Source organism: Coenobita brevimanus, chromosome 96 (assembly GCF_032717465.1).
Source record: "Coenobita brevimanus isolate Jiangsu-jjx chromosome 96, ASM3271746v2, whole genome shotgun sequence".
NCBI classification, from domain to species: Eukaryota; Metazoa; Arthropoda; class Malacostraca; order Decapoda; family Coenobitidae; genus Coenobita; species Coenobita brevimanus.
This window is the reverse complement of record NC_137049.1, coordinates 29,631,132-29,775,310: the sequence shown is the minus strand read 5'-3', so window position 1 is coordinate 29,775,310 and position 144,179 is coordinate 29,631,132.

The window sequence follows — 144,179 nt, the reverse complement described above, 5'->3', positions numbered from 1 at the left end:
CTCCTCCAGCATCTTCCACTTCTTTATATCCCCTTCCTTCACACTCCGTTATGTCCGTTCACCACCGGTCTCCTTCCCTTCCTTCAGTTCTCCTTCCCTTCCTTTAACTCTCCTCCCCTTCCTTCAGTGCTCCTTCATCCCTTCCTTCAGTTCTCCTTCTCTCCCTCCCACCATCTCCCTCCCTCCCAGCTGGCTCTCGGGGTAAGGCAATCAATTGGAATTTCAATATCGAGGTCTGTGTGTCCGTCCGTCTGTGTGTGTGTGTGTGTGTGTGTGTGTGTGTGTGTGTGTGTGTGTGTGTGTGTGTGTGTGTGTGTGTGTGTGTGTGTGTGTGTGTGTGTGTGTGTGTGTGTGTGTGTGTGTGTGTGTGTCCTCCTCCTGCTCCTCCTCCATCTGTTGCTTACTTTCCTTTCCTCCATTCTTTCCTCCCTCTCTGCCTCCTCCTCCTCCTGCTCACTGGTCCCCCCTTCTTCCTTTTCTCCTCCTTATCCCCTCCTCCCCTTGACATATATATTGCAGTGTGTCATTCTGTATAAGTTGCCCAGTATCCGTCAACCACCATGGCCGTGTTGGTGCATAACAGACCCGGTGACATACAGCAATTCGTCATTTTGCGTGTATATTTGTTATCCCCCGTGGCCGTGTAGCTTAAACACACCGTCACATTCACTGCAGCAGGTCAGGGTGAGAGGCTCCAGAAAGTAACCGTGATAATACTGACGGCCTTATGTTTCAGAAATGGAGTACTATGCTTCGAGACACGACTACAATACAGACGCACTTAACTGACTCGGTGGTATATTGCGGTATGTCATTCCAAATACATAACGACACAATCAGTTCCCGAGGGCCAACAGTAGGGAACAGCGCCATACACCTTAACATATTACCACCTGCCCACTCATTCCCACCGTCCACGCCGGTATGATCAACGACGTATGACCACATGTACAATCTCTCTCTCTCTCTCTCTCTCTCTCTCTCTCTCTCTCTCGCTATTATATATACCGGTATAATATAAATACTACACACACACACACACACACAATATATATATATATATATATATATATATATATATATATATATATATATATATATATATATATCAAAATCAAGCTGTGTATGTGTGTGTGTGTGTCTGTGACACACGAGAGCAGTAATATATATCGACCTAAATCTTTTTGCATTAGGTCGGGCTAAGTCCAGGGATTGTGAACAAAATACATCCTAAAAAATTTTGGCGATCGCGCGCGACGCGACAATGCGAAATTGTTGAAAACCGCAAAACAAGAAAATATGTATTACTTTTCCGACTTTTAGGTTTGAACTGGTTATTGTGGGTTCAATAATGGTACAGAAACATAGATAATGATATCTGCAAACTTTCTGAAATTGAGAGTCAATTAGTTCTTCCCGCACATTTTTGCAGGCAAGCACGTGTGTGTGTGTGTGTGTGTGTGTGTGTGTGTGTGTGTACATACTGTATATCTGTCTATCTATATCTATCTATCTATCTATCTATATCTGTCTATCTATCTATCTATCTATCTATATGAGTTAATTTATTCATATTACACAAAGATCTCAGTAACAAGTAAGGCTATGCTAGCAGTAACGTGGACATAACATAATACACACACACACACACACACACACACACACACACTTATTTTTCTTCCTATCTATCTATCTATCCATCGATTACGAAAAAAATATGACTGTGGCGTATGATATTGGTGGTGAACATAATAGCACCAGCCCCCCCTGCCCCCCAGTGCTCGGTGACAGGGTAATGTGTGACTTCCGGCATATGGCAGTGTGAGGCTGTGTCCACCTGGCTCTCACCCCATCCCCTCTCCCCCTGTCACCCCTCACACTCCCCTCCTATCCTGAGCTTTTTTCCACACCCATCTATCTCTAGGTCAAACCTCCCTCATTCTCCTTCAGTCCCTCACCCACTACACTTTTATCCTTATCATCCACTTCCCCTCTTTCACTGTCCTCTCATTCCCACTGTCACATCCTCCTACCCCTCTACATTCACACACTCTCGCTCCTTCTGTCACTCCTCTGTCATACTGTATCACCTCCTCTGCCATACCCCTTCACCCCTTCTGTCACACACCACACCGCCTCTATCGCATCCACACTCTCTCTGTCACCCCGTCACTCCCTTCTGTCACACCCGACACCCTCTCTGCCACTGCTATGACCCGCTCTGTCAATACCCTTCACCCCCTCTGTCACACCCCCTCATCCCCACTGTCACACCCTGTCACCCTCCTCTGCCACTCCGTCACCCTCTTGTCACACCCCTCTACCTTTCATTCACATCATCGCTTAATACATCAATCTCACCCCCTCCCTCCCTCCTTCCACCTCTCTCTCTCTCTCTCTCTCATTCCCCTACTCCCCACAACGCCACCCCTCGTTCACTCCCACTTACCCTTTGCCACACAACCCCTCTCATCACATCACCCTCACACCCATTCCGGCCACCGCACTGTATTTCACACCTCTCTCACTCATTCACTCATCCCCTCTGCCACATACGCGCTCACCCTAGCTCACACACACCCTCACCACAACTCACACACACCCTCACCCTATCTCACACTCACCCTCACCCTTACACATCCTCACCCAGCCTCACATATCTTCATCCTGCCTCACAAACACACCCTCACCCTTTCTCACATACCCTCATCGTATCTCACGTATCGTCACCCTGCCTCTCATACACCCTCATTCTAGGTCACACACCCTACTCACAGCTTACTCTCCATCACGTACTCACCCAAGTCCCATATACTCTTTCAAACACCTTCACTCCTAACTCAAACTCCCTCACTCTCACTCCCCTAACAACCTCAGTTTTATCTGCATTCACACTCTTCTGCACACACACACACACACACACACACACACACACACACACACACACAGTCACTTCATCTCACTGACTTCTCTCACCCTCACCCCTAATTCACACACTGTCCCTCGCCTCACCCTCGCATCTCTCCCCTCTCCCCTCACCCTCACACGGCCGACTTTCCCCTTACTCTTCAACTCCCTCACCCTTGCCCCTTCCTTCTCTCACTCCTTAATTTCCCTCACCATTTCTCTCATCCTCACCACTAATTCACACACTGTCACTCCCACCTTACTCGCATTTCTCTCCCACTACTTCCCCTCACCCAAACACCTCTAACACCCTCCTTACCCTTTCACTCTCTCACCCTCACCCTTTCCTCATTCTCCATCATCCTTACACACTTCATTCCCCCCCTTATCCATAACTGCCTCACCTCTCCTTTCCTCCCTTCACCTTATCCTCAGATTTTTTTTCCCCTCCATCCTTACTCCTTCAGTCTACCCCCTCTCCCAGTTTCCATACCCCTCCCGTCAATCCCATATCCTTCACTGCTCATTTACCCTTCATCTCTCTCTCTTTCTCTCCCTCTCTCTGGTTTTGTGGGAAGAGAGCAGAGACTGGAGAGAAGGGCCAGTGGGGGGAAGGGAGGAAAGCAGATACGAGTATAGTACGTATATGGTATAGTTTAAATGTATTTTTTAATAAGGTGTCTGCCTTGTGTTTATGGCACCTAATATCCACAGTGAACTCTGTATGTCCTCGTGTGTGTGTGTGTGTGTGTGTGTGTGTGTGTGTGTGTGTGTGTGTGTGTGTGTGTGTGTGTGTGTGTGTGTGTGTGTGTGTGTGTGTGTTTCACACTGCTAAATCTAATACAGAACAAGTTCTGGTGTTTAGTCGGTATATTCATGTGGTGGTGCAGGTTCCCTCAGTGTTTTGATGATTCGAGGAAACCAGCAGTGATGCATGTTAGTACTTCTATTAACTTCTTGTAATCGACTCATATTTACATCTACATAATTTTTAAGTTTTTCCAGGACCTTGCGGGTCGCTTGCCTTCATCGAGTGCTAATGAGTTTGATTTGCAGTCGGGAGTGTTACTCCTCAGTCCTCTCCGTGAATGAATAACTCTGATGGGTGACAAATCTCAGTGTTTTGTTCGTAAACTTTTGTAGTTTTAGCATTCGTGTCTTGGAGGTCATGTGTGTTGGGACGAAAAAGTAATACAGAATACGCAGTACCATCGTTGTTAATAGACAATTCTAGTGTCTCCCGGATATGCTAGAAACTTGTGAGCGTGGTCAGCTCCATTTTTCCCTGTGATTTTCTGTTGTTCATGCGTTTCAGCAATTTTGCCTCAGAAAGTCAGTGTGTTGCCCAGGATTCTGCAATTTTTCTAGAGTGGTATTAGGTTTCCTCGTTCTGAATGCCACAGGGTTAGACTCTTACTAGTGCTGTAATCATAAATTTATCTACGTCTCTATCACTCTAACTCCCTGTACTCTCTCATCACTTCCCTCACCCCTAATGTCAAACTCCCCTCGCCCCTCCCCTCACCACCTTCCTTTCTGCCCTTCCTACCCCAACGATTCTGACCACCGCACACCACTTCACCTCCCATATACCATTTCACGCCTCCTCTCCCCTCACTTCTTTTATTGCTCATTACTCTCTCTCTTTCTCTCTCTCTCTCTCTCTCTCTCTCTCTCTCTCTCTCACACACACACACACACACACACACACACACACAACCAAGAGTTAACAGTATCTCTTTCCTTACATCCCACCCACCATCCTCCCATCCCACTCCCCTCATCCCTGTTCACCAGCTCTATCCTCTCATTCACTGTCTTTTTCTCGCCGCCTTCCCCACACTCCTTACAAACTACTCACTCCTTCTTTGCCTCCTCACATCCCTAAAAGCACCAGACTTCCCTCAACCTTTGCCTCACTTTTCGCACCCCACAAACACTCCCCTCCCCTCACCCTACAAACTACACCTCCTCTCACCCTTCCCCTCACCCTACATACCAGCCACTTTCCCTCATCCTTCTCATCACACTACAAACCATCCATCTCCTCTCACCCTTCCCCTCACACTACAAACCACACACCTCCTCTCACCCTTTCCCTCACCCTACAAACTACCCATTGTCCCTCACCCTTCTCCTCACCCTACGAACCATCCACTCTCCCTCACCCTTCCTCTCACCCTACAAACCATCCACCCTCCCTAATCACTCACACACGTCAGGCCACCCACACCCTTACACCCTTCCCCTCAATCTTACAACCCATTCGGCCGGTACCACTTTCCCCTCAACCCCCTTCCCTCCCCTTACCTTACTCCCTCCCCCCTCACATGTGGCCCCAGCTGGCTCCGTCACCCTTCATCTCCCCTCACCCACCACTGCCCTCCCTCACCACATTACTGCATATCCCCCCTCTCTCCCCTTATCTTCTAACCCTTTCCTTTTCACTTCCATTCCTTAAATTTACCCCCCCCCCTTTCTTTCCTTCCCTACCTTCTCGCCTTCCCTTCCCTTTCCCTCACCTTCCTTCTACTTAACTGCTTTTTTTTTTTCTTTTCATCACTTTTCCATTTCCCTTCTTTTCTCCCTTTGCCCGCACGCGGGCAAGCACACACACACACACACACACACACACACACACACATATATATATATATGCACACAGTTATTCTGACACCCACACACAGAGACAAGAATAACACACATTGGGGAAATTCTGAGTAGTGGGTACACATACACACACACACACACACACACACACACAAAGCTATATTCTGAGTAGCACCCTTTAATATAGAGCTGAACATACATCGACCTCCTGACAATATTAAAGGTGTGTGTGTGTGTGTGTGTGTGTGTGTGTGTGTGTGTGTGTGTGTGTGTGTGTGTGTGTGTGTGTGTGTGTGTGTGTGTGTGTGTGTGTGTGTGTGTGTGTGTGTGTGTGTGTGTGTGTGTGTGTGAACGTATATACATCGAGAGAGAAAGAGAGAGAGAGAGAGAAACTATGGTACAGCTATGCAGACAAAGATTACACAGCCCTTATAATCCCTCCGAGGTGACGAGGCCTTCACGCTAACAGAGAGGCTCACTGAATCGCAGTAGTATTAGAAATGGATGAAATAACACAAGGCTCCCTCCTCCACCGTGCAGAGCCTCCTTCAATATACCTTATACGAAAAGTGAGATGTATATTGCAGGACTGAAAGGAGCCTCTGTAGGAATGACAGAAAGTGGAAGTATTAATGAAATGGCTCAACACAGTCCTTAGATTTGGTGGTATTCTTAATGGTCTTTCTATGTACTGTGTATGTATAATGGTCTTAAGTATTTTTATTTACACACATTTTTTCTCCTAATGATCAGTCCATACACTGATCACTTCCTTCGCAATGATTTATGAGGGGTGCCCTGCCTCAAACTACTTATTCTACGACATGGGAAATATAGAAGACCCGGCAGAACAGAGCGTCGGCAAGTTTTTATTTTATTGAAAAAGGGTAGAATACGACCATCACGCAACCTACGCAATATGTATTCGTACGTGCACATACACACATATCCACATACACACACTTTAATACATAAATGGGAAACACATAGGTTATGTATGTTAAACGTGTGATTACTTATTAAAATAGGAATCAACACCATGATTTTCCGATATATTTTCGCTTCATAAAACTAAATAAAACTACCACAGACCAGTGAGATGATATTATCACTCCCTGTTGTGGCTGCATTACGCCAACCACTTCCAATTGTCGATTCAGACTATTTCTAAAGGTGTCGACTGTCTGCTCATTTACTACATATTCTGATACTTATTCCATGCACTTGCTATATGAAAGGTGTAAAAAATTACTGGCTGCTTCAAGATTAGCTCTTCTGCCCTATAATTTCATACCATTACCAGGTATCGAGCTCTCTGAAATAAGTGTAAATAATTAGCTTACTTCTAAACTGCAGAACTTCTCGTGAATTTGAAGCACTCTATGAGCCGACCCCTAAGTCAACTCGTACGTGTAATTCCTACGTTTCTCATGGTATGGTTTGCTTCACAGAGACGGAATTAAAGGAAATGGTGGGTGGGAGAGCGGGACAGCTAAGAGGCTGAATTCCTTATTTTCTCTAACGCTTCGGGCTGCACAGAACCCATCTTCAGAGACAACAGTGTAGCCCAAAACGTTTGAGAAAATTAAGCATTCAAGCTCTACCCTGTCTCACTCTCACCCAACATTTCTGCTTGCCGCAATGGATCATCTACAGACGGGACTGAATTGGCTGGTCTATGCAACACTACCTCCAGTTTTTATCTTTATATCCCTAACTTGATAAGGAGCACAGAACTACGACCCAAACTCCAGAGGTGGTCTCACGATGCTCTTGTACTGGGAGATTAATATATTTTAGCTTCTACGAACAGTACCTTTAAACTGCATAGAATGCACTGATAGTTTTATTCGCTACAGCTGTAATATGGTTTGCAGACTTACAGTTGACCTGAGATCAACCCTTGCACTTTAGAGACATACATCTTGTTTTTTGACCCGGACTGTAAGACATGCTACAAGTATTTCAACTTTTTCAGAAGCATAATCTGTGGCACTTGGTCGAAAGCTATTTGGAAATACAAAAAGATAATGTCTAGTGACTTAGCAGGCTACGGTCATTAATACTAAACAGGACATTATTAATGTCTAGAAGGTTGTTATGCACGATTTGTTACACTGAAAGCGACACCGACTGCCTCAGATTACGACTTTATTCTACGCATTTGACTATGGTGTCTCTGAGTGTTGTTTTACGATCTATCCCGTTATGAAATTTAAAATGGCTGATGTAAAAAACCTGTGCTGATTTCTACAGCCTATCTTGCAGACAACAGCAGTGATAGTTACCGGTATAACTCTTTCACCTTAACCTGATCCAGATACTCGTCATTTTGCAGCTTATTTCACGGAGTTCAGTAACAGAAATACTACGGCTCTGTATCACTTTAATAGCACTTCATGACTTATATTCTAGTGTTTATCAGTTACAACTCAGCGCAGAACATGAAGGGATGTCAATGCTATGCCACGTCAAACTGAATAGAGTACAATCTCCAGGATTATGGCATTTCTCACTATTGCAGGGATTTGCTAAATGTTAGTGCATGAGAAACGGCTGCTATTGAGAGAGAGAGAGAGAGAGAGAGAGAGAGAAAGCATGACAGCAGGGAAGACACAGACAGGACAACAAACAGATAGGGAGCTCGGAGACAAGACAGAAGGGAGGAAATAGAGTGAAAGCAAAAGAGGCAACAAGTAATAGTGGGATTTAAACAGAGAAAGGGAAAGCCAGAAAGACAGCATGCACAGGAGGGACTAAAACCAACAGAGGCATCCAGACAAGAAGACTAAAGATGACAGGATGAAGGTAAGATATAAGAAACACCAAATACAAACAGACAGAGACAAGCCATAAGACACAGACATAGAGACAAGCCATAAGACAGACAGACAGACAAAGAGACATACGAAAAGAGAGGCAAAAACAATACACACAGTGACAAAAATAACATACATACATATATAAATACACAATCACATATACACACACACACATACTGATACACTGCAAACAATGACAAACAAATACAGACAAGGAAGCAGGCACACAGAGCCCCCCCACACACACACACACAGAAAAGGTCGGTCATTCAAGCCACAGAAAAGGAGTGACACAGAAAGAGATATATATTAAAAAAGAAAAAGAAAGATAAAGAAAAATTTGCTATTGACAGAAGCCTACATGTTTTCTGCTTCGGGTACAAAAATATCAGGGAGAAAAAAAATGACTGCCGTAGACGTGAATTGGAAAGAGAGAGAGAGAGAGAGAGAGAGAGAGAGAGATGTGTGTGTGTGTGTGTGTGTGTGTGTGTGTGTGTGTGTGTGTGTGTGTGTGTGTGTGTGTGTGTGTGTGTGTGTGTGTGTGTGTGTGTGTGTGTGTGTGTGTGTGTGTGCGTGCGCGCGCGGGGAGGCGTGTGAGGGAGGGGGTGAGAAAGTTGCGTGTAATTACCGGTCGCTGGTGGTAGTCATGAATACTAACACACTCACGGCTGCTTGCGTGCGTGTGAGTGTGTGTGTGTGTGTGTGTGTGTAAGAGAGAGAGAGAGAGAGAGAGAGAGAGAGAGAGAGAGAGAGAGAGAATATGCTTGTTTGTACACGCATTAAAATGCTTGCCTTTTGTTGTACGTGCATCTTTTGTGTTTATGCGTTGGTGTTTTTATGTATGTTTTTATGGCTGAATGTAGGAACGTGTATTCAAATATGCGTCTCTTTGTGTGCATTTATGTGCATGTTGATATATGCCCACGTGGGTAACTGCACATGTGTGTCTGTCACAATCATTTCTCTCTCTCTCTCTCTCTCTCTCTCTCTCTCTCTCTCTCTCTCTCTCTCACTGTGTGTGTGTGTGTGTGTGTGTGTGTGTGTGTGTGTGTCTATGAATTTTCCAAGTTTGCTTTGCATAAAAGGCACAGAAAATAATTATGAACACTGTGATGCAATGCATGAAAATGGAATTCATGAAAACTAATAACAATAATAATGTCTGATTATGAATAACATGAAAATACGCTGAATAATGAATGACACGGAAAGGATTACGCGATGCAACATATTTTAAATGGAGTGACAGAGTGAGTGGGGAAATGAGGGAAGGGGAGAGAAAATGAGATAGTTCCGAGAAAGGAGAAAGAAAAGGATATCTGAAAAAGAAAAAAAGGCAATAATGGCAGATACATATACTGATAAACAGACAGACAGACAGACAAGTATAAACACAAAGACCAACAGAATGATGGATGGGTAGATATTTACAGACAGATATGGAAGGCAAGTAGGAAGGTAGGGAGAGAAAGACAAACAGACACAGACAGACTGATAGATAGGCCGACAGACAATTTGACAAGATATAAAAAGATAGCCCTGTATTTATCATTTTTAAATATATGTACCAGCTGCGAGCATAAACATTGATTCACTTCACTACGATCAGTAACCAAACACCTAACAATGACTTCCGAAATCCCGTGCTGCAGTCTTCGGAATCCAAGAGGCCTTTCAAATATTGTGTAAAAGTTTCAGTGTCATTCGAGTATAAACTGGAACGATACTATTACCCTGATCTGTACGAGTACTTATCTATAAATCTAAATATATATGGGAAACAGAGAATTGGGTATTGAGGTATGCTATGCAGAGAAACAGAATATACAGTATATCTCCCGAGTTACAGTGAATATGATGGGTGATTTGACTGTACCTTGTTAAAATTAATACGTGTCCTCTAATTATAACAAGGTAATTTCGGTGATCTAAGGGTCCAGTCAATTAAGTTAGGATCATTTTATCAACTGCACGAGGGTCATTAAGGCATATAACCTCTGTGGACTTAGAGATCTGAGAAGGTGAGGTTCTACGACTTCCACTTTCCTTCCTGATTCTACGGGAAATGATAATAGACGTAAGCTGAAAGGATGTTAGGTCTGTGTTAGCCACTAAAAAAGACAGAAATCTTATCTGCTCTTCTTCATTTGGGTTACCTACATACGATTTCACGTAGCTCAGGAGTGGTCTTTTGATTCTGTAGATTACACACACACACACACACACACACACACACACACACACACACACACACACACACACACACACACACCGCTAACCCTCAGACAAGTATAAACATTTACCTACCTTCTGAAGTTGATATTCTACTTAATTAAAAGTGGCCTTCCTCGTCAACAGGTCAACTTATTTTTTCAACAGAAGGAGGTGCATAAGTATACACTATATACGTATAAAGTGTAGTAAGTGTGGCTTGATAGTGACGGACCATGAATTTGTAGAGAAAAGGAAGCTGAGTGTATGAAATCTCACAAAATCCTGAATTAACTATCGGGTAAATAAAATCGTCAGCTCCACAGAATACCAGAGCTGTTTCGATAGAGAGGGGGTCCACGGTGACAGTAACTCTTAGGGTCCTATGACTCACTCTTGGCTGAATACAAATGTTTGGCGTCTGGGTAGCAGTTTTGGACAGAGGGGCGAAAATGCAGTGATAATTGTGGGCAAAAGTTTGAAAACACGAGAGATGGAAATGGAAGACTACCGATACACCTAATGGAGAAGTAACGGACAGAAGGATAGAATGTCCCGAAAAACTGACGCTTGAAAAACTGATGACTGAAAAAGACAAGAGCAGTGTGATGGCGAACACGACTGAGTCTGTGTGTGCAGAAACGGAGAAAAATGTAACCAAAAATACATCACCAAAATGTAACCAAAAACACATCAACACTGAAATGATGGTGGATGTAATAAAGTGCGATGTACTACATGGAGGAGCATCAGGGTTCTAATGTGAGGCTTCGCTACTTGCTAAGAGAGATGGGCACCTCGTTTCCGAGAATTCTTAGTGAGTGACTGACGGACAGCCTGGATTTTCAAGAGTCTCCCGCATGTAACAAAATGATTGATTAAAATGGTTACGGCCACACCGAACACAACGAGCGGGGAAGGATGAGGCGACATGATAAAACTCACTAAATTCTATGTGAGTGCCCACACTACATGAGCAGGAAGGTTTGTCGCCCCGCTCACCCTCCAAGCTCGTCACTATGCGATGCAGCATGTTCCAAAATGTCGCGCACTGCCTAGCGACATCCCCAGCCATGTCTGCACCGATGAATAGCTTCTAACTATCTGTCACCCAAGAGGTTGCCACTTTCTATTTGGACAGGCATCGCGTTGACGCTCACCTCGCCGCTTATCACTCGACGCTACCTTCCCGCTCGTCCCGTTCGGCGTGACCGTACCCTGAGTGTTTATTAGATAAAGGCAGCAAGTATATAATGTTCTGGAAGGAGTGCAATGGAATATTGATCGAAACTTGCCGGAAACTCAGTGAAGATGGAACTGTGGAGTGGAAAAGGACTGTCGCAATACCTTCATGGAAAAGTAAAGGTTAGCGAATTAAGAGCAAATACAATAATGGAATGAGTGTGCTGGGTGTCGTGGGAAAGACATATACATGAATTAATAGTGGCCAGCCATAGTAGGAGATACATCAGTGTGCCTAGTGAAAGAAGTAATGGGTGTTTCCTCATCGATGAGGGATATTTGGATTAAATACCCACACTAACGCAGAGGAGAAAGCACTTGAGGAGAAGTGAGGTTTTGTGGAACTGCAGAACCTGAAGATATATAAGACAATGTGAACGGGGAGAAATGATGGAAAAGGAATTGTGCCTGTATGGTGTGGAAAGAAAATTGCGTAATGTTGCTTGTTTGTGTGTGTGTGTGTGTGTGTGTGTGTGTGTGTGTGTGTGTGTGTGTGTGTGTGTGCTTTGTTTTGTTTTACTTTGTACTTTATGGTAACAATATATGTATAATGGTGTACTAGGGATTGAGCAAGTGGTTCAGCATTAATACTGGAATGAAATATAACTATTATATCCACAATATTGTTCAGCAGGAGCATGCATGCACGCACACAATCTCACGTGTGTGTGTGTGTGTGTGTGTGTGTGTGTGTGTGTGTGTGTGTGTGTGTGTGTGTGTGTGTGTGTGTGTGTGTGTGTGTGTGAGTGAGAGAGAGAGAGAGAGAGTCGGCAACGCGATAGCTTCTCGCTCCCTCTGGGAAGGCGCACAGAAAGAGATAAATAGAGGGAGTGAAAGACAGACAAAGGGACAAAGGCTGGGAGAGAGAGAGAGAGAGAGAAAGGGGGGGGAGGGATCTCTTCAACACTCCCCAATATCATAAATTCAAATATACCCAATCTTATTCCACATCTACCATAACCCCTCTTAAATCTACCATAACCCCTCATATCTACCATAACCCCTCTTATAACTACCATAACTCCCCATATCTACCATAACCCCTCTTATTTCTACCATACCCCCTCATATCTACCATAACTCCTCTTATATCTACCATAACCCCTCTTATATCTACCATAACCCCTCTTCTATCTACCATAACCCCCTTGATATCTACCATAACCCATCACATCTACCAAAACCCCTCTTAAATCTACCACAACCCCTCTTAAATCTATCATAACCTCTTTCATAACTATCACCCCTCTCATATGTACCAAAACTCGTCTTATATCTACTACAACCCTAGTATATCTACCAAAAGCACTCATATTTACAACACCCCACTTATATCTACCATACCCACTCTTATCCCTAACATCATTTACCTACACCAGACTTAATTTTTTATTTTTATCAACACTGGACCCAGATTACACAGTCCGTTCCCAAGGCCCTGTATCCTACTCCACAACACCGTCGCATGTCACCACTTGGCCATTCATACCCACCGTCTATACTTAATACAAGCTCGTGCTGTCCCATTCAGGACTGGAAAAATGTTATTATTATTTATTTATTTAATTATTATTATTATTATTATTATGATGATGATGATGATGATGATGATGATGATGATTTTTTTTAGTACATGCTCGTGGGTCTTAAGTATAGTCTGCTTTATAGGTCCTTTAGCGAAATATAGACCAAAAACTGTTTCCTGAACCAGCCTGGGATAGATCTTACGTTCTTTCGGACAACCATGCACCACGCTACCACTTGACCACCACCTTATAACTCTCAACCTAACACTCAAGCCATCACCCGTCCCAACTGTTCCTTGACCCGACGTCCACCTTAAGTTTAAACGGTCGTTTGTATTTACCCACCATAGAGCTAACCACTTCAGCCCGAGAACGTTCTTTTTAGAGCCGGGAGCATCTCTAGGGGCGGATCTCTTTCTCTGTGTGTCGCTAATGATTAAAATATTCGGACGCAAGGTGTTTCACTCCTGCAGACTTTAGCGAAGTTTGTTAATCCACACCACACCACACCCACATATATATACCACCCTCTCACACAACACAACATATACCACCATCTCACACCACACCCACATATACACCACCCTCTCACACCACACCACACAATATGTACCACCATCTCACACAACACCACATCCACATACTGTACATACCACCCTCTCTCACCACACAGCATATACCACCATCTCACACCACACCATAAAAAATCCTCCCCCCACACCACACCTCACCACACCACATCAAGGGCATGAACTCTGACCCTGAAATCCTCGCATCTAGTACTTTTATATCTGTTAGTTCCCTCTTGTTACCACCACGATACCATTCCCCTTATAAACAGTCACTCGTATTCAAGATACTTATTGACGCAAAGTCCAAACCTTCACTTCGGATAATTATCTAAGCATCGTCTGTAGGCAAGAGAACACAGATCATCAGGTTGAAAGGGTTACACAGAAACTAGATTCAATGGGGATAGGATGTGGTTAGGAGGGGTTCGGGATGGGGGTTGCAAGATCGTCCTGCCATACTGAACTGGCTGAGGAATGGCCAAACCCCTACAACTACGGGTTTCCCTTATACTGAAAAGAATTGTTTAGTGGCATTAAGAACAGAATACATACAGAGGTCATAGTATTGAAAAAGGTAACTGATATATTTTTTTAACCTAATCACTAAAGGAGCCGTCCCTCAACGTATACATAATCGCCTTTAAACGACAAGAAAAAAGTAAACACAAATATACTAAGACGAGTAATGGAGACTGTTTCTAAACCCTTCAATACAAGAACTCTCCCTTGAGCCTTGAAAAATCGTCTGGTGGTAGAAAAAATAAAGTAAAATATAAAAAAAGACGTGGTATTAAAGGGGTTTATGGAATTTCCTCTAGTATCTTCAATATTAAAAATCTCCCCAACTTAATGATTCGTCTTGGAGTACGGAGATGAAATTTAAAAAAAAAAATCTCTTGGCAATGGAGGGCAAGAGGATGTGGTGGTGGTGGTGGTGGTGGTGAGAAGAGGAGGGGATGAAATCGTGGAAATGGAATCATATTATGCAAAGTGGAAGTAAAAAATTGATAAGATGGACTGTGTGTGTGTGCGTGTGCTAGAGAGAGAGAGAGAGAGAGAGAGAGAGAGAGAGAGAGAGAGAGAGAGAGAGAGGATGTTGTTAGTCTATTTCTTTAACCCCTTTACTATGATGACTTACTCATTTACCTTATTCTTGTTACTTCCAAACGATCTCCAATAAACTAGGAAGTAACTCTTGTATTAAAGGTGTCAGCAAAGGCTGTGTCTAACCGCTCCGACTTGAGAAGTGACTGAAAGAGGCTATGTTCGGATTATAACTAGATCATGTCACACAATTTGATCGCAGATTGAAACGACCTTTGAGAAGACTTGCTTTAGGCTAGATGGAGACTGAAACAGGCTAGGTTTGGCTTAAAAAGAGCTCAAAGTAATGCTAGAAGGCTTGGTGTGCGATTGAGTCATATTAGAATGATTTGGCATGATATTGAAGAGTTCCGTATGAGATGGAATGGATTCAGTGTGGCGAGGGAATGTCTGACGCGACTAGAAAAAAATACAAAGGGCTTGCTCAGGCTTGACAAGGTAAAGTGGGAAGAAACCAACAGACCGAGGTTAACCTATCCATAACTAGAGGTCTCTTTTTTCATCTTCATAAAATTGTGGTGCTAAAACTAATAAAAAACACCATACAGTCACATGTCCTGGTCTTGAATAGATAAAGTGAGTGATGAGCTGAAGAAGAGGCATGATACTGATGGAATGAGTAATGAAGGACAAAAAACAGTGACTACCAAATACCTTTTTTTCTATGACGACATGGTATCCGTGGAAGGTGGTGGTCTAGTGGAGAGAAGAGTGGCGTACTGACTCATGGACGCGTGTTCAAAGCTCACCTGCCGAAGAAAAGGATTGGAAGATGTCAGTTCAATTTCCCAAAGAGTTTTCAGTGCTCTTTCAAAATCTCCACCATTAAGCCACAAACAGTACTACCCAATTACATAGCGAGGCATCACAAGCTTGTTAGAGTATCCAGTAGACAGCTGTTGTCAGTGGGAAGATTGTGGCATCAGCTTCGTCCGTCTTATCTTACTGTAGGTTAGATTTTCATCCTTGTGCAGCTTATTTCCCGTACAGTCGCTCATTAAACAGAATAAGACAATAACAATACTACGGTTTTATCCTTACCACGGCACTTCCTTGTGACTAATATCAAATTCTAGCGTTAATATCTCCCTACAGCTCAGGAATCACGATGGAGAATTAGACATTTAAGGCCAAGTAAAAGTGGACAGAGTATACCAGAGTGTGTGGAGCCACCTGGTACATGAATTGAGTACTGATACCTGGAAACACAGAACAAAAGTACATACATACATACGCAATTACGTACCCCAAATGTCAAATGCGTCTCTATTGATTATTACGTAAGGCCCACTAGAACAATACTGGTTCATTTCCCGCCATTATACAACAATAATATTTAGGTTACCAATTAATCTGGACAATAGCCACAGTACTGACACATGTTGCAATACAACAATCATTCTGATGCCGAATCCGGTATGCATCGTTATAGCTGTTAGTACTCGATATAAAAAAAATAAATACGTACTGTGTGCATTTGTAATTATTATTTTTTTTTTTTTAGCACTCCAAATACCTGAACATTTGCACGTCAGGCTGTTAGCTCTTGAAGCCTTTACTGCGCTTGATTTAAAATTTCGTCTCCTTATATCACCTTACTTGACACTAGGAAACAGGGACGTCTTCTTACTCTCTCTCTCTCTTTCTGGCAGCCAGCTATTTCTATCTCTCTATTTAACCACGCACAAAGCCACATGGTGATTGTGAGGAAAAACACCTTCTGTCCCACTCCGATGCAATGAAGTATCAGAAAACACACACACACACACACACACAAAATGTGTGTATAATATATATATATATATATATATATATATATGAAGAAACAAAACCGACACATGAAAAATACGGATTGAAATTAATTTGATATGAAAAGGCGGAGCCAGTGACTACGAATGATTTCTAACCCAACCGAAAATAAATAACTTTGCACCAGACCCAAAACACAACATTCCATTCAGTAGCGTCGGTCTTAAAATGTCTCGGTATATTAAAATAAAAAGGTCGAAAAAAAAAATATAGTTGATACGTGAAGAACTTGACCGAAACTTTCTTGGGAAATATTCAGACCAAAACTGCCTTAGTATGTGAAGACTCAGACCAAAACTGCCTTAGTGTGTGAAGAATCAGACCAAAACTGCCTTAGTGTGTGAAGAATCAGACCAAAACTGCCTTAGTATGTGAAGACTCAGACCAAAACTGCCTTAGTATGTGAAGACTCAGACCAAAACTGCCTTAGTATGTGAAGAATCAGACCAAAACTGCCTTAGTGTGTGAAGAATCAGACCAAAACTGCCTAGTATGTGAAGATTCAGACCAAAACTGCCTTAGTGTGTGAAGAATCAGACCAAAATTGCATAGTATGTGAAGATTCAGACCAAAACTGCCTTAGTGTGGGAAGAATCAGACCAGAACTGCCTTAGTGTGGGAAGAATCAGACCAGAACTGCCTTAGTGTGGGAAGAATCAGACCAAAACTGCCTAGTATGTGAAGATTCAGACCAAAACTGCCTTAGTGTGGGAAGAATCAGACCACAAGTGACTCGGTTAACCCAATCAACCTGACGATGTATTTTTATCCAGCTTAGGGTTGACCATTCGAACTCTCTCTCTCTCTCTCTCTGAATAACACTACTTCCTCACTGATAAATATATACGCTAAAGAATAAAATCATCCGGTGACAAGGAAAAGCTAAAATAAGGATTGATCACAGTAGAGAAGTTGATGAAGAGACACATGCCGAAATATCACTGGTTTTATGCTTACAGAGAGAGAGAGAGAGAGAGAGAGAGAGAGAGAGACCAAAATTTATCTTGTTCTAATCAGCAACGATCTCCAAACACACTTGGTAAACAAAAAAGAAATGAAATTGACACAATAAAGAAATGAATCAAACTCTGTAAATGAAAAGCCGAACCAAAAATTTACTTTGTTCTAATAAGCAACCAAGTCCAACAGACACAGGACAGTAATGAAGAGAGCATCAGTAAGTGAAGAGAGGATCAGTAAGTGAAGAGAGGATCAGTAAGTGAAGAGAGGATCAGTAAGTGAAGAGAGGATCAGTAAGTGAAGACAGGGTCAGAAAATGAAGAAAGGATCAGTACGTGAAGAGATGATTAGTAAATGAAGAGAGGATCAGTAAATGGAGAGAGGATCAGTAAATGACGAGAGGATCAATAAGTGAAGGAAGGATCAGTAAACGAAGAGAGGGGCCCGAAATTGACCAATCCAGCTCAAACAGACTTAGCTCATGAAGAAACGAACCCAAACGGCCCGGGTACGTTGCAGGGATGACCAAACTTCACCTCAAAAGCCACACGAGGTTCACGGCGACAATATAGGAAGCTCACAACACAAAATTGGCTTTATTTTCCGCCATAAAATTAGAGATATTGAAGACACTCTGGTTTCCTTGACTCAATCCCGTTTGAGGAAAATTATCTTGGGTTACCCTGAATAAAATACTAGAGCTGTCCCAACGGTAGGAGGGTTGTATCAACACCCTCGGGATCCCTTACCTCTCTCTCAGCTGAATAAAACCGTCTGGGGTCAGCTGAGAGAGAGAGAGAGAGAGAGAGAGAGAGAGAGAGAGAGAGAGAGAGAGAGAGAGAGAGATTAAGTTCATCAATGTATACTCGACCCCAACCAACATACTGACAAACACAGAAATTAAATAATCAGTCAAATTCAGAATGTCTCTATCGGTACAAAAACATCATGTGTGTGAGCGGTAGTAATTCAGTTTTCAGAGTCCCTCGATACATAGGCATTTTCACGTATGGGTAATGAGATATAAAATTTTGGTCACCCTTGGAATGTACAGAAGCTGAGATGGACATTAATATAACCCGCCTCAGCTTTTTCTTTCATTCTTCTTCCTCTACTTCTTCTTCTCCTCCTCCTCCTCCTTCTTCTTTTTCTTCTCTTCTTCCTCCTCCTTTTACTTTCTTCTTCTTTTCCTTCTTCTTCTTCACCCACCTCTTATTCTTTTTCTCCTTTTCTCTTTCCGAAATTGCAGCCGAGCAAGATCATCCGTTCAGCCGTAAGTGGGAACCAAACCCCGGACCCACCACACTACGAGCTGCGAGGGGAGGGGGAGGGGGAAAGAGGAGGAGAGAAGAGAGGGGAGGCGGAGGGGAGGGAGATCGGGAAGGAGGGGTGTGTGGATTCGGGGGGTGAGGATAGAGAGGGTAAAGGGATAGGAGCTGAGGGTGGAGAGAGGTGAGGGTGTGACGGGATGGGAGGGGGTAAAGGGGTAGGGGGTTGAGGGGGGTACTATCCAATTACACATCAGGACCCCGGGTGCTTAACTTCACTCGCCGCAGGGGTGGGGCTGTGGTGCCTCCCTGGTGACTGTGTGTGTGTGTGTGTGTGTGTGTGTGTGTGTGTGTGTGTGTGTGTGTGTGTGTGTGTGTGTGTGTGTGTGTGTGTGTGTGTGTGTGTGTGTGTGAGAGAGAGAGAGAGAGAGAGAGAGAGAGAGAGAGAGAGAGAGAGAGAGACGGGGGGGGGAGAAGAATATGAATGATGGAGTGGGGATGGAGTAATGAGTAAAGAGAAAGAGTTGGGGAGAGAATGAAGTGGCAGGAAGTGGGAGAAAGAAAAGAGAATGGGGATGGAGGGAAGGGAGTGGGGAGACAAAGTGACAGACAAGGAAATGGAGGGAAGGGGACAGAGACGAAGGAGTTGAGGGGGTGGAGATGAAAGGAAAGGAGAATTTATAAAATGAAGAGAGAGAGAGAGAGAGAGAGAGAGAGAGAGAGAGAGAGAGAGACAGACAGACAGACAGACAGACAGACAGAACAAAGGGAGCAAGAGGGGAGAGAGAAGGAAAGGACCGAGGGGTGGGAGATGGGAGGGTAATGGAAAGGGAAAGGAGGGGGAGTGGATAGGAAAAGGGGATAGGGGAACTGGAAAGTGTGCAGGAGAAGAAATAAATGGTATGGGTAGAGTGTGGAGGAAAGAAAGGGAGGGTATGGGCTGGGGGAGGAGGGGCATTAAGGAAAGGAAAGCAAGGAGAGAGAATGATCTGGCGAGGAGGTGAGTGGCGAGGGAGGATGAAAACATATGAAAAATAGCTTGCCAGTCTGTATATACGAATATATAATCCCAGCTATGACGTAAGGAAACTGACAAAATCAATGGATAACAAACTAATCAGTATTCAAAGAGCAATGGAAAGGTCAATGCTGGGAATATCTCTGGAAGGCAGGATGAGACTAACTTGGGCCAGAAAGCAAACTAAAGTCAAAGACATTACAGAAGTTAAAAAAGAACAGAAATGGAGGTGGGCAGCTCATGTACTCGTAGCAAAAATATATCTGATAAACGATGGAGCAAGGGGCTGACTGTCTGGACTTCAGAGATTGCAAGGATAGCAGAAAAAGGCTAAACAGGGGGTGAAGAGAGGAAATGGACAAGTTGGCTGGCAAAACATGGCAGAGACTGGCTCAGTCAAGGAATTCGCGGAGAAGGCTGGGGGAGGTTTTTGTTCAGCATTGAACTTGCAATGGCTGATGATTATATATCAGATAGGTATACGTGAGGCTACAGTGATTTTTTTTTTTTTTTTGGCCTATCTGATGGAGCCAGGATTCCGTGGGTTTGAATGATGAGTGAATGGAAGTGTGGCCCATCGAACTGGGCTAACTTAGGCTGTCTGGACGTTGCTACTCCTTACCCTGCCCTAGGGTGGGAAAGAAGGTCGGATGATGATGATGATGAACACACACACACACACACACACACACACATATATATATATATATATATATATATATATATATATATATATATATATATATATATATATATATCGGGTTTTAATTCCTGTTCAGGGCAAAAAAAAAAAAACTTTATATGTACTCAAATGTAATGTGTTTCTCCAACATTTACAAAGGCGCTTGTACTGGATGGGAACGAATAAAACTGCCATGTCACTTTCGTGGGGCCACGAAAAATGTATATGACACTGAAATATGTGTCATCATATGGGTTCGGACTTTAAAATATCCTCCCATAATGGATTTACCTGGGTCTTCATAGAATCTGGGTGGCTTAGCTTTTATCACGTTATGGTGTAGTGACACGGTGCCTGGCTCCTGTCTAGGAGGCTCGGGTTCGATTCCTCGGTAGAGCGTGTGTGTGTGTGTGTGTGTGTGTGTGTGTGTGTGTAAAACACATCGTCAGACTGAAGAGATTGGTGGAGTGTTTTAATCTGCCCATTACCTGATGCGGTGTGAAGAAAAAAGTAATCGTACATGAGTTCCAAATACATTTTCGCCACCATACGTTGGTTCTACGCTGAACAAAAACGCCTAATGATTGTATGTAAGCCGGCTTACATACCCCTGGCATTGGAGGGAGCACTGGAATACACGTTCATGCCGTGTTCTGCGGGTACTGAAGGGCAACAGATTCATACGACCGAGGAATACTACTTATTGTCACTGGAGAAGTGCCCCGCCCTCACCCCATGCTTCACAGACGGGTATACAGTAGGTAAGGAAAAAGTGATGAGTGCATGTGGAAATTTGTAATGGAGTGGCTGTTTGTGTGATTGCGAGTTCGTATACGGTATATCATCTAGTGAACCTCGATCCGGAAAGCGTCTGGTGGCTTGTTGTCGATCCAACCTCAGCTCACCTAAACGTGAGCCCAGTAGATCTCAGAAAACCGGCCAATGCAACCAGCTGCTCCCAAAGGTCTTTGTTGGGGTTATGGTGAAGGACTGTCCGTGAGGTGCATGAGGTGAACAAGTGAACTGTGGTGTGCGGGGCTGTATTGCAGTGTAGGCACAGTGGAATGTTTGTGAATTAAATTATTTGTCGGTACTGACACAGAGAAGGGTGGTGTCCGCATCGTACTCTGGTTGGGCACACTCATGTCTCTCTGGGTAGGGTATTTTGAGAGGTTTATGTCTGGTGGTATTTCGTGAAGGATGCTGTTTGACTGGAGGTTTCGGGTATCTGTGGCGGATATGTGTCTAAATGCGTATCTGTGAATAGTAGTACTGGAGGAGGGGTATTCTGTGTAGTGCTGTGAGGCTGTTTTTTTGCGGTGATGAATGATGCAATATATGATTACACGAACTGGATGTAACTTATGCTAAAGTCTCTCATGACCAGATGGTCCTTTATTGGAAGTATTCTTGTTTCCTGATGCAAGTGATCTATATCTGTGGCCTTTATACGTCCCGATCATACTCTTCGGGCCTTGTTCTGCCTTATTTGAGCTTTTCCATGTTTGTGGTTGCTAAGATGGAGGTCTCACCTTGTCCTAGCGTGATTCACTGTCGATCTAGTGAACTGTTCACAGACTGTTTTTCGAGAGTCCTTCTACCGTCTGAAGGCGGTGCCTGCAAGTGTTTTCATGGCATTCATTTTAAGAGATCCCTTTGCATTGATACTGCGTGCATGCTGAAGAAAGGTAATGTGTGTATACAGAGTGACTACTAGATCTTGTGTATAAAGTGACTACTAGATCTCTCTCTCTCTCTCTCTCTCTCTCTCTCTCTCCCTCTTTTTTTTTTTTTTTTTTTTTTTTTTTTTTTTTTACTGAATAAAGAGGTAGACTTGAGAGTGTGTCTGAGATTCGTGTCTAGAGTAAAATAAGGTGGTAATTGATTTGGTTGGAGAAGCAGTCATTCCGTTTTGTCCATGGCGGTGTTCTAGTAAGTGTAAGTACTGTTGGTGCTGGCCGACTACTTACAGAGTACTGCGGGAGTTTGGTGACGCTGTTGCCTGGACGTCAACATAGAGCAATATTGTTACATAAAGGGGAGGGGGGGGGGAGGAGTAGGTCGTAGAGGAAACGGCTAAAAAATGCGAATGAAAGGGCTCAGCCTTGTAGGACACCGCTGGATAGTATTCAGAATCTGGAACACTGGTTTTGGTAGAGTACTTGGGTCTGCTGGCCTGAGAAGAAATTGGGCTGCCACTTTTTGTCGTTGTCCTCCAAGTTTAGAATTTTTCTTACCATGCTAAGTCTTGATGGTGTACTGCAAGTTTTAGTTATGTCCACTACTGGTGGTGTTGCTAATGCAGGGGGTTGCTTCTTGTGGGTAAGATATGAATATGGTCAACTTGAAGACGTGTGTGATACTTGAAAGCTGGGGTCGGAATCCATACTGGGGGTCACACTGAAGGATGTGGGGAGTGATGCTCTTAAGAACAATCTTTCCATTATCTTTTTATGGTGTAAAAAGTGGCGATATTGGTCTCTACAGTGAAGGGCTTTTGAGCGGTCCACCTGGCTCGAATAAACAGACGAAGAATGCTGTCTTCCAGATATGGGGGATTTCATTATTGAGTCCATGGAAAGATGAAATGCTCAGTAAGGGTCTTTATGGCTACGAGGCCGAGGTGCTGAGCGAAAGGATGGATGAATTAAATCAGAAGTACGTCATCACACTGAAGGTGGTCAGTGCTGCAAGACTTGTATGAGAAGAGTGGAGTATGAGAAGCATGCCATTTAGTACCATTCCAGGAAGTATGAGCACAATTACATACTCGGTGTGTGTGTGTGTGTGAGAGAGAGAGGGAGATTTCAGAAACTTTACATCTTATACACCACCCGAATAGTATGAGTAATTTCACATTCAGAAGAGGCGGGGAGGGGGGGGGGCGCTGACGGGAAGGCAAGGGTAGGAGGGACGTACAGACGGCAATAGTACTCCCCTCTAGTGACAGAATCCGGCAACATTCAGACCTTCATTCCCTGCTCGCTCCCTCTCTCCACTCGGTTCAACTTCGTCAGTGTGCACCTAGCTTCGGTGGTGGGAGGCTGTGTCGTTTCGCTCTCCCACGTTCACTGGCCACCCTCTTGACAACTTGCCGTAACCGCACGTCTTCACCGGCCTGGCGTGGAATTTTACGGTTTCCCTGGATGGCATACGCACCATGAGAGTTAAAAGAGTGGATGCTAAACGCTGGGAAAAACCGCTACTAGGAAAGTAAAAAGAAATTGAGAAAAGATTTGATATAGTGTGTGCAACTTGGGTCTGTCCTTTACTACCTACGTTCCTCCCTCGCTCACTCGCACTCTCAGCCCGTGTCGCCGCTTCCTCTCTTTAATTCCTCCTCCTCCTCTCTCTAATTCCCCCATTCCTCCTGTCAAGCCCCAAAGAAAGGCACAGGATCGGCCAAGGATAAGTTTTTCATTCGTTCTTCATCCCACGGAATAAATACGCAAGACACACCACATACGCAAGGATTGCAGAATTAGCCAAATTATTTTCTCAGCGGGATTTAAAGGTAAGAGTTATGAGATTTACTTTTTTTTCTTTCTCTACTGCTGTAATTGAATCAGACGGTCTCTTCGTTTGCGTGATTTTTTTAGAATTTGGCGGGACTGTGTGCTGAGTTTGAGAGTTGGTGACTTTGTCGGTCTGTGTTGCTGTTAGTGCAGTTTTTCTCTGTGTTTGTTACTTAGGCGTGTGGGTGTTACTTAGTTTTATGTTTGTATTAGTTGTGTGTCGATATGAATTTGGTGATTTTGTCGGTCTGTTGCTGGCATGACCTCTTTCAGGCTTGTGTGTTTGGTACCATGTTTAGTGTTTGTGTCAGATGGAGCTATGTGTATGATATTGTCGACTTGTTGGTATAAGTTTGTCTCATGGTTTTGCGTGTTTGTTAATTTGTGTTTGTGTTAGGTGGTGCTGAGGGTCGAGTTTGAAGCTGATTTTACGGGAGTGTGTTTTGCAAATCTCTCAGTGTTGTGTTATTGCCGGGTATGTCACTTAGGTTTGTGTTTGTGTTGGAAGTCTGGTGTTTATGTCAGTCTGTTATTGGTCTAAGTGTTGATTTTGCTTTTATGTGTTGACTCTGTGCTTGTCACTTAATTTTATAACAATGTGTAGAAACCTTAAAGACGGTGATACTGTGGGTTTGTATTGTAAATTCCTATCGTGGATTTTCTGTGTTTTGTGGTCGCTAGGCTCTGTTTAACATCATAATTTTCTTACTTTCGTGTTTATGCTGACTTTATAGTTTTGTTACTTTCTGCTGACGATGATTTCGTTACTAAGGTTTGGTTTCGGTTTTATTTTCGTTACTTAGCTGTGTTTATGCAAATTTTGGTTTCGACCCTTAGTTATGTGTCTGTGTTTTGTGTAAGTGTTAATTAGTTTTGTGCTGTGTTAGGCGGTGTTGTATGTCGAGTTGTGGGTTGATTTTTTTGGTCCGTGTTTTACTGTAACTTCTCTTTTGGTGTTTGTGTTTTTTAAGTTTGTGTTACTTAGCTCTGAGTTTGTGTTATGTGCTGGTGTGCTTATTGTGATTCTGATGGTGTTGGTGGCGTAAGTTTTCTCTCAGAGTTTTGTGTTTATGCCTCTTGGTGTTGTTTGTGTTGTTGTGTTTGGGGCTAAGGTTGGTGATTTTGTCAGTTTGTGTTGCTGGTGAAAGTTTCGGGTCTGTTAGCTCTGTTTGTAGTGTAGAAAGCTGACTTTATGTTGGTGTGGTGTTCTCTTTGGGTTTTGTGGTTCTGAGTGTGTATAATATAGTAAGAATGAAGATTCGGAGGAAGCTGATTCTGTTTTATATGAACTTCTTGGTTTTTATTTTTTTGCTTGTTTTGATTTCATATTTGTTTTGTTTGTGAGGTGTAGTGTGTAGTGTTTGTGTTGTTTCTTGGTTCTGTATGTTTGTATTACTTTGCTTTATCTTTGTGTTAAACGATCCGAGTATCAATTATTTGCGACTTTGTTGGCTAGTGTTGCTTGTGATTCTACTGATTTTGTGTTGATGTGTACAGAGTGGGAGGCTGGTGATTTTGCTTTCCATTTCTCTCTCTCTCTCTCTCTCTCTCTCTCTTCGTGTTAGTTGTTTGTATGCAAAGAATTCGTGGTTGGTGACTGTGTCGGCTTGTGTATTGGTTTATCCCATGGGTTTATGTTTGTGTTAGTTTTACTGTTTTGAGCCTGTGTGATTGATTTTGTTTATGAAGTTGGTGATTTTGTTGCTCTGTGTCGTTGGTATCTCACTCTCGCTCTCTGTTCTGTGTGTCTGTTTTAGTGTTTTATGCAAAGGTGGAGGTTAGTCTGTGTTGCGGCGTGTGTGTTGTTAGTCATGTGCAGTGCTGGAGATTTGTGAATTTGTGTTGTCCCTCTGTCTTGCGGTTTTGTATTATGTTTGTGTTTTGTTGGTGTGTGTACAGATAAAAGTTTGTTTTCCAGGTTTATCTTGCTGTTGTTAAATTGTTGGTTCTGTGTGCTTTTGGGTTATGTGATGCAGAAAGGGAGCATGGCAATGTAGAGTTGGGGGTTGGTGACCGTGCACTGTTTTTAAAGCCTCTTCCTCACAGCACTGTTTTAGTATTTGTTGGTATTGCGTATTCTCTGAGGTTACTGGTTTTCCATATTTAACTGAAGGCTGAGGATTTTCCTGTTGGTGTGAATTTCGCTTGGGTTTATATTTCTGGTTTAGTGGGGTTGAGCAATGTCGCCGGTATATTTCTGGTTTTGTGTTGTATCTGCTTACAGGGTGTGGGTTTGTTCCCCCCCCACCTCTCTCTCTCTCTCTCTCTAGCAAAGGAGAGTACTTGTCTGTCCATTGGCTTTAACTGTTTTCATCTTGCGGCTGATTCTGTACCGTATTGTTCGTGATGTCTGTGTTTGTGAATTTGTGTCAGTGTGCCTTGTTTTTCATGTGTCAGCTCGTGCTCTGTTTAAAGCTGAATATCTTTTACATTTACGTTTCTTGCGATTTTATGTAACGGTGCTCGTGTCTCTTTTTTTCTGTAATGTTAAGTGTTGAAGGTTATACTAATGTTGATATAACTGCTGCCTTGATTGCAGATGACGTGTGTGTGTGTGTGTGTGTGTGTGTGTGTGTGTGTGTGTGTGTGTGTGTGTGTGTGTGTGTGTGTATGTGTGTTTGTGTGTGTGTGTGTGTGTGTGTGTGTTGCTACTATGTGTGTGGTGTGTGCGCGTCAGTTGCTACGTTGTGTCTGTCCATCAGTCCGTGCGTTGGCGAATTGTGTGTATTCTCGGGTATGTCTCGTCTCAGTGCCGTGTGTGTGTGTGTGTGTGTGTGTGTGTGTGTGTGTGTGTGTGTGTGTGTGAGTTTTCTAATATGTCATGCGTTAAATGGTATTAATCCCTTCACTACAATGATGCAATGTATACAAATTTTACCTTTCTTATCTCCAGACGATTGTTTTCACTTCGATATCTCTAAATGGAGTGGGTAAGAGACGTCCTTCAATATCCCCTTCACTACCAGACGCATCCCGTAAACTAAAAATTTAGTCTCTGGATGGCAAAAATAAAATAAAAAATAAAAATAAATAAAAAATCCTCGCAGTGAACGGCTAATGAGAAGTTAATTGTTGTCTGTTCTTGTGTGTGTGTGTGTGTGTGGTTTGGTGTAAGTTATTTCTACTGCGCTCTCTCTCTCTCTCTCTCTCTCTCTCTCTCGTGTTTGCGTTGGTGTTTTGTTTATCGTGTGTTGGCTGTGTGGCGTGGAGAGCTGCTGATTGCCCGTTGTCTGAATTTTCTCGGCCTAACCCTCACCCTTGATTTTGTGTTGCGGTGTTTTGTGTCCGAGTTACGTGCTATTGTGGTTCGCTGTTTGTTGTTGTATTGTTCTTAGTCATCTTGTTAGACTGTTCATGTTTGAGGAGGCCCACAATCTACTTAATTCTGTCTTTATTTTATTTTTTTCGTCGTTCTAAAGGTGGCTTATTCCATCACCATCGTTACCATAATCCTATTCCTATTCCTTAGCTCTTCTGTACAGTTCTCTCTCTCTCTCTCTCTCTCTCTCTCTCTCTCTCTCTCTCTCTCTCTCCCTCTCTCTCTCTCTCTCTCAGGAAAGTATGACACCTTCAACTGAATAAAAGCGTCTGGGTAAAAAAGAAAAACAAAGCAGTACCTGGTATTAAAAGCCGAAGCGACCACGAAAGGATTAATGAAATACGGTATAAACACTCTCAGGCTTCGATACCCATCCTCAAGTAGGTAAAATCGACCCTTGTTAACCCCGGGAATGCCAGTCTGTGAGAAAGTTATGGAGCTATTTATTTCATCATCACTATCCTAACTTCATTCTCATATTTTCCAATAATTATAAATGTGCTTCGTAGGAATCAGTAACGAAGGAAAAATACTCAAACGAAACGTATATTAAAATGCACACAAACCAGAAATACATGTTATACCATTTAGTTACAGTGGCATGGATTTATACGAGTAGATCACACAAGGGTTATTCAGGCGGATGATCACAATGGGTTTCGGATCTGACGAGGAGTGGTTCTGTGTGTTAGACTTTTCACTGTCCCCTTTACTGTGCCTGGGACGGTAAATGCTAGTTTGTTATATAGTCTATATGGTAGAAAAGCACTTGACGAACGGCGGCACGGATTGTTTAGAGGGAGTGCAGATTATTGTTAACAGAGGGTTTAGAATCAATTTTGCCTTTACTACCCCTGGATGAACTCATGGATTAGGCTTATGGGTACAGAGAGATTTAGAAACACATACAGAATAAATGATACAAGCAGCTTTGATCGCTCCCATGCATCAGTTTGCTTTTGGTTTCGTATTGTTAGTGTTTCTGTACGGCAATTAAAAAAAATGTCTCTGATAACAAGCAAAGGGCATTATTTTAGATCGCAGAAATAACATCTAGCTTAAATGACTGTGTGCGCCATTATTATTATCAGCAACCATAAATCACATCCAGTCACTACCATCATCGTCACCATTATTTTTATTAAGCCAATTATTATAATCGCCAAGATAGTCATTAGCCGTCTTCACTGCCAACCCTACTTAGCGCCATCATCCATTTTTCAATCACCAGTTACCATTGTCATCATCGTATTCATTACCACCATCATGACAAAAGACAAAAAGAAAGTAAGATAAGGCAAGGGAAGAAAATCGATGCTGAAATAAGGAAATGGAAGAAAATGGCAAGACACATATCAGAAGCAGAAGGGTTAGAATTCTACTATGTGCGTTCCGGAAAATGAAATGGGGAAAAGAGAAACAAATACAAGGTGATACAACATGCAGGAAGAGAGGGAGGGGAGACGCGAGGGTGAAAGGAAAGTGAGAAAACAAGAGAAATCAGTTTTGGACACAGAAACCAACAGACAAATAAAACAATGGCGGGAATCAAGAAAGCAGCAAAAGACAGAACTTACGATACAGTACTGAAGTATGAGACAGGGAAAAGAAGAACAGGCAAAGAAAGCAATTACGGGACAAAGATGCCATGAAGAGGGACAAAGAAAAACGCAAGACAAAAACAAAAACAAACACAAAGAAAGAAATTACAAAAAAAAAAACATGAAATAGGACAAAGAAAGACACAAAGCAAAAACCGAAACACAAAGAAAGCAAATGCACACAAGAAAAAAACAAAAACAAAGCGAAAAGCACCCAGAAAACTGAGAGAGATACAGAAAGCGATAACATACAAAGCCCCAAAAGACTACCCGACATGTCAGAGAAAAAAATGTTGACAAAATATAAGCCAGCCCAAGGAAGCTGTGTCAAAGAGGGCAGAGAAAGGCAACAAAAATGCAAATAAACATCGAGAGAGAGAAAGAGAGAGAGAGAGAGAGAGAGAGAGAGAGAGAGAGAGAGAGAGAGAGAGTATACACCTTTGTAAATCTACGCGACTGAATACAGGCACGGGGTAATTTTTTTTTTTACATAAAATACCATAAAAAATAAACTGAAACTTCTCACAAGCTGTCCTTATAAAATTAAAAAAAGAAAATAGTAGCAATATTATACAAAACCAGAATATAAATAAAAATCAATTTCTTTTTGAGATGCCCAATCTTAGGATGGCCGGGGCAACTCAAGCATTCTATTCCAGGTAGCCTAACAGGAGACAATTTAATTCGAGAGAGAGAGAGAGAGAGAGAGAGAGAGAGAGAGAGAGAGAGAGAGGTTATGTATAAGATTACTTGTTTCTGGGTTGTATTCTTGTTCGATTACTATTCCTAAGCGACGTATTTTGCTTGTCACACCTTAATATTCTCGTGTTTGTTACTGATGCAAACTGTGTTTCTGTTTGAAAGATATAAAAAGTATCCAAGAGTTGATTTGTGCGCAGTATGCAAAACAAATCGCTTGGAAAGAAGTGATACGAAACCTCCCACGTCAACGGGTCTGTGTCACGGTACGCTTTACAACCAAACTACAAAGGCGACTTACACCTCCCGTCTGACATCTTGTTCATTATTTCATTCCCCCTACCTCTAAACGATTTTACTTTATGAGAGGCTAGGCAAATCGAACTAGGGGGACTATTTACACCGGGGATATTCCACTGATACGATCACAACTAAAAGACTCCCCTAGGATGAGTAATATCGTCTGAAGAGAGCAACAACAAACAGTTTACAATACATCAAGGGGTCTAGAAGTAAGCCCTAATGTAACTGATTCGGGTGATAAACGTTCCGGCGAGCGAACAAAACGAGCGAGGGAGAACATTATCTTCAGAATCTGTTAGGTCGTATGTGGACTCCTACGGCACGCACAGCACCGCAAATGTGTTATTTCGGAGACTTTTAAACCCACGGCGGATCTACGCACACCGCTGGAAAGCTTATGAAAAACTGATTAGAGTTACTTCTATGACCTCTGAAAAATCGCCGCCATTAGGCTGAGTAACCCAGAAAGCGCCAAACTGAGCACCAAAATTGCGATATTTCAGAAAGTGTTAAATACGCCCCATCCACAGAATTGTTCCGTGTGACAGACGGAATCAAACTCGCGGCCTTTAAGCCCTCGAGACTCAGAGAAATGAAGAGACAGGAGAGAGAGAGAGAGAGAGAGAGAGAGAGAGAGAGAGAGAGAGAGAGAAAGAGAGAGCAATGTAACAGAGACGTGAAACAAAGAGGCAGGTGAGAGGCAAAGGACAACAGAGGTAGAGCCAGCACAGCATATTCGATAGAGCTGATGCCCGGCCGTCCCCAGGGTCAGAGAAGAGCGACAGTGGGTAAAGGTAAAGGCGACGGTCCCACCATTTCGACATAAACCGGGACCAAGGTGAAGAGGCGTCTAGGCGAGGCTAAACCAGGTCAGAGCGTCGTTAAGTGTTTGTGTGGAAATCAGGAAGAGGTCAAAGGTGAAAAGATGTCTAGGTTAGGACAAAGTAGATCTCAGTATTTAAGCGCGTGTGTGTGAAAATACGGTAGGAATTAAAGGTAGAATGATGAACAGACTTGGCTGCCAGGTGGAAGAGTGGATCAGTGTAAAAATCGGGTAAGAATCCTCCTCCCAAAGGCTGAAAGCTGTTTTAAGCAAGACAGGATGTTGAAGGTATAATACGGAAACTAAGGAAGAAAACGGTTGAATAATATTAAATCACTCGAAGATGAGAGCCAAGGCAATGTTAAGCCATGATGAGACTGAAAAAATACTGAAGGTCAAAAGGATACTGAATGAAGAAAGCCCTGTTATAAAGCAGCTGGAAAATATAAAGCAGGCGGTGATAAGTCCCTGTTAAAAAATAAATAAATAAATAAATGAACCAGGCCACAATGAGGTTAAACGACGTAAATCAGACCCGAATATCGTAATGCGACAGGACCGCGCCAAAATGCAGTAAAAAAAAAAAAGTTATGAAATAATAAAGCCAAGACGCCAAATATAACTATGCATGACGGTAACCTATACTATGGCTGCATCGTAATAATGGTATCTAATTCTCTATCCAAAATAACCACCGCAAAGCCACCTCTTAATCCATTCATGTCATCGCTCACCTCCAATCTCTCTTGCCAATCCAAGCTTCATTCCCTCATGTACCCTTCAAACACTTTAAAACGGCTATAGAAAGACTTTTAACACAAGCCAGACTTCAAAATGTGATTAAATCTAGCCAGAACGGGAATCAGAAATAAATGCCTGTACAATGCCAAGGGTAGGCATGAATATACAAGTCTAATGTATGCCATGGACTGTATCTTCTTTACTTTTTGTAGGTTCAGGATGAGTATATTATTCCTCTTTCACGCAAAACTAACCAGAAGGAAGGTAAAAATCATGATCCGTGCCCTCCGAGATGACGAGATGAGAGTATGAGGTACAACTGGCTGGACAGTTTTTACCAAAGTTGATATACTTGGAGAGAGAGAGAGAGAGAGAGAGAGAGAGAGAGAGAGAGAGAGAGAGAGAGAGATTTACGCAAGAAATCCCTTGAATTAAATCGTCTGGCGGTAACAGGAAAATAATGGAAAATCCGACATACTGATGGGGGGATGAAGGGTGACAGCTTCTTTAGGCTGGATAAAACTGTCTAATAATCTGTCCATCACTTACCTAACGCGGCCCCTTTGAGATCGACCCAGTATAACATTTTCTATAGTTCTGTACCTACTCAGTAACGATCCCTCCTACCCAGACACATACATCGGTAACAGTTCCGGGGATAAATACTGATACACTTCACAGCGATAAAGAACCGTGCTAAAGAGGGACGCCTTCATGTGGTGGCATTGACAAACCCAGGCGGCTTAATTGCCTGGTTATGCATGCGTCCCTCAGCTGCTTCTCTATCCACCCAAAAGTGGAACGTGGATTGCAAGAGGAAGCCAACTTATATCGGCAGTCCACTAGGTTTATGTGTTTCAGATGAACCTGGGGCGACCATCATCACTGCAACAAGGGCGGAAAATAGACCAGACGGTGAACAATGACTTTTGAAACTCAGTGATGAGATATTCGAAGTCCAACAAACTTTTCGTAATATAGAGCAGGAGTTTCATAATTAAAAAAAACAAAAAAAAAGTCAAGCAATATTCTTGTCCTCGGCCGTACTTGTGACACGTGTTGGTGGTACGCTTTGAAGTTACCAGGGAAAAAAAAAAAAATCTCCCACTACGGTACATAAAACAGACTGCACAGACATAGCCACCTCGTCCCAAGTCTTTTTTTTTTTTTTTTTTTTCCGCGTATTTGTGTGTTGGGGATGGGAGTCATGTAATGTGGGGAAACAGACACGCTTCTCTTTTCAGCTCTCCTCTTTTCGTGTCCTGTTTTCTCGCTTTCTGTTTCATCGTTCTGTCTTCTTGTCTTCGGTGTTTCATCTGTTTTTACTTATTACCTCCGTCGAGGAGGTTATCTTTTACCCCGTGGTGGTTGGTTTGTCTGTCTGTCTGTCAGCAGGATTACTCAGTTACTAACGGATTTTGATGAAATTTTGTGGAAGGATGGGCCATAGGCCAAGGAAGAAATGATTAAATTTTGGGCCGCATCCAGATCCGGAGTATCCCGCACAAAATCTCCAAAATTTCTCAATGAATTTCAATTAAATGTTGTGGAAAGATGACCCATGGATAAAAAAAGAATTCGTTAAATTTGGGGGCGGATCCGGATCTTGATCCTATATCCACGGATCCGGATCCGGGATTACTCAGAAAGTTATGAACAAATTTTAATGAAATTTTGTGGAAATGTGGGCCATGGACCAATAAAAAATTATTTAAATCTGGGGGCAGATCCGGATCCTATATCCACGGATCCGGATCTGGATCCTTTTTAATGGCAATGGCACTGGCGAAGGTATGCGCTCTCCGAGCGCTTTCTAGTTACTGTATTTTCGCTCATCTTTCCTCATCTTATCAAGTTTGTCTGTCTGTCTCTCTCTCTCTCAATTTTCGCCTCTCCACCCCTGCTTTTTTTTTTTTTTTTTTTTTAGCTACCCCCAGCTCATGATTCTTTGGATATCTTCACTCGTTTCCTCTGTTCTCATCTCTTCCCTCTATTCCTCCACCTCTTATCTTTTCCTCGTCCAATCTTCTAATTTCTCATCCTTTCTTCATTCATCTCACTGTTCTTCCTCTTTCAATTTTTCCATCTATTCTCTTCTCCTCTCCCTCCACATCTCCCTTTCTTCTCTCCCTTATCTCTCTTATGTCTCCTCTCTTCCCATTCCCCCCTCCCCCTTCTTTTATTAACTCATTTCTCCTCCTCCTCCTCTCCCCTCCTCTTCCTCCTCCTCTCCCTTTCTTAATTCTGCTTTATCTCTCCTATTTTCTCCTTTCCAGTCTCTTCTTATTACCTCCTTCCTCCTCCTCCTCCTCATCCTCCTCATCATCATCATCATCATCACCATCATCACAGCCTCTCTCTTCTTTCTCTTATCTCTCTCTCCGCATTTTCAGCCTCTTTCTATTACCTCCTCCTCCTCCTCTCCCTTCCCTCTCATCTTCTCATTTTCAGACCTCTCCTTCTTACCTCCACCTCTTCCTTCTATCTCTCCTCTGCTCTCATTACCACTCTTCTCCTTATTATCTCCCCCTCCTCCTCTTCCTCTTCCTCTTCTTCCAGCGCCACAAACTACGGTACGAAGATAATTGGGTACGTCTATTATTACTGAGGCGATGTGACTCACTGTAACAACTGGCTGTTAAAGACGCTGCTGATTGGCCAATTATTGTTACCGGTATTATTACTATTATTATTATTACTATTATTATTATTATTATTATTATTACTACTACTACTACTACTAGAGGCTTCCCCAAGGGGGGAGAATCACACCAGCTGCAAGCCAATACATATCTAGCGCGGCTCGGAATATGACCTTGACCTTGACCTACTTTCACCAATATCGAACTCGTAGGAGATTTTCATCCCTACTACACACCCGTAAATTCTGTGATGGTAACTTTCTCGGTGGGGAAATTATCGTGCTAACAGACACACAGACCTTGACCTACTTTCACCAATTTCGAACTCGTATGAGATTTTCACCCCTACTACACACCTGTAAAATTTTGTGATGATATCTTGAACGGTTGCGAAGTTATCGTGATAACAAATACACAGACAGACAGACAAATTGAAAACAATACCAGCTTCGCTATCGCAGCTGGTACCATAATTAACAGTTGTAGTAGTAGTAGCAGTACTAGTAGTAGTACTAGTAGTAGTGGTAGTAGTTGTTGTTGTTGTAGTAGCTGAGATGGTGGTAGTTTATTATTATTATTATTATTACTATTTAATTTAGATCGCCATTCGGGGTGACGGTGCAGGTTCGAATCCACGAGAATAAATTTTCATCGATCAATAATGCCATCAGGGACGCACACCAGCCACCTGCCATCAACTACTTCCCTATCCACCAAGAGGAGGAAGGTGGACTGTAGAGGGAGGGCAATTTAAGCCGGCAGTCTACTGGGTTCACAGCTTACCATCAACTGAGGAAAATCGTCTCTCGGCGGTCAGAATCAAAAACTAAATTGAGACACTGTTTTGTAAAGGATTTCTTCATTCTGACCGAGGAGTTATATACAGGTATATATATATATATATATATATATATATATATATATATATATATATATATATATATATATATATATATATATAGGCTATTTTGTCTAATCTCCTGACGATTTTATTCGGCTTAGGGTAAATTTTTCGGAAAGGAAGGGTTTGATATGTCTCTCTCTCTCTCTCTCTCTCTCTCTCTCTCTCTCTCTCTCTCTCTCTCTCTCAAAGCGTCCGGCAATAAGTAGGAATAAATTAGAGAAAAAGACGTCACCGGAGTCAAATGGCACACTCTTCACTACGGCAGCCTACCCTCGGACCCTTACCCTCACACGAGCTAACATGGGACTGCGTGTCTTATTTTTTCTAATCATTATTCCCCCTCCTCACCTCATCCTTTAGTGGGAAAAGTAGTCGGGATGATGATGATGACGATGATGATGATGATGGCATTATTACTCACTATATATTTTAACATTTTTTTTTTCGTCGTTTCATTATGATTATCTCGATTTACAGCAAGCATACAGTAGGTAGGAAAAGGATCAGGATAATACTGTTGATTTTTAAAGGTTTATGATGAGTTAATAACAAAGACGATTTAGGAATGACTGCATGTGCTGGTGCATGATAAGACTGACAGTGTTACGTAAAAACAAAACTAGCTATACCGTACAGTAAAATAGTAAGAGATGGTATACGTGGCCCAATTAAATCACAATTAATCTGAAAGTAATTAGTTATTCAGCGGGGATTTACCAGTAAGTCTAACACAAAACAGTGGGAAAAGCACAAAATTTATCGAAAAATATTGGCACATCGCTGAACAGTAATTAGCGAAAGCCGAAAATGCGAAGAGAAAATTTTTCGAGGTAAACAATGAAACAAGGTAAAAATAATTCAATACAAAATGGTTAGAACGAAAACAATTGGAAGCAAAACGTTTTAACAAAATCGTTTACCGTACTCTACTTTTTGTATGAAAACATGAACTTTATGAAAAAACTATCTCGAAAAAAGTATCGTTATAACCCATTTCAACCTACTTAGTGACCTAAATCAGGGGCGATTTTTCTTTTCAGGAAGATACTGAAAAATCAGATGCCATATATATGGTAGGCCCTAACAGTGTAAAGCGGAAAGTAAGAGAGGAATGGAAATGATTGGTAGGTGTCACATACTGAAAGAAAAAATCTTCATGGATAATGGAACAAACGAAAGTGAAGCATGTAATAAATACAGAGGAGAATAATAAATGGATGTAGACAGATCTCGTCCTTCTTAGAACATGTAACAATCTGACAAGCAGGATATCTAAATGGCAGCCCAAAGACTAAGTGAAGGATAAAGACAGAAAACAAGATGGCAAGTCGAGATTCGTAGATTTCCACGGACTGGGTGGAACATATTGTACAAACAGCCAACAAGCCAAAATGGAAAAAGATGGAAAAGACTTTTGCCCTGTAGTTGACCGACTCAGGCTGACACTGATGATGATGATGATGGTGGTGGTGGTGGTGGTGATGATGATGAACTGAAAATCTTATCAAGTGTTAGCATTATATATATATATATATATATATATATATATATATAAAACAGTGGCCAAATATCGGAGTGCAAAATAAAAGCATCAGGAGTAGTAGATTTAAAAAAAATAAAATTTGAGGACATAAAAGTGAAAAATATTATGGAGATGCCCCTCGCATGAGAAAGTCGGTGTAGGTAGCTACGTTGCGTATACTTACTGTAGGTTAAACATAACAGAAAAATTAATACATTAAAAAAATACGAATACCGTATCCACAGTTAAAAATAATTGTATAAAAAACTTATTAACGCTTATCGGAAGTAAATAGAAATAAAGAAATTATTAAAGAAAATTCATGTTTGCGATGCATGAAGTACAAAATATGGCTAGTTCTAATTTTTGTAGACTGACAGGAACGGCACAATTTTTGAAGGAATCTAAGAAATATATACCGAGACTTAAAAAGTGGATAAATAAATTAGGTCAGAATATACTAGCAAGACAGTAACAAAGAGCGTAGAAAAATATCAAGAAAAATGTAAAATATATGTTCAAAAAACAGACAAATGCTGAAACAGGAAGCGTCAAATAAAAATAAATAAAAGTTTAACGAGCAAAGTGAGGATTAAAGAAAACATGCAGGTAAATATTAAAAACGTTATACCTGTCACCCCATATATAGGACAAATTAATGTTGAAAAAATGATTGCTATAAAACACTGAAAATGAAAGTAATTCCTTCATTTGAATAAAATACCGTAGACCAAAAATTCAACAAATTAACTACAGTCGCAAATTATAGAATTATAACTGTACGGAATAAGTGTGAAGAGAGAGAGAGAGAGAGAGAGAGAGAGAGAGAGAGAGAGAGAGAGAGAGAGAGAGAGAGTGAGTGAGAACGTACTAAATATGAAAGTGGGTTAAAAAGAAATTAATAAAATGGGCAAAAATGGAGGTAAAACATGAATGAAAAGACTGTGTGTGTGTGTGTGTGTGTGTGTGTGTGTGTGTGTGTGTAAGAGAGAGAGAGAGAGAGAGAGAGAGAGAGATAATGAGGTGGGAGTGATGAGAATACCTGTTGGGTGTATGAGTGAAGTGTGGTGTCATTCAGTGTGTGTGTGTGTGTGTGTGTGTGTTGTGTATGTGTGTGTGTGTGTGTGTGTGTGTGTGTGTGTGTGTGTGTGTGTGTGTGTGTGTGTGTGTGTGTGTGTGTGTGTGTGTGTGTGTGTGTGTGAGAGAGAGAGAGAGAGAGAGAGAGAGAGAGAGAGAGAGAGAGAGAGAGAGAGAGAACCCTCACGTACGCAACTCTTCCACATGTTGATGTTTGTATAAACACAACACGCACTACAGGCTACTTAACCACTCACCCACACCCACACAACCAACTCTCTCTCTCTCTCTCTCTCTCAATCCCCTCAAAAACCCTTCGTTCATTTATTACAACAATTTTTGCGTCAGTTCTTCTTTTCATCTTACCCTCACTTTCATAATTGGTCAACCCTCTCTCTCTCTCTCTCTCTCTCTCAATATTTCCTCTATTTCTGTTTTCCTTCCATGCTACCCTTTCACTCCTGTAGTCCGCCAACTTTCTCTCTCTCTCTCTCTCTCTCTCTCATATTTCAGTTTTTAAAAATGATCCAGCATGCAATATTACACTGACTCTCTCTCTCTCTCTCTCTCTCTCTCTCTCTCTCTCTCTCTCTCTCAAAAGAAAGTAATCGTCAACGGAAGCGAAAATTCCGAAGTTCAACTGACAGAGAGAGAGAGAGAGACCGGTATTATGATTATACTGAATGGTACGTAAAATTAGATATGAGAGGGAAACTGGTAAAATTCATCCCTGAAAGAGAGAGAGAGAGAGAGAGAGAGAGAAAGGGGGGATTTAAAGAGCGATATTTGTGTCTGTGTGTAAGACTTTATGATCAAACGCTTGTGTGTGTGTGTGTGTGTGTGTGTGTGTGTGTGTGTGTGTGTGTGTGTGTGTGTGTGTGTGTGTGTGTGTGTGTGAGAGAGAGAGAGAGAGAGAGAGAGAGAGAGAGAGAGAGAGAGAGAGAGAGAGAATGTTATAATTTTACAAAACCTTCGTGGAAACTGGGATGGAATGATGATAAAATGGTGGCAATGATTCTGTTGATGCAGATAACGATGTTGATGATGATTTTTGGTGTGATGATAATGATGATGTTTCTGCTCCTGCTGCTTATGATGATGATGATGATTTTGATGCTGTCAGTATGATAACGAGGACTGCGATTCTTGTATTTGTGATTCAATTATGATGATAATGTGTGCTATTTTTCAGGATGATTATTATTTTGATGCAGCTGACGATTGTGTGTGTGTGTGTGTGTGTGTGTGTGTGTGTGTGTGTGTGTGTTTTACTGCACCATGTATGCCTAAATATGGGGATGCTCAAATGCACTACAGCCACTCTATTCCACCTTCCTACTTAGCGTCTCTCTCGGTACTGAGCCCGCAGAGGTGATGTTCTTAGGTGTTGACTCTCCGGGACCCTCGTAAACATGCAGCTAGTCCTCTTATATACAGGGAGATCCATATATAACGCTCCTCTCCCACCCCGCCAGGCGCTATCTCGTGTTTTGCAGGGACGGAGCAGTGTGTTACCATTGTCTATACTGCGATAATTATTCATTGCTTCCACCTACTGCCACGTCGTGCGTCAATGGATTTAAGAGGTTCAATTCCTCTGGCGGATACAAGAATACAATAAATCATCGCCTTGACAGGAAAATAGGAGCAAATTTATGGTGTTCGTACTAATGGTTATTTACGAGTGCCTTTGAAGAGCTCGTACGACTCTTCCTTAGCGATTTATTCTGCCCACTGCATCTCGTATCCTCTTCTACAGTACGTTAAGGATGATAATTAGGTCGCAGTTAAAATGATATAAATAAAATACAGGGGAATATGAAGGTGTTATGTACAGAATACAAAAGAATACGAAAGTGTGAATGCAAAATAAATCGTTAAGTAAGGTGTGCAACGAAATCTAATCCACGTAAAATATAGTCCTATAATTATGGAGTGGCATATAGCAAAGTTCAGTGATCGTTTGTCTTTTGAAATATCATAGTGCGTCATTGGGAATAGAAAAGAATAATATGTATAAGAGATATCATAGCACTGAAAGGAATATGAGTGAATGTGTTACTTTGTGGTGGTCGTGCTAACACACTTCAGTATAGCGAGAGTTCAACTTGGTCGTACTAACACACTTCAGTATAGCGAGAGATCAGTGGTCGTACTAACACACTTCAGTATAGCGAGGGTTCAGTGGTCGTACTAACACACTTCAGTATAGAGAGGTTTCAGTAGTCGTACTAACGCACGTCAGTATAGCGAGGGTTCAGTGGTCGTACTAACACACTTCAGTACAGCGAGAGTTCAGTAGTCGTGCCAGTCCTAGTTTTTTTTTTTCTTTTTTTTTTTCTTTTTTAAAGGGGGATCTGGGAGGGCGAGGTAAGTGGGAGTCGAATCTTTGCTGGATAATACTTCACACCTTCACTTCCACCATGTGTTTTTATGTATTATTTACCGCATGAATTCTTATATCTTATTTATGTATTTTTATATATAATTTTACTACCACAATGAACTTTCATTTTACTTATACTGACCTTACCTGATCCAACTTGACCCAACCTGACCTAACCTAACCATGTATTATTACAGTTCATTCCTGCTACTGACAGGTGATAATATTCCACTACGATGAGACCCCCTGGCAGCAGATACAATTGCAGACTTTCTATAAACCCTTCGTTATGAAAAAGTCTTTCCTAAGTCGAATGAAATCGTCTAGTGGAAGCAAGAATATTATGAAGTGACATCCTAAAGGAAAAACAACCTAAAGATGTCTTCTCTATCATGATCAAAATCGTTTCATGGCAGAGAGAGAGAGAGAGAGAGAGAGAGAGAGAGAGAGAGAGAGAGGGGGGGGGATCATGGCAGGCAGTTACTTATTTTACCCTAAATTGGTATACTCATTATAGCGATTCATTAAGCCCTTCGTCCCAAAAACGCATTATCAATTTTGTCTGGCTGACGTTAGACGATTTCACTGACATTAGGAGAAAGACCAGGTAGCAAGGCGGTTAATGAGGCCTTTATCTTACATTTATGAAAGAAAAAATTCTACGCAAAAGAGAATAAAATCATCTGGAAAATGAGAGCAGTAGGAAAACTAAATACGCCGTTGTAATTAGGAGCTCAAATAAACGATAAACAGAACGCTAATACACAAGGCAATATTTATGAGGGCCATTATGATTACCATCGTCGCCAAAGGTAATTACGGTAATATGAATGCTAGTGAGTGTGGGAAGAGAATATCAAATCAGTACACACACAAGCATACGTACATCTATACATAATGCATACGTAAACACACACACACACACACACACAATCACCTGCTCGCCAATCCCAACACTTTTAGCGAACTGTTGAAATCGCATGAATTTTTTAACACAGGATTATCGGGTCTTCACGAGAGTCGAGCATTTGACAGCGTTCTCTCTGTCTCTCTCTCTGTCTCTCTCTCTCTCTCCAGTGACCTCCAGAAATTCCAGTAACGTCTTAGAGAGCATCAAGATGTCCAGCGATGGTCGGAGATGGAGAGAAAAGGCGAGATCTTGAGAGACAGATGGATCCTGCAGTTTAATGACGCGTTTTTCTTTTTAGTCAACCCGCCATCAGACGATTTTATTCAATCTGGGAAGACCTCCTGTGCTGAAGGGGGTTAATGAAGGCTAGATCCAACCTCTTCATTTCGAAAAGTCTGCCCTAAAAATAAAACCGTCTGACAAGGGCAAAAATAAAATGCAAAATATTTCGTTTTCAGGTGAATGGGCTGATTAAGATGGTCAGGAAAAGTGGAGGAAATGTTACGAGATGGGCGGAAAACAGAGAAGATGCAGAGAAATAGGACGATTTTTAGAGATGAATGAAGGACGGATTGGCGAAGAGGAAGATATACCAGAAAGAGATGGTGATGAGATGAGATGGAAAAGAGAGAGTAAGTTCAGAAACAGATGAGGGATGGATGGAGAAAGGGGAGAAGAGTCCTGAGATATGCATGAAAAAGAAAGATGGATGATGGCCATGAGATGAGATGGAAAAAGGAGAGAGTTTTAGAGACACGTGAGGGATGGATGGAGAAAGGAGAAAGAAGTGCTTTGAAATGAATGGAAAAGAAAGAAAGGATGGAAAAGAGGAAGGATTTTTCAGTGATGGGAAATGATACTGGTGGATAGAGAAATGGAAGTCAATGTTTGAAACTAAAGATAAGGAGAGGAAGCAAATGAAAAAACGGGAGGAAATACTCTGAGAATGGTGGAAGACGGGTGAGAATATTCAGTGACGTAAACATTAAGAGAGATGGATGAAGAAAGACACGGAAAAACTCAAATACGGATGAAACGCTTTGATATTTATGGAGGGGAAATACAAAAAAAGTGGAGAAAATGCTCAGAGGATGATGGAAGGGAGAATGGGATTTTCAGAGTGATAAGGAAATATTAATAGAGATGGGTGAAGAGAGAAAAAGAAATGTTCAGATACGGATGGAAAACACAGGAGATGGAGAGATATCAGGAAGGAATTGTTCAGAAAATTAATGATGGAGAGGAGAAGGATGGAAAAGGGGAGGAAACTTCCAGAGATAACTGAATGAAATACTGATAAGGATGGTTGAACTGAAGATAATGGTCAAAGGTGGATGAAAAGACAGATGATGGATGAAGATGATAATTTTCAAAGGTAATGAATGGAAAAAGGCTAAGGATTTGCATAGATGGATGACGGGGGACAAAGGGGAAGGGGAACAAAGGGGAGAAAATGTCAAGAAATGGATGGAAAGGAGGTGAGAATTTTTGGAGATGAACAAAAAAAAAAAAAAAATGTTGCCAGGTATGGACAGAGAAAGAGAAGTTTGATTAAATAGGAAAACAAAGAGACCATAGGTGTTGTTTTGGCCCCCAGCTCTTCTGGACACGAACTCAGTAAATTGCAGCGTATATTTCCCTACCCCAATAGTCAATCATCTTCCTTTCGGGGGTCAGGGAGGGAAATGAGGCGTCCAGTTACAGTTACATCGGTGTCACCACGTACAGTAAGGGTGTCTCTTCACAAAACCTCGTCGTCGATGAGAAGGGGCTAGCTACGTCAGAGGGCTTTTTCCGTTTTTTTTTTTTTTTTCGTGAGGCGCGAGGATGGGGCTGTGAATATTTAAGGGGTGAGGCGATTGGACGTGATTGGCAGGGGGGATTTTGAAGAAGGAGGACGAATATTTTAAGGGCGTGAGAGGAACCAAGTTTTACTTATTTTCCGCCCGAGTACTTTTAACTCTTTCACTAGGATAAAATATTTGTCGTATACTCTTGTAGATACCTGACAGATGCTAGAGGGGTGCGCCTTCTCGTGGTGGCACCAATATAGGCAGGTGGCTCCACTACCTGGTTATACAAACGTCCCTCAGTTCCCTACCCACGTATCCCTCAAAAGGAGGATGGTGGGCCCAGGATGGTAAGCTTCACAGTGGAGAAATGAAGCCCACTGAGGATTCCAATGACGTTCACTAAGGATTCCATGGTAACTGTTCTAATAATGCTCGTGTTAAGAATCCACATGTTCATTTACAGGGAAGAGATTGAGCTCATTAAGGAGTCCATGGTAACCGTTCTAATAACAATCAAGTTAATGGTTTATACGCTCACCAGTTTCACCGCCAAAGTTAACTGTGGAATTGGAGACAGCGGAGTAAATTTTCGTTGATTATCATGTAAGTATAAAAGCACCGACTCAGATTTTTTTTTTTTAATCATATTCTTCTCATCTCCAGATAATTTTGCCCATTATTGGAGAGACTTTTTGTACATAAGAAACTGGAAACAGCCATCATTAACATCTTCACAATTAGAGGTCCTTTTTTTGGTTGAATAAAATTATATGGTAAAATTAACTCTTAAAAAGTCATCGTAAGGAAGGGGTTAAAGGCAAGAGTTTATCCCCTTCAGTACGTGCACCTCGCTACCTCCAGACGATTTTATTTAACTTAGGAAAATTCTCTAACTGAAGGGGTTAATGAAAGGTTATATAGAAAAGCCTCAGGTTACAAACGTTAATGAGGTGAAGAAAATCGTCTGGGTATAGAAAGAAAAGATTTCAAAATACTTCCTCGTACTGAAAGGGTTAAAATTCATACACAAAAAAGGAAAATTTCGAGACTGCGCTGATAATTTCCATACGTCAAGGGATGGTTGTCAATGAGTGAGAGGGACAAATCAGACGTGTGTTTGGGTTTGGGGAGGGAGAAGAGAGAGAGGTGAGGGGAGACGTGACTTCAAAGGGTGACAGAGGGAGGGAATGAAAATAGGGGGATAAAGAGACACAATGAGGGTGATCAGAGGGCGCTAAAACCCTCAATTCTCACCTCCCCCTTCACCCTTATTTACCTCCCTCTTACACCCCCCTTCAAACCCTCAATTCTCCCTTCCCCACCTCACCCCATCCTTATTCCCCCTTCTAACCCTCAGTTCTCACCTCCCCTTATCCTTTTTTCACCCCTCTTCTCTTCCTTTCCCTTCATAACTCTCAATTCTCACCTTCCTCACCCTTAATCCCTCCCACTGATTTTTCTTCCATCACCCCTCCTCCTCCTTCAGTTCTCCTTCATCTTCTCCCCTTCCCCATTTTTCTTTGCACTTCCTCTCCTTGTTCATTTTCGGCTCCCCCTCCACTCGCACTCCCTCCCTCTCCTACTGTCCTGCTCCTCTTTTTCCTCCTCCTTCATTTACCCTTCCTCCTCTCCCTCCCTTTTTCTCTTCCTCTCCCCCTCTACGTGTTCACTTTTTACCTTCTCCCTCTCTTCTTCTTTCATTTCTACTTTCCCCCTCTCCCACTCACTTTTCATTTTCCCTTTCCCCCACTCCTCCGTTATTTCATCTCTCCCTTGTCCTTACCCTCCACTAATTTTCCCTTCCCTTTTCCTCTTCCTTCATTTCATTTCCTTCTTCCTCTTATAATCCGTCTTTCTTCTTCTCCCCTTTCATTCTTCCCTCCTTCTCCCTTTCCCCATATTCTTCTTCCATTTCTCTTCTCCCTTCCCTTCCTCTAACCTCATCATTCCCTTCCATTCCCTCTTCATCCGCTTATTCTCCTTCCCCCTTTCTTTTCTTTGTTATATCCTTATCTTCCTCTCACCAAACGCTCTGTTCCCAGTTCTCTCTCCTCTTGTGTCCACTTATTTTATTATTATTTTTCTCTTGCTCCCTTTCTGCTTTCACTGTCATCTCCACTGCCATTTTTTTACTCTCTTCTTTCACTCTTATGTCGTCTCATATTTTTCTTCGCTCTGTCACCCCACTCTCCTTTTTACACTGGCTTTCCTCATTCTTCTCTCGTCCCTCTGTTATCTCGTTTTTTTATTCCACTTTTTCACTTCTGCTTTCCATTCCTCTCCTATTTTCTCCTCTCCTCTCCTCTCTTTTCTCTTCTCTTCTCTTTGCCTTAGTTATCTCCTCGCCTCTCCTCTCCTTCTCTCTCCGCTCCACTCCCGTTTTTACCTTCTTTCTGCTGCTGTTATCCTCTTCAATCCTTGTTTATTATCAGGTGTTCGTAATTCCAACTTCTCTTCTTTTCTCTCCTCGCCACCTTCATCGCTCTCCTCTAATTTCCAGCATTCTCTCCTCTTACCGTATCTCAACTCTTTTCTCTCTTCTCTTTTGCCTCCTTTTTCTCCTTTTCTCTCCATTGTTACCTCTTTATTCCATCGGTTTTTCTCTCTTCTACACTCTCTCCTCTCCTCCCCTAGCCCATTTTCTTTTTTCTCCGGTTCATTCTTCATTTTCTCCACTCCTCTCTTCAACTGCGTCCTCTCCTCTTCTTTCCATCTCTCTTCCGTTCTGTTCTCCTTATTCTTTACCTCTGTCCTCTCATGACTTCTCTAATTTCCCTTTCTCTTCCTTTCTCCATTCGCTTCTCTCCTCTCCTCTCCTCTCTACTCCGTTCTCTTCCCTTTCCTCCTCGTCTTCCCCTCTTACTACCTAAACTAATCCCACTTCCCCTCCATCTTAGAAATAGGCGCGGACACATGACCGTATCCACAAGATGGTGCACATAAGTACGTACACACACACACACACATACACACAAAGGGCGTGCGGATGCATGTAGACTGACACAAAGACATGGTTATTCAACGTCCACATACATACGCAAAGGTAATCCTATTCTACCCACGTACGCACGCACTCACACACCCACGCGCACACCCACACACCCACGCGCACGCACGCACGCACACACACACACACACACACACACACACACGCTTACACACACACTGGTAACAACATTGGTTTCCAAGGGTCCACCATCGCTGTTTCCTGCCTACACACGCACACACAAAATGCACGCACATGCAGAGGCACACTCAGCTTGCACCGACACAAGCCATGTCGCACGGCGTTCACATGTATACATTAATACGCATACACAACACGTACACGGCGACACACAAACATAGTACTACACGCACACACACACACAGTTACAGAACAGACTCATGGCATACGACTACATATATACATACATACATCCTGATCTCACACACACACACACACACACACACACACACACACACACACACACACTCTCTCTCTCTCTCTTTCTCGGTCTCTACACTGATTCTCTCTCTCTCTCTCTCTCTCTCTCTCTCTCTCTCAGCCAGAAAATTCCCCTCCTCCTTGTTTGTGCCACCACTGACTTTCCTAGACCTATTTTCATGCTTTCCTTTCATCCTCACATTTTCTCCTTTCTTTTCTCATTTACTTTGCCACTTTTTTTTTGGCATTTTTTTCTTCCTTCTTGCTCATTTCCCTGTTTCTTTCCTTCGGTTCCTTCCTCCCGTTCTTCCTTCCTTCCTTCTATCTTTCTCTCCTATCCCTGGTTTCTCTCGATCAGTTCCTCATTCCCTTTTTCGTTCCTTCCCCTCTGCCTTCCTTTCCTATAACTTTTCCTCTGCCAGTGTTTCTTTCCTTCAGTTTATCATTCTCTCCATCATTCCTTCACTTCCTTCTTCCTTTCCTTATATCATTCCTCTCCTTACCCTCGTTTTTCTCCTTCATTTTTCCTGCACTTTCATTCCCCTCTCCTTCTCTCTTTCCTTCATTTCCCCCATATTCTCCTCCCCACTTCATCATTCCTTCCATCCTTCCTTCGTTTTCTTTTTCCTATCCTTCTATATTTCCTCCCATTTCCCCTGTTTCTCTCCTCCAGTTCATCCTTCATACCTTCCTTTCTTCCCTTTCCTCCTCTGTCCTTCCTCTCATTCTCCTTCCTTACCATCTCCGCCTTCCCTTCGTTCCCTCCTTCCTTTCCCCCTTTTCTCACTCTTTCCTCATTGCCTTTACTTCCATCAGTTTTACTTTCAAATTCCTGTCGTTTGTCCCCTCCCCCCTTCTCTCTCTCTCTCTCTCTCTCTCTCTCTCTCTCTCTCTCCTTCCCTCCCTCCCTTCCCACCACTCCTTTCCTCCATCCCTCATATCTCCCCCTGCCTCTAACATGATCCATCCATCATCCACTCCTTCTGCCCTTCCTTTCCTACACCTCTTCTCCTCACTCTTTCCATCCACCTTCCCGTCCCTCCACCACTCCCCCCAACTCTCCTTCCCTCCAACCCTTCTTCTTTTCATCAATCCTTCTGTCCATCACTTCCCTCCATCACCCCTTCCCGTCACCTCTCCTTACCCCTCCTTCCCTTCACCCCCACCTCTACATTTCTCCTCTCTCCTTCCCTCCAACCTTTTCCTACGCCATTTTTTTCCTTCCATTTCTTTCCCTCTCTCCCCTTCCCTCCATTTCTCCTTCTCTCCCCCTTCTCTCCTCCTTTTCTACCCTTGCTCGATCCATCACACACCTACTTCCTCGCCTCCCACGCACCCTTCAGCCTTGCTTCACGCTTCTTTGAGAGAGAGAGAGAGAGAGAGAGAGAGAGAGAGAGAGAGAGTTACCGGTACCCCTCCTCAGGTACAGTCGCAGTCAAAATTTCTTACACATGTCTGGGATTCCGAAATAATGGAGCGAGATTCCAACCCTTGCAACCCGTCCTCCTATACCTGGGCAGCTTAGTAAGATCTCGTTTGGGTCTGAGACAATGTTGCGATGGTGTTAATGTTTTGTAATGGTGTGTTTATTTTGTAGGAACGTACTCGCTTCCTCCTGACTGCGCCCACGTTGTTACTAATCTTGGGTCCACGTTGATCAAGAATTTTCATCTCTATTGCCTATCAGTTGGCTCTAATTAAAACTAACTTTTTTTTTAGTAACTTTCAATTTGATCTTCATTCTAATATGGCTCTATTATTGGAAGCAAAATAGTAAACAAGTCATCTTCTACACAACTAAAGCTCAATAAGGTTTGTAAATACGGCCACTGTATTGTAGGTAGGATGAGAGTGTAGTGGAAAGTCTGGGAGCGGGAGATTACGCCCAGCATTCCGGTATTGTCGTAGCCACGCCACCCTTTATGTATGGTCCTAGGGTGTACTTCCTGCCAAGCTTATTCAGTCGCGGGTTTCCCTAGGAGAGAAGGCATGGTACAACCGCCTCCACTTACGCGCAGGGGATGGTGTACTGTGGGTCTTATATGGCACCAGTATATTTAATTATGTCTCATGCCTACTGTGGTCTGACCACTACAATAAGGTCGTTACAACACATTAAACGTGAGACTTACACCAATATACCAGCATCACAAAACACCTCCAACATGCCATCCCATGTAGTGCTCTGAAGTGGAGGAGGTTGTACAAAGCCTTTTAGCATCTTCCATACCCTATGCATTATAACAAGTACCTGCAACAGTATCTTTCATCTCTTCCGAGGATTGTAGAGGCTTAGTGTGTTTTGCTTGTCACTGCTTCATGGTTACGGTTTTACCCTACACTGCCTGCCATCTTCCACCTGTTACCTGGCCATTGTTCCCTTCTTTCCCTTTTCCTTCAAAATTTCCTTCACACTGCCATTCCTTACACCCAGCTATCAGTTTCCCTCTACTCTCCTTCTAGTTTTCGTACTCGTCATCTCTTTTTTCTTATATGCACCTGACTCTGGATATATTTAAGGAAACCCGTTGCCGAGGTGCAGCAATCCACTCACGACACCAAGCAAGGACTGATCCGTTCCAACTCTCATTCGTCACACAACAAACGGCCATTAATATTCGCTCAAAGACGCTTGGGACATCACAGTCAGATATGCTGTTGGTAATTTTGGCGGTGATTTATGATGTGTCGGTGGGGCCATATAAAAGGGTAAGTTTCATAGTGATGCTCTACTGAAATCCATCAACAACATTCGTGATCCCCAGTCCATTCCTTTATCCAATCCACCACACCTTCTCTCTTTCTCTCTCTCTCTCTCCTGTCATTTACCCCATCCTCCGGTCACAGTGCCTGCGACCTTCCTAGCACCTACGACCCCCTACCCCACCTCCCGTCACTAAGCCTCCCTTTTCAACAATACCTACAACCCCTCCTCTCCCTACCACTAGCCCCTCTACCCTACCCCCTCCCCTACCACTTACCCCTCAACCCTTCCCCTCCTTCCTACTAACCCTCTACCCTCCCACAGTACCTACAACCTCCCCTTACCCCAACCACCTTCCTCAACCCTTCCCTCCTCCCCTATCACCAACCTCTCAACCCCTCTAATCTTCCCTGCCATTATCTCCTAAACTCCACCCCGTTCCCTGTCACTAACACCCTACCCTCAACAGGTCCTGCAACCCCTTCTCTTCCTTTCCCCATTCCCCTACCAGTAATCTCCCAACCCCTCTTTCATTCCCTAGCCTCCAGCTTCTCAACCCCTTTCCCTTTCCTCTACCTCTAGTCCCTTAACCTCTTCCCCATCCCCTACCAGTAACCACCTCCCCTTCCAGTACCTACAACCCTTCCAGTTCCAACACCTCACCCATCCCCCAACCCAGGGTAATGAGGTTAGCCACGCCACACAACACAAGTTACTTCCAGGCGTCTAACTTGAGAGAGAGAGAGAGAGAGAGAGAGAGAGAGAGAGAGAGAGAGAGAGAGAGAGAGGAGAACTGGAGGAAGAGGACAGGGTCAGTGGGATGAGAGGGAGAACGTGGAGAAAAACTGGAGAGGGAGGATGGGAGACTGCCAGCTGGGAAAGTGAAAGGGAGGGTGATAGAGAAGAATGGACGTGAAGAGGAAGGAAGAATGAATAAAAGAGGGAAAGGGTGGAAAGAGGAGGAATGGTAAGGAAAGAAACTGTGAAGAGGGAAGGAAGAATGGAGGGAAAGGAGAGGGATGAGGCAGAAAAGAGTGGGGGGAAGAGAATGCGAAGACGGATGTGGTGAGGGAGGGAGGGTGAGTGGGAGGGGTAAGAAAATGCAGAGAGGAGGAAGGGATAGGGGAAGATGGACTGGGAGGGAGAGAATGCTGAGAGGAGTGAGGGAGGGAGGGAGGAGGGGCAGATGAGAGGGAGGGAATGCGGGCAGACATTTCGGAGGGAAGAAGGAAGGGGAAAAAATGTGAGTGAGAGGGATAGGAGAATGCGAAAGGAGGAGTGAGGGAGAAAGGCAAGACGGATGAGTAGGATCTAGAGAATGCAGGAAGGAAGTCAGAAAGAGAGGAAGGATGAGTGGGAGGGAGAGAATGCTGGGGAGGAATGAGAGGGAGAAGTGCGTGAGAGGATTAAAGATACTGTGCACGGGACAGAAAGAATGTGTAAAAGTAAGAATGAATATAGTACTACGACCGTGATTTAGATACCGGTAGTGGCAGACACCCGAGCACCCTCATCCATTAATCTGTACCTTTTGGCCATTTATTCCTTTATTTTCTTCGCCCGTCTTGCCTGTCCTTCCTTCTACCCATCTACACGCCAACAGTAGAAAAAAAAAATAACGTGGGTGGTAAAACTGCATCTTCAAGAGCTGTGTAAGATTATCAAGCAGTTACCAAAATGTAATGAAAATAAGTGTCATGCTTTAAGAGTTAATGATACGAGAGGGAATGGTTCACATCTGTTAGTATGAGGATGCCACTTAAACTCAGAAAAAAAAAAAAAAAAAAAAAAAGTTTGGAAATAGCAGAAAAAAAAAACAAAAAAGTCGGTGGACAATCTCGCACTCCAGGGTATAATAAATTCCTTCGAGGGTAGGCTAAGATATACAGGTAACGGTGTATCTTTTCTAATTTCCATATATCTACCTCATCTACCAGCATCGCCTTAATGTGAATCGCATCTCCATATTTTAATCTATGCCTTTAGCGATCTACATACATCCCTCTCATCTAAGGTAATATAAACAGCATGGTTAATAAACTTGCCACAGCACTCTGTTAATGTCTAGGGTTCTACCAATTTACATACATCTGCTTCTCCCATCTTCAGTTGAATTCTTACGTTTATGCATCGGTGAATGGCACACTGTGTTAGATATGACAAATGTTGCATTCTCTTTGTACCTACATTGGCTAGTAATTCAAATCCCGCTTAGGTTAAATGTAGATTAGGCTAGGCTAGGAGAGTATAGGATAGACTATGCTTGGCTAAGTTAAGCTAGGCTAGGCACGGTCAAAGCAGGCCGGGCCAGGCCAGACTAGGCTAGGCCGGGCCAGGCCAGGCCGCGCTGGGCTGGGCTGGGCTGAGCTGGGTTGGTTGGGCTGGGCTGAGTTCGATTAGATTAGGTCAGATTAGGTTCGATTACACTAGACTAGGTTAGATTGGGTTGAGTTGGGCCGAGTTGAGTTGGGTTTGATTAGATTAGTTTAGTTTAAGTTCGACTACACTTCACTAGGCTAGGTAGGGTTGGGTTTGTTACCGTAGATTAGGTTAGATTAGACTGGTCAGGGTACACCTGGTTCGGTTGGGTAAATTTAAATTAGTCTGAACAAGGAACTTTTTAACTGAACCGCACCTGTGGTCCATCGCCGTGCATCATGTAAGTGCGTGGGGCGAGGGAGCGAGTGTGGTGGGCCCAGGTAACAAGCCCACCTAGATGCAGGCTGGAGGTCGCAATTAACTGGGAAATTACTGGTTGGGGGGTGGCGGGCAGGGTGGGGGAAGGGATACAGCGGGGAGGGGGAGGGGGATTGGACGCTGGGTACTCAAGCGGTTCATGCACCTACACGCACACAGGTTTAGCGCGGTGTGCATTTCTTTTTTGTACAAACATTTTAGAATGCGCACAGATGCAAACGCACAGATGCATACACTCCTTATCTGTTACACACACACACACACACACACACACACACACAACACTCTCTCTCTCTCTCTCTCTCTCTCTCTCTCTCTCTCAAACCAGTCTATCCCATCCATCCATGCTTTCCACATCCATCCTCAGAGCCCCCTGATCAGCTCTTGGCGGGATCAGCTGATAAATGTAAACAAACCAAGAACCTGGCGATTATCAGCTGATTCTGGGGTCAATACGTCAGTTAGCTACATATCAATTAACCATCCATGAACACCCTCCATAAAACCGGCCACCCGTGCTACCATAAACCTTACAGACCAGATAACCTAACAGCCCACCCACCCTACCACCTGCCACAAAGAACCAGACACCACCATCCGACCCTTTGCCACACTTCTTGCCAAACTAGCCTTCCCTACCATGCAGTACCAGACACTACCACACATATTGGACACTACCATCCATACCACACATCCTACAAGCCCAACCACCCTACCACTTACCACACAGAACCTGACATCACCATCCTACCTTTTGCCACAACTCTTGCCGTACCAATCTACCATATTACACAATACCAGACATTACTAGACCACTGTACCTATCAGCACCAGACAATACCACATTTCTTAACAACCCACCTACCCTACCACACTTACGTTATGACGATCACTCTACCACACAAGTATTTTACCACACTTCTTAACAGCCCACCATTCCTACCACACAGTCTACACGCTTCCACAAATATATGACACCATCGTTCTTCCACACATACTACCAGACCATCCAACCTACCTACCATTCGTTCTACCAGACCATCCAGCCTACCTACCATACGTTCTACCAGACCATCCAACCTACCATGCAGGATCAGACATTACCACCCTACCATTAGCCACACTTCTTGCCAGCCTACCAACCCTGCCACACACAACCAGACACTACCACACACACTGAGTAACACCATCCTACTGCACATCCGAACAGAACTTCTACACAGTACCAGACACCACAACAGTAGATAATTGCAGAAGACCACACACATTTGTTACCACACTTCTTACTAGCCTACCTACCCTACCTTACAAGATACCACTCACTACCATACCTGTTACCAGTTTACCGCAGCTCCACACATGCTACCACTCCTCCCACCCTACCACACAGTACCACACTCTTCCAAACAGTCAAATACCACAGCCTACCTACCAAGGAACAATAAGTAAGCCTGATACCGCAGATATGGACAGACAGGTTGATAGAGAGATAGAAACAGAGACAGAGACAGCCAGGTAGACAGAACGCCAGAGAACAAACAGATACATAAACAGACAGACACAGATATACAAAGACAAAAAGACTGACAGATACAGACAGACTGCGAGACAGACAGATTGACAAATACATATAGATAGATACACACACACACACACACACACACACACACACACACACACACACCATCTATCAAACACTGAACCGTACTCATAAACCAGGGTAACTCGAGTCAAAACAGGTAACAAAAGGTATGATTAAGATTACCTGGGGAAGCGTACAGGTATTCCAATTAGCGTATCCTTCATCTGCCCCACTATCATCACCTATCTACCTGTCTGTCTATCCATCTATCTATCTCTATCTACCCATCTATCTATATAGCTATCTACAGTATACATCTCTCTGTTTACCTATATATGCCCCTACCTGACTCTTATTTGTCTATTTATTTCTATCTCTGTCTTTCCATCTCTGTATCTAATGTTCACGTCTTTCTCTCTATAACTATGTCTATCTCTGTTTATCTGCCGTTCTATTAACCTGCCTATATCTATCTACCTATCAGAGTAAGCATCTATCTGCCGGCTATCAGGAGAGCGTTTATTTACATTTCGTTAAAAGAAATAACTGAGAGAATACAATAATACTAACCCTGAATAATACTGCCTAAATCTACTGTATATTAAGTGTTACCGGTGGATATTTTTGCACATAACTGGTGACAAGTAAGATGTCTGACACGTGAGAATGGTTGGAACTTTGTGAATAGACTGTCAGGCCTATCCCAGAATCAAATACACACACACACACACACACACACTACTACCATCCCCACCACTGCCACTAACATAGGCTATTCCACCGCAGCCACACTTTTGCCACAGCTACAACCACAATTTCAACCACCACTACCACCGTCGCCGCCCACGCATACCTGTCACCATTTCCCACCGCAGCTACAACCACCACTACCACTACTACCACCATTAGCACCACCACTACCACCACCGTTCTGGGAGGCAGGACAGAGCTGGACCCATTCTACAGCTTTGATCACATCCACCAGGGCAACTCTCTTTTCCTCTTCTCTTTTCGTACTGTTTCTGATTCTCAATTCTTGGTTCTCTCTCTCTCTCTCTCTCTCTCTCATCTCTTTAGCCATGCCATCATCCTCTCATCAATTTTTCTCCCTCGATTCTCTTCCTTGTCCTCTTTTGCCTCCGCTACTTCGTCTTTTTTCTCCACACTTTCTCTCTCTCTCTCTCTCTCTCTCTCTCTCTCTCTCTGCCTTTGAAGCGAGCAATATTAGATCATTTGTGTCTAATGGCTTCAATTTTCTCCTTTCGTCTGTTTACTAGTTCGCTCCTTTATATTCGCGCCAGGCTGTGTGTGAGATGGAGAGGGAGGGATAGGGAGAGGGAGGGGAGGGGGAAGGGGGGCATGTGAGTGGATGTGCGTGAGGAGTGAGTGGGTGGTTTTCGGCGTAAATGACTGCCTTTGTGTGTGTGTGTGTGTGTGTGTGTGTGTGTGTGTGTGTGTGTGTGTGTGTGTGTGTGTGTGTGTGTGTGTGTGTGTGTGTGTGTGTTGGGGTGAATGGGCGTGTGTGGGTTGTTGCTTTAGAATGTGTGTGAATGTATGTGTGAAGGGGGTACGTTTATGACGTGGTGAGAGAGAGAGAGAGAGAGAGAGAGAGAGAGAGTGTGTGTGTGTGTGTGTGTGTGTGTGTGTGTGTGTGTGTGTGTGTGTGTGTGTGTGTGTGTGTGTGTGTGTGTGTGTGTGTGTGTGTGGAGAGAAAATAAGTACACATGTTTGTGTATATTATTTAGAGAGAGAGAGAGAGAGAGAGAGAGAGAGAGAGAGAGAGAGAGAGAGAGAGAGAGAGCGAATAATTAAATGACAAGAGGAATTACTTAAGATTTTTTGGTAATGAAATAAAAGAGACTGGAAGAATGAGGAGAGTGAAAGAAAGAGTTAAGAAGATAAAGGGAGGATAAGAGAAGAGGGTGAGAAGGGTAAGAGGCGGTGTATGATGTTTGCTGAGAGAGAGAGAGAGAGAGAGAGAGAGAGAGTGAGAGAGAGAGAGAGAGAGAGAGAGATGGGAGGAATGAGGTGCCTAAAAAGGGCACAAAAAAGAAGAAAAGTAGAAAGGAATTGGGATAAAAAAGAAAGCGAATTTAGGTGAGAGAGAGAGAGAGAGAGAGAGAGAGAGAGAGAGAGAGAGAGAGAAGGGGGGGGAATGGGAGGAAATCAATTGGAAAATCAGAGGCAAAGAGGATTAATATAAATGAATCATACGAGAGAGAGAGAGAGAGAGAGAGAGAGAGAGGAACATTTTGAGGGAGGAAAGAAAAAAGAGAAAAGAAAGGAAACAGGAGTCTAAAAGAGAGAAAATTTTGAGAAAAGTAAAGGGGTAACAAAACAAGGGAGAAAGGGAGAGTGAAAAGGGAATATATTTTGAGATCTTAGTAGGGAGGGAGAGAATGGGCGAGGCAGAAAATGAGAAGGAAGGAGGAAGCAAAAGAAGGAAGGGCGGAAGGAGGAGAAGAAGGAACATTTTCTATGAAGCAAAGGGGTAGAGAAAGAAAGGGAGGTAATAAGGGGGAGCAAGAGAAGCATTTTGAGAGATGCAGGGAGAGAGGAGAGTGAAGGAGGGGAGGGAGGGAGTGAAGAGAGGGAGGGAGTGAAGAGAGGGATGGAGGGAAGGAGGGAGGGAGGTAAAGTGGTGTAGATGGTCCATTGAAGACTTGCCCCATCTTGGTCACAGCTGGTTTATGGAGGAAGAGGAGGGAGTACGGGGGGTAGGGAGGAGAAGGGAGTAAGTGAGGAAGCAGGAAGAAGGGAGGACAGGGTAGGAAAGGAAAGAGATAGGAAGAAGTTAGGGAGGAAAGGTTAGGGGGCTGGAAAAGAAAAGGGAGCATGCAGAAGGGCAGTTAGTAAAGAAGAGCGTGTAGGGAGCAAGGAAGTCACGGAGAAGGAGGGAGGAAGAAGGAAGAATGGATTAGGAAAGGAGGGAGGTAGGGAGGGGGTAGAGAGCATGAAGATGAGGGGTAGGAGGGAGTATGGAAAGAGCAGGGAGAAGAGTAGTTAGTAAGAATGAGCATGATGCGAACAAAAGGAGGGGGGGGAGTAGGAAGGAGAATATCCCAGGACAGAAGAAGAAGAAGAAGAAGAAGAAGAAGAGGAAGAAAAAGACAAAGATGATGAGAAGGAGGAGGAGGAGAATTACTAATGTGCATAATCTCCTGAAAAGTAAACTAAATTACGTAAAAAAGTCATGAAGAAGAAGAAGAAATTTGAAGGGTAAAGAGTTATGATAAAGGGTAGACTGATTAAATGAATAAAAATAATGGGGGACGAAAGACGTGAAGAATGAAGAAAGATGAAAAGGTAATGAAAAGGAGAGAGAGAGAGAGAGAGAGAGAGAGAGAGAGAGAGAGAGAGAGAGAGAGAGAGAGAGAGAGAGAGAGAGAGAGAAGGGGGGGGACACCATAATAATGCAAACCTCAAAGGGATCATCATCATCATCATCGTTATCATCATCATCATCATCAGTATCATCATAGCCCTGTAATTCTCACTCTTACGACAGCTTTCTCTCTCTCCCCCACCCTCCGGCCGTGAGACGTGCAGGAAAATAGTCAGAAGCAACACCTTGTACGCTGAAAATACCTGAGGGAAATTATACAGGAAGGGCAGAAAGCGGTAATGAGAGAGAGAGAGAGAGAGAGAGAGAGAGAGAGAGAGAGAGAGAGAGAGAGAGAGAGAAGACAAGGGGAAGAAGACGGCGGAAGTAGAAGATCAGAGAGGAGGAAATGTGGAAAAGAAGTAGGGGAAGGGAGAAGACGATAGATAATGGAGAGAAAGTTTATGGAAGAGATGGAGGAGGATGGAAACTATAAGGAACAGACGAAGGAGAAAGAGAAAGAAGATTAAGGAAGAAGAAATGGAAAAAAAAGGAAAATAAGGGACATGGATGAGGATGAAAGTGGATGAGGAGGAGGCAGGAAGAAAACAGAATCTTGAGAAGGAAGAAAAAGAGAGGATGAAGAAGAGGAGGGAAGGGATGGGGAAAGAAAACGACAGGGAATAGAAGAAGAATGAAGACAGTGAGTAACGCAGGAGGAGGAAATAAGAAAAAATATATATACATACAAAAACAAGAGTAGACTGAAGAGAGAGAGAGACGGAAGAAGAAGGAAAACACGAAGAACAAGAACAAGAAGAGGGAGGAGACGAAGACTGAGGATGAGGAAGGAGGAAGACACAAAACCCCCCAGGGGAATTTGTCCACCAGATTACCTTTAATAACCAGGGCCGGCTATTTTATTATCCCCCTCTTTATTATTCCCAACTTTATTACCCTCCCTTCCTTTATTATGGAGCAGATTATTCCAGAGTTATCACCATGCAGAGGGGGGTTTTATTATTCAGATTAATTATAACGTAGGTAGGGAGATTTTAGGCAAGGTATTTTCATTTTTGCGATTATGTCTTAAAGGTGATCTGGGTTTCTTCTGTCTTACCTATTTTTTTTTCTTACTGATCTCCCCCCTTTTTTTTAGGTTTGTTTTGACTACTGCAGGATTATCAGACTAATTACAAGGTGTGTTTTGGGCTTAAACGCAAGGTATTTTCATTCTTATGCTTTGACTGAGTTTATCTGGGTTTCATTAACTCTCTCTCTCTCTCTCTATTTATCTATCTATCTATTCATCTACCTCCGTTTTAACAATGGTCTGACTTCAGGCTCTTCTCACAGAGGAAAAGTTGACGCTTAAAACTAGCGAGAGCAGAGAAATATTGTTCACCTTTTGACTGACAGGGTGCCTCTTAAAAGAATGATTTTGTGTTAACTAAACAGATTTTTACGGTCATCTCACTGCCAATCAATTAATTCTGCGTTTTTAATCTGCCCTGTTACTGAACCTCAAGGATGGATACCTCCGCCTAGCCCAATGAAATTTATGATTTATTCCAGCATCCGGATCCGAGCCACGTCAAAATCTAATCAACTCTTCCTTAATCACCTGACCACCTATCCACCAGACTTCACTGAAAACCAAGAGCAACTTCTTGAGATATCCTGTACACACACACACACACACACACAAAGACAGAGACAGACAGACATACAGACAGGAGTAAACACATAACCTCCCCCTTCGCTGGCGTAGGTAATAAGATGTATTGGAGCGAGTGCAGTCAACTGATTATTGAAAATACGGCCGAGAGCCTGAGTGGGTGGAGCCTGCCAGTGGAGTGGAAAAACGCTATGACTGTACCTCTGTTTCCTTATTTTTTCGTCTTTCTCTTCTCTTTTGTGTAATTTCCTTCTTCTATTCTTTTAACGTCTTTTTTTCTTCTCTTCCTTTCTCTTTTTTCCTCTCCTCTCTCCCTACTTTCATTTAGTCTCCTCCGTCGTCTCTCAGTGTTATCATTTCTCCTCTACTTGTATCTTCCGTTTTCTCGTTTTTCGTAATCTACCTCTTCCTCTCATGTTCCCCTACTCTCTGTCTGTCTGTCTGTCTGTCTGTCTCTCTCTCTCTCTCTCTCTCTCTCTCTCTCCCCTCCTTCCTCAATTCCGTGCCCCCCACAGCGAGGCCTATAGAGCTACTTCTGATTGTACTGCTCTAGGCCTATCCTACCTCCCTTACCCTTCCTACTTCCCCCTTCCCCTTCCCCTTCTCTTTCCTCTACTTACCCCACCGCCCCCTCAATTTTTCCTTATCTCCTACTATTCCATTTCTCTTTTCTTCCCCTTTCCCTTCCACATCCCCTTCATTTTTGCTTCCACATTCTTCCCCTCTCTCCCCTCTTCCCCACCTTCTCTTTCCCCTGCCTGCCCCACTGCCCCTTCAATCCTTCCTTTCCTCCTCCCATACCACGCCTCATACTTTGCCCCTCCCTTTCCACCTTTCTTTCCTATTTTCTTTCCCCCTTCCATCTCTCTGAAGCACAAATATATACCAGTATCTAACGATTTATTTATTTATCTGTCTATACAAATATAAATAGATGGAAAGATGTAGATGGATAGATAGACAGATATATAGATAGATAGATAGACATAGACAGACAGTCAGAAAGACAGACACAGACATAGATAGACAGATGTAATTAGCCTCCAAAGATATATACTGTACATATAGATATGGCACCTCACTTCCCTTCCACCTACTTCTCTTCTACCTCTCTTTCATTTACTCCCCCTTCCCACCTATTTCATTCCTTCCCCTCCTCTTCCATCCCTCTTCCCTTCCTTCTCGTCCTCTACCCTTTTCCCTTCTCCCCCTCCGCTTCCATCTCCCCTTCCTTATATCCCCCTCCTCCCTTACCTTCCCCACCCTGGTACACCATTTCACCCTTCGCCTGCCTCCTACTTTCCCCTATATCTCAATTCTTCCTCTCCCACCCCCCCATCCCACCTACGCCTTCCGTCCCCTCCGCCCTCTTCCTTCCTCTATTCTTCTCCACCTCTTGTTTGTTCCCTCCCCATCCCAAGTCTCCCCCAACCCTTCCTACTCTCTCCATTTCTCCATCCTCCTTTTGCTACAACTTTCTTCCACTCTTAACCTTCCACCCTTCCATATTTTCTTCCTCCTTCCCCTCCCCTTCGCCCTTCCTCTTCCCCCACCTTCATATCCCCTCTTTCCTTCTTCCAGCTTTCCCCTCCCCCTCTCCCTTCACCTTCCTCACCTTACACCCTCTCTCTCCTTTCACCTCCCTCATCCTCCACTCTCCTCTCCCTCTTCCTCTCCCTCCATCTCTCTCCCTCTCTATCCCCTCCACCTCCCTCTCCCTTCATACTTCTCTAATCTTTCTCTCCCTTATTCTTCTACCACCACCACTACTCTCTCTCTCCTCCCTCCCCTCCCCCCGCCCGTCATTTCTTCCTCCTGCCTCTCATATTTCCTCCGCCTTGGTAGAGGGAAATCGACTCAGCCCAGGAATGGAGGGAGGGAGGGGATGGAGAGAAGGTAGGTATGGAGGGACGGAGAGAAGGTAAGCTAGGAGGGATGGAGAGAAGGTATGGAGAAGGTGGGTAAGGAGGGATGGAGAAAGGTATGGAGGCACCTTAGGTAACGAAGGTAGGGACTGGAGAGAGGGTGATGGAAGGAGGGAGCGAAGAATGTGTGGATGAGATGTAAGAAAGAAAAAATGAAAAGGTAAGACGGATTCGAGAAAGGTAGGGAGTCTGTCTGATAAGTATTTACACTCACACGATACACCTATTGTTCTGGTGAGGTGAAAAATTCTGCTTGCAAATTATTACACATAGAAAAAAAATAAAGGTAAAATACATGTTAGGAATAAAACTACTTAAACCCCAATTCTCATCTCAATTTAATAATGATAATAATAATAATAATAATAATAATAATAATAATAATAAAAATAATAATAATCCATTCCATTCATCATCAGTAATATTGATTATAACGATGGAAGGCAATCAACAAAAACTGATGGAACAGTAACTGATTGGTCACTTTAGTTGTGTGAAATAATAATAATAATAATAATAATAATAATAATAATAACGATGGAAAACAATTGGCAAAAATGATGGACACAATATGATGGGTTATTTTAGGTCCATGAAGTTACACGGGAATTTATAATTATGCGGACAGTGAATTATTACCAACAATCATATTTTTCCGTACATGTGCTACTTTCATTATTCAAATGTACTACTGTAAATCTATCACTACTCAAATATATTACCATGATTCTGCCACCATTCCAATCTGCCTCCATAATACCAAAACCATTCAGATCTACCACTATAATACCATCACCATTCAAATCTACCACTATAATACCACCACCATTCAAATCTACCACTATAATACCACCACCACCATTCATATCTCCCACCATTATACCACCACCACCATTCAAATCTACCACTGCAATACCACCACCATTCAAATCTACCACTATAATACCACCATCACCATTCACATCTACCACTATAATATCACCACCACCATTCAAATCAACCCCTATAATTCCAATCTACCTCCTCAGAAACACCCCATGGAATTTCTCTCCCTAAAACTTGTCTCTCACTCATTCCTCTTCATCCAGTGGTAAAAATAGGGACCTAGATATAACATCGAGTATTTAGGGTTGTATTCCAGGAGAAGATTGGGACTCAGCACAAACTACTCCGCGCAGTCGATAGGCACTGATCTTAAGCCCTTTTTTTTTTTTTCTCCCTCTTCAGTAACGACTCACTCACCACCCTCCCTCATATCCTCTCTTACTCTCCATCTGTTCATGGTTTACCCTCTCCTTCCCTTTTTCTATGGTACTTATGCTCTCTCTCTCTCTCTCTCTCTCTCTCTCTCTCTCTCATTTGTAGCTTCCTGCCACATCAAATCTTTTTTCAGCTTTCTTTTTTTATAACAGTGCGGTAATAGTTAACAAGAGCTTTGTCAATACTCTATATTTCGCTTTCTCTCTTACTCTTTTTCTTTTCTTTTACCCAGTTTGTTCATGCATGCTCAATTAGGCCTACCACCACAGCGTAGGCACAGACCACTTACTACCCGTTATTGCGATTTTTTTACTAATAAATTTTTTGGTTGCTTACAGGTACGGCTGGTGAATCCGGTTTAGAGGTAATCTCACTCACTCTGTATATATATATATATATATATATATATATATATATATAAAGAATTGTCTGCCATACACACTATTTGCTGTTTCTCACTTCACCAGGGTAGCGCCAGAAAAATGGAGAGTGCATGCTCATGCAATAACATTCAGTTTGTCAGTTGTCGCAGGTAATGGTCTACACAGAGCCATTTTTACAAGCCACCAGCAGGCATCGATGATTTAAGGTTTACGCCACTTCACAGTCTGTTATACATCACTGACAGCTGGTCATACCCACACAAACCACTTCATTCCAATCTACCCTCTCTCCCTTATCATTCCTCCCATATTGGTTAGTTCTCTCTACCCTCGCTGCTGCCCTCTCTCCCCACTATTCCTTGTTCTCTCCCTTTCTTACCTGTTCCTCTTTTCTCCTTTCTTTTCTATCTCCTTGCTGCTTCCCATTTCTCCCCTCTTTCCTTCCCTCGCACACCAGGCTCAGAATTTAACCATGCTGGATTTAACTTTATATACTGCCATGTCTACATATAACTATGATGTGTGAGGCTGTTATATTTCTCTCTTACGTTTACATACAGAGAAAAGGAAAAATGCATATTCTTACTTATTCTCTCCCTTCCATGTACTTTTCCTCCCTTCCTCTCTCTCTCTCTCTCTCTCTCTCTCGGTGTCTTTCCCTCTCACTACGTCTTCATCATTCTCTATTCTCTTTCCCCTCTCACTTCCTCCATTACTTTCCCACTTCCTCCCAACGCCTCTTTTTCTCTCACTCCTTTTTTTTTCTCTCTACTTCTTTCACCCTTCCTCTCTCTCTCTCTCTCTCTCTCTCTCTCTCTCTCTCTCTCCCCACGTGACGTCAGGGCAGAAAATCCCACAGAGGAAATAGCAGTTCATTTCAATATTGATTTTCCTCAAGCTTTTCCCATCGATTTCTCTCTCTCTCTCTCTCTCTCTCTCTCTCTCTCTCTCTCTCGTGCCTCCAGTCCAGGCTTTCTTTCCTTTCTTTCCATCTCTTCCCCCGTTTCCCTTTTGCTCTCTCCATATTCTCCTTGTTTTCCCTTTCTTATTTTTCCCCCACACACTTCCTCATGGTTCTTTCCTGCTTTTATTCTATCTTCTCTTTATTTCTCACGTTCTATTTCTTCTACTTTTTTTTTCTCACTCACTCCCTTTTATCCATTCTGCCGCCTCCTTATTTCCTTCCCTCCTTACTACCATTACTCATAACCCCCTTCCCTCTCCCTCCCTCGTCCATTCTTTCCCACCTTCTAGCTTCCTTCCTTTCCTTCTCTCACTCCCTCCCTCCTACATTCTTTCCCTCCATCCACTTCTTTGCTCCCTCCAGCCTGTCTACTCGCTTTCCCCTTTCCCCTCCCCTCTCTCTACCCCCAGCAACTCTCCTTCCTTCCCTTCTTTCAGTCTCCTCCTCCCCCCTATTTCCCTATCTCCTCTCCTACTAGACCCCATTCTCCCTCCTGTAGTCTCCCCTCTCTCTCCTTCCAGCTTCCTTCCCTCCCTCCTCCTCTCGTGTTTCCCCCCTCTTCCACCCCTCCCCCTAACTCCATTCAATTGTGTCCCTCTATTTGTTTTCCTCCCTCAAATGTCACTTTCTCATCACTCTCCCCTCCTCCCTTCTTACAACCCTCCTTCTCGCTCTCCTTTTTCCCTCCTTCCCTTCTTCATTTCTTCGCTACCTCTTCATTTCTTGCATTTCTTCTCTCAACCTTTTTTTGCTACTGTCTCATTTTCTAAGTCTCCTCTTCTCCAGCCTCCTTCTGCCCGTCCCTCCTTAATTCTCCTTTTCTCTCCTTTCTTCCATTTTCCTTCTTTTCGTTCCTCTTCCCCACCATCATTTCTCCCTCCCTTCCTTCTCCTCCCTTCTCGACAACTCTCCACTCCTTCCCTCTCCTCTTCCTCCTCCTCCTCCTACTTAACAACCTTATTCCTCTCAATCGCTACTACCTACCTCGATCTTGTCATGCGTTCGTTCCTCTCCTGTCTTCATCCTTACCTTCGTTTTTACCTTTACCGTTATCTCTCCCTTTTCTCCTCTTCCTTACCTCTCTTTTCCCTTCGTCCCTCCTTTCTTCTCCTCTCTAACCTCCTACCTTTCGTCCTATTTATCCCATTTGTCCTATCTTCCCTTCGCCCATCCATCAATTCATTCTTACTTTTCCAATCTTTCATACACCTTTTTTTCCTTCCCCTGCTCTCTTCTCCTCAGTCTTTTTCTCCGTTTGTTCTTCTTTTCTTCCTTGATTTTCCTAGTTGTCACCCTTCTTTTCTTCCTCTCTCTCTTTACTTCCCTACCCTCCTACCATCCATCCCTTCTGTCGCGCTTCCCCTGTTTTCCTTTCCTTTTCACCTCTCTTTTTCCCTTCTTCCCTACTTTTCTTCTTTTTATCCCTTCCTCCTTTCTTATATACTTCTCACGTCTTTCTTCCTTCTCTGTTTCATCTTTTCTTCTCTAGCATCCAGCCCACCATCCCTCTTTCCTCCCGCACTTTCCATATCATTCTTTACGCAGTCATTCCTCGTTTCCTCTTTCCTTATATCCCATCTTTTTCATTCTTCACTTCCCTGTTATCCATACTTCCCTTCTCTCCTTTATATTGTCCCTACTACCTTCATTACTTCCAGTATCTTTATTTCTATGTCTCGTCTTTTTCTCACCTTCCCGGTCTTCCTTCTTTCCTTCACACTGCCTTCTTCTTTCTCTCTCATCCAGTTTCTCTTTTCACTGCCTTTCTCTGGTGGTAGACAGGGGCGCTCAACATCCACTCACTTGATGTAGTGCTGCCAACTTCTTCCTTCACGTTTATCATTCTATTTCTTTGTGTGCCCTCTCTTCCTACTTCTCCCTTTCCTTCCTGTCACATTTTATTACCATTCTTCCCACTTCAGGCGGCGGCTCTACACTAAGTGACAAGCCTAAAGGTTTCCTGCAACTAAGAAAGCCATTTACAACACTGGGTGGCAACCATATAACCCCAAAACGAGGTGGAGTGGTGCCTACTATGGTGTCCCTGTTAACTGGGAGGAGACGCAAAAGCGGCATCCATCCAGGAACCAAACATCCACTCTTTTCACCGCGAGACCACAAGGGAACACCAGTTTACTGCACGGGTCGGCCCTACAGGGGGAGACTGCTTTCCTACGATTGATGGGTCTCCTCGGGCAGACAGACTGGGGTTGATCAACAACGACAATGACCTTTACTCATTCCCTTCTTACCGCCTTCGTAACTTTCGTCATTTTTGTTCTTTTACATTCTCTTTCACCCTTCCTTTCAACCCTTCTGCCCTCTACCCCTCCGCCCTTCCTTAACTCCCCATCTAACGTCCTTCTTCACCTTCCTTTGTCCTCTTCTTTCCAACTTCTCTCCATATCTTCCTCACCTTGTGATTTCCCTCCCTCCTCTCTGCTTCATTTTGTCCTCTCTCTCTCTCTCTCTCTCTCTCTCTCGAGAGAGAGAGAGAGAGAGAGAGAGAGAGCATCAGTAAGACACGCAAATCATCAAGACTGACAAACAGAATTGAGATAGACATTGACATAATTATAACCAGAGAGAGAGAGAGAGAGAGAGAGAGAGAGAGAGAGAGAGAGAGAGAGAGAGAGAGAGAGAGAGAGAGAGAGAGAGAGAGAGACAGACAGACAGACAGACAGAGAAAGCAAACAATCAAACGTGGGAGACAGCAAGACTAGTATACATCCTTAGTCACGTTCAGATCAACAGGGCTCTCTCTCTTTCTCTCTCTCTCTCATCCAGTTTTGTCCATTTCTGTCATGCCTGTTTCTCAAATTTTATCATGTTTTTCTCTCTTTCTGTTGCTGTCTGTTTTTGTCCTGTATGTGTGACTGTTGCTGTCATTGTTGTCTGTCTGTTTGTCTGTCCTGTCTGTTTGTATGGCTCTTGTTTACGTCCCCATCGTCCGGCAACTTCCTGCTTTTGTCCTGTTGGCTTTGTTTGTGTTCGTCCTGTCTGTCTGTCTGTTGTCCTGTTTGTTACTCGGTTTTGTCCTGTATCTGCCTGTGTGTTGGTCTGGCGATCGGTCTAAGGAACTGGGATGGACGGAAGGAAGAAAGGAAAGGAGGAGGAAGAAAGGAGGGAAAAAAGGGAAATAAAGAAAAGGAAGGAAGAAAGGAAGGAAGGCGAGATATAAAGAAAAGGAAGGAAGGAAGGAAGAAAGGAAAGGAGGAGGAAGAAAGGAGGGAAAAAAGGGAAATAAAGAAAAGGAAGGAAGGAAGGCGGGAAATAAAGAAAAGGAAGGAAGGAAGGAAGAAAGGAAGGCGGGAAATAAAGAAAAGGAAGGAAGGAAGGAAGAAAGGAAGGCGGGAAATAAAGAAAAGGAAGGAAGGAAGGAAGAAAGGAAGGCGGGAAATAAAGAAAAGGAAGGAAGGAAGGAAGAAAGGAAGGCGGGAAATAAAGGAAGGGAAGGAAGGCAGAAGGAGGGATGCAAAAGTCAACTGAAAGATACGTTACTCCCACAGATACATAAACCATACAGACCCAATGCTTCCAAAGAGGCGGTCTGCTCTTAACGCTACCAGCAGCGATTAAACCTCAGTCACAGAAGCATATGAAAAGGATAGCACAGCAGAAAACCCTCCTCCCATATCCACAGACCCTCCAAAAAATAAGCCGTGCAGGAAAAAGGAAACGTGAAAACCAGAACTTCCTCTGACATTAAAAAGCGTCAGGAAGATTTTTTCAGAACATGTAGGAAATTTACCTATTAAAAAAAAAAGGAAAGACGGAACAAAAACTCTTCATGAAATTAACTTAAAGTATACGAGGAATATTTGCATTTATTTTTTTTACTTCAAGGGATAGAGCATAAAATTTAGTTCCCATCACCATTTCAATCAATATGCAATACATGAATATATACCCACGGTCACAAACCACCTGGGGGGAGAGAGAGAGAGAGAGAGAGAGAGAGAGAGAGAGAGAGAGCGTGGGAAATGCACAAAGAATAGTGACAATAAAAAGGGTGATATGGAAAGAGAATAAAAGAAAAGGGGAGAAGTAGGGACATCGTGGGAACAGAGTGTGAAGAGGGGAAATGAGAAGGGGAGAGAATGAGGGGAGGGGAGGGGCTGAGAGACAGGTTTTGTTAGGAGAGGAAGAGAGGGGAGAAATATGTGGAAGGGGAGAAGGAAGAGGAAGAGAGAGATAGGAGGGGTGGGAAAGCACAAGGACGGCAGGGTAGAGGGACGATAAGGTAGAGGGACAGAACAGAAAAGGGAAAAGGAAGAAAAAAGAAAAAGAAAGGACTGGACTGAAATGGAATAGAATGGAATAGTAGAGGAAGGTAGAAAATGGAAGGAAAGGGAAGGGAAGAGGTGGAAGATGGAAGGGAAAAGAGGTGGAGAAAGGAAGAGAAGGGAAGGTTAGGGAAAGGAAAGGAAAGGAAAAGGAAGGGAAGAAGTGAAGGGAAGAAGAAAAGATGGAAAAGGACAAGGAGGGCAAGAGAAGAAAAGAAGGGAGAGGAAGAGAAGAAAAGAAGGGAGGGGAAGGTAATGGAAATCAAGCGAAAAAGATTGGGAAGAAAATAACGAGAGGGAAGATGAGGACATGACAGAGAAGAAAGATGAAAAGAAGAAAAGAGGATGCCATAACAAAGGAATGAATAGGAAAGGTTGGAGAGAGTGGAAGCAGAGAATGGTAGGAAGAGGAAAGGAAAGAGGAAGTGATGCACACAGGTTGATGGAGAGAGAGAGAGAGAGAGAGAGAGAGAGGCATGTAGTTTATAACAATGAGTAAACAGATATGACAAGGTGATAAATTTTATGCTGAATTTTATCTTTCATCTCTCTCTCTCTCTCTCTCTCTCTCTCTCTCTCTCTCTCTCTCTCGTTTTAGGCTACCTACTCCTTCCTCTCTTCCACTAACCTTTCGCCCCGAGGATTTCTGTAGTTAAGTCTCTCATCCTTACCTGAAAAAGATAAGAAATAAGAACATATTTTAATGCATATAGCGAAAGGTCTCTCTCTCTCTCTCTCTCTCTCATCATCATCATCATCATCATCATCATCATCATCACCGTTTCTGCCGCAACCTCTCTCTAATACACATCCTTCCTCGTTTTCCTCCCCTTCAGCCCTCCTCCCCCTCCTCTACCCCTTGTTACCACTCCCCTCCTTCCCTCTCCCTCACCCCTTCTTCCCCCCCTCCCCATCGCACGCAACCCTACCACACGCACACCGCAATACAAAAAAAAAAAAAGAAAGAAAAAAAGTGGTGTGTGACTGGTATTTGACACAATGGCCCCTCCTTCCATCATGGGCAATATGACAGTTTCCCCTCCCACTCTCCTCCCATTTTCCCTCTCCCCTTTTCCCCTCTTTCTCCTCCTTTCATTATCTCTCTCTCTCTCTCTCTCTCTCTCTCTCTCTCTCTCTCCATTCCTCCCCTTTCCCTTGTTTCTCTCTCCTTCCATCCCCTCCATTTCATCTGTCTTCCTCTCTCCCTCTCCCCTTCTATTCTCTTGTCCTCCACTCTCTCCCTCTATCCTTTTTCTCACCTTGACTTCTCCAAGCTTTCTCTTCCCTCTCGTTTTCTTTCCCACATTCATTTCTTTTCTCCCCGTAACTCTCCTTTTTCCTCCCTCTTTTACCTCTATTTCTCTCCCCTCTTTCCTTCCCTCCCTCCACCTCTCTCGATTCCTCAGTCTCTTCCCATGTCTCCCTATCCATCTTTCCTCCGCAACTCACTACAGTACCTTCCTACCTACCTACTTACCTGCTGGACTACCTACTTACCTACATACCACTCTGCCTTCCTGCCTACACACTGCCCACCTACAGTACCCACCTACCAATCATTCTACATGCCTTTCAACCTACATACCCATCTACCCTTCCAACTACGGTACCTACCAAACATTCAGCTACCATCCTACCTGCTCAGCCTATCTACCTGTCATCCTAGCAAGCTACGCATATACCTCATCATTAGTCTACCTACACATTCACGTACCTACCCACCATTCTGAGTACCTATCTACCTACTCACCTACCTATCCTCCTACGCATTTACCTAACCGTCTATCTACCTATCTAACAACTTATCTACCTACCTACTGTAATCACCGTACCAGCTTATTATGCCTACCTACCAGCCTAACCACCATTCTGTCTCACTTACTACTTACCAGCCAACCTACAGTACCAACCTGCCTACCTACCTACTTATCTAACCATCAGATTGTGTTCTTCCTAGCAAAATACCTGCCTACCTACCGGTTTCTTTCCCTACCTACCTGCCTAACCTTGCTCTCGTTTACCTTTTTTCAAGACATAACACACACACTCTCTCTCTCTCTCTCTCTCTCTCGCAGTTGTACCTCAAACTCACTTCCACATCACACTCACTCACACTCTCACCCCCACTCCAGCTCGTACACCGACTCCAACACTCACTCCCAATCAACTTCTGACCCCACTCACACCTCCACCCCCACCTCCATTCCAACTCGCAAACCCACTTCCACCCCCACTCCCACACCCACCCTAAATACCACTCCCCCCATGTCCGCCAATCTCCCTCATTCTCTATTCCTCTCCACTCAAGGCTCTCCGTCTTCTTAGCCCTCGTATTCTCTCTCTCTCTCTCTCTCTCTCTCTCTCTCTCACACACACACACACACACACACACACACACACACACACACACACACACACACACACACACACTTCAGCATCCTTCCTCTCCTACCACTCTATTTCTTCCAGTTCTTCCCTCCATTTCTTCCTTCCATCTCTCTCGTTCCATTCTCCTCCCTTTCGTTTTGTTTTATTCCTACTCCTGTTCTGCATCTCCCCTTACTCTCTTTTTCCCTATTTGTCTCTTGCTCAACATACCCTTTTCATTTTCGTGTCTACCTCCCCTTTTCTTCACAGCTACTCTCTTTTCTTCATCTCTTCTAATCCTCTCCCTACTCTTACTCTCTTACTTTCCTCTTTTCCACACTTCTCTCCTTCTCTCCCACTCTTCCTCTCGGTATGAATCGTAAGACCTTTTGAGGCACTCTTAGTCCTTGTAACTTTCATCATCTTAGCCTCCCTCATCCACTCTTCCCGGCCTCTCTTTCTCTTTCCCCCTGTCCCTTCCACTCTTCCCTCCATATCTCTCTTTTTCCCTTTTTTCCTGTGTCTCTTCTACTCTTCCTTTTCCTTTACTCCCTGCCTCTCTTTCCTCTCTCTCTCCTCCACTCTGCCCACTCATGCAGGATCAGAGAGAGACGTGAACAGCCTCGTGTGTTTCTAACGTGTCACACAAACCCGCTCTCTCTCTCTTTCTCCTCGCTTTCTTCTTTCATCTCTTTTTTTTTCTTCTCATCTTACTGTGCTTCCTCTCGCCTCCTAGTCTCGTCACTTCCACATCCCCACTCTTCTCTCTTCCCTCTCTCTTGTTACCTCTCTCGTACTTCTCCTCTTGCTCTTCTTCGTCTCCTCTCATTCTTGTCTCCTCCCCACCTGTCCTCTCTTCTCCACCCTCTCAATGCCTCTCACTTCCTCTCTGCTTGTCTGCACTCTCTCTCTCTCTCTCTCTCTCTCTCTCTCTCATGCAGGATCAGAGAGGGACGCGAACTGCCTCTCGTGTGTTTCTGCCGCGTCACACAAACATTAGCCTGTTTGTCTTCTCGCACGGGGGAGGGGAGAGGCTGGATGCGGTCAGGGGTGGAGTTGGGGTGGGGGGATAAAGGAGGGAGGGGATACGGTGTGCATTGGGTGGGGTGTAGAGGTGAGGGTACTGTGTGTGTGTGTGTGTGTGTGTGTGTGTGTGTGTGTGTGTGCAGGAGGAGCTGTACAGATGTAGATGGATGAATGTTATATATGAGTGTGAATGTGTATGTACAGTATGTGCATGTGCGCGTGTACGTGTGGATTTGTGTTGGTGTGCGGGTGTGAGTTACGTCAGAGTGAATTAGGAGAGGGGCGTGTGTGTAGGGGGTGGGGTGGGGGGGTAGGGTGATGAAGCAGTTGTTCTTACATGACCCTATGACCATCTCTCTCTCTCTCTCTCTCTCTCTCTCTCTCTCTCTCTCTCATTACATCCACTGGCAGAAAAATGGTAATCAAGCATAAAACCAGGAATATGGCTGACGAACTAATACCGACCATTATCATCAACTATTTGCTATGACATATAAATAATCGTTTCTCTCAACCTCAATTCCACGAAGCAGTAATGAGGCAGCGGAGGGAGGTACGGAACTGATTTGAATAACAGAAACTGCATTAAAAGTGGAGAAGTTATAATGCAGGTGGTTGTATAGCTTATTCCGTTGTTGTGAGGCCCTTATTAATAAGAGGATACTGTCAACATAATTTTCAGCACGGAGAATGGTTGCCGAGTCACTTCCACTCTTTCGAAATAGATAAGATTAAGAAACTGACTCATTAAACTTATCACTCAAATGCTGTGTTGGAATGGATGTTGCTGTTTCAAGATGTCATTAAGATGCTAAAAAGGGAAAGCAGAAAATCATTTTACACTTTTTCCTCTCTCTCAACAAGGAGTATCGGTAGAAAACTAGAAAACCATCACATTAATTTTGATTTTTTTTATTTTACCTTTGAAGATCATCATCCGGACCTCCTTTCCCACCCTAGGGCAGGGAGAGGAGTAGCAACGAAAGTAACAGATAAGAGGTACAAATGCCATTATAAACCGATATTAGCTAAGACGAAAAGATTAGACCGTGCACGATCATAAATCATTCAGTTGTGGTATATTAGATCACGATAACAACGATAACTTTCTTCCAGACTTCAGCATATTAACAATTTCTTTAACCTTACTAATACCAATTGTATATAATTTTTCCTCTTTCTGTCTTTCATTTTTTGGTGGATGGGCTTCAATTCTATACAATTTTTCTTTTTTCTCTCTTTTTTTTTGGGGGGATGGGCCTCAGTTCTACACATTTATCTTCTTTTTTTCTTTCCTTTTTGGGGATGGGCCTCATGGGAAAACTAGCGAGGGTGGTTAGACACTAAGTAACCCCCATGGACCCCTGCCAGTCTCCGTAATGAGTAGTTTCCATGAGATGAAGTATTTTATAATTGCATGGATTCCACCTCCTTGGTATACAATATTAGGGTGGGGTACCGTGACTAACGAGGCTCATACAGACAAGCATTATAGCCGTAGATATAAATGATGGTTGTGGCTCAGTAGCAGGGTATACAGTAAGCTAATATTATACTCGTTACGAGCGAGCAAGCGTAAGGAAGCAATGTTTACTTTGCGTTCAACTGAGAAATGAGCAGCCCGGCACGACACGACAAGGCTCGACCGCAATGCTTTTCAGAGGCTAACAACTTTTCTACTACGGTACGTGAGATAGAGAAGAGATTCTTTCAGTAGGTAGTAGATACATTCAATAAATTTTGTTTCTGCTGTACATTTACCCATGAGACCAATGGAACTCTTTGGAATCCCAGTTTTCCATATTGAAAATGTACCGCCGGCTTCAGTTGACATCCTCCAGTATGAAATTGATTTAAATAATATTTTAGATCAATTATTCTTCTGTTAAAGTTCAACTAGCTCACCAGAAATATCGAAAGTTTACACCAAGGTGACATTATGATGATAGGCGTATGGACAACGCTCGCTCCCTCGTCACGCGCTCACAAAACACACTTTACTGGTAGATACAGATATGATTGGTGGCAGTAATACAGTGCTAGAGTGTATAAGTGTTTAGTGGCGGTAATACAGGGCTTAAGTTGATTACTAATACAAAAAAGTAGCTTTAAAGGTGGCAACATCATTGTGATATACTGACTGGTGATGATAATTAAGTGGCTGAGTCGGCAGCGCTATTGTAACAGATTTTAAATGTGGCAGAAATAGGCTATGGTGTTAGATCTGGGTGGTAGTAGCATCAGAGTGGCATATCTTAACAGTGGCAGCATGACAGGGATAAACTAGAATCAAACATTGTAGGTGTTATGTTAGAATGGTGAATGTGTTTTAATTTTTTGCATAACTACGTAACTGCGTTTATTTTCACTTTTCCTGTAATATACTCACCGCCCATTTAATTACAGGTATCTTTCTATTTTCTCTGGTAAAGATTCAACATGACAGTCAAGTGGGGAGAAACAGAGCTTCATCCTACGTCTATTAAAATATGATTACAATTGTGGTCGTAATAGCTGTTTAACTACAAACTCAGAATCACAGGTCTATGTGATCTTTGTATTTATGTAACTCTCTCTCTCTCTCTCTCTGCAAACGGTCCTTCTGTCATGCTCAGGCCGGGATGAAAACATATGAGAGGGAAACATTTGGGGGGGAGGAGGGAGGGAGAGGGAAGAGAGTAGAAAGGGCAAAATGGAAGAGAGAGTGGAAGGAAATGAGAGAGGAAAGGGATAGGAGGAGGAGGAGGAGGAGGAGGAGGAGGAGGAGGAGGAGGAGGAGGAGGAGGAGGCAAACGAGTAAAAAAAACAAAAAAAACAGACAGGGAAATGAGAGGAGGATGAGAAAGGAGCTGAGTAAAAAGAAAAAAAAAAAAGTGGTTGTACAGGGGAAAACTGGGGAATGATAGGCGAGAAGAGAAAAAAGGAAGCAGCAGTGACAAGATAGGAATATGAGGAACATAAGAGGAACAGGAGAGAGAAGACTAGTATGAAGGATATGGGAGGAAGAAAGAGTGGAATGGGTAAAATAACAGGGAGAAGCAAAGAGGAGAATAAAGGGGAAGAAGCCAAAGGAAGAGGGAAGAGAAATAAGAAAAGACGAAAGAGGTGAGAGGAGGAGAAAGAAGAAAGTGCAGGGTAAAAAAAAGGGGATAAACTTTAAGAACGTGAAGGAAGGAGGAAGGGTAATTAAGAAAAAAAAAAAGGACGAGGAAAAAGTGAAAAGGAAGATGGAAAGGATGAATGAAAAAGTAAAAACAGTGAAGGAATAGAGGGAAGGGTGAATGAATTTGTGTGTGTGTGTGTGTGTGTGTGTGTGTGTGTGTGTGTGTGTGTGTGTGTGTGTGTGTGTGTGTGTGTGTGTGTGTGTGTGTCTGAGAGAGAGAGAGAGCAGTGAAAGGTGAAAGTAACAAAGGTTACGAAAAAATATGAAACCGTGTGGAGATAATGGCTAAAAAATAGTAGTAGTAAAAGAGGAAAGGATCAAGGACCGAAATAAAAAGTTAAAAAAGAAGGGGAACTGATTAGAAATTTTTAAAAAGGTGAAGAATAGATCAAATAAAATGAAGAGAGGAGAGTAAGGATGGTCAGTAGGTTAAAAGTAAAAATGGAAGTAAAAAATAAAGTGAAGGAAAACTGGTACATATGAGTGAGGGGAATTACAGGGAGGGGAGAAGAGACTAAAAGCAAAGGCAGGAGTAAAAAGGGTGAAGTAAGGAAAAATAGTAATGAGAGTTAGGAGAGTGAGTGTAAAAAAAAAAAAAGCAGAGCGAAAAAGGTGATGAAAATATGATAAATAAAATGGGTAGAAGACGTAAGAGTAACGAGGTAAAAAGAAGAGGATGGAGGAGAAAAGGTAAAGATACAAAGAAATAAGGTGAAGAAATATGTTTAAAAAGTAAAGGGAACGAAAGGGAAAAAAGACAGATAAACCATGAAAGAGGGTATGAAGGAAAACAGAGTAAGGGAGAGTAAGGTAAAAAAACTGAAAAAGAAAACAGATTAGAGAGTGGAAGAGGTAAGGGTAAAAAATAAATAAAACTTACTGAAAAAAAGAGTGAAGAGAAGGATAGGGAAGGAAGATAGCTAAAAAAAATTAATCAGACAACGAAGACAAGACGAGTAAGGGAGGGAAGGGTGGAGAAAACAGATTAAAAAAAAGAATGGGGAGGTAGAAGAGGTAAGGGTAAAGGGGTAAAAGGGAAAGGGAGTGTAAGGGTCAGTGATGAGGGGGCTCTCAGGGGGGGGCCATATGAACCGAGCCCCCCCCTGCTGTGTGTGTGTGTGTGTGTGTGTGTGTGTGTGTGTGTGTGTGTGTAAGAGAGAGGACGAGAGTTTGTGTGTGTGAGTGAGTTTGTGTTTATGTAAGAGAGAACTTGTTTGGGTCTGAGAGAGAGGATGTGTGTGAGACAAAAATAGAGTACTTGTATGTGTGTGTGTGTGTGTGTGTGTGTGTGTGTGTGTGTGTGTGTGTGTGTGTGTGTGTGTGTGTGAGAGAGAGAGAGAGAGAGAGAGAGAGAGAGAAGACCATGTGTATGCATGCAATCCATGTCTGAGAAATAAAGTATGCATAAATATGTACGCACTGTATGTGTACATGAGGGAATGTGTGTGTGTGTGTGTGTGTGTGTGTGTGTGTGTGTGTGTGTGTGTGTGTGTGTGTGTGTGTGTGTGTGTGTGTCAGTACAATCCCTGTGTGCTCATAATTCTTGACGTACAATCCCCACCCTGTAATGAGAATCCCCCATAACTCAGCCCCTAAAGTCCCATCCCTCATCTTACCTCAACTCTCCCTCTCTCTCTCTCTTCTTTTTACCCCTTCCTCTTCTTATTTTCCTTTACATTTCCTTCTTCGTACCCTAAATCCATCTCCTTCCTTTCCTCCATTTCCTCTCTTTTCCTCTCATTCGCTCTCATTTCCTTCCCTCCATTCCTCCTCTGCTGCCATCCCCATTCTCTATATAAATAGTCCCTTCTTTTGGCCATTTCCTTCCAAATTATTTTCCTATTCTGTTTCTCTCCCTCCCTCACATTTCTTCCATCGCAGTCCCCCATCAACCCTATTCCCCTCCCCCTCTCTCACTACTCTCCTTCCCTTTCTTACTTGTTTCCTACCTTTCTCTCCTTTCCTTTACTTCGCTCCCTTTCCCTCCGTTCCTGCTACTCCCGTCCCTTCCTCTGACCCTATTTCCTTTCCTACCTGTCCCTTTCCTTCCACCAATCCCAATTTCCCACCTGCACCCTCTTTACTCCCCTCCCCCATTCCTTCCTCCTTTACCTCTCCCTTTACTCCTTACTTGCCTTCCTTCCCTTCATCCTTTTCCTTCTATGAACCTTCTTCCCGCCTTTCCATGTATTTCTTCCCTCTCCCCTTCTTTCTCCCTTTCTTCACTTCCTCTCATCTTCCTCATCCGTTTCTTCCTCTCCATCTAATTTCCTCTTACCGGCAACACCCACACCCATCCCTTCATTTCTCTTTCTCCGTCCCTATCATCTTCAATCATTTTTCTCTTTTCCCCTCCTCCTCCTCCTCCTTCTCATCAATCCTTTTTCTTTTTCCTCCTCTTCCTTCATTTCACTCTCCCTCCGACTTCCTATCATACCTTTCTTGCTCCCCTCCTCCTCACGATCTTTCTTTTCTCTTTCTCCCCACCTTTTCCCTACTCCTCTTTTCTTTTCCTTTCCTCTCTCCTACTTGTCTCTTTCTCTTCTTCCTAACTCACCATCGTTTCCCTTCACCATTCTCTCTACCCTTCCCTCTTTTCCTCCTATTCCCCATCCCTCCTTTCTCTCTTCCCTATTTTCCTTACTCTTTCTTTCCCCTTTTCTCTTCCTTATCTTTGCTTTCCCTACTACCTCCTCTTCTCTTCGAGTCTTCCTCCTCCCCCCCACTCCCTCGTCTTCCCTACCTTTTTTTTTCTCCACCCCTCTCTCTCTGCCTTTCCCTTCCCCCACCCCTTTCTCCTTCCTCCCCTCCTCCCCCTCTTTTTTCTCTCTCTGTCCCCCTTCCCCCACCCCCCTGCCCGCGACACGCCCGTCCATTATGGGTAATTGACCTCATCTGAATAATTGTGAGGCAGTAAGTCACCCCCGCCTCACTTACTCACCTGCCTCAAATGACTCACCTGTCTCACTCAGTCACCTGCCTCATTCACTCACTCACCTATCTCACTTATTCCCCTGCCTCAGTCACTCACCCACCTACCTCATCCACTCACTCACTCATTCACAAGCTTCACTCACTCACTCACCTGCCTCTCACACTCATTCACCCACCTGCCTCACACATTCGTTCACGTGCGTCACTCACTCACTCACTCACTTACCTAACTCATTCAACTGCCTCACTCACGCACTCACTCACTCACCTTCCTCCCTCATTCATTCACCCGCCTCGTCACTCACTCATTCACATGCCTCACTCACGCACTTACACATTCACGTGCCTCACTCACTCAGTCACTCATCTACCTCACTCACTCATCCACCTTACTCACTGACCTGTCTCTCTCTCACTCACATGTCTCCCACTCACTCACTCACTCACCCAGTCACATCTCTCGCTCACTCTCACCAAACTCACTCACACGTTCACCTGCGTCACTCGGCCACATGCCTCACATTCACTTATTCACTCACCTGCCTCCCTCCCTCACTCACCTGTCTCATTCACTCACCTGCCTCACTCATCACTCAATCACTCACTAACCCTTCTCAAACATTTACTCACCTCGTTCACTCGCTCTTACTCACATACTCATGAGTTTTCCTTACTCACCCACTTCGCCTTACTCGCTCAACATCCTCTCTCTCTCTCTCTCTCTCTCTCTCTCTCTCTCTCTCTCTCTCTCTCTCATATACCTGCCTTAATCACCTGCCTGTCTCTTGCATCTTCCTCGTTACCTTCCTCATTTTCCCTCATTCCTCGCTCATCCTCATTCCCCCCTCCACTGCATCCCTCACTTTCCTCAGCCCTTGCCTCAGTCTTGCCTCTCTCACTCACTCCTCGTCTTTATTTTCTTTACAAGCCTTTCCTCGTCTACTCGTCTTATTTTTCTCTGTTATTTATTTTTTTTTTATTCCCTATTATTTCTTTAAGTTCTATGCCTCTCCCTCTTCTTGAATTAATCGCATCGTTTTCACGGTTTCTATTTTTATTTTTTTATTAGTTTTATTCCAGCAGGGTGTGAGTTGGGAGCAGGGCAGTGAAATGGCGGGGGACAGGGCGACTTGGAGGCGATTTGTTTGTGGCCACCCCAAACGGGACTGAGGCGTCTGGCAATAGATAGATAGATAGATTATTTTTCCCATGTTCTCTTCTTGGTCATCTCTTCAACTCTTCTTTATTTTGCCTTCTCAGTTTTATTCAGCACTGTTATCCTCCTTTATTTCCTAGTTTCCTCCTCTTTGTCTATTTCCTTCCGTATTGTCACCTTTACATTTCTTTTTTTTTTTTGCCTTTTTCTTTCGCTTCTTCCTTTCCTTCCACTTTCTAATTCACGTTTTCTCAGGTCTACTCAATTACTCATCCTCCTAACCTCTTACCACGTGACTCTTTGCCATTATTAAACGTTTACTTTCTTTTTTTTTTATTCAATTCCCCTCACACCTATGTTTCTCTCTCTCTCTCTCTCTCTCTCTCTCTCTCTCTCTCTCTCTCTCTCTCTCTCTCTGCAGTACTTCTCTGAAATTGCTTCCTTGTTTTTGTCTGTGGATACGGATGGCAGAATGAGAATACGTCTCTCTCTCTCTCTCTCTCGTCATGTTCCATAATTAACATCTCTGTCTAGCTTTCCAACCATCATTCTACCTATCCACCTACCTACCTACCTATCTATCCATCTATCTATCTATCTATCTATCTATCGCCAGACGCGTAATTCATGAGTTCATCCAGTACGCTCGGGACAAAGCCTCTTTCACAACACCTCACTCTCTCTCTCTCTCTCTCTCTCTCTCTCTCTCTCTCTCTCTTCTCTTCGCTTTTTTTTATCCTCCAAAAACTCGCGTGTCTGTTATAACCATCTCGCATGCAAAAACTTAAGCACTTTCACCACAATGTAAATAACTGCTACTGCTCTCTCTCTCTCTCTCTCTCTCTCTCTCTCTCTCTCTCTCTATTTCGTCCGTGCCTGAAAAAAAGAAATAAGAAAAAAAATGAAAACTATAGAGAAAGGAATTGTTGAAAGGCTTAGTTGGTGAGATAGTGACAATTTTCTTTGATGGCCTCTCATTTTCACTCACTCTCTCTCTCTCTCTCTCTCTCTCTCTCTCTCTCTCTCTCTCTCTCTCTCTCTCTCTCTCTCTCTCCCTGTCTCGTGCAGCGCTGGGATCGAAGTGTCACATGAAAGAGGTTTCGGAAGCGCTAATCTTTATCCTATGAATAACAAATCAAGTGACCAGACCTAAGAAAAAAAAAAAAAAGGTGAGAGAGAGAGAGAGAGAGAGAGAGAGAGAGAGAGAGAGAGAGAGAGAGTGGGGTGGCGGTAGAGGTACTTGGCAGATGGGTGGGGGGAGGGGTGGAAGAGGGGTGGGATAGTGAAAAGGTGGGGGCGTAGCGAAAAGGAGGAGATGTGGAACGATTTGAAAAGAAGAGGGAGTGATGTGGTTCAGGAGTGGAAGATGGTGGAGACTTGGAAGCAAAGGGACGGCAGGGCAAGGAATGAAATCAAAACGCAGACCAACACTCCATCACTATCTTCCTTCTCAACCATCATGCCTTCCTTCTCTAACCCCTATCCATCCTAATAACCCCAATATTAACGCAAAAAATAGCAGCAGGGGAGTGGAGCGATGTGGTGGACTTCGAGGGAGGGATAGTCAAGTGGAGGGAAATTAAGGATGGGACAGGTTGGGGAAATACAGGCTAGAAGAGGAGGGGTTAAGGTGTTCTGGTGGAGTGGAGTGGAGTGGAGTGGAGTAAGAGGGCGAGGAGTGATGCAGAGGGAAATAAAGAGATTGTAATGGAAAGGTTATAAAGAAATGGAGAACGTGATGATGGGATGGAGTGGATTTTCGTGGTAGAGGATGGAAGACGAAGGGGGAAGGGATGAAAAGACGTGTGGGAGGGAATGGTGAGGTGGGGTAGAGGGATGGAGTGAATGATGGAGAGGAGGAATGGAGAAGGAAGTTTTAATGGAGATGCAAAGCGTTTGATAAGGTGGAGTAAAAAAAGAAGGGGGTGGAAGGTGGAGGAAAGGGAAGGAAGACGGGGGGAGGGAAAAGTGGACAGGGAGAGGGAAAAAAAAAAAAAGAAAAAAAAGAGAGAAGATAGGAGAAACTTGGACAAGGAAAAAGGAAGGGAGGGCAAGAGGAATAAACATGGGAATAAAACGGGAGACGGAAGAAGAATTTGAGAGAAAATAAATGAAAGGGATGATAATTATGGAGGAAGGGAAGACGGGAATATAAATGAGGTGAGGTGAAAAGGGAGGTGGAGTCGGTGTGGAGGTGGAGAAGAAGGAAGTAATGGAGGGAAAAGAGGAAGGGTGAGAGGGGAGAGAAATGGGGAGGAAGGATGAGAGAGGAGGGAAATTAAGAGTAAAGATGACAGAGGAGAGATAAAGGGAGGAACGGAGGATAAAGAAAGGATGATGGACGAGGGATATGAGGGGAGGTGGGTAAGTGCTGGAGAAGATGAGAAGTTGATAGGGTAGAAACAAAGGGGTAGGGGTGGCTGTGAGAATGGATAGAAAGAGGGCATTAGGAGAAACAAAGATGAAGGGAGAGAAAGGAAAAAAGAAAAAGGAAAGGAAATGGATGGGATGGGAAGGAAAGGGAAGGGAAGGACGTGGAAAGGAAGTGAAGGAAATGGAAAGGAAGGAAATAAAAGGGAGCGGAATAAAATGGAAAGAGAAGAATAGAAAGCAAGAGAACTAGACACGAATGGAGGAGGGAATAAAGAGGAAAAAAGAGGAAGATACTGAGCAAAGAAAGAAGAGCAGATGCACAGAGATGATGGCAGAGAAAAACCTTAAGTGACGGAATATGGGGAAGACGTGGGGTACAAAGAGGAGAAGAGTGTAAAAGAGGAAACTGAATGAAGAAGGGGGAGTACGCGAAAATGGAAATGAGAGAGAGAGAGAGAGAGAGAGAGAGAGAGAGAGAGAGAGAGAGAATCGTGAAAGTTACAAAAAAAAAGCAACAGGAGGATCGTAACAGTAGAAACATGAAGAGGATGAAGAGTAAAAGGAGACGAATAGTAGTTATTTAAAGACAAAAACTAAAAAAAAGGAATGTGCAAAATACGGGAAGGACAGGTAGAAAAATAAATGGGGGCATGGAAAAAATAAATATATAAAGGGGAAAGGATAAAAGATAGGGAGGAGGAAGATGAGGAAAAACAATAACGACCAGTAAAGAAAAAAGAGAAAAATATATAAATGGAAAGAACAGGAACATAAACAACGGAAAAGAAACACACAACTGCTGAAAGTTGGTGAGAAAGAATAAAAAAAGGTAACTGTAAGACTTAAAAAATCGGAATGAACAGCGGTGAAAAAAGATAAATAAGGGAAAACAAGGATTTGGGAGGATAACAGTATATTGTAAAAAATAAAAGGACGGAAGAGAGGACGTGAAGAACAAATATGAGAGAACAGACACCAGGAAAGATAACAGATGTGGAAGGAGGGAAGGAAATGAACAAGAAGTGGGAGACAGGGGGCATAAAAACAGAAAGGGGAACTAATAAAAGATGGAGAGCTGAAGGGTGGGGAAGAGAACAGTGACGAGTAAGAAAAAAAAATGACGTGAAGCAAAAAGATAAAAAGCGAAAAAAAAAGAGCAACAACGAAATGAGCTGACCAAAATATGAATCGATAAATGATCAAGAGGGCGTGGAAAAGAAAGAAAGAAAAAAAAGGTAGACTCAAAAGAAGAAAAATGGGAATTAATGGGATGGAGGGGCCAATGAAAAAGAAACAGAGGTAATAGGAAATATGAAGCTAACTGACCGAAATGATAAAAAGATGAGGAAAAGGACGAAGGTCTAACACAGGAGGAAGAGAAAAATTGGACAGGGAAGACTGTAGAAATAAAAGATGGGGGAAGACGATAACAACAAAGGACCATATCAAAAGTCGAAAGGAAACACAAAATAGGATTAAAAAAATGAGAAGAAAAAATACTTAAAAGATGAGTAACATCAAAAATAAATGAAGAAAAGAACAAAAATAAAAGATGAGTAACAGAAAAAAATAAAAGATGAGTAACAAAAAAAAAAAATGAGTAACAGAAGAAAAACAAAAGATGTGGAACAGAACAAACTAAAAAGAGATGACAAGAATAGGTGGGGAAGAGGACAATGGGAGGGACGTGGGTGTAGGTGTGGGTGGGGTGGAATCACACACAAGACCCACAACAATAGACTGGGTTCTGTGATTGACATGTTTGGGTATCACGTTGAAGGGGTGTGGGCGGGTTGAAGGGGGAGTGGAAAGAGTGCGTTAAGCTGTGTGATATATGAGAGAGAGAGAGAGAGAGAGAGAGAGAGAGAGAGAGAGAGAGAGAGAGAGAGAGAGAGAGAGCGCACAGTGATACCAGTAACTTTGGACTGATGGAGGAAACTGAGGTGGGAAGAGAGTAAAATGTAGAGAAAAGGGAAGGCTGAGAGGGAAGGTATGGGTAAGAAAGGAGTGAGAGGAAGATCAGTAGGAAATATAAGAACAGACGAAGGAAATAAGCCTAATGGTCAACGAAATAAGGACTGGTTTAAGGCTAGTAATATAATACGACGAATGTATATGCAGAATAATGACAGACGATTTAAGGATGACCATGACGATTTCTGGCTTAACTGAGACGATTTTCCTTCACTTGAGAAATAACAGAAAATACTGAGAATATGATAAAAGCCAGAATTAGGGAACGATAGTGGTTATCCATTATAAGTACTAGGACGACAATTATTTATATTTGTTTATTAAATTCACACGATTATCATGACGCGAGAGACTTAGTACAGGTAAAAAAAAAAAAAAGAAAGGTGAAGTAGGTCGTGTGAACATAGCGGATATGAACAGTTATGAGCATGTTATCAGGGCGATACAATTTTTTAATAAACAGACGATTTGCTTCAGACGAATCTAAGAAAGGATGAAATACGACACCATAAAAAATGTTAACCTTCATCAGTAGCAGCATGACACTGAAAATTTCTAGCCAAGGTCAGGTTATTTTTTTATTTTTTTATTTTCTTTGTGACAGATGGGAGAAGGGTAAATCAGGGTGTGCTGGAATGACCTGAATTTCAGAGGATGAAAAGCGGAGAAAGATGAGAATGAGGGATGGAACAGAAGCAAGAAAGATGAGAATGGGGGATGGAAGAAGAGCAAGAAAGACGAAACGAAGGAGACAAGATGAGGCGACAAAGTAAGGTCACAAGGAGAAGACAGGCGACACACAAAAAAATAACCATGAAAACAAGAATTTAGGAAAGGAAAGAGGAAGCAGAAAGACAAAAACTAGAGAGAGAGAGAGAGAGAGAGAGGAAGGTGGAATGGATATGAATGGAGGGGGGGGGGAGATAATGAGTCTGGAAGAAAACGGAGATGAGAAAATAAAAGAAGATAATGCTGGAACCAAAATAAGAGAGAAGGAAATGAGCAGGAAGAGGGAAAAGAGGAGGAGAGGAAGCGAAAGACGGGGGAGGGAGGGTGAGGAGGAAGCGCGTGGAGAGGAAATGAGGGATAACAAATTAAGATAAGAGGCACGATTAGAGAGAGAGAGAGAGAGAGAGAGAGAGAGAGAGGGAGAGAAGACGATGATTTTAGATAAAGATACAGAGTCGACAGAGCTCATGGTACTTACTTAGCGATTTTGACCAGAATATTAAATGAGGCTTACTTCCTGAATAAATATGTTTAAAAATGAGAGAGAGAGAGAGAGAGAGAGAGAGAGAGAGAGAGAGAGAGAGAGAGAGAGAGAGAGAGAGAGAATAAAGATTTTATGGAGAAAAATTATATATATTGGGAATTAGAAAACCGTAGACTCTCTCTCTCTCTCTCTCCAATCGTCTTTGCACAGGTTACCCCGTCTTTCTCCCTGTATTCTTATTCCCATCCTTTCTGTCATTTTTCTCAGTTCTTCAATTCCCCTACTCCAGAAATTTGTTTTTATTTAGCTGATTATCCCATTACTTTATTTTTTCTTCGTTCTTTTATTCCCTTTTTATTTCTTCCTATTACTTTACTAGTCGCTTCATTTTCTTCCTCATTTTCATCGCCCCTTCTTTATTGCTTCCCTACCTTCGTCTCTCCTTTATTTCTTCCAGCTATGCACTTCCCTCCCATCTTCTCTGCCTTTCCTCCCTTTCTTTCATCCATTATTCCACCCATTCCTTCTTTCATTCATTCATTCATACTTTCATAAATACATTCATTTATTCATACACTCATTCATTCGTCCCTCATTCATTCCACCAAAAATAACGCCATTCTTTTGTCCATTTTTATCTTCATGAGTCTTACCTTCCACACCTCAACTTCCTTCGTCTCTCCTTCCTAACCTTATTCCTTATCTTCTTTTCCTTTTCCACCTCACCTTCTCAGTCTCCTTCCCTCTCTCTATCTTTTCCCATCTTTTTCTTACTCCCTCTTTTTCTCTTTTCCGTCCCCCCCCTCCTCTCTCCCTTTCCCTTCCTCTTCCAAACCTTATTTTCTTTGTCTTCTTACCTTCACTCTCTTCTTCCCTCTCTTCAGCTTCCTCCACCTCTTTCTCTTCGCATTTGGTCATCTGTTCTTTCCATCTCTCCTCCTCCCTCTCCCTTTCCATTCCCTCTCCCCTCTCCCACCCTCACTCACGCACGACATTCACAGAAAAAAAAAAATGTAAAAAAAAAATAACAAAAGAAAAGGGTGAGCTGGAAACCATATTGGGACTTAATAAAAAGGCTGTTATGGACTTTGGAAAATCATAGTCCCCCCTAACGACACACACGCACACACGCACGCAAATGTCACCAGGGGAAGGGTGCAAGGAGAGAGAGAGAGAGAGAGAGAGAGAGAGAGAGGGAAGGAAATGAGGACGGTGAAAGACTGAGGGAGGAGGAAAGAAGGGAATTTTTGTGTGGTCCGTCTGCCTATTAGAAATGTGCATGGGGAGGAGATGAGGAGAGGGAGGGAAAGGAGACATGGGAGAGGAGGTAGACTAAGAAGGGAAAGAGGGATGCGAAACGGAGGAGATGGAAATGGAGGGCCGAAAAAGATGTGGGACAGGAAGAATAGAGGGATGGAGGAATGGGATGGGAGGGTGAGAAGGAGACATGAGAGGTGAGGGCAGGAAGCCAAGGATGGATAAGGAACGGGATTAAAATGTGGGAAGAAGGCATGAAAGGATAGGGTAGGGATGAGAAAGGTGAGAAGAAAATGGAAGAGAAGAGATCGGAACCCGGAGAGGAGGAGACAGGAAAATCAGGTGGAATGGAAGGGGAGGGGAGGGGAGATCAGTGATGGACAGTGAGATGAGAGTGGATGTAGAAGGAAAGGCGAAGAGAGGGGGAGAAGAGAAATGAGTGAAGGAAGAGACGATGCTGAAGGGAGAGGGAGGCAAGGAGAGGGCAGCAATGGAGGGAAGGGGGAGAGGAAAGAAACAGGAAGATGAGAAAGGGCAGGGGAAGGAAGGAGGAAAGGGAGAAGGGAAGAAGAGGAATTGGAGGGAACATTCCTACTGGCTACTACGCATGCTCAAATTAGGAAGAGAGGGGGGGGGCTAGAGGGAAAGGGGGGGTTACTCACGACATGGGGCGTATTCAGAAAAAAAGAGGGGGGTTCAGGGGTGTATCAGGTTGCGCATTGACGGGAAAATTAAAGAGAGTGGGACAATTGAGATAGTGAGGGAGAAGGAGAGAGAAAGAAAGAATATTAAAAGCAAGGGCTGTCATGTTGAGTTGAAGAGAAAATTAGAGGTACTAGTACAATTGAGAGAGAGAGAGAGAGAGAGAGAGAGAGAGAGAAAAATTATATACTGTAATGCCACACCCTATATAATCACACAATAAATTACACGTTCCACAGCCCACACACAACACATATACACACTAGGCCTCATCTTTCTATAGTACAGTCATGTAACCTAGTAATCATACATTGTACAGTACACCCATAATTCCTCTGGTCATCCATATACATCATCAACAGTCATACACACAGGTAGCTCCATCATACACTGCCTCCGCGGCCTACATCCTGGCGGTTATACATTATTCACGGTCCTTTTCCATTCCATGAGTTTTTTTTTTCATTCTCAACATCACCAGACGTATTTATTCATTTTAAGACTTTTAGGACTGGAGGGAAAAGAAATATCTCAAATTAACCCGTTCTTTAACAGAGACCTTTATAAAGTTGGATAAAGTCGTGTGGAGGTAAAGGTGAAGATGGAGGCAGTCTTCTCCTCGACTATGGAAGCTCATTAACGCCTATTTCTAAGCAATGCATTTTGTTTTCTGCGCCTTACTGTCCATCTCCGTACTGCGTAATTCATTTTAATACCGCCATAGTTCTCCACTGATAACACGCAAAAGGATATTAACCAGCCATACCCAAATAATAAATCGCTATGGAAGAGGTGCTAGGGAACCTCCTTACTTGACGAGAATAAGGGTCCATGAGGCTATCTCTGTAACTTTGGTATTTAAGCCTGCGTCGGGTTATTTCTACCATAAAAGACCATCACATTACCCAGGTTACCAAGGTTACCTACCCTACGTGTTACCTTAGGTCCTCATTTTCCCCAACGTCCAGTGAGAACATTTTTTCCTACTAAAACACCAAGGTTGGATGGGCACCCGAGTCGAATGAGGCCAGTTGCTTGCACCGTAATTTAAATCCTGGGGCTATCGGATCGGCAGCATCGTATTTAGGTGTTCTAACCACTCGACCACCGCGGTAACGAAAACGAAATAGAAAAACTGTCCCCCAGGTGAAGGGTTAACGTCAGACACACAAGTGGTCACCCATCATAACACTGCATCCGTACATTTCCTCCATAAGCCAGTGGTATTGCGTTATTTACAACATTAATATGCCGTACACTGCTTAAATATTATACATAACCTTAACATAATACTTCTCATACACCATTCATAGCCACTGCATACAAACAAATTCTCTTACACCAAACACTTTCATAGAATTTCATTATTTAAAGCATCAATACACCACAGCTACATTTATTCACCCTTCACTGTGCTCTTACAATATGCACTACCACATTATTCACAGTCTGAACAGAAAAAATAACAGCTCCTTCATGCTATATTGGTGTGACAGGTAGAATGATCAGAGGGAGAGGCGAGGTCAGCTGACACGTTGGCCTCAAAACCCTTCATTATTCACGGGTTATTCATCAACCTCACCATGCACGAAGCTTGGATATCCCCCGTCCCCCCTGATTCCCCCCTCCCTCCTACCACTCTTAACTCCACTTCTTCCCCCCTCCCCACCATTTCCTCTTCACTCCTTCCATCTGTCTCGTGTTCTACCCTCCCTTCTTTTCCTCCTCTCCCTTCCTCTCCTCTCGCATTTTTCCATTCCTCCCTCCCTCCTTTCTTCTCCTTTTCCTGAACTCCCTCCCTCCTCCATCGCTTCCTTTTTCCTTTTCCTCTCTCCTTCTCATCTTCTTCCCTCCATCCCTTCTTCCATCCCCCCACACCCCTCTCCCCTCCCTCTCCCCTCTCTACCCCTTCTATCCCTTTGAGACCGAGGGTAGAGTGACAGGGGTAGGTGTTAGGGTGTCCGGCTGACGTGGCGGTGGAGAGAGAGAGAGAGAGAGAGAGAGAGAGAGAGAGAGAGAGAGAGCTGCTTTATATCTTCATTATTTGTCTATTTTCTTTCCTCTCTCTCTCCTGTTATGAACACCGTCCTCTTTATCCATTTCTTCCTTCTTCTTCCTCCGCTTTCATTCCTTTTTCATCTTACTCTCAATCTTCCTCTTCTCCTCTATTCGTAGTCTTCCTCCTCCTTCCCCTCCTTCTCTGTATCCTTCTTCCCTCCTTTTCCGAATCTCTGTTTTCTCCACTTTTGTACCTTTCTTATCTCAAAACCGCTTTCATAAGTATTTGTCTTCTGATCCCCAGCTAAGGATGTTCCCTTCCTAATAATACATTTCTGAATTAAGATTTCTTGCACTTGTCGACAAGGAGGGCGTACCAGTAACCACAGAACAATGACATGTTCCTTATGTTGACATGTGTTTCCCTTGCAGGTTTAAACAATACAGAATATGGTTGCCTTTCCTCGTTCCCTTCCTGTGAAGTTTCCAAGACATCTTCTATATGCTGCATGGTGTTCCTTCTCACTGTTTCCCGCAGGCGTCGGCTGGAGGGTATGGTGGGGGTAGGGAAGCTCTCCTACTGTCTTATCTTTATCTCTGACAGAATAGTTACGCTAGATGTACCGATAACCAACCCTTTAACAGTCTTGAAAGGACCAATAGGTTTGTTGCTCCTTGTTTTCCTTTGTTCTCCTTTGTACTCCTCTCTGTCTTCCTTCAGTCCACCTCTGTATCCTCCTCCTCTCCTTTCGCTCTCTTCTTCACTCCCTTTCTCATCTCAAGTAAAAAAAGAAGTTCAACCCTCCGGCACTTTCCATCTGAGAGAGAGAGAGAGAGAGAGACAGAGAGACAGAGACAGAGACAGAGACAGACAGACAGACAAAGACATTTCGTAGAAACACACGTACGCCTGAAGTCTCTCTCTCTCTCTCTCTCTCTCTCTCTCTCTCTCTCTCTCTCGAATAAATAGGAAACCATCGAATCTCTGCATCGCGCCAGTCGAGTCGGAGGAGGTGGGGGATGGGGAGAGAGCCATTACCAAAATTGCTTCTTCTTCACCTGATGGAAGGATGGGGAGGAGGAGGGTGCGTGGGGAGGAGAGGGAGCTGCCACATCCATACAGTATATACACACAACATGCACACACACACACACACACACACACACACACACACACACACACACACACACAAGTAAATGACGGAACATTACGAAATTTGGTAAGGACACACACACACACACACACACACACACACACACACACACACACACACACACACACACACACACACACACACACAAAGCCCCTATTCATCCGTACCCCATCTTTCTGTGCTGTGCAATCCTCTGTATATTCCAATCTAGTCTTTAATAAACAGAGAAAGAGAAATGGACGATCAACGAAAGTGGGACGAAAAGAATGAAAGGCTAAAATACTGGTGCTGGTAAATTCGCAAAAGAGACTGTCAACAATTCTGTGGACGAAAGATTAGCCTTCTCACTTCTAGGCCCTTAAATTTTGCAGTGATTTTGTAGTGTAGTCTTCCTGTAGTCAGAGAATTTGTTATAGATTAGTAATTTTTTTTTTTTTTTTTTTTTTATGGAGGGGTGCGTATAGATTTCACTGAGCCTTTCCCTACAACAGGTTTTCCTTTGGCTGAATCAAATCGTTCGGCGGTGGAAAGAAGACAACAACCAAGACGTCATCGTAGTCCGAGGGTTAAAATAATGATGAATTAGTTTCTCTTAATCCCCAGTTTAATACTGTTTCTTCTTTTTGCAGGTGAGGGCTTCGTAAAATGTCAAGAAAGCTGAACACTGCGGAGGTGAGAATCTGCTGACGCTTTCCACTACAACAGTTTACTTTTTCTGATTTACTTTTACTCCCTTCAGACGATTGTAGTCAACTTGCAAGAGCCCTATCGTAGTGAAATGGTTAGTGAAGCTATACCCAACCCCTTCATACTGAAAATTCTCCCAAGTATAATATAAAACAGCCTATACGTTGCTGCACGATACAAAATATATCACAATTTTGAAGAGGTTAATCTTTTGGAAGCTGGGGGTCCTCAGTTGAATAAGATTGTCTTGTGTGATATGAAATCGTCACGTGTTAAAGAAAATCACCTGGCTCTTTTTTTTTACATATCACCTGTGCCAGCAAGGATACAATCTTCAATAACAGGGACAAAATCGTCTGGCCTAAGTAAAGATAGTTTCGCCTGGCTTCAGTAAGAGTAAATTCCTCTGGCGTTACGAGCATGAAAATCGTCTGACATACACAAAACAAAATCGCATAGTCTTTGGAAGAACAGAATCGCTAAGAACAGATCAGCTCCTCAGTGGGATAATATTCAAAGAGGACAGTACGGTACTCATAAAAGAATGGCATATACGGGACAAAAAAAATAAAAAATAAATAAATAAATAAAAACACTACGATGACGCATTTTTTCCATATAGTTGTTGCTATCTCCAGACGATTTTACTCAGTTCAGGAGACTTTTTCTGAGCTGAGTTAGATGCAGCATTTATTAACTTCCTCACAACTAGGATGCCCTCTTAAACTGAATGAAATGATTTAGCAGCAGCAAAAATAATATATGAAGATGTAGGCAGGTTGAACAAAGGAAAGGAAAGCAAAGGAAAGGAAAGGAAGGAAAGGAAAGGAAAGGAAAGGAAGGCATGTGTAAATGAATGAATGAAGAATGGAATGAAGAAATGAAGTTAGAAAGGAAAGTAAGGAGATTGGCAGAAGAAAGGAAGGAAAATGAAGGGAAGGAAGGAAGCTAGGAAAGATGCATTTAGCCAGCCACACAAGGAAGGAAGACACAAACAATCAAGCACTTAGAGAAACAAGCACACAATCAAGCACTGGTGTAAACAAGGAATCTAACAATCGAGGAAAAAATCAAATAAGAAGCATGCAAGATGGCAATGAAAATAATCAAGCAAGAACGCAAGGAAACAAGCACGTAAAGCAAGCACACGAACAAAACAAAAAAAGGAGAGAGGGAGGAAACAAGCACGCAAGCAAGGCATGGAGGGAGAAAGGAAACAAGCAAGCAAGCAAGCAAGCAAGGGAGGGAGGGAGAAAGGAAACAAGCAATCAAGCAAGGAGGGCACAAGCAGGCTTCCTAAATTAGTGAGCAAATCGCCTCGTTACGAAGAGAAAACTTTGGCCCAGGACAAATTGCTTTCCCTCAGATAAACTTCCACTACTCTAAACCTGGCCTCCTCTGCTCTACTCTAACCTCTTCTACTCTACTCTAACCTCCACTGCTCTGCTCTAACCTCCACTGCACTACTCTAACCTCCACTGCTCTGCTCTAACCTCCCCTGCTCTACTCTAACCTCCACTGCTCTACTCCAACCTCCACTGGTCTGCTCTAACCTCCACTGCTCTACTCCAACCTCCCCTGCTCTACTCCAACCTCCCCTGCTCTACTCTAGCCTACACTGCTCTAACCTCCTGTGCTGTACTCTAACCTCCACTGCTCTACCCTAACCTAGACTGCTCTACTCTAACCTCCATTACTCTAATCTACACAGCGCAAATCTCCACTACTCTATTCTGACCTGCATTACTCTAACCTGCACTACTCTACTCTGACCTGCATTAATCTAACCTGCACTACTCTACTCTGACCTGCATTACTCTACTCTAACCTGCACTACTCTACTCTAACCTGCACTACTCTACTCTAACCTGCACTACTCTACTCTGACCTGCATTACTCTAACCTGCACTACTCTACTCTGACCTGCAATACTCTATTCTAAGCTGCACTAAAGAACTGTATCCCCACTACTCTACTCTAGCCTGCACCGCTCTGCCACAACTTGGAATACTCTACTCTAACGTCTATTCCAGTAATCTGAGCTACTCTAACTTGCACTTCTCTAACCTGTATTACTTTCCTCTAACCTGCACGACTCTAAACCGTACAATCCAGCTCTAACCTCTTGTACTCCACTCTGGTTTATGCTCCTCTAACCTGCCCTACCCTACACTGCACTAGCACTAACCTGCACTGCTGTACTCCACGCAACACTAAGCTGCATCACTGTACTTCGACCTCAGTACTGTACTTTAACATGGACTGGTGTCATTTATAATTTACTCCAACATGCACGCACCTACGCATTCTCTCTCTCTCTCTCTCTCTCTCTCTCTCTCTCTCTCTCTCTCTCTCTCTCTCAGGTACACATGCATACTTCCTCTCTGGTACGCACACACACGCACATAGCCTAGGCATAAATTTGCAAGCACAACTTACTCTCTTGTATACACACACACACACACACACACACAGCCTAGGCATAAATTTGCAAGCACAACTTACTCTTGTACACACACACACACACACACACACACACACACACACACACAGCCTAGGCATAAATTTGCAAGCACAACTTACTCTTGTACACACACACACACACACACACACATTCACCCATTTATTCTCCCATACACACCCCTTGCATTCTGATTCGTGCATACGTTATTTTAATACATACATACATACACGTACACAAACGTTCACATACATACGTCTGTCTCTCCTACCAATACTATTACACACACACACACACACACACACACACATTCCTCCTCGCTCACACCCTCATTCCCCCATCCTCCCTCACACCCTCATCCCACCATCGTCCCCCACACCCTTCCTCACTCTCACTCACTCACTCCTCCACACGCACACGCACACGCACACAGGCCGTCAGTGGGTCTATTAGCGGTCTATCGAATCAGCGCCAGTAATTTGCCTTCAGCCATTCCGGGGCGGCCACCAAATGTTTCCCCAGCCTGCTTTTTCACCACCATTTTTTTCCACATTCTTTTTTTTTCCTTGCTTGAGTTTCTTTTGAGTTATTATTTTGATGTTTTTATTCGATGGGTCAGGTGTTGCTAGGTCTTTCTTTTTTCGTTGTTGTTTTTTTTTCAGCTTGATTGTCTACGGCATTGTTTCTTTATTTTATGGTCTTTTTTAACCATTATATTTTCCCACAGTTTTCCATTGCTTGATTTTCTTTGGGTTGAGATATTCTTCGATTCTTTTTTTTTTTTTTTTTCAAACATGGGCTACTTGATTTGAGGACTTTTTCGTTGCTGCCTGGCATTTTTTTTTTCTGATCTTTTATACATATTTTCTTTTCCATTCTTTATTTATCTTTGGATATAGATATTACCCAGTGTTTTTTGGTTTGTTTGTTTGTTTGTTTACAGAGTTAACTGTTTTGTGGTTTTTCGTTGTTGGCTTGCCTTTTTTCCACTGTCAACTTTTTTCACATTACTCAGGCCTGATTTACTCTGCTTTATTTATTTATTTGTCTTGAATTATTTAAGGTTATTTTTGTTGGGTCAGTTGTTTTGAGACCTTTTCCTGTGATTTATTCTTCGTTGGTCTGTTTTTTTTGTCGTATTTTCTTACATTTTTCATGCATGGTTGTCTTTGCACTGATATATCATTTCCTGTTTTTTATGGATTACTTATTTTGAGGTCTTTTTCTTTTGTGTATTTATATTCTAAAGCTCGATATTCATTAAGATTGTATTTGTAACTCTTGGTCGTCTTTATAATCATCCCCTCTTCCAAATTTCTTCCTTTATTCCCCCTGGCTTTATCTTGTGTTTGCCGCATTTTCCACTAAGCTGTTGTGTGTGTGTGTGTGTGTGTGTGTGTGTGTGTGTGTGTGTGTGTGTGTGTGTGTGTGTGTGTGTGTGCGTGCGTGCGTGCGTGCGTGCGTGCGTGCGCGTGCGTGCGTGCGTGCGTGCGCGTGCGTGCGTGCGTGCGTGTGTGTGTGTGTGTGTGTGTGTGTGTGTGTGTGTGTGTGTGTGTGTGTGTTTTCTCCTCTATCACTACGTTTCCCATATTGATTTTCATTATGACGTAATTTTAAGTAGTTCATTATTACCTATGGCATTCATTAGTGTGTGGCGTTCTTCACTACATTTTTTAGTTTTTAGTTTTTTCTGACTCACTTGTGTTGCATTTTTACTGTATTTCTGAATATTTACACCCACTGGTAAGCTGTATTTTTTTCACTGTAGCCGCTTATTGGGAGGGATAAGTCACATTAACTACTCTAGACTGCATACGGTGGGGAGATTGCTAGAATAACACTTTCACTCCCCTGACGTGTTTCCCAGTTTTACGCAGGCTACCACCAGACGATTTTAATTTTTGAAGTTACTGACGCTATTTTTAACCCCTTCGGTTCCCAAAGTCCCCCAGAGGCTAGTAAAATCGTCTAATGTCATTAAGTAAAGAGCAGAAAAGCTATGACGAGATGGACTGTGTATACAGGAAAGGACCCAAGGATTACGAACGTCGCTCTGTTTACTAAAGGTCATTTCCAAAGTTGATTAGTTTGATTCTCAGCGGAATGAATCCCCGACATGGCAGGCTTCACTGGGTGGATAGGGGGCTCACTGAGGATTCCTTGACAGCCGGTCTTATAATGGTCTTCTTAGTCGTTATAATAATAGTTTTGTTAATGGGTTGTGCACTCCTCAACATCACTGCGATGATGGACGGTGGAGGCGGGAACAAAGGAATGATTTTTTTTTTTTTAGCCACCGTTATATCTTAAGAAACAGCATTAAGTATGAAAGCAACCTGGAGCTACTGAGACGCTAATGCAGGGGGACTGAAAATTTACCCCGTCTGTCCATTATTTAAATTATTATTCACGGAACTGTCACATTATTTTATTCAGCTTTGGGAAGACCATCTGTAGTAAAGGTATCTGTACACACATTAGTAAAATCCTTGCAATTCTAAAAACGCTCCAGTAAACCAATCAGGGAAGGACAGTCTAACCATTCCAGTTCAAAGTCTTTCCTTGACTACGATGAACAAAAATGTCTAGCGTTAACAAGAACAGAAAAAGGCATCGTTGTAAGGGGTTTAATGGCATGGTTCCCAACTCCTTCACTACGCTGGTCGGCTGGAGGGAGCAAGAACACCGATACCTTCGTACTGATGGTGTTAAACAGGATGCTGGTGTACCTTATAGCCTTTTCACTATGAGGGTCTGTCTTAACTGGAATAAATTAGGCTGGCGATAAAAGATTATTTACATAAGACGTCACAGTACTGAGGCGATACGGTGAATGGAGGATATTCAAAGACCTACCATAACGAAGGGTCTCTGATAACCAAAATGAAATGGTCTGGAGATGGTAAGAATATTTTAAAACATTACCACACTGAGGCGGTGTTTTGAAAGACATTAGTTCTATACCTTTTACTACCAAGTCTCTCACCTAACCTGGATTAGAAAAAAAAAAGTGGGGTTAACAGGAAAAACATATACAATAATAGATTCAAGCTTTCCCCTAGCATAAAAAAATCAAAGTAGAAGGAATTATAAAAAAAAAAAGGTGGGGGGGATTTAAAGTCGATATCAAAGAGGGCTATGTCCACCAGAACGTTATTAGGGTGAAGAATCCATGCATATACTTAATGGAGGGGACGTTAACGAGGTCATTAGAGGCATTTGTAGCCCGGCTAATGAAGGGAAGCACAATCCCCCTGAATTAAGTGGGAAAGCCGTATATTTAGGGCTCTACTTATAATTATCATCATCATTATCATTATTAGTGTTATTATCATCGTCAACAACATCGCTAAATTATTGGGTATGGAGGTGTGATTTTCTCTGGTGTGTGTGTGTGTGTGTGTGTGTGTGTGTGTGTGTGTGTGTGTGTGTGTGTGTGTGTGTGTGTGTGTGTGTGTGTGTGTGTGAGAGAGAGAGAGAGAGAGAGAGAGAGAGAGGTGAAGTCGAGGAAAGAGAAATAGAGGAGAGACAGAATTCGAGAGACGTGAGACAGAGATGGAGTGAGACATTTAGTGGATAAATCGAGAGAAAAGAAAGCGAGAAAGAGAGAGGGAGCCAGAGAAAAGTTGTGATAGAGACCGAGTGGCACATATATATCGTGAGAGAGAGAGAGAGAGAGTGTGTGTGTGTGTGTGTGTGTGTGTGTGTGTGTAATACAAGTATTTGCGTGTGTCATGCGATTAGCTTGTGTGCGTGTGCATGGTTCCAAATGTGTGTGTGTGTGTGTGTGTGTGTGTGTGTGTGTGTGTGTAATACAAGTATTTGCGTGTGTCATGCGATTAGCTTGTGTGTGTGTGTGTGTGTGTGTGTGTGTGTGTGTGTGTGTGTGTGTGTGTGTGTGTAATATAAGTATCTCCGTGAGTCGTGAGATAAGCGTGCGTGCGTGTGCGTGGTCCCAAGTGCGTGCGAGTGCGTGCCGTTGCTGGATTACTGTTGATGATAATGATAGTCTTTAGCGTGGTAGTAATGAAGGTGATAATAGGGCCATTGCAGGGGTAATGATGGCGTTTCGGGGGACAGCTATTAGTGTTGGAAGCGGGACACGCAGATTGATAGCCCGAACACTGATAAGAAGGCAAGATAAGGTGGCTGGGTACGTGGGTGGATGGAAGGATGGATAGGAGTGGGTAGGTAGGTGAATGGATGAGTGGGTGGGTGAATGGATGGGTGGGTGAGTGGATAGGGGGTGGGTGGGTGGGTGGACCGATGGGTAGATGGGAGGGTGCATGGTGTGGCTGAGTAGGTGGATGGATGGGTAGGTGGGTGGATAGGGGGTGGGTGGGTGGAACGATGTGGGGAGATGGGAGGGTGCATGGTGTGGATGGGTGGGTGGGTAGATAGGGGGTGGGTTGGTGGAACGATGGGTAGTAGATAGGAGGGTGGACGGTGTGGCTGAGTAGGTGGATGGATGGGTAGGTGGGTGGATAAGGGGATGGGTAGGTGGAACGACCATTAGTTTGGTGGGGAGAGATGAGGAAGGCGGATGGATGGGTGGGGAGATAGGCGGGTTGTGTGTTAGGGTAGGTGGTTTGGTAAGGAAGGGTGAAAGAACAGGAATTTGACAGGGAGGGAGGAAGGCAGGTTGAGGGTATATGGGTAGGTAGGGAAGGAGGATGGTAGTAGGTGGCTGCGTGGGTATGGAAAGGTGGTTGGATGGGTACGTGGGGAAGATTGGAGAGACGGAGCTTGGCAGACAGATGGGGAGGTTAAGTTGGTAGAAGGTTGGTAAGCAGTCTTTGCAGGTAGGGAGGGATGTAGGTGGGTAGGTTGGTGGGTTTAGTGGAGGGGCAAATTAGTGGGCAGAGAGGGAGAGGAGGGGGTAAAGAGGTAAGCTGATAGGTAGTTGGAGAGGGAAGGAGATATGTAGATAGAATGGGAAGTAAATAGTGCAGCTAACTAAAGTAGGAAGGCAGGAGGTGGGTAGGAAGATAAGGAGAGAGAGAGAGAGAGAGAGAGAGAGAGAGAGAGAGAGAGAGAGATGCAGGCTAACTGGTACATATGTGAGTGGGTAGTAAGGTAAGGAGGTAGAATGGTTAATAAGTAGGTACGTAAGTAGGTATCAGATGACGGGCTGATGGATCAACTGGTAGCAGGTAGGCGTAGGTAGGGTAGTTCAGGTAGGGCAATGAAAAAGTGACATGACAAAGTATAAATGTAGGCTGATTACTTGGTACGTGGTTGATTCTCTCTCTCTCTCTCTCTCTCTCTCTTTCTCTCTCTGCTTATCTTAACAACCCACTTTTTCTACAATATGATTCATTTTACCTGTAGTTTTACCTAATTTGCGTTACCTGCCTCACTGTTATTGTCCAGTACAAGGTGATAACGTAATCATATTTATTTCACTTACGTTCAAATTACCCTCTGTATCTGCAATTAGAGTGAAGTGAAGTGGTGTGTGTGTGTGTGTGTGTGTGTGTGTGTGTGTGTGTGTGTGTGTGTGTGTGTGTGTGTGTGTGTGTGTGTGTGTGCAGAGAATGAGAATAAGTACTGTATCCTGCTCCATTCCTCATCCTAACCTCAGGAATTCATAAGACCATAATAGTTTGGGTAAAGCTGCATGTATTCTCTGTAGTATGTTTAGTAAGTTAATCAGTTACCTTTAATTAATTGTTACTTCTAACTATAAACATTAACAAAATATTATGAGCCACTAAGAGGAAGAAAGAGGAACGGAACTTACGCAGATAACCGTACCAATGAATTGTTATCGTGTGTATACAAATAACGGTATACATAAATAAAAACAGAGAAAACATGTCAAAAGGTATATGATATATCTTTGGATTAAATGATTTACTATTTTTATAACCCCATAAAACATCCGTAAGGCTTTTCAGTCCTGCGAGATGTAACTTCTATAGCCTATCCATTTTCTTGCGCAGCCGATTTCTCAAACGGTGTGGAGGGTTGGAGAGCCTTTTCGTGAACTTCTATAATAATTTAGAATAAGTCTATTAATACCAAGGCAACACTACCTAGAAATAACAATAAAGTCTGCTCTCTCTCTCTCTCTCTCTCTCTCGCTGCCTGCCTCCGCCCATCCCCTGCCTGCCTGTCAGTGCCTAACCCATGTGAATTTTTATTGGTCTTGTGATTTAGCTTCTCTCCTCCTTTCCTTTTCCCTCCTCTCTCCCACTTCTCCTTCCCCCCTCCTTCATTCTCCGTTTTCCTACTCAACTCTGTTTCTCTTCCCTCCCTCATTTCGTTTCTATCTTTCACCTTACTATCCCCCTTTCATACCTAGCTACCGATCCATCAACCGACCTGCCCTACATACCTTCTCACTTTCTCGTTAACCTGCTTTTATGCCTCAATATATCTATCTATTCATCTATCTATCTATACCGAATATAGATAGACAGACAGATATAAACAGATAATCCCCAGGCATACGCAGGAAGGTTTCCAGGTGGTACACTAAGGACAAGAGAAAATGTATATAGAACACATTAATGTCACTTGAATTACATTATGAAACGATACTGAGATTTGCGAAACTATTTCCAAAAACGTATGAGATACATTTATCACAGTGAAACTTAATACAGTTTGCCATGAACAGAATACTGTATTAACAATTGTGAACATCGTATGTTATTTAATATACAAAAATTGTTGACAATGTTATTACATACTTGCTTCATAATGCAATTATCTTCCAATACTTTATTATTAACCATGTAGAACCACTCTGTGTTTAATTACAGTAGTGTTAATACTTACTGTGTAATAAGGTAATTACGGTTTCAATAATTTTACCTATCCATGTCTTGTATATATATTGAATTAGTTATTAACGAAAGCAGCGGGCCAGTGATAAGAGAATAACCAAGGGGAAGAGTGTAATGAAAAGAAATAGAGAGAGAGAGAGAGAGAGAGAGAGAGAGAGAGAGAGAGAGAGAGAGAGAGAGAGAGAGAGAGAGAGAGAATGGAAAATGAGCAGAAAGGGGAGGCGAGAGCGATAAGTCAAATAATTTTAAGGAGGAGGAGCTGATAGGGTGAAGGAGAAGGAGAGGAATAAGAAAAGAAGAGCGATAAGGTATGATGGAGAGGACAGGAGGAGGAGGAGGAGGAGGAGGAGGAGGAGGAGGAGGAGGAGGAGGAGGAGGAGGAGGAGGAGGAGGAGGGGGAGGGAGGGAGGGAGGGAGGAAGGAGAAAAGAATAGCGGAAATAAGGGCAAAATAACTAATAATAAATTGTATATAAGGGAATAACTAAATATAAATCTGTATCTACCTGTATTTATATCTACCGGTATCTACTCACTTTATACTAGCTTCCTATGTCTATGTATCTTTGGTCTATCTATCTGCATCTATCTATCTCCCAATCAGTCTCTGTTTTCCACTAAAATGACTCGATATCAGAGTAATCGTGAGTGCACTGCAATTCACTTGATAAAAATAATTCCACTCTTTTGTTCTGAATAATTTGTTAGTACAGCCACAGCAGTCCTGATTATCGTGGAGAATTAACGCTCTCTCTCTCTCTCTCTCCTTTGTGTTCTCTTATTTATTTTTTTCATGCTTCTTCCTTCTCGTTCTCTTTAATCCAATTTACCTTCACTCACTCTCCATTGTTGCTTCCTTTCTTCCTTTTGCCCTCTTTTGCTCTTAACTCCTTTAGCACAACGATAGGAGGGAATCTTTCATACGATATTCTGGTTACCACCGGACGAATTTTTGTTCTAGTCTCTCTCCCTTGAGTGACACTCTGAGCAATAAACCCAAACCACCTGCAGACTTCAACCCTTATGAGCCACATCCGGTTCGACCATTTTATCTCACTAGGCCACCAGGCGTCCATTTGCTGGGTATGTGGTTACCTTCCAATGGCAGATGGTTTCCTGGGCTACAAGAAACATTTTGACTTGTCGCTCACTGTAGGGTTAACTGAAGGTAGTACTACATCGAGTGAGTGGATGGTGGGCGCCCAGACCTGCCAACTCCACTTGTAGTAAAGGAGTTAATTGGATGCTGAATAATTCTGATTTAGTTAACCCATGTAATTTGCTCGCCACACGCAGAATACATTGTGTGCTCTAACTTGCTCCTGCGCGCGCGCGCACACGCACACACACACACACACACACACACACACACACACACACACACACACACACACACACACAAACGAATTCAGGGTACAATTTGGCAAAACAAACTTGGGAATAAGGAGCATAACTGCATGAGGGAGACTGCTGCATTTGCAATTTAGCTTCTAGATTTTCTTAGTTTTTAGTCGTGTTTCGTTGACATAGACCAACTTAGATCACAAAAAGAAATGTAGGCCTATAGTACTTATTATAACCGAGAATGAAAAAAAAAAAGTGAGGGCAAGTGTCATTTATAATATGCATAAAATGGCCATAGATTCGACTATCATGCCTTTTGAAAGCTTTTAATACCAAAATATGTATTATTAACCACAGTAGTAACAGGAAATGAAAAATGAGGTTTGAAAGTGCTGATATCATATTTTGACTTCATTAGTAGTTTTCGAAAACTTACAATATACGAAATAAGTGGACAAGTGTGGTTTTAAGATTTTAGCTGCAATAAATTTAATAGATTCCCTTGCTGGAGAAGAAAAATATTTAATTGTGAGGGTCGTGTTTTCCCCTTCCATCCCTCTCTTCATCGTTTATTCCTCTCTTACTTTTTCCAACTTCCCTTATTTCTGCCATTTCTCTCTCTCTCTCTCTCTCTCTCTCTCTCTCTCTCTCTCTCTCTCTCTCTCTCTCTCTCTCTCTCTCTCTCTCTCTCTCCATTCGCCATGCCTTTCTTCCTTCTCCTGTCATTCTTCCTCCACTTCTTTCTTCTTGCCTCATTAGTTCCTCCTCCTCTCTTCGTTCATGTTTCTCATTATCCTGATTCCATTCATCTCTTCCTTCTTGCTTTCCATTCCCCGTCCTTTTTTTATTCCTCTCTCCTTTCTTCATCCATTTATCTCTTCCTTTTTAACCCATCCTTCTCTTCATTCTTCCTTGTCTCTTCCGTTTCCTGTACTCCTCTATTCCTTCTCCCATGTGTTCTCTTCTATTCCCTCTCTTCCCTCTTCCATTCCCCTCTTTCTCCTTTCCGTCCCCGTTTCTTCCATTTCTTTCTTCTTCCATTCCTCACTTTCTTCTTCCTCCATTCATCCCCGTCTTCATCTATGCCCCTCTTTCTTCTTCCATTACTTTCCTCCCTCTTATTCTATTCTTCTCTTCCTTTTCTTCAGTTCTTTTGTCCCTTTTACTTTTCCTATCTCTTGTTCTTGCGTTTCTCTTTTATATATATTTTTCCCATTCCAGAGCATCCCTTCATCCTCATCCCTTGCCAGAATACTTTACCTTTCTCTCGAACCCCAATCCTATTCCATCATTCTCCTCCATCCCTCCCTATTCCACCTGAGTCCCATCCTATCCCATCCCATCCTACTCTCTCTCTTGTTTCTATGCTACCTTTTCCATCCATCCTACTCTATCCGATACTAATATCTTGTTCCCTATCCTCTCCCATCCAACTCATTATTTCTCGTTTACTTCTATCCATTCTGCTCTCTCTTGTCCCTATCCTCACCCATCCCAGTTCTTCCTTCTCGTCAGGTCCCATCCCATCCCATCCCATTCTATCTCATCCCTTATCTCCACAGCCTTGAATCCCATACCACCTTTTTCTCCAATCCTTTCCATCCCACACCAAACTTCCCATTTCCACTCCATTCCATTTTTTCTTATTCACCCTTTCTCATTTTACTTTCCATTTCCAACTAATTTCTTTATTTCCTCATTCTCCTTATTTATCCCATTATCTACACTCCCATCCCATTTCTTCCTTCTCTTCTACGTCTCCTCTGATTTCTGCCTCCCTACCCCTTCCTCCTTTTTCTTCTCCTTCCCCCCCTTCTTCTCCCACCCCATCCCCCAGCCTCTTTCCACCTTCCATCCCATCTCCTTCCAGCTTCCACGTTCATCTCAATCATCCCACTCCATTCCCACTCTCTGCGTTTCTTCCTCATTCGTCATTCCCTCTCCCATCCTTTCCCCCCTCTCTCCCCTTTCCTCCTCGTACATACTTTTTCCTCTTTCTCCACACCTCCTCCTCCCACCCTATGCCCCACTCTTCTTTCCCTTCTGTCTGTATTTTCCCTCCTTCTCCTCTCATCTTCTCTCATCTCATCCCCAGCCTCACCCCTCATCTCCCATCCCTTTCTTCCCTCTTCCTACATTTTTCTTCGTCCTCTCCCTATTTCCCATCCCATCCCAGTCTCCTCCCTCCTCCCATCCCATCCCAGTCTTTTCTCCCTTACCTACATTTATCCTCTTCCTCTCCCTTGCTCCCATCCCATCCCATCCTTTTTTCTCTCTACCTACAGCTTTCCTCTTCCTCTCCCTTGCTCCCATCCCATCCCATCCAATTTCTTTCTTTGCCTACATTTTTCCTCTTCCTCTCCCTTTCTCCCATCCCATCCCAGTCCCCTCCTCCCACCCAACCCATCCTGCCTTGAGCCTAATGAGAAGATGTCCTGATACGTCCGCCAGAGTTTACCAGGTCAAAGGTCGAGGTCACGGAGGCGGGTAGGAGGTAGGAGGGGGGCAGGAGAGAGAGAGAGTGGCTGAGGAAAAGTACAAAAAAAAAAAAAAAAGAAGAAGAGGGTGATGGGACGGATGGAAGAGAAAGGGATGGAAATGGAAGACGAGACTGGGGTATGGATGGAGAAAAAACGTGAGGAAGAAGAAGGGAGGAGAATGGGAGAGAGTATGGATAGAGATGACTGGGAGTTAAGGAAAGACGAAGGGGAAGAATGGAAAAGATGGAGAAGAGAAGCAAGGATGGAGGAGTAAGGGATGGACGAATTGAAGAACGAGGTAGGGAAGGAGGTGGCGAGAGATGAAGGGGGAAGGAGAATGTAGAGGAGCAGGAGAGGGAAGAGAGGATGTTTAGAGGAGAAAAGGGGACTAGGGATGACAAGGAGGAAGTGAAGGAAAGAGGAGGAAGGGAAGGAGGAGAGAAGGGAAGCACGAGGAAGGGATGAAGGGGTACGGAGTGAGGAAAGAACTGGAAAAGAAAGGAAGGAGAACGAAGGAAAGATAATGAAACAGAGGCTGGACTGAGAAGAAATGGGTAGCAAGGAAGAAGGAGGCAGAAGAAAATGGAGATGGGAGAGAGGGAAGAAAGGGTCGATAGAGAAGAAGGGGGAAGTACAAGAGGAGGAGAAGGGGACTGGTGAGGGAAGAAGAGGGGAGGGGAAAGCGGGTGGTTGCTGAAGAAGAGGGGAGTGGGGGTGGATGAGAAAGGTTTGGAGAAGGAAAAGAACTAAAAGGGAAACATAAAAAAGGGAATAGGAAAGAAAGGACAAGAGGGAGAACGAGGCGGAAGGGGAAGAGGATGAGGAACGGGAAGAGGAAGAACTGAAAGGGGAGGAAAAGAAAGAGGAGAGTGGGAAAAAGGAGGAAGAAGGGATAGGTGGATGAGAGAGACATGAATGAGAAAAGGTCATCTTCTAACACAACTTAGCGAGAGAGAGAGAGAGAGAGAGAGAGAGAGAGAGAGAGAGAGAGAGAGAGAGAGAGAGAGAGAGACGGAAAAGACAGTCATACAGTCCATATTATGTTGATTGTGTTATTACTGTAATTGTTGCTGCGGTTATTGATGCTGTTGCTTCTTCCACGGTTCCTTTGCTTTACTAGTGTTTCTCGTTTTTACAGTTAATTCTCTCGATGTCCTGTTTATCGTACTGTTGCATAATTATCCTCTGCCGTTTTTCTGCTTTACTGTTTCGTTTCTTCCCTTTTCGTCCTTGCCTCTTATCACTTTCCTACCAACCTATCTACCTACCAACCTACCTACTTACCTACCTACCTGGCCACGTGCTTACCTCTTTGTCTCTCTACTTCTGATCTCACCCTCCCCCTTCTACCTATTTACCTATTTGTTTACCTACTTACTTTCTGCCTACTTACGTACCCACCTCCCTGCCAACCTACAGTACCTACCTTGCTACTAGCTTACATACCTACCTCCTTACCTACCAACCAACCTACTTTAACATCGATTGGTAGTTGTACCCTTCCTGCTCGCCCACCTACTTACATACATCAGAGCCAACCCATTTACCTCCCTTCTCTCTGCCTAGCTTCCTGCCTCCCTGCTTGTCCGCCTACCTCCTTGACCAGCTAGGCTACCCCCTTCCCTGCTTGTCCGAGCCTGTCTTCTGCCTGCCTATGTACCTCCCAGCCTGCCTTCTCCCTACCTACCTACCTCCCAGTCTGCCTTCTCCCTACCTACCTACCTCCCAGTCTGCCTTCTACCTGCCTACCTACCTCCCAACCTGCCTTCTCCCTACCTACCTACCTCCCAGTCTGCCCTCTCCCTACCTACCTACCTCCCAGTCTGCCCTCTCCCTACCTACCTACCTCCCAGTCTGCCTTCTACCTGCCTACCTACCTCCCAACCTGCCTTCTCCCTACCCACCTACCTCCCAGCCTGCCTTCTCTCTACCTACCTGCCTTCTACCCGCCTACCTACAGTACTCCATGAATACCTACCTCACAACCTGCTTTCTACCTGCCTCCCCCCCCCTTTTTTTTTCTTTTTGCTAGGAAGAAGGAACCAAAGGCCAGGAGCCCGCAAGCTGTACCTTCCAAGAAAAAAACAAAAACAATACAAAAGAGAGCCAAATTCAAGATCCGATCATTTCGAGAGGCCTGGACACACTGCGTTTGAAAGACTAAAGATCATAGGAAGCAGGAAACACAGACAGAGGGAGACAGTTCCACAGCTGACTTGTTGCATAAATGAAGGACTGGGAGCAACGGTCAACTCTTGCATTAGAAAGCTGGACAGAAAAGGGATGAGAGTTTGTTGCTTGACGAGTGCTACGCGCCCGTCGTAGAGGTGGAGGGATGCATGCAGACAGTTCAGAGGAGAAGTCACCACCGAAGTAACGAAAGAAAAGAGATAAAGATGCAACAGTGCAGCGAAGAGACAGAGGTTGAAGGGAGCCAGTAAGAGGAGGAGAGTTAATGAGACGAAAAGCCTTTGACTCCACCCTATTGAGATGAGCTGTATGTGGGGAGCCTCCCCATACATGAGTGTTGTACTTTACACAGGGGCGAATGCTTGCCTCTTAGCCTCCCTGCCTGGACTTCATACCTTCCAGCCTGCCTAGTACCTGCCTGCACTGACTGCCTTACCTCCCAGCCTGTCCTAACTCCCTATCTCCCATCCTGGCCGGCTGCCTGCCTACCCCCCTGCCTGCCTGCCTTGTTGGAGTAATTATGTATGAATCATGACACAGATCAGGGCGATAATCAGGTTGCTCTGCCCCGCCCCCTCCCTCCATCCTTACCTCCCTCCTTCTCTCTCTCCCTCCCTTCCTCTCGGCCTCCTTCGCTCTCCTTCTCTCCCGAACTCTCCTTAACCAACCCTCTCTCCCTCTCCTCTCTCTCTGTCTACCTATCTCCTTCCATCTTTCTCTTCCACACGCTTTATTCCTCCTTTTTTCTTTATCCTTCCCTCCCTTCCACCCCGGCTCTCTCTCTCTCTCTCTCTCTCTCTCTCTGATTACCTTGCCTTCCATTATATTACTTACATCCTTTTTTCCCCTTCCCATTTTTCCCCTCTTTCCTTTGTCCCTTCCGTACTGACTCTCCCCTTTTTTTCTTTCCTCTTCTTCCTTCCTGCAGTATTATTTCTTCGCTATTGCTTCCTTCATCCCTCTTTCCTCTCTCTTTCCCATATTCTCCTTTTACTTCTATTCCTACCCTATCCATTCTCTAATTTTCTCTTCATCAAAGTCCTTCCAAATTGCTTCCATCTCCCCTTCCTCTCTCTCTCTCTCTCTCTCTCTCTCTCTCTCTTGTTTCCATTTCCTTTCACTTTTCATTCTCTTCCACTCTTCTTTCTGGCTTCTTTTTTCCCTTACATTCATTTTATTCCTCAGTCCTTCCTTTCTTTTCCACCCAACTTTCTATGTTTTTCCCCTCTTCCCCCTCCACCTTTTCCCATCTTTCTTTTCCTCCATTCCTCTCTTTTTCCTCGTCCTTTTCCTCGTTCCTTACTTTTCACTCATCATATTCCTCCATTTCCATTCACCCATTCCTTCTCTTTCTTCTCTTCCTTCCTCCTTTGCTTTCCCTTCCGCAGTCTCTCCTCCCTCTACTCTACCTCACTTCCTCATTATCTATCATCTTTCCTTCCTCAGTCCCTCTCTCCTCCTCTCCTTCTCAATATATATCTCTCTCCCTTTTCTTCTCGCCCTCCCTCCTTCGCCTTTCTTCCTCTCTCCAGTTTATCCTCTCTTCTCTCTCTCTCCTCTCCTCCACTTTTCCTTTCTCCTCTTTCTCTCCCTCCATCTCCTTGTCCCCTTCATCACCGTCCACTACCTCATCCTCCATCACTTTCTCTCTCTCTCTCTCTCTCTCTCTCTCACGTACCCCACCTTGCCCTCTCACCCTTTGATTAGCTGACATTGTTTTCCCGATAGCTTTATGTTGCTCCCTGGTTCGTGGTCCTTGGTCCATGGTCCTTGGTTCTCAATTCTTTGGTCCGTGGTCCTAGGTTGTTCTAGTTTGTGGTCCTTAGTTGGCTGTCCCTCGTCCGTGGTCCGTCGTTCATGGTCTATGGTCCGTGGTTCTTGGCACTTTTTTTTTTATTCGTAATTTTTAGGTCTTGGTTCTTGGTCCGTGGTTCTTTGTCCGTGGTCTTTGGTCCGTGGCTGCTGAGTACTGGTTGGGGTCTCGTTATGAGGGTTCGAATCAGAGCCCCTAATTCTGCAGTCCAATTCCCCCCTAACTACGACCCCCTGTTAGCGTCTGCAACCCATTTTCTTCCAAGCTCCTTCTCTTTCATCTCATTATTCTCTCTCTCTCTCTCTCTCTCTCTCTCTCTCTCTCAAAACCCAACTCATATCTCCTCCGTACTCCAATTCACATTTCTTCTCAAAGCTCCTCAACTTTCTTTTTCAGGATATCAGCATTTTCTCATCTCAGCACCCCAGGACTCTCTCCTGTTTCCCCCCTCCACCCCACCTCTCTCTCTCTCTCTCTCTCTCTCTCTCTCTCTCTCTCTCTCTCTCTCTCTCTCTCTCGTAATTTTCCCTTTTTCCCCCTTTTTCTATAAAAATCGTTTTCTTCCTCTTTCACCTCCCTTTTACTCCTCGTCTGTCACCCTCCCCCAGCTCTCACATTCCCTCCCTCATTTTCCCCATTTTACTTTGCCCAATTTTTCTGTAGGACATTCTTTTCTCTGTTCTCTCTCCTCCTCCACTTCCCCCTCTTTCCTCCTCTCTGTTCTCTCTCTCTCTCTTCCTCCGCTTCCCCCTCTTTCCCCTCTCCTATTTCTCCCTTTCTCTCCCCACTTACCCCTTCACTCCACCCTCTTACATTTTTCCATCCAGGTTTCTTTTCCCCTCCACTATTTCCCATTTTTTTTACTCTGTCCCCCATTTCATCAAGACTCATTTTCACTCTTCCTCTCTCATTTTTCTCCATTCATTTTTTGCCTGGTTTTTTACTTTACTCCCCTTTCCTTTCTGAGCCTTTCCATTTTGTATACAACTTCTTTCATGCTTTCTTAGCCCTTACTTTCATTTTTCTACTTCATTCTTCCGTTCCCCCCCCCACCCACTGCCTCCCTCCTGCTTCTTCTCCGTTCTTCCTAACTCCCCACCCCTTTGCCTTTCTCCTTACCCCTTCTTTTCTTTCCTCCATTCCCATTTCAGACTCCATTTTTCACCCGTTCACTACGATGACGCCTTTCTCACTTTATTCCTCCTATTCTCAGACGGTTTTATTCAGCTTAAGGGGCATTTTTGGAACTGGAGGGGTTAGATGTAGCCTTCGTCAACCACTTCACTACAAGGCCTCCCCTGGGTTGAAAATAATAGTCTGGTGAGGCAAAAACAGAGCGAAAAATACGTCCACGGGCTAAAGGGGTTAAGCTCTTTACTTTCTCCTCCGACATTTCTTCTCCCACTCTCCAGTAATCACCTCCCTTTTCTCCCCCTCACTGCCGTATCCTCCCTTTCTTTATCCAACCCTTCTCCCTTCCACACCAAACACCCATATTTTTTCTAGCCCTACGCATCCTCCCGCTGCCGTCTAACTTTTTCTTTTTATTTCTTAATGCAGATTCTACTCTGTCTTTCCACTTCGTTCCCCTCCCAGCCTGCTCTTCCTCCTCCCATTCCATTTACCTCCTCCTGTTTCCCTTCCACTATCATTCTCTCCTCCTCTCATTCTTTCTCTCATGTTTCCTGCCCTCCTCCCCCACTTTTCCCCGTTCTTTCCCCCGGCACTATTATTAAATGTCTTTCTCCATCCCCCCAAACCATCCCTATCCTCCCCCTCACCCACCTTCCTTCTCCTTTTTCCCTTCCACTCTCCTTTATCTCTTCTTCTCACACTCCCTTCTCTTTACATACACCTCCTTCTCCCCTCTTCCCCCTGCTCTCCACCTTGCACCGCTCCCTTTACTTCTTCTTGATTTACTATCCTTTACACTCTTCCGCTGTAAATTCTACCTCTTCCTTCTCCCACAGCATTTCTTTCCTGCCCCCTCACTCACTCTCCATAATGTTCATCCCCTTTCCCTCCCCACTTACCCTTTTTACACCTCCCTTTGCCCCTTCCTCCCCTTGTTATTGCTCCTTTCACTTTCTCCTACCCCAATTGCAATTCCTTTCTTCCCCTCCTACTGCTACCCATATCCTCTTCCCCTCCCTCTTATCTGCATTCCCTTCTATCCTCTCCCCTCCCTCCCACAACTCCCCACCTTCCTCCTACACCTCTCCCTTTGCCCCCCCCCCCTTTGTACTGAACATAAAGGGCTGCTCCAGATATTTTTTTGATACAGAAGATGGGACGGGTACCTGACTTTCCACTTCTTATCTCTGCTCATCCATTTTCCTCCATCTACTCTCCTTCCTCCTATCTACCTTGTTATCTCTCTCTCTCTCTCTCTCTCTCTCTCTCTCTCTCTTTGCGATTATGCCTATGTCAGTATTTGGTTTGGCTCTTCGTGTGCACGTGTGTGCATGCGTGTTTATTAAAGCGTAAAGGATCATTCTTGAACAACTTCATGCACATGTGTGTATATGCAAATAAGTGAATATATGTGTACAGATAAGCTAGTCTGAGAGAGAGAGAGAGAGAGAGAGAGAGAGAGAGAGAGAGAGAGTGTGTGTGTGTGTGTGTGTGTGTGTGTGTCGCAACTTCCAATAGGGTCTTGCTGTCCAGACTTTGCAAAACTGCGTTTAATTGCATTTAATTAGGTGCCCCCTGCATTCCTCTCTCTCTCTCTCTCTCTCTCTCTCTCTCTCTCTCTCTCTCTCTCTCTCTCTCTTTTATTTCCCAGTTAATTAATTTTCACCCCCATAGTGACATTAATCAGCAAAATAAAGAAATATCCCTAAAAAGATTGGACTAAAAACTAAATGCTTTAATTATGTAGCGGGAAGTGAAAATACTCGGAGGGGTGAGGGAAATGTTGGAGGGGCCTCTCTCTCTCTCTCTCTCTCTCTCTCTCTCAAGTATATTATTCTGTTTTACGCCCGATGAGAATATTTAGCTGGCAAAAAATCCTATGCAAAGACTTAAAATCTATTCCTTGCTTCCTTTAACCCCTTTCAGTACAGAAGGTCTCTTGAGGGCTTCAGAAAATCGTCTGGCGCTTGAAAGAAAAAACTGAGGAAAAGAGGAGGGTCGTCAAAATTAAAGGGATAATAAAGTCTGTCCCTAACCCTTTCAGTGTTGATTTTTTTCTAAGGTACATTAAATAATCTGGCGGGAAGAATAAATCAATAAAAAGTTATGGTAGTAAAGGAGGTAAGGTTATGCCACGAAGAATAAATTAATAAAGTCATGGCAGTAAAGGAGGTAAGGTTATGCCCAGGTGAATAATAAAAGTCATGGCAGTAAAGGAGGTAAGGTTATGCCAAAATAAATTAATAAAATGCCATGGCAGTAAAGGAGGTAAGGTTATGCCATGCCTCCTTTAAAGACGCATCAAAGTGTAACATAATTTGGTTGACAAAAGTTTGGGAGTTCGGGACTATTTTTGGGACAGTCTAGAAGCAGTATTTAGGGAGAGTCTTCTTGCCTTGTGTTCACTAAAAATATAACTGTTCTTCGACTTCCAGACTTCACTTCTTGCCTCTCGTTTTCCTTCTCTCGTTTCCTCTTCCTCTTCCACAGTCCCTCTTCCCCTTCCACCTTCCCTCTCTTATTCCCGTCTCGCCTTCTCTTTCCTCCTTTCCCTCCCCCTCTACTCTTCCTCTCCCTTCCCCTTCTTTCCCTCTCACTCTACTCTTCCTCTCCCTTCCCGTGACTCCTCTCCTTTTCCTTCTCCCACCTCCTCCTGCCTTCCTTCTCCCATCTCATCTTCCAACTTCCCTCTCCTCTTCCCGTACCACTGTCCCTTTCTTCCTGTTCACTCTTCCTTTTCATTTCCCCCCAGCTTTCTCTCTTCTCCTCCCCTCCCATCTTCTCAATTTTCATTCCATACCATTCTTCCTCTCCTTTCCCCCACCTCCTCTCACTTTCCCTCCCCCATCTCCTGTTCCCCTCCAACCTCTCCTCCTCTTCCCTAACACCATTCCTTTCTTCTTTCCCCCCACTTTCCCTTTCTCTTTTTCCTCTCGCTTTCTCTCCCACGTCCCCTCTCCTTATCCCATCCCATCTTCTCTTTCCATATCCCTCCCACTTTTCTCTCTTCTTCACCTTTCGTCTTGAGCTTCTACCCTTCTCCTCCTCCCTCTCCTCTTGCCCTCCGCTCTCCTCCCACTTTTCTTTTTCCCTCCAACTCCTCTACTAAATTTTCTTGCGATGCTGTCATTCTTTCTTCACTACGACGCCTTCATCTATACTTCATTCTTCATTCAGCCACACGATTTTATTCACGTTAGGACACTACAATATCGTCATTCTAATTCATTCTAATTAGGGCCGGACGATTTTAGTCATCAGGAAGAGTATGTTCCACCATGGCATTGTTATATTACAGGCCTGATACTGACGGACGATTTTATTCATGTTAGGGTAAGCATTTGTAAGTTCATATATTATTTTTTTGCTATGACCAGACGATTTTATTCAGGTTACGCGAATCCTCAAGTAATGAAGGGTTCAGAAACAATCCACATCAACCCCTCCAGTACGATTGTGTCTTTACCACTTCAGTTCTGGGACGTAATTTCTGTTGAACTCTTATTACCTCCAGACGATTGAATTCTACTTGGGAATGATCTCTTGCCCTGAAGGGATTGACTGAGGCTGTATATAACCCCTCCAGCTCGAAAAATCTCACTTGAGCTAAACAAAATCGCCTGCCGGTATCACAAACCAAAGAAAAAAAAAAAAAGAAAATGAAAAGATGAAACGAAAAGATGAAAAAAAAAATAAGATTAAAAGACATGATAAAGAGAAAAGGGAAAAAAAAGTCATCCGAGTGAGGCAAGATTATTATTATTATTATTATTTTGCCCTCACCAGACGATTTTATTCAGCTCAGGAGAACCCCCCCCCCCTAAGGAATTGCAGAAGTTAAGTGTATTTGATTCTCTGTCCGCCTCAGTTATAATCCTGGGTAAAAAAAAGTTATTCTCGGGGGGATCCAATGGGCTTCGTAACTAACTCTTCACGCCTGAGTTGTGTGGCCAATTTATATGTGTGGAAGGCTATGATCCCTGAATGAGGGAGCGAGAGAGAGAGAGAGAGAGAGAGAGCACGTCATGATGCGAATTATCAGTGATCTGCCACACATTTCTCTCTCTTTCTCTCTCTCTCACCTGTATGAACTATCAAGCTAGTCCTAGTCCCCCAACGAATTAGGCAATCCAATCACATATATTTATCTACCGGCATCTATCCTATCCACTACCATCTGTTTGCATCTAGTAGACTGCTAGTACCTATCTATCAGTCTACTTGTACCCATCCATCTATCAATCTGTCTCATTATTCACTACAAACCAAGTCGGTAAGTGAATAATCGAAGTCTATGAGTGAATATTCGTGAGTCCACAAGGCTTTACTAGATCTGAATAATTCCTTTGTCTAGCAGTGAATTATTCGTGAGCAAGGCCAGACCAATATTGATCAATGGCTAGAGCTAACTTTACCTACCTTCTTCTCTCTCTCTCTCTCTCTCCCTCCTCCTGTCCTCTCCATCATTCCTTATCGCTCTTCTTTCCTTATTCCTCCCCTTCTCCTTCACCCTATCAGCTCCTCCTCCTTAAAATTATTTAACGTATCGCCCTCGCCTCCTCTTTCTTCCTATTCTCCTCTCTCCTCTCTCTTATCTCTCTCTCTCTCCTCTTTATCTCCTCGAATTCCTCTCTTCTCTCGTTATTCCCATTTTATCGTTAACCGGCTGCTTCGTTAATCATCTGGGGCGATTATCTGGAAAAGAGAGAGAGAGAGAGAGAGAGAGAGAGAGAGAGAGAGAGAGAGAGAGAGAGATAGAGAGAGTTTATAATCTGGATGCCAATAATAGATTTAATGCCTTCGAGTTTCCCATCGCTCTCCTCCTTATTTCATTTCCTTCTCATCTTCCTCCTCCTCCTCCTCTTCCTCCTCCTCTCCTCCTGCTTCACTTTCTTGTCATCATCATCATCATCATCATAATCACTTTCCTGTTTCTCTGCTCTTCATTTTTCTTCTCTTCTACCTCGTATTCTTCCTCCTCTTTGTCTTCTCCATCCTCTTCCCTGATTATATTTTCCTCTTCTCCTTGCCTTCCTCATACTTCTCCTCCTCTTCATAGTCTTTCTCTTCCCCCCTTTTCCCCTTATGTTTGCTATTTTCCTTCGTCTCACTTCCTACGTTTCCTCCTCTTTCCCTCCTCTCTTCCTAATCTCTCCAACAAATCCAAAATTCATTTATAAATATTACCCTTCTATTTTTGTTCATTTTTTTTCTTACTTCCATGTTTTTTTTTTCCCCTTCCATTTTCCGTTCTTTCTCCGTGTGATTTCGTCCTTCTTCCTTCTCTTCTTCCCTAATGACTGTTTTATTTATCTTACATTTTATCCGCTTTACTTCTCTTTTTCCACCAGTTCATGTTTTTCTTTGACGTCAATTTGTCATTTTACTTAATTTACTTGATACTGTTTCTTAATCCTAATATCTGCTCTCTCTCTCTCTCTCTCTCTCTCTCTCTCTCTCTCTCTCTCTCCTTCCTCCCCAAATCTTTCATCAGCCTAGGCGAAGTTAGAACATTCAGTTATAGTTTATATATATTTCTGTTATGCAGGTCGAATGTGTGGGATTTTGCTTACGCGTTATTACTCTCTCTCTCCTTATGTATTCAGCCTCTTCAGGTAGTATTGTTCTTTTGGTCTCATTCCTTCGTTTCCCTATCCTCCTTTCCTTTCCTTTTCTTTCCCTCCCTTCCCTTTCCTTTTCTTTCCCTCCCTTCCCTTTCCTTTTCTTTCCCTCCCTTCCCTTTCCTTTTCTTTCCCTCCCTTCCCTTTCCTTTTCTTTCCCTCCCTTCCCTTTCCTTTTCTTTCCCTTCCTTCCCTTTCCCTTCAATTCAATTCGTCCAGAAAGTCACCCTGGCAACACACATTCTCTCCCATTTCATTTTTCTCTGGTTCCTCTTTTCTCCTTGCCTCCCTTTCTGTTTTCAGTTTCTCTCAACTTTCTCTCTCCCTCTCTCTCTCTCTCTCTCTCTCCCTCTCTGTTTTTCACTACTTTTCCTTCTTCTCATTCTCCTCCTCCTCCTCCATTCCTGCCATCCTTTCCCTTCCCTTCCTCACTGTCCTCTTCCTCCCTCGCATTCTCTGTCTCCTTTCCTCTCGTCCGTTCTCTTCCCTTCCTCCAATTCCCTTTCTGTTCTTTCCTTCCTTTTCGATCTTATTTCCATTTTATTTCCATCTCTTTTCCGTCTCGTCCTCTGTTTCTCTTCTCTGTCCTTCCTTTTCTTTCTCCTCCCTTTCCCTCCTCTCTGCCGTTACCTTTACTTCTTTCCTTCACCCTCTTCCTCTGTCTCCATTTTTCCCCTTCCATGTCTCTTCTTTTTCCTTTCCTTCCACCCTTCCTTTTCATTCTCATTGTCCATTTTTCCATTCCTTTCTCCCTTCTTTTTCTTCTGTCTCCTTTCTTTTTCCTTTCTTTACTCCCTTCATTTTCCTTTCCTTACTCCCTTCTTCTTCCATCTCTTTTTCCTTCTCTTTCTCCCTTCTTTCTCCTCATCTCTTTCCCCTCCTTTCTTCTCTTTCCTTCTCCTTCCTCTTTCCTTTCCACTTGACTAAATAGTTCTCGGGCGTTTGAGACTTCTTAGAGCGTCTGTCCCTTCCTTGTTTTTCCATTTTCCTTTCCGTTTTACTCTTTTCCTCCTCATTTCTCTTCCGCTTTCTTCTCTTCCTCCCTTTCCTTTCTCTCCTTCTTCCGTCTCCTTCCACCTCTTCGTCTACACGTTCCTCTCTTCTCTGATATTCTTCCTCCTTCCCATCCCTTCTCTTCTCTCCCTCTCCTTCCCTTCTCTCTTCTTCCCCTGACTTCCCTTCTCCCCTCCTCCTTCCTTTCCTTCTCCTTCCCTTCCTCTTCCCATATCCTTCCATACCAACCTTTCCCCTTCCTTTCACTGGCCATGCAAGCAGGAATCACATATTTACACCTGACTAAATTTCACTTTCCCCCTCCATTCACTTCCCTCCCTCCCTCTCTCCATTCCCCTTCCCCTCTTCCTCTCTTGTATATCACCACTTTCCACTCCCTCCTAAATTCCCTTCCTTTCCCTTTCCTTTTATTCCCTTCCCCTTCCTCGGACATTCAATTATGCAACAAGTCCAGTCTGTATCAGTGCTCCCTTAACCTCCCATTTTCTCACCTATTCCCTTAATTTCCTCTATCCTTCCTTTACATTTTTTCCAATCCTGTTTTTCCTTTCTTTGTTCCATTTCCTTCCCTTTCTAGGTATCCACACCCATCCACTCCCCTTTCCTTCAGGCTCTCCCCTTTCTTTTCTCCTTTCCTCACCTCACCTCTCCTTTCTCTCATCTCCTCACCGCTCCCTCCTCTCCTCTCCTCTCCTCACCCCTCCCTCCTCTCCTCTCCTCTCCTCTCCTCACCCCTCCCTCCTCTCCTCTCGTCACTCTTCCCTCCTCTCCTCTCCTCTCTTCTCCCTCCCCTTCCCTTCCTTTCCCTTCCCCTGGCAAGGCAATCGGGCAATGCCTCTCTTGCCTAAGTTTATCTCTGTCCTCCTCTTATCCTGTCTTCCCTTCTCGTTCCACCTTACCTTCTCTTCCTTTGTCTTAATTTTCCTTGTCTTGAAGATGATTTCCTTGTCTTGCCTTCCCTTCCCATGCTTGCCTTGCCTTTCCTTCCTATGCTTTCCCTCGCCTTCCCCTCCCATGTCCTCCCTTTGTTCCATTATCTTCCATTCCCTTGCTTTGCTTTGCCTTCCCTTGTCTTCCCTTTCCTTGTTTTACCTCACTTTGTCTTGTTTTGCCGTACTTTCATTTCCTTCCCTATCCCTTCTTTGCCTTGCCTTTCCTTTCCTTCCATCATTGCAAACTTCCCTTCAATTAAAATTTAAACTGTCCTCTCTCTCTCTCTCATATATATATATATATATATATATATATATATATATATATATATATATATATATATATATATATGTATATATAATCCCCATGCACTTCCTATTCCTTCCCATCCCGTCCCTCCTTCCCATACCTTCCAATCCCTTTCCTTCCCATCCTACTCCACCGTATTGCTTTCACTTCCATCCCTTATTTTCTCTCGTTTCTTTTCCTCTTCGCTTCCATTTCCATCCCTTATTTTCTCTCGTTTCTTCTCCTCTTCCCTTCCACTTGCTTTCCCTTCCCTCTCCTCTCCCCTTCCTTCTCCTCTCCTCTTCTCCTTTCCTCTCCTCTCCTCTTCTCTCCTCCCGTAACCCACAGTAAGGCAATCACGCACCTCGTATGCCGCTTCAGTGTAGTTCAGTCCTTCCCTTCTCCTTTATTCCCATCCATTCCCTTCACATCCCTCTCCCATATTCTCCACTTTCCTCTTCCCTCTCCTTTCGTGTCTCATATCCCCTCTTTTTTCTTTTCCTCTCTTTAACTCTTTCACTTGCCTTCTTTTCCCTTTTTTCTCCTTTCCTATTCCATCCTACCTTTGCCTTGCCTTACTTACTTATCCCTACTTCCTTCCTGTTCCAATCATCACTGCCTTTTCATTCTCCCTTCCCCCAACTCTCCATTTCTTCCCTTTCATCCTACCCTCTCATTTCCTCTCCTTCCAATTCCTTCCCTTGTCCCCCCATCCCTCCCCCTTCTCTCTTTTTCTATCCTTTCTCCTTCCTTTCCTTCCTTCTCCTCTCCTCTCACTCTACCGCCCTTCATTCTCATCTTATCCTTCTCCTCCTCCACTTGCCATGCTTTATCTTTTCTCTCCTCTCCACCCCTTTCCCTCCTCTCTCCTCCGCTCCTCTTCTCTCCTCTCCCCTCGTGTCCTCTCCTCCCTTCCCCTCCCCTCCTCTTCTCTCTTTTCCTTTCCTTTTTTCCCTTCCCGTATCCTCCTATCCTCCCCTCCCATTCCCTTCCCTCCTTTCTTTTCCTCTTTTCTCCTCTCCTCTCCTCTCCTTTCCTCTCCTCTCTCCTACCTCCAGTAAGGCAATCAGGCACCACGTCTGCCGCCTGAGTGTATTTCTGCCCTCAGTTAGTTTAGGTAATTGCCTCACCCTTTTTCTGACCTCCTCCCCCCTTGCCTAATAGTGAAGGGGGGGGGAGAGGGAGTGAAAAGAAGAAAAGGAAGGAGAAATAGGAGAAAAAGAGAAGGGGGAAGAAATGAAAGAAAAAGAAGAAAAAGATGGAGAAACAGAAAAGAGAGTGATGAAGAAATGAAGTAAAAAGAAGAGGAAGGAGAAATAGGAGAAAGGAGAACGGGGCAGAAATGAAAGGAGAAGAAGAAAATGAAAGAGAAAGAGGAGGAAAAGTGAGGAAGAAAATGAGTGAAAAGAAGAAATGGATGGATAAATTGGAGGAAAGCGAACGGCGAAGAAATGAAGTGAAAAGAAGAAAAAAGACAGAGACGAGGAAAAGAGAGCGGAGAATAAATGAAGTAAAGAGAAGAAAAGGAAGGAGGAAGAGGAGGAAAGAAAATCGGGGAAGAAAAGGAGTGAAAAGAAGAAAAGGAAGGAGAAACATGAGGAAAAGGGTGGAGGGAAATGAATGGAGGATGATGACTGGAAATTGAATGGGACAGAGAAAAAACCAAATATGAGATGAAGAAAAGGAATGAAAAGAGGGACAGTGAAATGAGAAAAAGAATGGAGAGAGAAGAATAGGAATGGAGGATGATGGCAGAAAAGAAAGAGTGGGATAAAGAAGAGATGAAATATGAAGGAATTATCGGTGAAAATGGATAGGGAAAGAAAAGGTGCTGAAATGAGGAAGAAAAAGCGCGAAAAGGAAAGTATTCGGAGGAAAAGAACTGGAGAGGAAATGTGCTAAACTGAAGAAGAAGAAAATGAGCTTAGATGATGGAAAGGCAGACCCGGGAGGAGGAGGGGTGGAAACGAATGGAGGAGAAACGAAAGAATCTGAATGAAACTGTGAGAAAGGAAGGAGAGAAAAGGGAGGAAAAAGGAAATTATTATCGAGGAATATGAAAGAAAGAAGGAGGGAAAAGGAAGAAAGTTTGGAGGAAAGAGAGTGATGGGGAGAGGAAAGGTGCTGAAATGAAGGTGAGGCAAATGAGTGTATTTCTGGTCTCCGTTAGTTTAGGTAATTGGCTCACCCTTTTTGTGACCTCCCTTGCCTAATAGAGAGAGAGAGAGAGAGAGAGAGAGAGAGAGAGAGAGAGATGAAAATGGTCAAAAGAAAAGAAAGAAAAAGGAACAGAGAGAGAAAGAAGTTGTTGAGCGAAGGTGGAGAATTTAGCTAAAGGGAAATGTATTTTGGTCTTCAGTTAAGAAAAATGTAAGAAAGATAAAAAAAAAAAAAGTGAGAGGGAGGGAGAGGAGAGAAAAACGGGCAGAACAGGAAGAGAAAAAACGTGCGAAAAGAACTGCAAGAACAAGGATGAGAAGGTGGAAAGGGGAGGGGATGACTAAGAAAGTGGCAGGAGAGAAAAGGGGAGGCAGAGGGAGGGAAGTAAAGGCTTGAAAAGAAGTATAAGGGATGAAAAGTTAAAGGAAAGGGATTGCTTAGGGAGAAAAAAAAAAAAGAGGGAGAGATAGAGAAGAGAAGGAAACGGATGAGATGTGAAGGAAATAAGGGGGGGGGAGGGGGAAGAAAATGGGTAAAAAAGTATGTTAAGACGAAAAGAATTACTTTCGGCAGTTGCCTATTATTTTTAACCTCTAGACGCCGAACAGTTAGAGGGGAGGGGGGAGGAAAGGACTGATTGAAAGGAGGAGGAATAGATGAAAGAGGGAATGAAGAGTGAGAGGAGAAGAAAGGAATGAAATGATGAGGAATGGGTGAATGAATGATTAACGAGTGACAAAGAGGGGGTAGAATGAAGGGGAATGGGTGAAAGAAGGAACAGGGTGAGAAGAAGGAACGGGTGGAAAAGGGATGAACGGGAAAATGAAGGAAAGGAAAGGAAGGAACGGTGATATTGGAAGTAGGGGGGAAATGAAAGGAAGCGAAGAAATTGTGAACTAGAATGCACGCACAGAGCGCATACCTCCGTCAATGCCCGATCCGGATCCCAAATTTAATCAATTGTTTCTTGGCCCATGGCCCACCTTTCCACAAAAATTCATTGAGAACTTTTGGAGATATCGTGTGGACAAACAGACAGACAAACACAGGTGAATATATAACCTCCAACAACTACGCTGACGGAAGTAATAAACACGGGAAGGGGATACAAGCGAAAGGATAACGTAAGACGCAAAAAAAAAAATAAAAAAAAGTGAAAGAATGGGAAGGAAAAATGAAGGAGGGAAGGAAAGAATGGAAAGAAAAGGGGAGTAAGGAAAGGAGGTAAATAAAAGAGAGCGAAAAGGAATGAGCAGAACAGAAACAGAATGAAAAGAAGGTGTTAAACATGAGAATGATGGGGGAAAAAAGAAGTGCAATTCTGCTCTCCGTTAGTTTAAATAATTGACCTTTTTGTGACCTTCTCCTTTCTGGTAATGGAGAGGTGGAAGAAAAGTGTGTGTGTGTGTGTGTGTGTGTGTGTGTGTGTGTGTGTGTGTGTGTGTGTGTGTGTGTGTGAGAAAAAAAAGGTGAAAGGATTAGGGAAATGAATGGGGGGAAATTCAATGATACAGTATATTGCATGCATTAGAATGAGAGAGAGAGAGAGAGAGAGAGAGAGAGAGAGAGAGAGAGAGAGAGAGAGAGAGAGAGAGAGAGAGAGAGAGAGAGAGAGAGAGAGAGAGAGAGAGGTACAGAAAAAGAAGAGGTGCTGAGAAAGAGAGGATAGTGCAAGAGAGGAAGAGAACAAGAAGGGGAGGAGGGGTGGGAGGGAGAGAGGAAGAGAGAGGGAGATCAGAGGGAAGGGAGAGGAATTAAGGGAGGGGAGCTATTGATTGATGTTGCATGCACTGGTGTGTGTGTGTGTGTGTGTGTGTGTGTGTGTGTGTGTGTGTGTGTGTGTGTGTGTGTGTGAGAAGGAGAGAGAGAGAGAGAGAGAGAGAGAGAGACGACGATTAAGCAAGGAATTACTGAGCGTGAGACCAAATGATGACAGACAGACAGACAGACAGACAGACAGACACAGGTATTCAAGGTAACACAACATAGCCAATTAGCACACTTAGGTCACCATGGCAACGAGCAGACTGATACAGGTGGGATTATCAAAGGTGCAAGGGATTTATGCAATTAACAGATTTATTCTTAATTTTTCGTACCGGTAATGCAGGTGTGTTTACGGCTGAGCGAAATGCAGTGGAAGAGCGGTTTCTGTGTTATATATACTGGAGAAAGGGTCTTGTATGTAATTTTTTCACTACGATAAAGTTAATGCCAATCTATCCTGTCAAACCATCATCTTAAATTACAGTGCACTCCAGTATTGTCTTTTAGTAAGATGGCTTTCTGTCTCCCCCCCCCTCTCTCTATCTCTATCTCTCTCACTGGCACACACACACGCGCACACACACACACACACACACACACACACACACACATTCGACTACATATATTCAAACATTAACAAAGCAGACAGTCACACACGTATGCATAGGACATTAGTATACATATATTCATGCATTCACTTACACAGCACACTCATGAATTCACACACACACACACACACACACACACACACACACACACACACACACACACACACACACACATAAATAAACAGTAAAGATAATAAGCCTGTACATGATAACTATAGGGTTAATGAGTGGAAAGTAGTATGTCTCTCATCTAATAATGTTCTCTGTCTTTTTCAGGTACCACTGGAAGCAAACACACACACACACACACACACACACACACACACACACACACACACACACACACACACACACCGCCTGAGGAGCACTACTATTGTTCACTCATCAACGTCATCCAAGCCCCACTGAAAATAATCATAAGGTCAGATGTGAGATAAGGACGCTGCAAGGTAGGCAAAGACGTGGTGGTGAGAGTGAATTACATAAACATCTTATACCCTCGTCCATATCCTTAACCGAGAAGATTTATATATCACTCAAAATAAAAGAGGATATACATTTTTTTTTCTGTTATGTGGTAATATATGGAGCCCATTTTTTTTTTTTAACAAACTTTAATTCAGTATGTTTCTCTGTCTGTGTCTATCTATCTATCTATCTATCTATCTACCTCTCAGTGTCTGTCTGTGTACAGTATATGTCTATCAATATGTCTGTCAGTCTGTCACTCCATATACATATATTTTACTTAATTATTTTTTCATTTATTTATTTATCCAAGCACAACTTTGTATTGTCCTCTCTCTCTCTCTCTCTCTCTCTCTCTCTCTCTCTCTCTCTCTCTCTCTCTCTCTCTTTCTGGGTGTGTGCTGTGTGCTGTCTGTCTGTCTGTCTGTCTGTCTGTCTCTCTCTAACACTTCCAGCCTAAGTTACTCAACTTCCAGGAAGGACAACTTGTAGCTAAGAGAGAGAGAGAGAGAGAGAGAGGCGGGGGGGGGGGGCGTTTCCCCACTTGAGACGCTTCTTGCATCACTGGAGTACTTCGCGTCAGACTCACAGATTTGGAACAGATCGATGGGCCAGGGGAGGCACAGAGGAGGAAGAGGAAGAAAAGGAGGAGGAGGAGGAAAAGAAGACGGAGAATACGAGGAGGAGGAAATGGAAGAAAAGGGTTAAGAGGAGAAAGTGAGAAGAGAAAGAAATAAGAAGAGGAAGACTATAGAAGAGGAAGTAAGAAAAGGAAGGAGAATTCGGAGAAAATTAAAGTAGAAAAGGAGAAAGACGAAAAGAAGAAGAGGAAGAGGAGGGCAAAGGAGAGGAAGATGTGGAATGGGAGAAGAGGAAAGGGAGGAGGAGGAAGAAGAGGAAAGGGAGGAGGAGGGAGGAGGAAGAAAGGAAGTAGGAGGAGGAGGGAGGAGGAAGAAAGGAAGTAGGAGGAGGAGGAGGAGGAGGAATAGGAAGAGAAGTGAAAGAGGAATGGAGATGTAGGATTAGAGGTGACGGAAGCGAAAAGGAAGGAAGAAGGAAGAACGGGGGAAGAAGAAGAGTTGAGAAACTGAGAGAAGGAGACAGGAGAAGATGATAAGGGAATAGGGAGAAGAGATGAAGGGAAGAAAGAGAATGGGGGAATGGAAGAAGGAAGTTGAAGTGACAGAGAGCAACACCTGAAGCAAGAATAGAGAGGCAAGGAGATGTGTCAGGAGACAGAGAAGGAAGGGATGCATACGAAGATAAAGATGATATGAAGAGAAAATGGAGAAGAAAAAATGAGAAAGAAAGAGAAGAGCAAGAGAAGAAAACGAGAAGAGGAGACGCACAATAAGAAGAGGAGGACGAAGAGAAGGAAGATGAAAGGAGACGAGAGATAGTTAAGGGAGAGTGAAGAGCTTAAAGAGGAAAAGAAAAATTGGAAGGAAAAGGAAGAAGACAGATTGGAGAAGTGGGATGTTACAGGACAGTTATATGACGAAGATGGTGCTGACGAGATGGAGGAAGACGGAAGGAAGATGAGAGGAGGAGGAAGCTGGAAGGAAAATGGAGAGGAAGATGTGAAGGAAGACGAGAGGAGAAAGGAGATGTGAAGAGAAAGGGGAGATAAGGAAGACTGGATAAAAGAGGCGAGGAGGAAGAAGACTGAAGGGAGGAGGAGGAAGACAGGACGGAAAGGAAGACAAGGAAGACGGGAGGGACGATGAAGGATAAAATAAGCAGATGAGAGGAAAGTGGAAAGGAGGATGAGAGGAAAAAACTGAGTAGACGGAGAGGAGGAGGAAAATAGGAACGATGAGGAAAGAAGAAGATGGGAGGGAAGAGGAAAGAGGAAGAGGAGAAAAGGAGGAAGACGGAATGGAAAAGAAGGAATACGGGAAGGAAGAATAAAAGAGGTAGAAGAAAATATGAGAGGAAGGAAGAAAACAGAGGGAAGATGGAAAAGAAAGGGAAATATGAGAGAAAATAAGAGGTGACAGAAAAGGAGAAAAGAAAGAACCGTATGACTGAAAGAAATCAGGAAAATATCCTAGCGACGAACAGAATCAATAGTTAGAGAGAGAGAGAGAAAGAGAGAGAGAGAGACACACACACACACACACACACACACACACACACACACGAATATTTAAGGCCTGAAAATTCCTGCCAGTTCGCCCCAGTATGATTCCGGTTCCGAAAATAAGAGTTGAGTTAAATCCCGTCTTTTCACTTGATCAAGGTTGCAGCGTGGATGGGGGGGGGAAGATTGCAAGGCCAGGTGTCTTGCAATTTAGTGCAGGGATACGCGCCCCCCTTTTTAACCCCCCCCTCTCTCTCTCTCTCCATCGTTCCCTTTCTCTGTCCCTTCTTCATTCTCCTCAATTTCTTCTCCACTGTTTAGTCTTCTTTATCTTGCGGTCCCCTCTCCTTCATCCTCCGATAGTTACTTTCTTCTTCCCCTTCCTTCCTTCCCCCGTTTATGAGAGCGTATGTCGGTCTGCCTGCGCTCTCTCTCTCTCTCTCTCTCTCTCTCTCTCCCTCGTACTTCGCCTTACAGATTCTCTTTGCCAGTTTTCTGATAAAGATCGGGTGAAATTAAGACTTTTTTTTCTAGTACAAGGCGGCCATTTTGATTTGTGACGTCACAGTGTAAACATAGGCCGCGGTGCAGTGTGGGAAAAACAGGCCCGTCCGATGGCAGGGCTGGGGGAACAGGAGAGAGAGAGAGAGAGAGAGAGAGAGAGAGAGAGAGAGAGAGAGAGAGAGAGAAATTATTGATGGGAAAAGTGGAATGGCTTTTACATTACGACACCTCATACTAGCCAATACCATCCACATTCCCATGCTAACCCTTTCATGACCGGGAGAACTCTGCTATTTATTCCGTTATTAACATTCCATATTAACCCCGTCTGATCGGGATAACTTTGGTGTTCTATGTACCGGGTAATCTAACGTCAGTCGATTTTATTCAGCTAAGTCAACGGAACCCCGAAAATATTACTACTGTTACCAATTACCAGTTCATGGTCGAGATAAGTCTAGTATTGTTTAACCCCCGACGATTTTATTTAGCTAAGAGTTTGTCACACAAGGCTGGGAAGAAAACTACGCATTGCTTATAATTTACATGAATACATCTTAGAAGTTATTTTCACTGACTCTTTCACTGTAATGGACGAAGTTAAGATATGTATTCTTCATAATGCTTTTTCGTTTATTCAGTGATACAGACTCACACCAAACCGAACGAGAGAGAGAGAGAGAGAGAGAGAGAGAGAGCATATTTTTTTCTTCACTTTCTTTTACTTTTTTTTTCTTTTTCATACCGAGTTTTTTTGCCGGTGACGTCACAGAATAAACACGATCCGCAGTGCATTGTGGGAGGGCCGCCATATTTGTTTACCGAGCCAGGCAATCAGTCAGTGTCCACCATGCTTGTGCGCGCCAATATAAGGCAAGCATACAGGCACATACGTAGCATACAAGCACATACGTATACAGGCACATACGTAGCATACAGGTACGTACGTAGCATACAGGCACATACGTAGCATACAGGCACATACTTAGCACACAGGTAGATACGTATCATACAGGCGAATACGCAGCATACAAAACCATACGTAGCATACAGGCATACACGTATCATACACGCACATACGTAGCATACACGCATATACGTATCATACAAGCGCATATATCACCCCGCTGAGAGAATTACGACACCCTACCTTTGACGGGGAACTAAAAAAATACTAACGGAAACGTACATAGAGAGGCACAAGCACTCTCGAATTACCAGATAAAAAATGGGAGTGAGTATAAAGAGGCATGGATTACAAGTATACACATAATCTCGCCGAGACTTTTATGTATACCCTACCTTTCGCGGACCGTTCTCAAAATAACAAGTGAAGGAGATGCGTATACAGAGGCAAGAGATGAAAGAATAAGAGAAATACTTACATACACACATGGAAGGCCTGTATACAGACACCTACACCACTCTCCTACTGCTACTATACACTGCCTTTCACAGACCACTTCACAAATTATACGTAAGGGTGATGCGTGCAAAGAGGCACGGAATGGAGGAATAATGCGTACTGCGTAGAACTGGTGAAATTACTGTTGTGGTCATATAAATGTCAAACTGGAATTACAGGTTTTATGGAAATGGTGGATTTGGAAATGGTGACTGAAGTACTACGGAACTATTTAAGATATGAAACGGGATGTACCGATGTTACGGAAATGTGTCTGAATGTGGAAAGGACATGGATGGATATGGGCAGGATGCTGAAATGGTTGAAACTAATCGTAAGCTGCCTGAATTATACCCAAATACCTGAATTATGTTCACTGTTAGGGCACTGTATCTAAAGAAAGTGTACAGTTCAGGCCAGAACTTTTGTATCCTCACAACAGTGGGGACATAATTCATCTACCGTATCTGAACAATCCCCGTAACTCATCTGCCTGAACAATCCCCGTAACTCATCTGTCTGAACAATCACCGCAACTCATCTGTTTGAACAATCACCGCAACTCATCTGTTTGAACAATCACCGCAACTCATCTGTTTGAACAATCACCGTACCTCATCTGTCTGAACAATCACCGCAACTCATCTGTCTGAACAATCACGGTCCTCCGAAACAAGACAGGTAATCTGAGATTTACATAACATATTATATTTCATAGTCTTCACTGCAACAGACAGCCTGGAAAGCACCAATAAGTCTGTTGATGTTTTTCTCCGTGCTCCTTTGAACTTTGTAAGATTCCCCCCCCCCTCTTCTCTCTCTCTCTCTCTCTCTCTCTCTCATCCTTCCTGCCCCTCTCCCTCCTGCTGACTGCACTCCTAAAGCAGTGCCCTGACTAACTTGACGGGAGTGGGGAAAGGAAGGATAGGCGGAGGGAGAAGGGGAGGGCAAGAGGAGGGAGAGAGGGAGTGCAAGAGGAGGGGGGTGGGGGGGAAGGATCCAAGCGGTGGGAAAGAAGAGAGAGGAGAAGTGTGAGACGAAATGGGTAAGAAATGAATGAGGGAATGCGTGAAAGGAGGGAGAAGAAGATGTGGGAGAAAAGGCAGTAGGAATGGTAGGATGGAGAGAGAGAGAGAGAGAGAGAGAGAGAGAGAGAGAGAGAGAGAGAGAGAGAGAGAGAGGGAGGGAGAGAGAGAGAGAGAGGGAGGGAGAGAGAGAGAGAGAGGGGGGGGGAGTTTTGTGGGAGAGGTGTGAGAGGTGAGGAGTGTGGCTGGAGTAGAGGAGTGTATGAGGATAGGGATGAGGGCATGGAAGTGGACAGAGGATATGAGAGGCAAAGAAGTCGGGGAAAGAGGCTTGAGAGGAAAAAAGAAAATGTAGGAAAGAAGATAATTTAATGGAAAGCGAACTTGGGATAAAAATGGGAGGCGCTGAAGTAGAAGATAGAAGGGGAGGAAGTATGGGGAGGGGGATTGGTGAGAGGTGAGAGTATAGATGAGAGGTATTGGAGAGGGAGATGGGAGTGAGAAGAAGAGTTTTTCGAGAGGAAGGGGTGTGGAAGGAATGAAGGGGAGGTGGGGTATGAGAGAAAAGTGAAAGAGAAGGGGCTTAGGAGGAATGAAAGGTGGAGGGGCGAAGGTGGGATGTAGGAGTGGCTGGATTACGTGTGGATTAGGAGAGAGGGATTGGAATGAGTGGGGAGGATGTAAAAGTGGATGAAGGGTAGTGAGAATGGGACTTGAGAGGTATAAGGGTGGAATGAATCGGAGAAAGATGGAGTGAGAGAGAATCGTTTAGAGCAAGAACTGTGGTATGATGAGTGAGAGAGAGAGAGAGAGAGAGAGAGAGAGAGAGAGAGGGAGACCTTGCTCTGCTTGGGATTAAATTTTCGAACCCCTTCCATACAAAGACTCTTTTCTATCCATCCATGCATCATCCAATCCTACGTTTCCCAATGAGCTGCGTAGGAGCCCGGGGCTAGGCAAGTTGGTCTTGACATTTAAGATGAGAGTGACCAGCCTCACTCATTTCTGAGTGTCATTACATGAGCAATAAATCCCAACCACCCCTTGGATATAAACTTTATCCGGCTCAATCCGATTGGAGCGCCTTAATTACCCACTAAACAACCAGGCGCCATTCTTTGGTCATATGGTTACCACTCAGCGTAGTAAATGGTTTCCTGGTGTACGGGAGACCATTTGGCTTGTCACTCAGTGTAAATCGAATAAACTCATCTGGAACTCTTGTCACTCAGTGTAAATAGAATAAAATCATATGGAACTTACAAGAATAAGACGTAATCGTAGCGAAGTGGCTGAGAGTGTTCGCATCAGCTGGTAAGAGGATTAATCTGACACACACATGAATAAATGAAACCATAAGAGAGTGGGATGGTGGTGGTGGTGGTGATGGTGGTGCTGGTAGCAGCAGTAGTAGTAGTAGTTGTAGTAGTAGTAGTAATAGTAGTAGTGGTAGTGGTAGTAGTAGTAGTAGTAGTAGCAGTGGTGGTGGTGGTGGTGGTGGTAATAGCAGCAGACACGTGGGTTTGTGGGCAAGTGTAACGGGATGTGAATAATTAATCAAACAAGAATGAATAACAGTAATGTATAAACAAGTAGCCTTGGGTGGGTAAGCAGGTGTTTTGGGAGATGAATGAGCAAAGATCGTCTCAAACCACGAACTTGGTCTATGTACTACGTGTCTCTGAATTGCAACTGAGCATATTTATTAAAGTAACTCAGAATATATGCAAGGTGCGCCTGGTAAGAAGAATATTAAGCTCCTAACAGTGACCATTGCAGTGAAAGATTGGGACAAAATTAAAGTCGCCGTCTGTGGTCCCGTTACCCACCTAAGTAAGTACTAATGAAGCAGGATTCCAACAATAACAACAAGAATGAATATAATGTTAATAATAGTGTAGCGACATCCTTTCTTTTTTTATCTCAGAATCAGCTCGTAAATCCGTCTCTACAGCAGCACGATACAGCAAACACACACACACACACACACACACACACACACACACACACACACACACACACACACACACACACACACACACACACACACACACACACCGTCCTCTTACTTCCCCCTTTCCCTCTTAGCCATAGAAACTGGTCAATTTGCAAGAAAGAGCAAAGTCCCCTGTCGAACCTAATTAATACACCTGGATAAAGAGGTTACGGTGAAAGGGTCGAGAGAGAGAGAGAGAGAGAGAGAGAGAGAGAGAGAGAGAGAGAGAGAGAGAGAGAGGAATTATAAACTTTTTTTTCTTTCCTGTATTTCGCTTTTCTCTGTGACCTCTCCATTTACTCCCTCTCTTGTTCTTACTTTGCCTGGTTCGCTTTCTCTTCTTCCTCCTCCTCTTTTCGCTCCACTTCTCTTCCTTCTAATTCTCCCTTCCTCCTCTTCCTCCTTCTCCATCTCCTTCCATCCCAGGAAATTATATTACGATTTTGCTGACGACCCTCGTAAAAAGAAGAGTCGCCCTATTTACTCGGAACAGTTGAAGGAGAGAGAGAGAGAGAGAGAGAGAGAGAGAGAGAGAGAGTGCTTGTTCAGTTGTTTCATGCCTCTCTCTCTCACTTCCTCCCTCCTCTCTCTTGGGAAGGGGAAGGAAGTGGAGGAGGGACAGCTACACCCTCCATCTTCTCTCCAGGGAGGCAAAGAAGGGAGAAAGAGGGTACACTCACTCACTCACTCACTCTCTCTTTCACACACACACACACACACACACATACACACACACACACACACACACACACACACACACACACACACACACACACACACAAACCTTTTCACCCCTGGAGTTTTTCTGTGGCCTCTTTTCTCGTCTTTACCTGAAAAAGAAAAGGGAATCAGAATATATTTTAGCATATTTAGTGAAGCATTATTTTTAAAAAGTACATATCTCTGTATCTATCCAACTATCTATCTATCTATGCGTCTACTTATCTACCTTACTTACATTTTCTTTTATATACAAAAAAGTAAATCATGACTGTAGATAAAAGAGCAATTTACATCTTTTATTTCATACCCTGACCTCTCCTTTCCGCCAATCGCCATAGCACCTTTATGCCTTGTCGGGAAGGATATGAAAAGACCTCAATAAACTACTACTTGTCTCAGAGGGATAGTGCAAGAAGACAGTGACCTTATTCTTAAAACTGAGTACTCCAAGGTGTAGGCAAGTCCTCAACCCCTTCACACCTATGATGCCTTGATATAAAGTGCTTTATTTTAGGTACCATACAGGTGATTTGTTACTGTTAACGGAAGGCCTCTTGTTGTGACCTGGTTAATGAAGGTCATATCTCATCCATTCGCCCACCTTCCCCCCTACCTTTTCCTAACTCCCTCTACCCTCCCCGACCTACCCCCCATCATCCCTTAACTTTCCCCCACCTTCCCCGGCCTTCCCCTCTTCCTCCACCTTCTTCCACCTTCCCCTTTTCGAAAAGTCTGCCCTAAGGTAAACAAAATCGTACTTACACAGCAGACAAGAGTGAAAAAAAGTTCCCTCACCGGACTGACGAAATATATAACGGCTCGGGCCGTATTTCTAGTCGTCTGGGAGACGGCGCTACGCCTCTTACTTTGCGAATTATTCTGCATGCCAGCTACACCTTAATATGCGCTTGTATGCCACGGAAGCTATATCGATATTCGGATGATATAAAAAAAAATATATCAAAGTATAATACGCGTAATAAATCGGTATGGAAAAAGTGTAACGAAGCCGCCTTTGGCATTACAACAACCGTAAGGAAGTAAATGGTCATACTGTGTTTCTCTTTAAATAACGTAGCCAACATGGAGATACGAAGGTAGTTGTTTTTGTTTTTGTAGTCATGTATTTTAGTTATGACAAAAATATGTGGTCTGCCTTACCCTTTGTGGTCTCATGCTTAATATTACACGGGTTTTCTGCTTCGCTCTTTCCCATATAATTTCCGTGCCACTGCCTACTTGCTGGTGGTGTTCCTTCGCATATTTTTTTTTTCCCCTGTCTGATTCTTTTGAGGGATTTGTTGGATGAGGAGGAGGATTTGTTGGGTGAGGAGGAGGATTTGTTGGGTGAGGAGGAAGATTTGTTGGGCGAGGAGGAGGATTTGTTGAGTGAGGAGGAGGATCAGCTGGGTGAGGAGGATTTGTTGGGTGAGGAGGAGGATTTCGTGGGTGGAGAGGAGGATTTGCTGGGTGAGGAGGAGGATTTGGTGGGTGGGGGAGAGGATTTGGTGGGTGGGGAGGAGGATTTGGTGGGTGGGGAGGAGCCTTCTGTTCTGCTATACGTTTCTCAGTCACTACTTAACTTCACGTCTTCAACTTTCTTAGGTTGTTTTCTTCCTTTTCTTCTACAGTTCGTTCATCTTAACTTGGCAGAAATTTTCCCCTAGTTGCAGCTTATATCCTGTAGTTCAGTGGCCGAATAAGACAATGTTACGGCTCTACATTCTCTCCATGGCACTTTTTCGTGACTAGCATCATATTCTAGTGTTATTCTCGTGCTACTACTCAGCATTCAAGGCAGATTCCAATTTTATGCCTAGTTAAGGGGGAGGAAATACAGTCGCAGGATAGGAAAGGTTGAGTGGTAAGACAGCAGAGGCAGAGAGGTAAGGTGATGAGGCAGAGTGGTTGAGTGGTGAGGTAGAGTGGTAAGGCAGAGTAGCAGAATGGTGAGGTGGAGTGGTGAGGTGGAGTGGTGAGGTAGAGTAGTGAGGCAGAGTGGTACAGCTAGTGAGATTGGGAAGATAAAAGTGGAGAGGTAGAGTGGAATGGGGTGAACTGGAGGGGATGGTCAGGTGAAACACGTTATAGTAAGGTAGGTGAGGCACAGTGGTGAGATAGGGAAGACAAGGTGGAGAGGTATTGCGGAGTGGGTGTTCAGGTGAGGGAGAGGTGAAGTAATGAGGTAGATTAGGTGGAGTAGTGAGGCAGGTGAGGTAAAGGGTAGTGAGGTAGGTGAGGTAGAGTGGTGAGGCTTAGGTGAATTAATGAGGATAGCGAGGTTTAAGTGGAATAGTGAGGTTGGTGAGGTTCAGTGATGTGATGAGGGGGAGTGAAGTCGTAAGGTGGAGTGGAGTGGTAGTGTGGGCTGGAGTGGATGGTCAGGTAAGGTGGAGGTGGAGGTGATTGTGATGTAAGGCAGGGCGGGGAGCAGACTATTTCACGCTCCACCTCGCCCACAAGTGCCACGCATGGAGAGAAGGAAGAAGGGAGAGGAACGGAGGGAGGAAGAGGAGGAACAGAAGAGGAAGAAGGACAGAGAAAAGGTGGGAGAAGAAGGAAGCCGGATGAAGGAGGACGGGAGGAGGAGGAAAAGAAGGCGAAACATTAGAGGAAAAAAAAAAAAAAAGGCAGACTAAGGAAGGAAGAGGAAGAAAGGGAGGGAGGGAGCAGAAGGAAGATGAGGAACATTTGAGGAAGCAATACAGAGAAATGGAAGAATTAGCTGAAACAGGGAGGAAAAAGGGAAGGAACATTAAAGAAAGGCAGAAAAAGGAGGAGAGAGGAAAAAGGGAAGGAGAGGGAGGAACGGAGAGGAGGAACATTAGAGGAAGACAGGAAGGGGGAAGAGACAGGGGGGAAAGAGGTGAAAGAAGGTGAGGGAAAAAGGGACAGAAAGCTAAAAGAGGAACATCAAATTACAGGCAGAAAAAGAAAGGGAGAGGAAGAAAGGGATGGGAAAGAAATGGTGAGAAAAACATTAAAGGAAGAAAGGAAGGGGAACTGAGGAAAGGTAAGAAATGGAAGAAGGTGTGGGGAGAGGAGGGAAAGAGAACCAATGGGGGAACATCAAACTACATGAAAAGACCAGCAACAGCAATAAGTCGGCAGGTCCATAATAAACAGCTCCTTTCAAAGAGTGCAACTGGGCTGCGTGGGAAGGACAATGATATCAAGTAGGAAAGATCTCACAAAAAAAAAAAAAAAAAAAATGAAAGGGAAAACGATGCTCTATACAAAAAACTGGCGAGGAAATTTTATAGGAAGAGAGGGAAGGAAAACATCTACTACCACAGTGGGTCATGGGATTTTAATTATGAGTCTGTCCTGAGTGTTGATGTTGCTGGGAGGCGTCTTACACCCCCGACCGTCTTCTGAGTGCCATAGACTGCGTAACATCTCTTCCCTTGCGATTTATTTTGCATGTTACACCATATATCCATATATACCTTATCTTCCAAGTTACATCTTATGAGTATTTTACATGTTACACTTTAACATTCTCTTATGCATTTTTTTTTTTTTATATCGGCATAATTTGCACCGAAAAACGGACAAGCGGATACTGAGCGGTAATAACCGAATGAATAGCTAAGGAAGAAGTAAGATGAATTCCCTATGGTCACCTGAAATACGGTCCTTTCCAGTCACCTGCTTACCTGGCCTACTCCTGAAACCCCAGCCGAAGAAGAACCAGCTACATCACTTTGTAACTTAATCCACTCATTCAGTAGTCCATTCCTGGCCAGTTCCTTCCCAGAGAGAGGGAGGGAGGGAGGAAAGGACAGAAGGGGAGGGGATGGAAGAAGGTAACGAAGGAAACCAGGGAGGAAAAAGAGAATCAAAAGTGGGAGCAAGGTGATAAGGAGGGAAAGAAAACGATGAAGGGGAGTAAGGAGAGAGACGAAGAAGGTAAGAAAAAATTATGAAAGAAATTTGGCACAAAGGGAGAGAAGAAAGGGTGGGGGAAGTAATGGAAAAGGATAAACAAAGAAATTATGAAAGGGATTATAGAAATAAGGAAGGACTCGAGATGAAAAAGTGAAAAAGACAGAGAAGGGAGGGACACACACACACACACACACACACACACACACACACACATATATATATATACTGAGGGAGTGAGCGCAAAGTGGGGACGGACACACGGGAAGGGTGGAAGATAACGCTATAAATATACCGTACATTATAGATATAAGTTGGGAAATGTGCATTGGACAGACAGACACACACACACACACAGAGCAAAGTGGGGACGGACACGCGGAAGGGATGAAAGATAACGCTATTAATATACACTATAGCTTTTTTAGTTGGGAAATACGAGAGAGAGAGAGAGAGAGAGAGAGAGAGAGAGAGAGAGAGAGAATAATGAGATACAGTAGTGAGATAGGACGTGGGGGACACACGGGAAGGGGTGAAAGATAGCAGTATATATAGACCCGAGAGATGTCAGAGGTGGAAAAGGGTGTGATAAAGAGAGGGCGAGACTAGAATAATAAAAAGAGAGCGAGATTAGAATAAATAAAAAGTGTGAGGCAGAATAAAGACAATGTACGAAATAGTAGAACAGCAAAGGGCAGACATGAGGTAGAACAAGAAAAAGTATGAGGTTGAATATTAAAGAGAAGGTATGAAGCAAAACAATAAAGAATCTATGTGAAATTAATAAAGAAAAGGTATGAAACAGAACAATAAAGAGAGGATATAAAGCAGTGCAATAAAGAGAACGTACGAAGCAGAACAATAAAGAGAGGATATAAAGCAGAGCAATAAAGAGAACGTACGAAGCAGAACAATAAAGAGAGGATATAAAGCAGAGCAATAAAGAGAAGGTACGAAGCAGAACAATAAAGAGAAGGTACGAAGCAGAACAATATAGAGAAGGTACGAAGCAGAACAATAAAGAGAAGGTACGAAGCAGAACAATATAGAGAAGGTACGAAGCAGAACAATAAAGAGAAGGTACGAAGCAGAACAATAAAGAGAAGGTACGAAGCAGAGCAATAAAGAGAAGGAATGGCGAAAAATTAAATATAACAATGTAAAAAGGGATGTAATGATAGACTGGCCACAGAAAATAAAATAAGTTATATTTAAAGTTATCTTCCACATTTCCATGAATTTTTTCCATTCACTCGCCAGAAAATGGTATCGTGAAAGTGAAGGCCCGTCATACAAGACTATTTTTATTGTTAAGGAAATTCCGTGCATATATATTCACAAACAGTAGACATTTAGAGTACGTAGATTTATATACAAATATGTGTATTGTTATTCTTTGATGCTTCCATACACACATAAATAAAAATACACGCACAGACTTACACTCATATGATTTTGACTTACAACACACACACACACACACACACACACACACACACACACACACACACACACACACACACACACACACACACACACACACTCTCTCTCTCTCTCTCTCTCTCTGTCTCCGTCAGAGAGTAGGAATTCTGTTATCTCAGCTAAACGGAGATATGAAGGGGAAGAGCAGGAACAGAGGAAATGAGAGAGAGAGAGAGAGAGAGAGAGAGAGAGAGAGAGAGAGAGAATGGAAACAAGAGGAGGAGGAGGAGGAGGAAACTAACAAAGCGAATGAATGAAAATAGAGGGACGGTGAACCTGAGGCTAAAAATTGTCAAGAAAAGGGAGAGATAAAAATACAAAACAAGAAAAGAGAAAAACAAACTCCACGTGTGCAGTCTTTTCTTTCTCCTATGCTTCCTTCTTTTGTGCTCTCTCTCTCTCTCTCTCTCGTTATTCCAGCGCGGCCGGTTTTTTTTTTTTTTCACTTGTCTGAAGAGCTGGAAATAACAATCCCAGAAAAGAGCTGCAAAAAAAAAAAAAAAAGATGAAAAAAGTAATGAAGAACTCAAAAGATCTATTCACAGATCTAGAATGACTAAAAAAAAAAAAAAGTACCAAAGCATGAAAAAGGGAAAGATGAGAAAATGGAAAACTAGGAAAAAGGAAAAAGAAAAAAAAGATCCAATACACAGGAAAAAACAGAATACCAAGAGATCGCAAAGTTAAAAAGTAAAATACAGGAAAAAATATCATCGTCATCATCATCGTCACCATCCTCCTCCTCATCATCATCGTCACTATCCTCCTCCTCCTCATCATCATCATCACCATCCTCCTCCTCCTCATCATCGTCACCATCCCCCTCATCATCATCATCATCGTCACCATCCTTCTCCTCATCATCATCGTCACCATCCTCCTCCTCATCATCATCATCATCATCTTCATTAATTATCATCGTCATCATCACAGTCATCAATCATCATCATCATCATTTTCTCAGCCTTAATTCTCACAAAAGAAAAATGAATATGTAGGATCCAGACGCAAAGAAAACAAAAAGGATAACCAAAAGAAAACATCTCCACACAAACCAAAAATAAGAGAGCCAGAAAAAAAAAAAAAAAAAAAAAAAAAAAAAATCCCCCAGCCTCCATTGTTGACTCTAACGAGGGTGTATTTCGGCAGGGGTCAAAGGTCAAGGTCACAAGCGGCAAAAAAACACAGACCCCAAAATAGCAATGCGACTGGACTGCAAAGAATAGCGACGTTAGCAGTACAATGTTGTCTTAATTCTCTGACTGCTATAGGGAGGCTTTGATTTTGCTCGAGAGAGAGAGAGAGAGAGAGAGAGAGAGAGAGAGAGACCCTTCACGCGGTGGCGATAATTATATCCGACCGACTCAGCCGCCCTTACGTAGGTGTGCCTCCCTGTCCCCCAAGAGTAAGATGGTCTATTTTCTATTTCACCCTGATCAGCCTCTCTCTCTCTCTCTCTCTCTCTCTCTCTTTCATTTCACCCCTACTCAGCTTCGTTTCATTCTCCCTCACTTCATCATCTCTCCTTCATTGCTCTTTCTCTTACTTCGATCCTCCCAACCTTCCTCCCTTGCTTGTCCCCTCCCCCTCCAGTTTTTCACTCCACCTCTCTTTCTCTTACTTCGATCCTCCTTACCTTCCTCCCTCCCTTCATTTCTCGCCCCTCCCCCTCCAGTCTCTCACTCCACCTCTCCACTCCATCCACTACACTCCACAAGTACCATTTACTTAGCTGCTGACAAAGAAACTAAAAAGGGGAGAGAAAAATACTCCTTCAGAAGTTTCCTCCAGACGTCTCCTTCCTTCCCTCCCTCCCTCCCTCCTCCTTCCTTCGAACTTGCCTTAATTCTCCTTCAAAAACATTCCTTCAAACTTGATTCTCTCCCCCTCCCCCCTCCTCCCTCATGTCTCCACACCTCCTCCTCCTCCTCCAAACTTTCTCTCTCCCTCTTCTTCCTTCAACCTCTTTCTCCTTTCCCCTTACCTCCTCTCTCCTTCTTCCCTCTGCCTCCTCCTCCTCCTCACCTTTCCTCTCTTCCCCACTTTCTCTTCTCATCCTCCTCTCACCCACTTCCTACTCCTTTCCCTTCTCCTCCCCCACTTCCTCCTCTCCTATTCCTTTCCCCTCTTTTCCCCCACCTCCTCCTCTCCTTTACCCCATTTCCCCTTATATTGTACTTCTTCCCCTTTTCTCTCCTCCTCCTCCTCCCCTACTTCCTCCTTATCTTTCCTCTCTTTCTCCTTGCTTCCTTCCTCAGTCCCCCCTCTCTCTCTCTCTCTCTCTCTCTCTCCCCCGAAACTTGGCCCAACACAAGCAGGTCAACTCAACTCCAGCGCTCTCCTCTCCTCCCTCCCCCTCTTATTTTTCTTCGTCCTCTTCCCTTCCCCTGTCCTTCCTTTGGCCTCCTCGTCCTCCTCTCTCGCTTTTCCTCTTCCTTTATTTACCATCTTCCCTTCGCCATTCCCTCCACTCTATTGTCTTCCTGTCTTCATTCTTTACTTCCCCTATGTTTATTTTTTTCTTCTTCTTCCTGTCTCCCTTATAAATATCTGAGAATTAACTGGAATGGAATTAGTGTCCCAGATCCGTTTTTAGTGAACAATATACATGATACGCTGTCCACGTCACTGATCCTCTCAACCTGAATACGTCATTATCTATCTATCCATCTATACCCTGTCCACTGGTGTATCCCTCTCGAGCGCATCATTATCAATCAATCAATCAATCTGTCTTATATGTATGTATCTATCTATCTTTCTATCTATAAGCTGTCCACTAGTTTATCCCTCTCGAGTGCATCATTATCTATCGATCGATGTATCGATCTATAGCCAAACCACTCCTTACCGTAAGGGATGCCCACAAACAACTCGCCTCCATGTCACCCTGTCCACACCATTTATACTTTAATTTTATTGCTGTCAGGCGATTTTATTCAGCTCATGAGGAGGATGTGGAGAGGAGGCAGGGAAGAGAGGGAAGGTGAGGAGGAGGAGGAGGAGGAGGCGGAGGGAAGAGGGACAGAGGAGGTGGAGGAAAAGGGAAAGAGATAGACTAGAGAAAACAAAATCTTTCCTATACAATTCATAAAGTCACCGATGAGATGAAAAAGAAAATAAAATCGTGCAGACACAGTATAAATATATGTGATGTTCTCGTGGAGGAGGGTAAGGGAAATTTTCATGCATCTGTGTGGGACATTTTACAGTTTTCCGTTTGCGCCCGAGAATTACTCTGCTTCCTGCCTGACTGAAACTGGTCCTTGAGTTCCGACTTTCCCTCCCCGGCAACTTGTTGAGAGTGCCTCGGTCTCTGCAGGGAGGGAAAGGTTAATTTACACACTACACAGACCCGGCACACTCCTCCTTGACGCTTATGGGCTCTGAGGAATTGTGGTTCGAAGGCACGACGGAAGGTATTTACTCGAAAGACGGGAGGTCGTAGGAAAGTGGATAAAGACTGAGGAAAGCTTGTAATTATCTTCATCACACTCTTCCTACTCCCCCTCCTCTTCCTCCTCCGTCTCTTACTTCTCCTCCTTCATACTCCTTCGTCCTTCACTGGTTACTTCCTATTACTCTTCCTTCTTTCTATTCCTAGTCTTCTTCTCCCTCCTCCTCCTCCTCCTCTCTCTCTCTCCTTTTAATTCTCTTCCTCCTTGCCTTTACCGTTTAAGTACCTTCTCATCCTCCTCCTCCTTCTTCCTCCCTCTCCGTCCGTCTTTTCATCCTCCATTCTGAAGCTTCAAATATCTTCTTGCTTACCACCTGATATTATCGTCTGCAGGTTTTATTTATTTTCACGATTATAGTTTCCATCATAACTTTTTCTCGTGATATTTTCTTTAAATTTTGGAGAGATGAGAAGTGTAGTGGTTTATCTTTAAGTTTGTGAGGTATGAAAGTAAGAAAATCAAGATAGAGAGAAAGAGAGAGAGAGAGAGAGACTAAGCGAAATGGAAAATCAACAGAAATGATGAGCAAATGAAGAAATGAGAGAGAGAGAGAGAGAGAGAGAGAGAGAGAGAGAGAGAGAGAGAGAGAGAGAGAGAGGAGAAAATTAATTGGAGAAGACTAGAAAGAGGAAATATATAAGGCAAATCAGAAAACTTTTCAGTAAGATATATTGAGCTAAAAAATGATAATAAAAATAAAGGCTACAGGTAAAGCATGGGAATAAACTGATAGGTATTCTCGGAGCGAAGGAAATAATAAGGAAAAAAAAACTAAGAAGACAAACACTATTATTTTAAAACGTATGAAAAAAAAAAAAACACTACAGAAACTATGATAACACGAGCGCACAAAGAAAAAGCAAATTACAGAATATTAAAGCAATTTTCTCACGCTGAAAGAATTAATGAGGAAGAAAACTAGAGAGAAGGAGATGATTTACTGTCGAAGAGAAGAAATACAGACACTAATAAAAATGACGCCATAACGAGAGAGATCATAATTAAAGAAGAGAACAAGCAGTTAATTAAAGCGAGTTAATAGGTCAGATGAAAGCAATTATGGTTGTTATGGTACTCGAGATTACAGGCTACTGGAGGAGGAGGAGGAGGAGGACAGGGAGAGAAAGAGAAGCAGGAATGAAGAGAAAGAAAGGAAGAGGAAAGAAAGAGGACAGAAAGGGTGAAGGAAAAGATGAGAAGTGGAGGGAGAGGGAGGGATTTAAGAAAGACTGAGTAAAGAAGAAAAAGGAAGAAAAAAGAAAAAGATAAAAGAAAAAGAAGAAAAAGAGGAGGAGTTGCTGGGAAAGAAGAGAGGAAAGAAAAGGGAGGTGTAGGGGGTGGGAAGAGAGGTGAGTGGACGGGAGAAGGGAAGGGGAAGAAGAGGACAGACAGAAAGGTAAGGAAGGAATGCATGAGGGGAAAAGGAGGTGGGAGGAGGGATGGAGGAAGGGAAGAAGAGGGGGATAGGCAGAGGAGGGGAGTTAGAAAATGATGAGTCAGTGTATGTGTGTGTGTGAGAGAGAGAGAGAGAGAGAGAGAGAGAGAGAGAGAGAGAGACGAGGGGGGGGAAGGAAAATAGAAGGGGAAGGGGGAGAGAAAGAGGAAGGGGAGGATGGAGAAAATAGTGAGGTACTAATTAAATAAAGAATGATGATGAAACCAAGAAAGTGAGAGCAGGAGAAATAAAAAGAATGAGGAGGTAGACGGGAAGGGCAAGAGGGGATAGGAAGAGGGAGAGGGAGAGGGAGAGAGAGAGGGAGAGGAAGAGGGAGAGGAAGAGGGAGAGGGAGAGGGAAGGAGGAGGGAGAGAGGGAGTACGAGAAATGAAGGGTATGAGCAAATGATAGGGTATTGACTATATAATGACTGAGATGATGAAAGAAGGCAAGAGAGAAGAACAGACGAGACAAGAAAGAGAGGGTGGAAGAGAAAAGAAAAAGGGAAGAGGAGACGAAGGGGGAGAGGGGGAAGAGGGAGGAGGAGGAGGAGGAGGAGGAGAGGAAAGGGGAGAAGAGGAGGGGTGGGAGAAAATGATGGGGTATTGAGAGGGCGGTAATTGTAAGGAGGTTGATGATGGCTGATTGATGAGTTGATGTGACAGGGGGCGTGGGGGAGGAGGCAGGAAAAAAGAAAGACAGAGAGAGGAAGGAGGGGGGCCGGAGGGAGGAAGGAAGGAAGGAGAGACTGGGAAGAGAGGCGCAAAGAAGTAAAAAGGAAATAAAAGGAGCATATGTCTGTTAAGTAGTAGGTTAGTGTTCATCATCATCATCATCATCATCCCAATCTCTAATTCCTACCCAAGGATACGGCAAGATGTAAGAAAAAAAACTGATAGCGTGAATACTGTCAATGACATGGCCATCTAAATGAGCCATATACTCATTCAATCACCATTCAAGCTCTCGGAATCCTGACTCCACCTCATAAGTAAAGGATATCTTATAACTAAGGAATTTTTTTCAGAGAGAGAGAGAGAGAGAGAGAGAGAAGAGAGAGAAACAGAGAGAGAGAGAGAGAGAAACATTCCACAAAATCAAAGAGAATCCGCAGTCTTAGTGATTTTTTTTCTTGAGAGGGAAGGTGGTATCTCACCTCTTTTCTCTTGCACTTTCTTCTTCTTCTTACTCTCCCTTTCTCTCTTTTGCTCTATTCTTCCTCTCTCTTTCACTTTTCATCTCTACTCTCTTCTATTACTCTCCTCTTCGTTTATATCTTTTTTTGTATTATTCTTCTACTGTCCTCCCCCCTCCCGTCTTCTCCGTTCCCTTCTCATCTTTACCTCCTCCTTTTCACCCCACTCCTTCCCATCCTCCCATAATCCCAATCTCATTTTCTCCCCCTTCCCTCTCTCCGCCTTCACCCCTCTACCTCCATTCCTCTCCCTTTTCAACGTTCTCCCTCCCTCCTCCCCACCTCCCTCCCTCCCTCCTTTCCTAAAACTATGGCTGCCTGCAAAGTTAAGGCTCTTAGGAGAAGAAAATAATAATTCTCGTTGTCTGTTACCTCCTCCCTTATTTCTCTCTCTCTCTCTCTCTCTCTCTCTCTCTCTCTCTCTCCTTTTCTTTTTCTCTTTCTGTCGCCCTCCCCTCCTTCCTTTCATCTCTTCTCTTTTACATACTTCCTGCCATCTCCTTTCCCTATTTCATCTCTCTCTCTCTCTCTCTCTCTCTCAACTGCTGCTTGGTGGAGTGGAGGAATCTAAGAGCCTGAGGGAGATCGAGGAGGAGGGAGGGAGGGAGGGAGGGAGGAAGAGAATGGAGGAAGGCAGGGAGAAGGAATGGTTGAAAGTTGAAAAAATGGAGAGTGAGAGCAAAAGAGAAAGAGAGAGAGAGAGAGAGAGAGTGAGAGAGAGAGAGAGAGAGCAGGATTAGAATCAATAGTACCTTTCCCTTCCTCCCTTTCATTTCCTCCTACTCTCTTCCATCTCCTCTCTCTCTCTCTCTCTCTTTCTCTCTGCCTTTCTTCTCTATCTCTTCTCCTTTGTGTCATTCTTTCTCCTTTCCCCTGTCAGTAATTCTTTCTCCCTATTCTTTCTCTCTCTCCCATCTGTTTCTCTGTTACTCTCCCTTCCACTCATTTTTTTTCTCATTTTGTTTCTCTCTCTCTCTCTCTCTCTCTCTCTCTCTCTCTCTCTCTCTCTCTCTCTCTCCCCCATCTGTTTCTCTGTTACTCTCTTTCCCTTCCACTCATTCTTTTTCTCATTTTGTTTCTCTCTCTCTCTCTCTCTCTCTCTCTCTCTCTCGTGTTCATGTCGTGGTCATTTATATTATTTACATTCTCTCTCTCTCTCTCTCTCTCTCTCTCTCTCTCTTAATTATCCATTCGATATTCTTTTTTTTTATACACTTCTCTTGTATCCCTCCATTTTTTCTTCCCCTTTCTTTTTCTTTTATCTTTATTTACTTATTTCTTTTCCAAACCTTTCTTTTTCTCCCTGTTTTTCTTTCTCCTTATCTTTTTAATTCTCAACTTTCTATCATTCATTCATTTTGTTTTCCTTCCTTCCTTCCCACTTCCAGCTTCTTCCTTCCTTTTTTTTATTTTTTTGTTTCTCTCGCCCCCTCTCCTTATCATTTCAACTTCTCTATCTCTTTCCTGCTCTTCCCTTTTTTTTATTCCAGTCTTTGGTTTCCTCCTTATTTCTTTCCTTTTCTCTTCAAGCCTCTCCTAAATCAGTCTCACTTCCCCCAGCTTCCGTTTCTTTTAATCTTCTCTTCCTCTTTTTTTCCTCTTTCTTTTTCCCTTCACTCTCTCTCCCTTTCCTCAATTTTTCTTCTTTTTCCTTCTCTTTCCTCCTCCCTTCTCTCTTCTATCATTTCAATCTCCTTTAGTCTTTCTCTCCAGTCTCTTTTTTTACAGTACCCTTTCCTTCTTCCCTCAGTCTCCTTCATTTTCCATTCTTTTCTCTCTCCTTTTCTTATCTTCCTCTCCCTTCTCTCTCCAATGATTTACCTCCATTCGGTTGCCTTACCTACCTTTCCCTTTCCTTCCCTCCGTTTTTATTCCTTTCCCTTCACTTACCTTCCCTTACCCTACGACCTCCTTCCCTCTCCGTTAGCTTTCATCCATATCTTATTTCTTACCTTCCCTTTTTACTCCCCACTCCCTTTTATGTCATCCCTTACCTTTAAGTTCTCGCTCCTTACCATTATCTCCCCCTCTCCTCCTCCTCCTCCTCCTCCTCTCCCCTCCCCTTCCCTCTTTCCTCCCTGTCTCCCTCCCCCACTACTCTTCTTCATCTCCCACCATCACATTTCCTTCCATAATGCCTATCTTCTACTACCATACACTATCTTTACTCCCTCGTCCCCCCCTCCTACCTTCTCTCTCTTCCTCCCCCCTCCTTCATCCCCGCTTCCCTTTCCCCCTAACCTGTCCCTCTCCAGTTTATCGTTTCTACATCCCCCCCCTCTCCGTCTCCTTCCCTGCCACGTAACTCCTCCCCCTCCCTTTCCCCCCTCTCATCTAGCTATTCCCTCCCTTATTTTTCCTTCTTTTTCCCCTTCCAAATCTCTCCTTTCCCATCTCTCTCTTTCTTCCTCCTCTATTTTCCTTTCAGCCTCTTCTCTCCCTCCCTCATCTTTTTCCTTATGTCCCCTCCCCCCTCTCTTCACTCTCTCCTTTTTCTCCCTTATTTTCTTCTTTCCGTCTCCTCTTGTCTTGTTCTCCTCCCTCCTGTCTGCCTCTCTCTTTTATCGTCTTCCTTCCTTCTTTCCATTCTTTAACTTCCCTCTCCCCTTCCCTTATCCCTTCTTCCTTTTTTTCTTCCCCCAATTTCTTCTTCCCTTCTGCCCTCCATCTTCCTTCCTCTCATCCCCGTATCTTTCTCCTTTCCCTTCTCTTTCCCTCTATCTCTCCCTCCCTCCATTATTGCTTGTCGGAATCTTTCAATTCGGCAAGCATGTTAGTGAGTTCGGTATGTTCGTCTGTCTGTTTGTTCGTCCGCACTCTACAGGTCACAGTTTTGCGCTAATCGTTCTGAAATAAAATCGTAAGGTAGATATCCATAAACCACGGTAGCCTATTGTTTTTCATCAAAGTCGGTCAAAGGCCCTGAGCTGGGTGGTGTGTTGAATCCCAATCTGTAGCATGGGGCAAATTTTCATAAATTCAAATCTCCGTCAATTCTCATCGGATCTTCATGCAGTTTTATAGACACACAGAGGGTGGCAAATGTCTAACGTCAGACACAATCGGATCCACCCGGCAAGCGCGCCTATATGGCTGTTTCATATTTCCGTTTCTCCCTTATGTTTCCCTCCCTCCCACAACTCTTTCTCTCTTCCTCCTACTTTTTTTCTCTCCTCCCTTTACACTACCTCTCCTCTCCCCTCCTTTCCCTTTCCTCCTCTCCCTTGCCCTTCTCCCTGTCCTCCCCTCCCCCTCTCTCTCCTCCATCTATCCCATTTTATCATTCATCCCCAACTCTCTTCTTCCTTTTTATCTTTTTATACAGTATCTCATTCCCTTCCCTCCTACATTTCCTTCCTCCGCCCTCACATATCTCCATTCCCTAACTGCTGCTACTCCTACTTCTTCCCTTTCTTCCATCTTTCCTCTCTTCTCCTCCATACCTCTCTCTCCTTTCTCCACTTTTTACCCACTTCCTCCATGTTCCACTACCTCCCCCCCTCCCTCAGTTTTCCCTTTCCTTCACCTCTTTCTCCTCTCCCCAATTCTTCTAGATCACCTCTGCCTTCTAATTATTCTCCCTCTTCTCTCCCAAATTTCTCCTCTCCCCTCTCCCTCCTACTTCTCCCTCCCCTCTTCCCTTCCTTCAGCATTTCTACAATCTCTCTCCCCTTCCCTATACTTCTCTCCCCTTTCCCTCCTACTTTTCCCTCTCCCTCACCCTTTCCTTCTGTCTTCCACCGCAGTCTGCCCTCTCCTTGCCTCCTCCTCCTCTCTCTCCCCTCTTCCTCCCTCTCCCTGTTCTCCCCTCCTCCTCCTCCCTCTCCCCCTCCTACCCTTACATCTCCCCTACACAATCGCTCTGTTTACCGGTTCAACTTTGATGCTTCTGTTTGCCTTCTCTCTCTCTCTCTCTCTCTCTTCTCCCCTTTTCTCTCTTCCCCTCTCCTCTCCTCTTCTCCCCTTTTCTCTCTTCCCCTCTCCTCTTCTCTTCTCCCCTATCTCTCTTCTCCTTTCCACTATCAGTTCTCTTCCTGTTCTTTCTCCTTTCTCTATCATCTACCCATCTTCCTCTTCTTTCTTCTCGTTCCTTTCCCTTCCTCTCTCCTAATCCTTCTACCTTCCCCTCTGTCCCTACCCACTCTTCATCAGTTTCTCTCTCTTTTCTTTTTACTCTACCATCTCTTCATCCTCCTCTTTTTTCTCTCTCCTTTACTGCTTTCCCGCTCTTACTCTTCATCTTCCCTCCCTCGCCTCTCTTCTTCTCCCACTCCGTCTCCCCTTCTCTATTCTGCTCCCACTGTATCTCTCTCCCCCTTTTCCTGCCACCTACTCTCTCTCTCTCTCTCTCTCTCCCTCAGATCCCTTACTATTTTTAACCATTTTATTTTTTTCATTCCACCTTCCATATTCAACAACCTCCATATTTTTCACCCTTTCTGCTTTTCCCTTTTCATATTTTTCTCTCCCCTCTCTCCCATTTTTTTATCGTTCATGTTCCTTTTAACCCCCACTTGCTTTTAACTTCCGTGATTTTTTCTTCAATTCATTACATTCGTTATTTTTATCTTTTTTTTTTTTAATTGATTTTTATATATTGTTTTTCGGTCTCTTCGCATCCCAGTCTTTTGTTCGAGAATTTGCCTTTATTTTTTATTTTATTTTCTCTGAAAGTAAAGAATAATTGGAGCAAAAGGCACAGGTATTTTTCA